This window comes from Grampus griseus (genome assembly GCF_964374135.1).
Source record: "Grampus griseus genome assembly, chromosome: 19".
In the NCBI taxonomy this organism is placed as follows: domain Eukaryota; kingdom Metazoa; phylum Chordata; class Mammalia; order Artiodactyla; family Delphinidae; genus Grampus; species Grampus griseus.
Genome location: NC_139013.1, coordinates 8154970 through 8265914, shown reverse-complemented (window position 1 = coordinate 8265914; position 110945 = coordinate 8154970). Strand labels below are relative to the sequence as shown.

Below are 110945 nucleotides of genomic sequence, written 5' to 3'. Positions count from 1 at the left end.
CATGTATGAGATTAGTTCCCTTAGAAAAGAGACCCCAGAGAGCTCCCTCACCCTTTCTGCCATGCAAGGACGTGCAAGAAGATGGCTGTCTGTGAACCAGGAAGCACCTTGATCTTGGACTTCCCAGCCTCTAGAACAGTAAGAAATAAATTTCTGTTGTTTATATAGTGATGATAATAGTATCTGCTTATAAGGTTGTTTGCTGTAAGGATCCGAAAAGCAACCTCATCTGAAGATCTGAAGCACTTGGGACTGTTCTGGTCCTGGAAATTGACAGGGATAAATGGCGATGATAGGATGGGCTTGGGGGGATTGATTCCATCCGATGTGCTAGGTCTGTGCTCAGTATGTCACTGGTGCTCCCAGTGAGCCTAGGGGTTAGTTCCATTTTCCCGATGAGACAACTGAGACTCAGAGAGCCTCAAGGTCACGGTTGCCCAAGGTCACGGTTACTGAATAATTGGGCCACGATTGGAACTGAGATCCATCTGATTCCTAAGTTTCTCTTTCTGACTGTGAGCACCGGCTTCTCCCTTGTCTCCCCGCTTCCCCTCTGACCCCCCAGTCTCTGCTCCTCAGTCAGCCAAAGGGAGGCAAGGAAGGGGTAAAGCTAATCAAGTCTGCTGAAGATTTTTCAGCAACATGAATCAGTCCAATGCATGATCCAAGACTGGATCCTGTACTGGCGAAAACATGGCTCTAAAGGACATTACTGAAGGGAAGTGAGAGATTTGAAGTTGTGGATTAAACAACAGTATCACTGTATCAGCGTTACATTTCCTGATTTTGATAACTGTCCTGGGGTTTTTGAAGAGAATGTCTTTGTTCTGTAGCTCCATGCTGAAGTATTTATAGGGATCAAGGGACAGGATGTCTGCCGCTGCCTCTCAAATGTTCAGAAAAGAGTGAGATAAAACACATGTGGTTAAATATTATTGGCTGATGAACCTAGGAGAATGGAGTTCTTTTTACTCTTCTTGTTTGAGAAGAGTAAACTGTGAAAGAGTTTTCTGTAGTTTGATCTTATTTTGGGTGAAAAACAAATCAGCAAAAACACACTCTTCATTCTGCTCCTCAGTAGGTGTCATGAGAAAGGAAAATCTATGTCCACACAGACACTTGTACACGAAGGTTCAAAGCAGCATTATTCACAGCAACCAAAAAGCAGAAACAACCCAAGTGTCTATCAACTCATGAATGGATAAACCCAATGTGGTGTATCCCAACAGTAGAAATATTTTTTTATGGAAGTATAGTTGATTTACAATGTTGTGTCAGTTCCAGGTGCACAGCAAAGTGATTCAGTTATCTATCTATCTATCTATCTATATCCTTTTCCATCATAGGTTATTACCTATGAATATAGGTAATTGAATATAGTTCCCTGTGCTATACAGTAGGACCTTGTTGTTTATCTATTTTATGTTTAAAAAATTTTTTATTGCAGTATAGTTGATTTACAATATTATGTTACTTTCTGCTGGACAGCAAAGTGAATCAGTTATACATATACATATATCCACTCTTTTTTTCTTTCTCTTTCTTTCTTTTTTTTTTTTTTTTGCGTTACTTGGGCCTCTCACCGTTGTGGCCTCTCCCGCTGCGGAGCACAGGCTCCGGACGCGCAGGCTCAGCGGCCATGGCTCACGTGCCCAGCCGCTCCGCGGCACGTGGGATCCCCCCAGACTGCGGCAAGAACCCGCGTCCCCCGCACCGGCAGGCGGACTCCCAACCACTGCGCCACCAGGGAAGCCCTCCACTCTTCTTAAGATTCTTTTCCCATATAGGTCATTACAGAGTACTGAGTAGAGTTCCCTGTGCTATACAGTAGGCCTTTATTGGTTATCTATTTTATATATAGTAGTGTGTATATATCAGTCCCAATCTCCCAATTTATCCCTCTCCCCCCTTGTAACCATAAGATTGTTTTCTACATCTGCGACCCTATTTGTGTTTTGTGAATAAGTTCATTCATACCAGTTTTTTAGATTCCACATATAAGTGATAGCATATGATATTTGTCTTTCTGTTTCTGACTTACTTCACTCAGTATGACAATCTCTAGGTCCATCCATGTTGCTGCAAATGACATTATTTCATTCTTTTTTATGGCTGAGTAATATTCCATTGTATATATGTACCACATCTTCTTTATTCATTCCTCTGTCAATGGACATTTAGGTTGCTTCCATGTCCTGGCTATTGTAAACAGTGCTGCAATGAACATTGGGGTGTATGTATCTTTTCGAATTACAGTTTTCTCTGGACATATGCCCAGGAGTGGGATTGCTGGATCATATGGTAGCTCTATTTTTAGTTTTTTATGGAACTGCCATACTGTTCTCCATAGTGGTTTTACCAATTTACATTTCCACCAAGAGTGTAGAAGGATTCCCTTTTCTCCACACCCTCTCCAACATTTATTATTTGTGGACTTTTTAATGTCAGCCATTCTGACCAGTGTGAAGTGATACCTCATTGTAGTTGTTTTTTTCTTTTTTTGGCTGCACCATGTGAGATCTTAGTTCCCCAACCAGGGATCGAAACTACGCCCCCTGCATTGGAAGTGTGGAGTCTTAACCACTGGACTGCCAGGAAAGTCCCCTACCTCACTGTAGTTATGATTTGTATTTCGCTAATAATGAGCAATGTTGAGCATCATTTCATGTGCCTATTGGCCATATGTATATCTTCTTTGGAGAAATGTCTATTTAGGCCTTCTGTCCATTTTTTGATTGGGTTGTTTGTTTTTTTTTTTGTTATCAAGTTGTATGAGCTATTTGTATATTTTGGAAATTAAGTTCTTGTCAGTTGCATCATTTACAAATATTTTCTCCCAATCCATAGGTTGTCTTTTTGTTTTGTTTATGGTTTCCTTTGCTGTGCAAAAGCTCATAAGTTTGATTAGGTTCCATTTGTTTATTTTTGCTTTTATTTCTATTGCCTTGGGAGACCCAACAGTGGAGTATTATTCAGCCATAAAAAGGAATGAAGTTCTGATTCATGCTACAGCATGGGTGAACTTTGAAAACATTATGCTGGGGATTCCCTGGCAGTCCAATAGTTAGGACTCTGCGGTCTCACTGCCAAGGGCCTGGGATCAATCCCTGGTTGGGGAACTAAGATCCCACAAGCCATGAGGGGTGACCAAAAAGAAAGCATTATGCTAAGTGAAAGAAGCCAGACACAGAGGCCATATATCGTAGGTTTCCATTTATATGAAATGTCCGGAATAGACAAATCCATAGAGATAGGGTCGGTGGGAAGGGGGAAATAGGAAGGACTGCTAATGGTACAGGGCTTCTTGTTGGGGTAATGAAAATGTTCTGGAACTAGATAGTGGTGATGGTTGCACAGCCTTGTGAATATACAATAAACCGTGGAATGGTCCACTTTACACGAGTAAGTTTTATGGTCTGTGGATTGCATAGCAATTAAAAGTAATCACGACAGTGACAACAAAGCCTTCAATGACTGTGTATGGCTTTTGGGATCAAACCCCAAATCCCTGGTGAAGGTCACCCAGTCCCTGAGCCTCTCTCAGCCAAGCTCTCAAGACTCCAGCAGCCCAACCTGCCTTCCCTCCCTGCCGCTGCCACCTCTGGGGCTTTGCACCTGCCCTTCCCCTCCACGCTTGTCTGACTAACTCGATTTATCTTGCAAGTTTTAGCTTACAATTGACTTCCTTCAGGAAGGTGTCCCTTAATCCCCAGAGTCTGAGTCACCGGGTTCCCAAAGTAGCATTTGGGATGATTTCCAGGTGACGTTTTAATTGTTATGCATTTATTTTAAAGCGCGTTGGGGAAAAAAGGAACTGGCCCTTCACACCTGTGATTTCATGACTATTGTCCCTTGGGATCAGCCTAAGGTAGCCCCAGGGGGACCCATCAAAGGAAGAAAAAAAGTTGGTTGAAAGAACAAATTTTATTTTATTTTATTGAAGTATAGTTGATTTACAATGTTGTGTTGATTTCTACTGTACAGCGAAGTGATTTGGTGATACATATATATTTTTTCATATTCTTTTCCATTATGGTTTATCACAGGATACTGAATATAGTTCCCTGTGCTATACAGGAGGACCTTGTTGTTTATGAGAGAACACATTTTCAAGGTACAGACAATAGAGGCAGTACTCGGCAAGAGTTGTGAAATAGACTTTTAGGAATACTAGAAGTGGAGAAACCCCGGGGGGCTGAGTTAACTCCACCTGACCTCCCATAGCAGCCGTCAGGCTAATATCTGTCACACTGCGAAATGATTTGTTTTATGTCTGTCTCCCGCACTAGGGTGTGAGTCCCATGAAGGCAGGGCTGGGCCTGGCTCTTCCCCACTGTGTCCCCAGCACTGCCCATGCAGGGTGGGGCACGGAGCAGGTGCTCAGAGAGGGTGTGCTGAATAAACTGAGGCCAAGCTGTTCTGGACTGTGGACTACCCCCAAGGGCACTAGGGAGCCTTAGGAGGGCTTCAATCAGGGGAGTGTCAAGGTTGATCTGTGCTTTAGAAATTCCAGGCTCCCTTTCTACTTTGGACCCGGAAAATCCACATTCCTCCCCGTCTGACCTTTCCTATCAGACTCCTCTTTACCCTTCTCCTCCTCCAGGAAGCCTTCCTGAACTGCAGGCTGGGTCAGGTGCCTGCTCTGGGCTTCCACAACCCCCCACTGCCCCCATCCCAGCCCTGTCTACCCTGGGGGTGGGTCTGTATCCTCCAGAGACTTGTGAGATCTCCACAAGTTCTGCCCTAGGCTCTCAGGAACCACTCCAGAGCAGATGCGTTGACTGGACCTCTCTCCACTGCCATCTCCCTAGATCTCGCTCCATTCCTTTCCTCCACCAGCCCCTCCCTAGCTGTTTTTGGATCCTCTCCTCATATACACTGCCATGTGTATTATTCTTAAAATCGTGTGCTTAACACCACTGCTTTCTCACCATTTAAAATTAAAAAACAATTTTTGTGTCATGAAATTGACTGTTGTCACCATTTAAAATGTACAATTCAGTGGCATTAAGTACATTCACAGTGTTGTACCACCATCACCACTATCTAATTCTCGAAATTTCCCATCACCCCCAAAGGAAACCCTATGCCCATATAGCAGTCACTAGCCATTCCCCCCTCCCCCCAGGCCCTGGCCACCTCTGCTTTCTGTCTCTGTGGATTTGCCTCTTCTGAACAGTTCGTATAATGGACTCGCCCAATATGTCGCCTTTTGGGTCTAGCTTCTTACACTTAGCATCATGTTTTCAAGGTTCCATGTCATAGCATGGATCCGTTCCTTTTTGTGGCTGAATAATATTCCACTGTGTGGATAGACCACATTTGATTGATTCATTCATCTGCTGGTGGACATTTGGGCTGTTTCCACCCTCTGGCTATTGTGAATAATGCTGCTGGGAACATTCATGTACACGTTATTGTTTGAACACCTGTTTTCAACTATTCTGGGTATACACATAGGTGTGGCCATGTAATAATTCCAGGTGCAACTTATGGAGGAAACAGCGAACTGTTGTCCATATTGGTGGCCCCTTTACCCACCAGCAGTGTGTGAGGATTCTGATTTCCCCACATCCTTCCTAACACTTGGTATTGTCCCTTTTTTGGATTATGGCCATTTTAGCAAGGGCGAAGTGGCCTCTCATGGTTTTGACTTGCATTTCGCTAATGACTAATAACCTTGAACATCTTTTTATGTGCTTCTTGGTCATTTTCTCACTACCTTTTGCAAACTGACCTCAGCTCCTACCACCTTGCTAAAGCCATTTTCCCCATATTCACCAGTCCACTGGCTTCCTTTTTTAAAAATTTTTTTAAAAATTTATTTTATTGAAGAATAGTTGATTTACAACGTTGTATTAATTTCTGCTGTACAGCAAAGTGATTCAGTTTTATATATATATATATATATATATATATACACACTCTTTTTCATATTTGTTTCCATTATGGTTTATTACAGAATATTGAATATAGTTCCTTCGGCTATACAGTAGGACCTTGTTGTTTATCCACTGGTTTATCTTAATTCCCATTTCTTCCTGTCTCTCAGCAACTCTGGACGCCTTCCTCTCTCTCCCACCATGACCTACCCATTCTTGGTCTTCCTCTTCTTTTTCTGGAGAGAGATGTGGGACCTTGGGCCAGTTATTTAACTTCTCTGTGCCTCGGTTTTTTCATCTGTGAAATGAGACCGCTAACTATTTCGACTTCTTGGTTGTTGTAACAATTCAATGAGCTTAGAACTGTGCCTGAAGATTACACAGTAATGATCAGGGAAGTATTTAATGGTGAGAGGAGTCGGAGGGCTGAGGGCAGAACATTTCCTCGTGAAAGGTACTTAAAAAATTTAAAAAGCTGGAGGGTGAAAAAATAAAATAAGATTTAAAAGCTTGCCCTGATACAGAATTTTAGGAAAAACCATCAGAAATTATTTTATTTAAAAAAAAAAAACCCACAAGAATATTACTCAGCCATAAAAAAGAATGAAATAATGCCATTTGCAGCAACATGGATGGACCTGGAGATTATCATACTAAGTGAAGTAAGTCAGACAAAGACGAATATCATATGATATCGCTTATATGTGGAATCTAAAAAGAAAAAAAGAAATACAAATGAACTTATTTACAAAACAGAAAGAGATTCACGGACATAGAAAACAAACTTATGGTTACCAAAGGAGAAAGGGGAGGAGGGTAGGGATAAATTAGGAGTCTGGGATTAACATATACACCTACTATATATAAAATAGATAACCAACAAGGACCTACTGTATAGCACAGGGAACTATACTCAATATTTTGTAATAACCTACAAGGGAAAAGAATCTGAAAAAGAATATATATATATAATATATATATATGGACTGAATCACTTTGCTGTACACCTGAAACTAACATGACATTGCAAATCAACTATACTTCAATTTAAAAAAGTAAAAAAAAAAAAAACCCACAAAACTCCTCTACGACAGAAAGCATACAAAATAGTTCACCTTCATTAAGAATCTGCATTAAGAAATAGAGACACAGATGTAGAGAACAAACGTATGGACATCGAGTGGGGAAAGAGGCTCGGGGCGGGGGCGGTTATGAATTGGGAGATTGGGATTGACATATATACACTAATATGTATAAAATAGATAACTAATAAGAACCTGCTGTATAAAAAAATAAATAAAATTCAAAGATTGAAAACAAAATCTGCATTAAGCTTCTTATAGCTTCTAAAACAATGCATCAAAAGACAAAAACGTTTTTAGGGGCAAGTGTAATATGGTGGTTAAATGTATGAACTTTGGAGAAGGGCTGCCTGAGTCCGAATCCCTGTGACGCCTGATGTGGGCAATTGTATAACTCTCTGTGACTCAGTTTCCACATGCGTAAAACGCGATGCTGTTAGAACCTGCTAGGATCTTTAGGGGCATTCACCGAGTTTATCTATGTACCTGAGCCGGCAGCGCCAGCTCTGGTAGGCGTTAACTTAGAACTACATCATGTCGTAGCCGGTCAAGTTTTCACTCCAGGCCTGGGTGACTTTCCCAGCCATCTAAACAATGTTTCATAAACCCTGTAGCGAACTTATACGGAGGAAGTCTTGACAAGTAAGATCCATAACAGGTCAAATCTCAGCTGCAGGAAGTCGTTCTCATTTTCTGCTCCAGATCTCCCGGAACAGAGAGTAATAAATAAAAGTCAAAACCCGGACAACTCTCCCTTCTGCAGGTCAATTCCGCCAGCGTCGTTTTCCGGAGGAGGCAGGCTTCCCTTCTTAAAGGGGCCTCTCCTAGTTTTGACTTTCTCTTCTCTCTCCTAAGAGGGCCTGGCTGGTTTCTCCTTCTCATCCCCCACTTAGCATCTCTCAGGAAGCGGCCCCTCCCTCTCCGTTGGGATGTTAAATCCTGCAGTGATTACTATTAAATAAAGCCACTCTTCATTGAATTTGGATTTCTGTTGGTCCTGAGTACATGAAGCAGCTCAATTCCCCAAATACCACTGTGGGTTGTAGGGGTCGCAGGTCGGGGGTCCATGGCCTCTATAGCCAAGTCAAGAAGTTTCCTAGGGGCCATTGCTTCGAGGTACGTGGATGAAAAGGGAGAGTTCTCAGAACTTAATATTTGTTTACAAGTTTCTAACTTTACAAAGGTCCAAATAGATCTACCCTCCACGCACCCCGGTCTCCCTCCCCACAGACGCTGCAGTTACCAGTTTCTGCTTTGGAAGATATTCTGTGCATTTAACAAGCAGAAGCTTATATTTTCTCACCTCCCCCTTAAATTATTATACACTCTTCTTCCTTCATTGCCTTTTCCCCTTAACTGAATTCATAGCTTATTCCGCGTCGGTTCATGTATTACTTCCTCATTTTACGGTTATTTCATGTCCCCCTGTGGGCCAGACCACAGCTTATTTAATGAGTCCCCTATCCATGGACAGCTAGGTTGTTTGCGGGTTTGTTTATCCTTACGACTTTTTATGAAAACAAAAACAATGTTCCCTACTCCCTTGGTTAGCATTTATCAAGAAACCTGCAGAAGCCTCAACCTGCCCGACCCCGCTGCCAGCCTCCACTTAGAGTATCCCCATCTCCAGGGTTCCAGTGCTTTGGCGGCTCGTCTTATGTGGGCTGCCTAGCTGAAGCTGTCAGGCGCAGGCCGGGGCCCTCTGGCGCCCCGCGGCCGGCCCGCAGTCGGGCCGATTCAAATCCAGCCAATGGCAGCGTGTAAACAAACCCAGGCCCCGCCCCACGATGAATAATTCCCCGGGCCGGCGCGAAGCCTATTTAACTAGGCGGGGGATGGGGGCGGGACTGAGATGCGGCCCCGCCCCCCATCTTGGGCCAATGGGCGACTAGGCCCCGCCCCCCGCACTTGCCGCTCTGAGGACCCAAGGTCGGGGTGGGCTTGTAGCTGCCTGATTTGCCGCCGCTCGCGGTCTTGGCGCTCCAGGCGAGCCAGCGTAGCTGCGTGCTGGGGTAGCACTGTCCCGCTGTACGAGCCATATTTAAAGGGCGCGGTCAGAGGGCGCAGGTCGCTCCGGAGTCAGTTCCCTCCTAGTCCTCCTATTTTTCCCCTCCTGGCGGCTAGAATTCGGATCCTGGAGAGGTCTTTGATGAAAACTTTCCCCTGAAGTCGGATTGAACGAGAAGTGGAGGGACCGCAGGGGTGTTCTGGGCAAGGTTTTTTCTTGCTTTGTTCCTTCTTGTTATTGAAGTGTTACATGCCTCCAGAAAAGTGCACGGATCCTAAGCGTGCTGCTCAACTGAAAACGAAAAACACCCTCGGAAACATCTTGCCAGATCAAGAAACAGAACTTGGGTTGGCCAAGTTTTAGACTTTGCAGTTGCGGGTGCGAGGGAGGAGCCGCGATGGCCGTTCCTTTGACTTTCAGAGGCACAAACAACTTGTTTAAAAAAAAAAAAGAAAGAAAGAAGGAAAAAGGAAAACCACGCCTCTGTAGAGAAACGGGAATCAGGCCAGACTCTGGTCAGGCTCCCTCAGGGTAGGAACTGGGCTGTTGGACGGGTAGGAGGTGTAGGACTCAGAGATAAAGGGCATTAGGATCTGGTTGGGAGAGCTGAGTGTGGGGTGGGGAAGGACTAGAAATTTGAGGGGACTAGAAATTTGACGGGATAGAAAATGCGCTTGTACTGGGGGTGGGAGAAGGGAGGTTTCTGGGCTGGAGGGTTGGGAGGACCAGGGGGAGTTGGAGCCGGTGGGCTAAAAGTGGAACAAGGCATCACAGCCCCTGGGAGAGGGCAGGTTAATTCTCCAGTGTCCTGGACTTTCCACAGCAAATGGGTTTCCTGCTGTTCCTTTTCAGCTGCACGGTTATAATTAAAACAGTCCATGAAACGTTGAGATGAGGGGCCCAGAAATCCAAGCTCATTCAGCAAATATTTGTGAGGTGTCTGTCTCCTGCCCAGACCTATGTTAGGAGAGAGGAAATATCATGACCTATATGGGATTAAGTTCCATATTGGCAGGCAAGGACCCTGTGTCCAGAGCCCAGCTGAGCACAGAGGTGTAGTGTATTTGGTAGATGAGAAAAGGTGGGTGCATCTTCTCCCGTCCTAATTTCTCACATCTGGATGCTGCTCTGTCCCTGTCCCATAAGAGTTTCTATGTGCCTCGTCCCATTTCATCCTTTCCATAGCCTTCATAACGTCTGGACTCTGGGGACAAACAGAGCTGGGTTTGACTCCCCGGCTGTGTGACATTGATCCGGTTTCTTACCCTCTCTGAACTGGTTTCTCCACACAAAAAAGTTAGAATTGAGGTTTAAATGAGAGTCAGGGCCTGGCCCAGGGGGTTGGTATTAACAGTTGTCAGAGTGTTTATCAAAGCGAGGAGTTAGTTAGGATTACCAGCTTAATGATGTGTTCGGGGGAGATAAACAGATGTCTGCAATGCATCAAAAACTGAGATGGATTTGATGGATAGATAGATGCACAGATGTGTGATTAAGCTAGTAGAGTAGGATGCTGATGGTTGAATCTAGGTGGTGGGTATTTATCCTATTTCTTCCACTTTTCCATATTTGAAAATGTTCAGAATAAAATGTTGGGGGGCGATGGATTTTGGTGTCTGACTATACAGTCCCATTTTACAGATGAGAAAATGGAGGGGCTGGAGAAGTGACTTGCCCCAGGTTCATCTGGTGACTCATAACAGAACATCTGGGATTAGTCCCTCCCCTGGCTGGGTATCCCTGGGGCAAGTTGCTGAACCTATCTGGGTCTCACTGCCAACCCGATTCTGAACCTGGAACTTACAACTTGCATCTGATTTTCAAAGGGCAGGGGTGTGTCACCCCCTAAAGAATAGCAGGTCTCTTCCCATTTGGGTGCATATAGACCCCTCCTCTGGCCTTGGACATTTGACCTCCCAGGGCTTTGCCAGCGATGGCTAGATTGGGGGCTTCTTTCACACCCATGCCCATTCCAGGCCGCCTGGCCTCAAGACCATCTTCCTAAGAGGTCAGGTATGCCTGTGGAAGGGTGGGTATTATCTCATTGCTCAGCAGATCTTTCTTGAGCACTTACTAAGTGCCAGGCACTGTTCTGGGGTGTGTGTTGGGGGAGTGGTAGATACCATAATGCACCTAAGAAGCCTGGAACCTGCTACAGAGGGCAGGGGAAACTGAGGCTAAGTGACTTATTTGCTTACTTGCTCATTGTCTGTGTCCCCTAATAGACTGTGAGCTGCAGAATGGGGCTAGGGGGTAGCGATGGGGCAGGAACCAGGGTGTTCTTGGTCACTGCTATATTCCTGGCACACACTAGATACCCATAAACAATACTTCCTGTATGAATGAATAAACTTGGACAGTCACCCCCCACAATGCCTCAGGTCTGCTACCTTTGAACCCCAGTCAGTTCCCTAGTTCCGAGCCCCCCAGGGTTGGCAGCTATAACAAGAGACACCAGTGCCACCCAGCTCAGATCAGGTCCCACTTCCCGGTTGTGTGACCTTGGGCAAAACGCTTCCCCTCTCTGAGCCAATTTAGTTTTCTACACTGCAAGGTGGGAATAACTAAAGGTCTCTAGATGGGAGTTCCTGGAGATCTCTTCTTGGTGAAGACTGGAAAAATGGCACCCAGGTAAATGAATACTGAAGGTGTAGCCCAGTGGCTCAATCTTAGCAAATGGAAGGGCAACCTGCACAAAAATAATGTCCTCCTATGTTGCGGTTCCTGGAAGGTCACATACCTCAGTGGGCCATGGATTACTATAACTATATGAGTTATAGACTGACCACTGTCTCATGTTTGCGGCAACACGTGTTCACTTCTGGAATTGATAAAGTTTCCTTTTACTATAATAGTAAATAATAACAGCACTTATCTGGCACTTCCTGTCAGATGCTGCTCCCCATGAGAACATTTTCTCCTAATGACCTTATGAAATGAGGCCTATTAATTATTTCCTCTTGGAAATGGAGGCACGGAGAGGTGAAGTAATTTGTCCAAGGTCACACAGCAAAGGAAGCGGCAGGATGTGAAGCACAGGCTCGCTGGTTTGAGTCAGCGCGCTTAACCTCCGTGGTGTCTTAAATAATACGCGTAGTGCCACCAAGATGCCAGGATCAATTCTAAAGCTTAAAACACATAGGTCTCAATCACTCATTTATTCAACACACATTTATTGAACTGCTTCGGTATACACATGGCTTTTCCAGGGCATCGGGGAAACAGAAGGTAAGAAGAGACCAGAATATAAGTCCCGTTGGCCTGTGCGCCCCGGCAGGGTAGCTCCGAGCTGTCTGGGTGCTCGATGGGCCCCGAGCAAGGCGCAGGGCACACAGCAGGCGCTCAGCAAGCGTTCCCTGAACGAACGCGCGAACCGAAGTGTCACGCCCGCAAGGCGTACACGGCCCCGCGGGGCGGAAACAGACCCAACACCACCGAGGCGTCCCGGGGCTTCTGGGAGTCCCATCTGCGCGGCCCGAGAGGCCTCGAGGAGGCTCTAAGACAGGTCGGACCCACGTCCCCGGCGCCCTCCCCGGGGCGTAGCAGCTCAAAAGACCGATTGAGGTGAGTGAGCGAGCCGCGTTCGGGGTCCCGGCCAGTAGCCCCAAAGCACCCCCCCGCCCCCGCACCTTCCACCCTTTTGGCTCCGACTCCCGGCTCCTTCGCGATTCCACCTGCGGGGCCTCCCCCTCTCCTCCAGCCGCGACTCCCGCTACCTTTTCGAACCTTCGGCGCTCCCCCTGGTCGCGTCCTCCCGCCCGGCGACCATCCCCCGCGTCGGGGCGCGCCCAGGGCGCACCGCGCCCGCTCCCCAGACGGGCTGGGCGCCCGGGATACGGGAGGGCGAATCCCTTTAGCCTTTTCCCCTAATCCGGAGCATTGCTCGATGCAGTCGGCGGACTCCACCGTAGCCTGGGAAGGGGCGCCCCTGAACCCCCGGGACTAGGGCTGGGGAAGGGGCGGCGCCGGTGCGGAGGTCACCCTCCCGGGGCGTTCGCAGCCTCCCATTCGTTCGCGGGCCCGCAGCTCGGCGCCCAGAGCCGAAGCTGGTTTGCTGAGTCGCGGGGCGGGGCCTCCCCCAAGCCCGTCCCTCGGCGAGGGCGGAGGGAGGAGGAGGAGGAGGAGGAGGAGGAAAGGGGGGGGCGGAACACAAAACCCGCAAGGTTTTTTTTTCTTTTGCATGTAATTAAAAAATAATTTTTTTTTTTTTTTTTTTTTTTTTGCAAACCCGAGGGGTCCCGCCCGGAGCGGGCGCGGGTCCGGGGTGCCCGGGCCGCGGCGCGGGGCGGCGGCAGGGGCCTGGCGGAGGCTGCCGGGCGGCCGCCATGCGATCAGGCAGTGCGCTGACCGGCCCGGCCGGTCGGCCCCTTCTGGGTCCTCCCTTTGCAGCCCGTGCGGGGCCGTCTCGGAGACCCCGCGCCGACGGCTGCTCAAACATCAGGGTGAGTTTCTCACAATGTAGCAATTTCTCTTTAAATCTCTTAACTCTCTCTACCTGCGAGTCGGGGCTGTGACAGGGCGCAAAAGCGAGGGGGGAGTGGGGGTTGGCGGCGAGGGTGTGTGTGGGGGGAGCCGGAGCCGGGGCCGAACCCACCCCCCCGACACTCACACACTTAGCCCCCCAACCGGGGCGCATCGCCCGCTGCCTCTTTTTCTGTTCGGCGCCCACCACCCCCGGCAGCCCCCCCTCACCCCCCGCGTCTCTCCATCACCGCCGCCCCGATTCTGCGGGGACCCCCCCTCCACCCACCCTGGGCTCCCCTGCCCAAACCCGGCGCCCGGTGCCTCCCCGGCCCTCCCGCCGGCTGCCGGGGATACAATGGAGCGGCGGAAAAACGAGACCTAACGTTCCACGGGGGGAGGGGTGGGGAGACCCCCTCCCCCGGCCCGGGGGCCCCCCCTCCCCTCACCCTGCTCCCTGCCTTTTGGGGAAGAAGAGGGCAATGGGGGCAGCGGATGGTGGTTTCCCGGCCGGAGCTGGCGAGCCTTCATCTCCCCCTCTCGCCCGTCCCCTGCGCTCCCTCCTCAGATCCCTCCGGGGGTGCCGGAGAGAAACGGGGCCTCCGGCATGCTGGGGAGGGATGGTTGCGGAAGGAAGCCACTGGGTCTCCTCCTCCCCACCGCCCCGAAACAATGAAAGGAGTTGACTTGGTCCCCCACCCCCCAGCAATGAAAGGAGTTGACCCCCGCCCCCGCTAGCTGGTTGTTCCCGGAGGGGGCCGTTACGGGGGGTGGGGGGAGGAGGGAGGTGAGCCTTACCCCTGTCACCTCCGAGATTTGGGGCGGCCCCCCATCTCCACCCCCTCGGCCTAGCAATGGGAGGCACCAGGCCCAGCCCGGGCACCGCGCTCGGGTGGTGACCTTTAGACAAAGGCAGCCCTTTCCCTGTGGTGAGCCCGGACGAGCCGGGCCCGAGGCCTCCCCTAGCCCCTGCGGAGGGCGGCCGGGCCGCGGGCACCCGGAGGGAGGGATGGAGCAGGAGGGAGGAGGGATGGAGCCATCTGGTTTTCCCATCCCTCGCTGCCCCTCGGCTGCTTCTCCGGCTCCTGTCACGGGCGGCCGCGGGGAGACCAGGGACCGCCGGCTGCCCAGGCCTTGGTCCGCGGCCAGCGGCGAGCGGGGCGAGCAGCCGCGGGCGGGCTCGGGAGGCAGCGGTGATTGGAAGGCACGGCGGCTCCTTCCTCTCCGCACCCCTTTGTTTTGCTTTGTGGTTCTGAGCAGCTGAACTTCCCGGGAGGTGGGGTCAGAGGCCGCTGTGTCAGCTCTCCCCGGAGGCCAGGGTGACAGGTCCCAGCCCTCTGGTGTACCTGGACCGGGGCTCCTGCCGGTGCTCGGCCTTCTGTCCGGACAGGCAGACCCTTTTGTCACACAGCCCTCCGATAGTATAGATCTGGGGATGTATTGAAGGTTTGCTTTTCCCTCACACCTCCTTTCCTGGGGCGCTTGTCAGGGAAACAGTTTTTAGAAACACCCCCAGACTTCACGGCCTGAGACTTCTGAGAAGTGCTCTGTGCTTTCACACCTCTCCCCTCACCTGGGGTGGGGATGGGGGCCTCAGTCAACGCCGACCTGCTAGGGTGGTGGGAGAACAGGGGAGGAGGACAGCTGAGGAGCCACCCCCTTCCCATGTGCCAGCGTCCAGTGAGACTTAAGGGGTGTGCTTAGCTACACCCCCCTCCCCCAGAGCTCCCCCACTCCTGGAAGGCGGAAATAACATCTCCTACCCAGAGAGCATTAGGGATTGGCTACTGTTAGGTGCGCTACCCAGTGGCCACCACCCGAGGAGGAAGTTGGGTCAGTTATGTGATTCCCATTTTGCAGACAGGCTAATGGAGGCTCAGAGAAGCTAAGTGACTTGCCCGGGGTCACACAGCCCCAGTCTGTAACCGTCTCAGGTTTTTCCAACTCAGCTCAAAACTCTTAGGTTCTCCTGTACCCCTCTTTGGCAATTTGTCCCTTTGACTTCAGTTGAGTCTCAAATGTAGATAATACCAGGAAGGAGCGGCCGAATTCACCCCGCCCCCCCCCTCCCACCCACCGAGTGCTCGTTTGGGGAAGGGGTAAGGAGCATCTGGAAGCTGGGCTGAGGGCAGGATGCTTTCACCTGTGGCGGGAGCAGAGTGTTTGCCTGCAGGAGCTGAGGATTGGAGGTGTGGAGTCAGGAGAAGGGGGGGCCCCGGGCCTCGCTGTCTGGGGTTTGGGGGGCACTTGGTTGGTGGCCCCTCTGTCATCCTCTTCCTGTTCCACCTGAGCTGGGACTCGGCCCCGCTGGGAGGGAATCTGAGCTGCTGGGGACCTTCGTCGTCGCTCTGCCCTGTGACCCTCCGTGGCTCCGTGATGTAGCTGGCAGAGAACTCCCCTGCCCGTTCTCCTCTCAGCCTGGGTGGCAGACTCCCTGTCCCACTCTGTAACCTCAGTCACTGGTCCTCAGTTTCCTCATCTGCAGGTGGGGATCAGTAGAGCTTCCTTAACTGACCTTGCGGTGACTGAAAGTTTTATCCAAACGTGTTATTTTTATTTCTCCTTCAGCATACGGGGATATGGCAGGCCTGTAGGAGTGGGGAGGAAAGTTGGGTGCTGGGTATTTTAGGGTGAATGGCAAAAGGCATCTACCCTGGAGGAATTCCCTGTGGTGGTGGGTGAGGGCAGGCAGTAAGGGGTTCCACTTTGGTGGCTCTCCATCTCCAGCTCTCTGGGACCCCACTCCTTCAGCACTTACTGGTGCCGAATACACATTTGGCCGGTGGGTTGTGGTGGTGGGGGAGGAAGGGGAAGGGCTGGGGAGGGCCCAGCTTACCCAGTGAGGGGGGCAATACGGGGCGATCTTGCCATTTTACAGATGAGGAAACCGAGTCCAGCGGAAACCTGTTCCATGGCTGAGAGGGGACTCCAGCCCAGACTTCAGGGACGGGGGTGTGATTGGAGAGGGGCTAACACTTTGAGGGACACCCTGCAAATACCTTCCTGAGGTGACAGGCATCATAAGTAATCATAATTCCTGTGGGGCGGGGGCAGGAGGGGAGGAGCTGTAGGTCTCTCTAGGGTGAGTGCTTCCTGAAAGTTGGAACTGATTTTTGGGGGGGCAGGGTGGCGGTGGAAAAGGGGGGAAGTGTGAGGCCCAAGAGTGACAGGCCTATGCCCCGCCCCCCTTTTTTGCCCGCTTCCTTCCCAGAGGCCTCAGGGGCCTTCCCCAACCTTCCCTGGGGATGTGGGGTCTTCCCCCTCTCCCCTGTGAGAGTCTGTGAAAGGGTCCAGGGGTCAGCCCCAAGCCCAGGGGGCCTGGCAGGAGGGTCCTGGGGTGTGTGTGGGTACCCCGGGGTCCTGGGGGGGGTCACCTTTGAGCTCCAGGCCCAGCCACCATCAGAGTTCCCTCCCGCCCTCCCAGCTCTCCCCCGTGGCTGTCTTGACTCCTGGTCTCAAGAATGCAGAGGGCTGCTGGTGGGGGGAAGTTAATTGGAAACAGGAAAACATGGCATTCCTTTCTAGCCGGCCTGGGCCTGGAAAGCAGTGAGGGGCTGCCTTTCTCCCTCTCCCGCCCTGCAGGGGAGAGGTGGGGGGGGCATGGTTCTCTTGCCTCTGTCTCTTCGGGGCTTTCCCCCACCAGGCTCCCTGACTCTTAGTGGAAACAGCAAGTTGCCTGTTTTACATCCATGATATAAAATGTTCTCCCCCCAATCCGAATGACTTGCCCCCCTTTTTCACCGGGTCATATCCAAGTTTGTCCCCGTTCTCTGAGGGTGGAGGGCCTGTCTCAGTTGGCTCCCCAGTGTAGGATGTGTCACACTAGAGACACATGGGAAATGTTTGGTTGACTGGTCCCCAAGGATTCCCTCCTCCTTCCTTCCCTAGACTTCTCCCCTGCCTGGGGTACCACCAATAGAGTTTTATCCCCATTGACTGAAGCCTTTGTGTCTCAGTGGCATGCAAGGTCCGCCAACGGGAAAAGAGAAGGTTTTCTAAGACATTTCTGGTTTGGCGACAGTTAGTTTTGTGTCCTGAGTTTGCAGGTATTCATGGTGGCGGGGGATCTGTTGGCAGGAGAAGCTGGAGAGAGGGCCTGTCTGTCTTTAATTGTTCCCGATTAAACTTCCTGAGGGCCTACTGTGTGCCACGGCCCTGGGGCCCAGTTGTGATATTGGGACCCAATCCGGGAGGAGGCTAGAGAGAAGTGTCGTCTTCAAGGCCACTGGGGGACTTTGATGCCTTTTGTCTGGGTGGTTTGCAAAGGCTCCAAGGGGGAAGCAGCTTCTTTCTCTCTTTCTCTTTTTTTCTGACTGATACATCCACGTGGGACAAAGTCAAAATCTCAAACATAGTAAGTCTCCCCCTTTACCCTCCGGGGCATCCCTGGTCCCCCAACTCGCCTCCCCAGAGCACCGCCTCCATCCTGATGTTCTGTGCACACACATTCATATACATGTGTATGTCTTAAAAAATATTTATTTTGCACAGATGGTAGCACCCTCTTCCCATCGTTCTGCACGTTGCTTTTTTCACTTCATCTCCCTGGGAGATGTGCGCAATACGTGGAGGAGTCTCTTTGGCTTTTTCTCAGCTGCGTTGTATTCCTCAGTGTGGGCAAATCCTCCTTGACTCAACACGGATATGGAGGTGTTTCCTAAAGTTTCAGCGTGCGGAGCCAGAGGGCATGCATCCATTTGTCTTACTGGGAAGTGGGTATGCCAGCGGGATAAACTCCTGGAGGCGGGGTTGCTGGGTCAAGAGCCTGCGATTCGGTCACTCTTAGGAGGCACCTGTGGAGCTATGTCTTGAAGGAAATCGTTTCCGCTCCTGTTCAAGTCATCCCACCCATCCATCCATTGTCTTTGCCTCTTGTGACCTCCTTGCCCCTTCCTTCCTGCCTGTGGCCTGCACCCTGTGCTTGCCACTTGGTGTAGAGGTCAAGGGTGGGGGCGCTGTTGATTCGAATCCCGGCTCTGCCGCTTGCTGGCTGAATGGATGCAGGCAGGGGGCTTGCTGGCTCTGGGCCTCAGTTGTCCCCTCTGTTAAATGGGTTCACCTCAGTACCTACTTTTGGAAAGGTTGTCGTGAGGATTAAATAATACCCATCAAGGTGCATGGGTAGCCTAGCTGAGTCATTCAGTGGAGGTGTCATCTGTCATTCTATGGCAGTTCTGTCTCCTGGGGTCAGGAACCCCTTAATTCTGGGCTGTGAGCCCCCTTACTGGCAGGCAGGGGAGGGAATGCTGGCTTTTCCACTCCCCTGCAGCGTGACCTTGGGCAAGTGATCCTTTTCTGGGTCTCGATTTCCTTGTCTGTAAAATGGGCCCATGATGGCTCCCTGGCAGGTGGGCTGTGAGGGCCGAAGGAGGCCCTGCCCTCCCCAGCCGGGCGTGCAGTAGCCGTTCAGGAAGGAGCATCTGATGTTACTGTTATCTTCACTATGATTACTGTTCTCCTGTGGGCCCCACGCTGACTTCGCCACTCTGAAAGCTCTCCATTGTCTTCCTGAAAGGCACATAGGGAACATTGTTGGCATTCTAAACCGCACAGCAGCGGAGGGCACAGGGCAGGCTGCTGCGGCGGCATGGCCCTGGGGACAGACAGGGCTGTCCTGCTCTGGGTCTCGCTTTCCTCATCTGGAAGGACGGCTGTGATGGGAGACCTACCTGTGTGCTCATGGATGTTCCGTGCTTAACACAGTGCCTGACATATCACGAGTGCTCAGAAGATGTCAGTGGCTGTGATGGTGTTGGTGGTGATGGTGTTGGTGGTGATGATGGTAATGATGGTGGTGATGATGATGATGATGATGATGATGGTGGAGAGAAATCTCCCGTGGAATTAGATACCTGCGTCCTTGCCTCCTTCCCCTAAAACCCCGGGCAGTCAATGTTGGCATTTTAATCAGAGGGAAGGTTCCAAGGCAATCAAATACCCTTTGGGCCTCAGTTTCCTCATCTGTAACAGAACTCATGGAGTCTTTGTGAAGCTTAAATGAGTGAAGATGTAGAAAGCTTTTAAGACAGGCCCTGGCTTGCAGGAGTGTGGTGAAAATTCACTTTGCTTGTTATTATTTTAATTTTTTATCATGGACATTTTAAAGTACCCACCAAGAGTTGAGAGAATAAAATAATCAACCCCTGTGTACCCATCGCCAGCTTCACCAATTTTCTACTGATCCCTTCTCCCGCCCCCCCCCACCCTCCACGCCGCCCTGCGCTTTCTTTTCCCTTTTCTACTGGAGTACCTTTAAGCAGATTCCAGATATCATATCAGTTCAACTGTATCATTATCGTTACTAATGGTGTTATTATTTTTGGTATCCAGAATCTGTTTCATCACCTCCGGGTTCTATCCTGTTCTGTGATGGAAGAGACATTAGGCCCATTTCATAGATTGGGGAAATCGAGGCTGCGGGTAGTAAACTTTGGTCAGGTTGTCCTTGATCTGTGTTCCCATCCTGTCTTGGCCACCCCAGGCTTTGCACCTTGGTGGCTGTTTCTGATCACACGGGCTTGGGGATTTATGCCTGGAAGTGGGTTCTGATATTCTGTGCAGAAATCACAGTCAGAGAAGGTGGGCCAGTGGCAGGGGGATGGACAAATGACCCCGGCAGTGAGGGGTTACTAGGTCAGCCGCCCGGGTTCGAGTCCTCTTTCTGCCCCTTCTAACCTTGTGACTTGGCGGCAAGTTACTTCCTTTCTCTAATTCCAGATTAGAGAACCAGAAGTACAGGAATAATAAATGGATGCTTCTCTCAAGAGCTTTTGCATCAGTTAAATCAGGTCCTGAGTGGAAAAGTGTTTTGCAAGTGCCTGGCTCAGAGTAAGCGCTCTGCAGAAGGTAGCCGTCACCATTGTCACTGTAGTTAGTTATCACTTCGGTGGAGGCTGTAACCAAACGCTCCTTCCAGGGGTAAGAGGGTCAGAGGAAGGGTTATATCCCTGGAGCCCCTGACCAGGTCTGGCTGCCTTAATCCCCTCCTTTTGCTCACTCCATCCTCTATAATTCTCCTTCAAAGTGTTTCTTGTCCTTCGAGGGACTGGAGGGGGCTGTTGACGTCTAGGTAACCCCCCCCCCAGCCTCCTGTGTCCCCTATGTCCCATCCTGGCAGCCTTGGGTGCGGAGTGAGGGAGGACATCTCTATGGCTGTGGGACCCTCGTTAATGACCCCTGGGGCCCTGGAGGGAGCCCCGGTGGCCTCCGCAGCTTGGAGGTGAAAGCGGTCCGTTCCTCCAGGACACCTGCAGATCGAAGGTCCCTGGAGCCCCCTTTCCAGAGGGTGGATGCTGCCCTGCCTCTCGTCCACTATGTGGTACTGGGCAGGCTGTTGCTCACAGATGCTCACGGGATGATTGTGGCAGTTGGCTAGACTGTAACCTCCCTCCTGTCCTTCAAGGCACCTCACCCATCTTCGAGCACCAAGCCCTCCAGGCGAGGTGACGGGGGCCCCCTGAGGAGTTCTCAGCTCTTTACCCTCTCAGGCCAGGCTCCCCTCGGCCTAGCAGGCCCTGGCCACGGTGACCTCACTTCTCTCCCCAGAACATGCCCAGTGCCCTCCCGCTTTTGTGGACATGCATCCCTTTTTTTTTTGGCGGTACGCAGGCCTCTCACTGCTGTGGCCTCTCCGGTTGTGGAGCACAGGCTCCGGACGCGCAGGCTCAGCGGCTATGGCTCACGGGCCCAGCCGCTCTGCGGCATATGGGATCCTCCCGGACAGGGGCACGAACCCGCGTCCCCTGCATCGGCAGGCAGACTCTCAACCACTGCGCCACCAGGGAAGCCCCCGTGCATCCCCTTTCACAGAAAGTTTTGTGTGTGTGTGTATGTATGTATGTATGTTTTTCTCCCCCATCCTCTCATTGAGTGTAACTGGCATACGATGAAATACACAGAGGTTAAGGGTGCTTCTCCACCAGTCTTGCCAAACCCTAGCAGCCTGTGTAATCCACACCCCATCGAGATCCAGAGCGTTCACATCGCAGCCAAAAAGTTGCTTTGTGCCCCTTCACAGTCAGCACCCCCTCCCAGAGCAGCGGGTCCCGGGCTGCTGCTCGTTTATCCTGTTGTGGGTCTGCCCTTGCCTCTTCTTGAATCCCGCAGACTTGTGTGGTCCTTTGGGTTGAGCACCTCAGCTCAGCATCACTGCTTTGAGATTTAGCCTTTTCATCACGGAGCAGGAGTCCTTGGGAAGGCTTTACCTCCTTTCTCTCGGGAGAGAGAAATCTGCCCCCCCAGCCCCGCCTTGAAGTCTCATCACCCCTCCCCTGGGTGCCCTTCCCAGCCTCAGCCTCTGGCGTAGGAATGCTCTCCCATTTCACTGTTCCAGCCCTCGTAGCCCCATTGGGATGTAGGTATCCCGTGAGCTTTTCTTCAGGCCTGGCTTTCTCACTAGCTTCTATAAACAGAAGGAGGGAAATGATGTGCCTCGTGTTCTCAGCTCCTGGTGTGCAGTAGGAATCCTGTAATGTTTGTTGACTGACCCACTGACTGACTGAAGGATGGACATGTCACAGGCATGGAGAAAGGGAGCAGAGAGCCTGTGCTTGCAGTCGCTATTCTGTTTCTTAAAAAGTGTGACCCACCTGCTTCCAAAGCACCAAAAATGCCAGTCTCGGGGTGCCACGCATCTCCTGGGAGTCCTGGTGGGTGGGGCCCGAGAGGCCCCCAGCCAGGCTCAGCTGCCTTCATTGCCCCCCTCCCCGGGCCCATCCCCCCACCACTTTTATCAAGCCTGGCCCCTGAGTGGTTCCTTGGCTCAGGAAGCCCAGCCCTCAAAGCTGCAGGGCTCTGCCTGCAGTGGCAAAGCTCCACCGGCAGGCCCCTCACCCAGGACAGGCAGCCATGGGTCTCCCAACTGCACTTGACACTTGGTCCATGGACGTTGCCCATCCTGCCCTAGCCACCTCCCCACTGCCCAGTACTCGCTCCCTAAGTGTCTTCAGAGAGGGAGTGAATCAGGGCCCAGGGGGCAGGTCAGGACTGCCCACTGCTCAGCAGGGAGACTGAGGCTGGAGGGGGGTGCTCAGGTGCTGTCCTCCTCAGTTCAACCAGGACTGGAAGCCACACATGCTGTGTTCACACGAGCCATTTGTTGTGAGTTACGCCTCCTTTTACAGAGATGCTAAAATGGGGAAAGACTCAGGTCTCGAAGTTGATAAAAATGTCCGGGAAACTTCTGCTCCGTCTTTGCCTTCTGGTTTCTGGGGCCCTCCCGGACTGCCTGTGCTTTGCCACCTAAAGTCTCAAAGCTGTTTCGTGAGGAGCCGTTTTTCTTTGTCAGATTTCTGTCTCCTGAGCTGGACCAGCAGAATTCCCTGACATCTGCCCAGCCCTTGCCCCTCCCCGAGCCCGTCCCCCTTCCACAGTCCTATTTTTTCTTTGCGACCTTTAAGGGGCAGGGAGCCGTGTCTGCATTGGTCACAGGGAACACGGAGCCAACTTCTGGGCCTGAAGAGCCCCCGGCCAGACTCTGTAGCAGAATAGGGAGATTTATTTAAGGGAGTTCCTGACGGAAGTCTGCTTTAAGCAAATGAACGGTGAAATATATATACCCACACACATACATTAATATATGTTACATGTTATTATACTTTATGTAATAATTTAGTGGTAAATTTAAACTTAGCAGTATAATAGGCATATAGTAAATGTATAATTGTATACACGTATATATATGCAAGTGCATATATATATATCTGTGTAAGATTCCCTCGTATTCCCGTTCCCTTCCCTGGCCCAATGCCCTGGCAAATTGTTCTGTGCCCTGGCGAATTGTTTGCTTTGTGTGGTGGATTTTTGCTTTCTACAGAGGATCCTGCTGTATTTCTCCTTCTGAGTCTTTTTCGCCCAGCACCCGCTTTCAGGCCTCCTGTGTTGTTACTTGTCCATCTTGTCTGTTGCTTCTCCTGGCTGTGGGACTGCGTGCGGTGCAGTTTTCATGGTTTGCTTAGAATTCTCCCCAGGGCCAGACCCCCGGGTTGCCTTCCTCTCCCTGTTACAGCGAGAGGTGAAGCGCCTTGTCCAGGGTTACACAGCTAGCTGCTGGCAGAGCAGGGATTTGAATCCAGGCGCGTCGTACTGGTTAATTCAGACCCACATAGCAGGCCTCCCTTGTGCAGGGCCTCAGAGCTCTGCACTCGGGACAGGGGAGTGGGGTAAGCCCAAAACACACCCATCCTCCCTGCAAGGTGAGATCAGTGTCTCAGGAGTGTCAGCTGGGCCGGTGGAGGCCAGGAGGAGGCATTGCTTCTGGGGTATGTTGGTGTATCAGGGCAGGCTTCCTGGAGGAGAGGGCTTCTGGGGGCAGGCTTTGGGCTCCACGCCGTTTCTAGCAGAGAGAAACCTGGCATGCTTTGCACAGAGGCCAGTTGAAGCTTCACGGGGAAAGAGGGCCCAGGAAACTGGGGCTGAGGTCTGGGGTGCTTTGGTTTTGTTGATGGCAGGTAAGAGAAAGAGGGAGCCCAGGATGATCCAAAGTCACTGGCCTGAGCAACTGAGTGGATGCAGGTGCCCTTTCTTGAGATGCTGTAGTGGTGTCTGTAGTTTGGGGAACACAAACCCCAGAGAGTAGAGCTCCAGCTCCCTCTCGGCTGGTGGTGAGGTGCGGACGGAATGAATGAATGAACTGGAGGCATCGTGAGTGAGAGACGGTGACACGGAGTGATCACTGAAGTCCCAGGGATGGGGATGATTCCCCAGGGAGAGGACAGGAGCGGGTGGAGAATCAACTTAGGCGGCCACCCACGTGTAGGGAGGGGTGGGAGCTTCTTTGGCCCAAACAGAGAAAGGGAGGAGCAGGATGAGGCACAATCAGCGTCTCAGGAACAAAGTGGGAGAGTTTTTAGAGAGGTTTAACTTCCATGGACCTGAGGACAGGCTTCCTGGGTTGGATGAGGCTGTTCTGGAAGCAAAGATTTCCTGGGTTTGATGGGTATGTAGGGGCGGAAGCCAGACTGGAATATGGTGCGAAGTCATGAGAGAAGGATGGCTTCGTGGATGGATGGATGGATGGATGGACGGACGGACGGAAGGCAGGCAGGCAGATGGAGCTCTTGGCAGCCAGAGATTGAAAAAAAAAATCTTGCTACCCTTTATGGCTCCCTAGTGCCCTCAGGTGAAAGTCTAACTCTCACCTCCCCCCACAGAGCCCCGTTAGTCTGGCCTGGGCTTATCTCCCTGACCTCATCTCCTGCCCTTTCACCTTGCTTTCTTCCCACACCCAGCTTGTTCCTGCCTCCCCACCTTTGCCCTTGCCTCTACTTGCCGTGATCTTCTCCCATTCCTTCCTGTCTCTGGGCTCCTCGTCCTGTCCTGCAGGCCTCTGCTTAAATACCGCCTCCTCTGGGAAGCCTTCCTGGACTACCCTGTCCAAATTCCTCCATGTCACACAGTTTATTTCTGTATGAGGATTCTTCCCCCGGACCTGACTGGGAATGCGTCCAGACTCAGTATTCACTGCATGAATGAGGGACCAGGCTTAGAGAGTTTTAGGATCTGAGCAGGCTTAGAGAAAAGGAAAGGAGCGAAGGAAGATTCTAGAAGAAGAGGGAGGAGGGGCGGTGCTGGGTTGGGCTCAAGAGTGAAGCTTCCTTACAGGCCAGGAGGTGAGGAAGAGAGGGGTGTGAAGGCAGAAGAAAGATGTTTGTGCAGTTGGGAAGGAGTTCAGGAGGCCAGTGCAAACCTGCTTGGAGACAGGAGGGGGTGACAGGAGCTGGGGGGCAGGAGATGGGGAGGCCGGTGGTATTGCCAGCTGTTGGGAGGGCGAGAGCTTTGGCCGTCCTGCCCCAGCTGGGAGAGGCAGCCGCCTTTTATCTTTTCCAGGGCAAGGTCTTAAGAGCACGAGGTGGTCCTTAGTGTGGGGGAAGGAGGGCTCAGGTCCTTTGGGGAACCTGCTCGGAGGCCTCTGACGTTTCCCCCAGAGAAACGCATGCTTGACTCCACATCGCAACCTTTGGCGGAGGACTTCAGGGGTGTTGTGGATCCAGTTAGGAGCTTTCCACAGCTCATGACTGTAGCAGCAATAATAATAACAGCCTACACGGCCATGGGCACCAGTCTAGGGCCCTCACAAGTCCTGACTCGGTTACTCACGTTAGGACCTTAGGAGGTAGGTGCAGTGAGCATCCCCATTTTACAGATGAGGAAACCGAGGCACTGGGCAGTTAAGCGACTTGCCCAGCGTCACACATCTGCTAAAGGGTAGACTGGGGATCCCCCACCCAACCCCGGGGGGCGCAGTCTGGCCCCAAAGCCCAGGCTTTTAGCCATAAAGCCTCACTGTTTGCTTGTTACAGGGACCAGGACCGAAAGCCCACAGTCAGGAAGTTGCCTTTGCCCCGCCCCCCTCCACTCCGCTTTTTGCCCTGGGATCCAGCTTGGGTCTCAGCTTAGCCAGTGGAGGCCCCGGCTCAGCAGGGTGCCGTCCCACCCTCCTCTTTCCCTTTTTACCCTCCGTGGTGTCTTCATTAACATAACTGCGGCGCTCCCAGCTTCCTCGGATGTGTTTGTGAGTTTGTGAGCCCGGGTGGGTGACTGACGGTGAGACCTGCAAGGAAGGGGTCAGGACCCCGGAGGCAGATCTGGCCTGGAGGCAGCTGCGGGACTTGGAGCAGGGGCCCACCACCTCTCGCAGCCTCAGTTTCCCCATCAGCGAGGGGGGGGCCTGATGCCTTCCTCTCGGAGTTTTCATAGATGATGTCACATGTCAACAGATGTGCTGCAAATTTATGGCAGTAACCAGCTTACGAGGTGCGTCGACATTCAGAATATTTCAGACCACAGCGCAGGCTGGAATGAGGTGAAGCAGCCCTCAGCCAGGCAGGGCAGCTCCCCTTCCCCAGATAGGCTAAAGATTTCTGCAGCAAGTGCTATTCCTGCTGCTAATATATCTGTGGCTTTTACACTAAGAAGGATACGTAAGGATAGTCATTGCAGGTTAGCTTTTGCCCCACAATGAATAAAGGGGAAAACAAGGGGATGGCTCTTAGAGATTTTTGGAGGTTGGAATTGCAGATCTGGGGTTGTAGATCGAGATGATCTGCGATGTGGTGGGATGTCTGTGGAGTTTCATTGAGATAAGGTACCGCCTGGCAGTTAATAAGCCCCTTGAAAGTGCTGGTTGCTATTACTATCACAGCGGTTGCTATTATTATCACTGACCAGCCTTTAGTCTGTACCTACTAAATCGGTGCAGACAGATTGGGCTGTGTTGCAGATCAACAGTTTCTCAAACTTGAACGTGCACACGAATCCCTTGGGGAGCCTGTTCAAATGGGGGGGTCTGATTCAGCGGGTCTGTGGCGGGCCTGAGACTCTGCATTTCTAGCAGGCTCCCAGGGGACACTGAGGCTGCTCCTTTGAGTAGCAAGGGGTAGAGTGGTTTCCGGACGATTTCCGAGTTGCTTCAAGGGCCCTGCACTGGATGCCGAGGCTAAGATCAGATTCCTTAACTCTTTGGGGTTTGCCAATTTGAGGGCAGATCTGTATGAATTAATTAGGCGTGGAAAAAAGTCATATATAACACTATGAAAGTCTTTTCACTGTCCCGTTGTCCTGCCCTCTCCAGAGGAGAGGGTGCATTCTTTCTACCCCTCTCTTCTGTGCAGACATTTTTTCCTCTTGGTCACACGCACCGTATGAATTATTCTACACCGTGCTTTTTAACTTGAACAAACGTCTTAGAGTTATTTCCATGGCAGCAATCTAGAGCTCCACTCTTTTTTTTTTAATTGAAGTATAGTTGATTTACAATGTTGTGTTAATTTCTGCTGTACAGCAAAGTGATTCAGTTATACATATATATTTACATTCTTTTTCGTAGTCTTTTCCATTGTGGTTTATTACAGAACACTGAATACAGTTCCCTGTGCTATACAGTAGGACCTTGTTTTTTTTTAAATATTTATTTATTTAATTAATTTATTTTTGGCTTTGTCGGATCTTAGTTGTGGCACACGGGATCTTCACTGCGGTGCATGGGCTTCTCTCTCCAGTTGTGGCATGTGGGCTCCAGAGCACGTGGGCTCAGTAGTTGCGGTGTGCGCGGGCTTAGGTGTGGTGTGCAGGCTTAGTTGCCTCAAGGCATGTGGGATCCTAGCTCCCTGACCAGCGATCAAACCCACGTCCTCTGCATTGGACGGCAGATTCTTAACCACTGGACCACTAGGGAAGTCCCCAAGACCTTGTTTTTTTTGTTTTTGTTGTTTGTTTGTTCGTTTGTTTTTTAAGGTTTTTTTTTGGCTGCACTGTGCTGCATGTGGGATCTTAGTTCCCCAACCCGGGATCAAACCCTGCGTTGGAAGCGCAGAGTCTTAACCACTGGACCGCCGGGGAAGTCCCAGGACCTTGTTGTTTATCCATTCTGTATATAATAGTTTGTATCTGCTAATCCCAGACTCCCAATTCATCCGTCCCCCACCCCTCCCCCCAGAACCCATTCTTTTAGCAAACGAAAGGAGGAGGCGTATTTTTACTGTGAGCCTATATATGTCTTTATATTTAAAGTGTGCTTACGTTTAAAGTGTGTCTCTTGCAGACAGCAAATAGCCTATATCCTTTTGATGATTGGAATGTCGAGACCAGTGCTGTCCAGTAAGAAAATCCTAGCCACAGGAGAAAGAAATAGGGAAAATTAATGTGAATATATTTTATGCAACCTGTTATATACAGAATACTATTATTTCAACACGTAATCAGTCTAGAAGTCACTAATGAGATATTTCACAGTCTTTTTTATTGTGGTAAAATGCACGTGACATAAAATTTCCCATTTTCACCATTTTTAAGTGCACAATTCAGTGGCATTAAGTATATTTACAATGTTGTGTAACCATCACCGCTGTCCATTTCCAGAACTTGTTCATCCTTCCAAACAGAAACTCTGTGCCCCTTAAACAGTAATTCCCCATCCCCCTCTCCCACCACCTACTGGTAACCTCCATTCTACTTTCTTTCTCTATGAATTTGACCACTTCTTCCTCATATAAGTGGAATCATACAGTATTTATCCTTCTGTGTCTGGCTTATTTCACTTACCATAGTGTCTTCAAGGATAGTCATCACATTCGTAGCATCTATCAGAATTTCCTTCCTTTTTAAGGCCGAATACTATTCCATTGTCTGAATAGACCACACTGTTTATCCATCCAATAATAGACAGACACTTGGGTTACTTCCGCCTTTTGGGTATTGCGAATAGCACTGCTATAAACATTGGCATACAAGTATCTGAGTCTGCCTTCAATGCTTTTGGATATATACCTAGGAATGGAGCCGCTTGGTCATCTGGTAATTCTCTTTTTAACTTTTTGAGAAATCACTGTTGTGCACGGTGGCTGCACCATTTCACATTCCCGCCAGTAATGCACAAGGGTTCCGATTTCTCCACATCTTCGCCAGCACGTGTTGTACAGTGTTTCCCCCCTTCCACCCCGCACTGAGTTTTTGAAATCCAGTGTGCATTTTCCACTCAGAACATCTTGTTGGCCTAGCTCTGTTCCCAGGGCTGGGCAGTCACATGAGGCCTCTCTGAGTGGACAATGCAGGGTTAGACCGTTCGTATTTGCCCTCATTACTGATGCGGCTGCGTTGAAATCTTCTATCTTACTATTCATTTTTGGTTTATCTCTGGTGTTCTTTGTTCCTTATTCTCTCGTTTCCTGCCTCCTTTAGATTGCTTGAGTAATGTGGCCTTCCATCTTATCTCCATTAGGAGCTGATTCATGCTACCTCTTTATTACCCTAGAGTTTCCATTCTGCGTCTTTGACCAGGACCTGGGCTCTGATCCTGAGTGAGATGGGAGCCATGGCAGGCTTTTGAGCAGGGGAGTGACCCGACCTGACATTTTTGTATCCACACCTGCAGTTGCTTGTGCAAGAGCGTTTCTACTGGCCAGATTCCTGGAAGAGGACTTGCTAAGGCAAAGGGAAGCATGTGCTGAGGTTTGAGGAGGCCCTGGCAAATGGCATTCCAGAAAGGCCTCACTATTCTCATCCCTTGCAAACAGCAACCAGAATTTACTGAGTGACTGCGTCGTGCCAGGCCCTAGAGATGCTGGCGAGAATCAGCCCAAGTCCTGCTACTTAAATAACTCTTGGTCCTGGAAACGCGGGGCAGCCTCTGGAGCGGCCTCTGAGCTCAAAGGAAGGTGAAGCTTTCAGAGGAACCAAAAAAGGAGAGGCCAGAGGCTATTCTAGGTGCCAAAAGGAGGCCTGGCACAGCCCTGGTGTGAGCTCTGGCTGGACCAAGAAGTGGACTGTATTGGCCTGGAGACTGCGTGTGTGGGCACCCCACGCATGTGGGACATATCGAGGTACAGCTAAGGAGTAAAGTAATAGTACCTACCTCCCCCTTGGGGCTTGTTTGGGAGGGTTCAGCAGGAAGCAGACAGCACACGGGTGGTTGTTTGGCTAACTTATCCCCACTGGGAGGGCATCAGCATCAGGGACGGGGCGGCCTGACCTAGGGACAGGCATGATCCATGCTTTGGACATGGTTAGGCCCTGTGGCAGACAGACTTGGACTTGGAGCCCCAGCTGTCTCCTTCTTCAGGCCAGCTGCGCCAGGCCTCTGTTAGAAGAGGATAAATAGCAGTAGAAGCTGCTTCTCAGGAGAGTAATGAGGGTCAGGCAATGAGACGGTGGCCACATGGAGCTCAGGGCCCTCCTGGACCAGAGTAGGGTTCCATAAAGGTCAGCCACTATTATTATTATTGCTGCTGCTGTTGTCGTTGTTGATTTAAGGCTTATAGGGAACAGCCATATCCTTCCAGACCCGCCCCCCCCCCAGGACGGAGACCCCCTGGAGAAATGAGGTCGGTTGCTCAGGGTCAGGAAATTGCAGAACAGGGATTTGAAGCCAGGTTTGTCTGACCTGAGCTCAGGGGCTCCCCGCTTCCAGGCCTTGGGGGAGCCTTGGGCTTAGCACAAAGACTCTTCCCTTCTTAGATCAACCAGCGAGCAAGGCGTGCTTTCACCGCAACACCACCTCCATCAGTAATGATAACGGCAGCTCGCCTGCAGTGACTCAACAGGCAGCAGGACCTGCCCCGAAGCCAAGCTATTTGTGGTCTGTCTTTGCTCTCCGTGTGAATATTCATACATTTGGCTGCAGAAATATTAGTGTTTGGTTACTGGGTGGCGTCTCAGAGCTGGCTGTGGGTGTTCCGTCATAGACAGGTGCGCATCCCAGCACCTGGCAAAGTCTGAGAAAGAATCTGCTTTGCGGAAAGCATCTCCCCTCAAAGGTTTTGAACAAAGGCTCTTGGACCTCTTAGAATATATGTTCTGTCTCGCGCTTGCCCACCCCCCAGGGTGCACGTTGCCTGTACTGTTTGGCGACGTTGGATGGTGTTTACTATTCAGATCCCGCGCTCCTCGCTAGACAACGCAGCATGGGCAGCCACATCGAGCCTTGATGGGCTCCAAAGACGAGGAAGCCGGGTGGGTGGTAGGAGTGGGCAGAGAGGCTTCTGGAAGCCTGTTCCCCGAAAGCTGGGAGCCTGGAGGCTGTGCTGGGCTGTGACTGGTGGTGAGGGAGGAAGGGGGAACGTGACGATGGGCCAGACTGGGGCCTGCCCTGTGATAGGATGCTCCTTGCGCGGCTGGACACGGTGTCAAGGGAACCGAGACAGAAGCCAGGCCCTGGAAATGGGCAGGAGAGGAATTAAGGGCAGATTTCATTCACTTCTGTCTCCAGCCCGTCCCGCTCTGCCGAGCCCTCCACCGGGTTGTCTCAGAGGCACCTCGAACTTAACACGTCGGACCCCTCACCCCCACCCCCAAGCACATGAACAAAAGTAAAGCCTGTCCCCTCCAGTTCGTCACCGTCTCGGTCCATCCTCCCAGTGGCCTGGGTCAGGTACTTTGGCACCGTCCTTGACTCTTTTTAAATTTTATTTATTTATTTATTTATGGCTGCTGCACGGCTTGCGGGCTCTTAGTTCCCCAACCTGGGATCAGACCCAGGCTGCAGCAGTGAAAGCGCTGAGTCCTGACCACTGGACTGCCAGGGAACTCCCTCGTTTAATTTTTCTTACTGTGATAAACAGCGCATGACATAAAACTTACCATCTGAAGCCCTTTTTAGTCACACTGTTGTGTGGACGCCCCTTATCCTTCTGTCTTCTGCACCCCGTCAGTCCAGCAGTGTAGCCTGTGAGCTCTGCCTGTGGAAGATCTCCACGGTCTGGCCTGTCTCCCCACCCCCGCCGCGCCCACCCCGGTCCAGCCACCATCACCTCCCGCCTGGACCATCTCAGTCTCCTCCTCCTGGGGCTCCCTCCATCCCCTGCCCCCCACCGGCTATTTCCCTCACTCAGCCCACCGGACCCTGTTGTAACCTGAGTCAGCTCACGGCCCTTCTCTGCTCAGAGCCCTCCCGAGCTCGCCCGAGAACTCTGCTCACCAATGCGCTAACCACTGGGTGAGCTGTGAGTGTTAAAAATTTCAAAGACTTCGAAGGAAGGGGGAAAAAAAGTCAGTTCCCCATGAATACTATTTTCATATGGATGACATGTTGAAAAGATCATGTTTGTATATATCATGTTACATAAAACGTATTCTTGAAATTAACATACGTTAAATTCACCTCTTCTTTCCGCTAGAAAATGTAGAATCACATGTGTGGCGGCGTCGCCTTTCTGGGGGCAGCGCTGCTTCAGAAGGCACCTCCCCTATTGGGTTGTCGGAGGGTGAATGAACGCACATAGTAAAGCTTTGAGGGCAGCGCCTGATACGTCTAATGCAACATGTTAGCTGTTATTGCTTTTTAATTGTGGGAAAATGTGCATACCATAAAAGTTACCATTTTCACCTTTTTAAGTGTCCAGTTCAGTGGCACTAAGTACATTTATGGTGTTGTGCAACCGTCACCTGTATCCATTTCCAGAACTTTTTCGTCATTCCAAACAGAAACTCAGTACCCATTAAACAATGACTCCCTGTTCTCCCCTCCCACCAGCCCCTCGTAACCTCTCCTCTACTTTCTGTTTCCATGAATTTGCCTATTTTATGCATCTCATTTTAAAAATTATTTTATTTTTTTATCTTTTGGCTGCGCCCTGCGGCATGTGGGATCTTAGCTCCCCGACCAGGGATGGAACCCGCGCCCCCTGCAGTGGAAGCGCAGAGTCTTATGCACTGGACCGCCAGGGAGGTCCCGTATGGTCTCATCTCAATGGAATCATACCATATTTGTCCTTTTGAGTCTGAGTTATTTCACTTAGCATAATGTTGCCAAGGTCCATCGATAATGTAGCATGTATCAGAATTTCATTCCTTTCCAAGACTGAATAATATTCCAGTGTGTGGCTGTACCGCATTTTGTTTCTATCTACATCCCTCAGGTGATGGGCACGTGGGTTGTTTCTGCCTTTTAGCTGATATTATTTTTAGTTCATGATCTGACCCCTGGCTTTCTATCTATCTATCTAACCTCATCTCCCACTAACTACTCTCCCCCTTACTTGCTCCACTTCAGCCTCACTGGCCTCCTTCCTTGACTCAGACACTCATCCACCTCAGGGCCTTTGCACTTGCTATTCCTCTGCTCCATGATTCCCTCCCTCCCCTCCTCAGTCAAGCCTGCCTTTATTACTCTAGTTAAAATTACAAATACCTTGTCCTTCTTTTTCATTGCTTTTCCTCCACAGCACTTAGCAACTTCTGACATAATATTTATTTTACATTTATATTGATTTTACATGTCATAATCTTTTGTAACATTTGTATTTTAAATATTGATAATTCTATACATGACACATATATTCTAATATCTATTAAATATTTATTCAATAAATAAAAGCTAAATACATGTAAATTAAATATTTGTAAATACTTAGTATAATCTGTTATATTGTTCTTTCTTTGTTTCCCTCCTTACCCTCCTCAAAAATGTAAGCTCCACGTGAACAGGGATCTTTGTTTTGTTCACAGCCGTCCCTCCAGCTTCTAGACAGAGCCTGGCACGCAGCACATATCCCACGCTTTAATTGCTGAATGGATGAATATTTCGTGAATGAGGAACCTGGGAGGATGTGAATGAGCCAAAAGAAAGTGTGTTAATTGGGGAGAGGAGAGGAAGTTGGGAAGAGCAGAAAAAGGGCCCCGAGGCTTAAAAGCTGGTGTGATCAGGCCCTGGGTGAGTGTGAGGGACACTAGGGAACAGGCTGGCAGAAGAGACACAGTGAGTGCTTTGCGGGGGGTGGGGGTCTGAACTTTACCTGAAATGTGGTTCCGTCGTTTGCTGGGTAACCTTGAGTCAGTGACTTGCCCTCTCTGGGCCTCATTGCCTCATCTGTAAAAAGGGAGAAGAGCAGCTGTTTGTTCGTGAATGCAACATGAACATACATATTTTCTGCATTTCTGCCATGTGCCGGGCACTGTGGTAGATGAGGCAGGCAGCGTCCTCACCCTCATTGATCTATTCCAGGCCCCCACCTCCAGGGTCCTGTAGAATTAAGCACTGTGGTGGCCTGTGGTGACGCAGTTCCTGTCGTCAGGTTAGCTGTAGGTTTCAGCTTTCCTCATCGGTAAGGTAGGGATAGAGGTACCCACGGTGCATGGTTGTCATGGAAGCCCGGTGCCCCGTTTATGGTAATGGCGATTTCTAAATGGGGGCTTTGTTATTGGTGTGGTCTTGGGCTCGAGATGCAACTTGGACCCTTCATCATTGAGCTTGTTTCTTTTCTTTTCTTTCTTTTTTTTTTTTTTTTTTGACCACACCACGCAGCTTGCGGGATTTTAGTTCCCCGACCAGGCGTTGAACCTGGGCCCCCCAGGCAGTGAAAGCGCTGAGTCCTAACCACTGGACCGCCAGGGAATTCCCATGGAGCTTATGTTTCTTTTCAAAATATGAACTTGACGTGGCTTAGAACGCATTTTGTGGATGCTAAGTCTCTGGCCGTGGATGTGGCCTTAATGCTTCACTAGGCTCTTCTGAGTTGGGCACACCTGTTGTACTGTGAGGCGTCCAGAGACTCAGTTTCCTCTCCTCTCCTCTCTGGAACTTCAGCACAAGATTCTTCGTTCAGCAGGCTGCTGAGTTAACCAACCTTCATTTGGGATGTGTGTAAGTTAGCACAGGTCATGCTAGCTGCTGTAACAAATAAGACCTTTATTCTCAGTGGCTTCAGTGTACTAAGTGGCTTCAAAGCATTTTTCTCACCCATGTTATAGACCAGTGAGGGCGTTTCTGGTGGGGCAGCCTCATGTGAACTCATTGAGAGAACCAGACTCCTTCCCTAGAGTGGCTTTGCCCTCCCCTAAGCCTGTGGAGTCCACTGTAGATGAAGAAGTGTGGAGGGATGTCTTTTGTGGCAGGCCTGGAAAGTACGAACGTCGCTTTCACTTATGTTCTGTTGGCCAGAATTCAGTCATGGGACCACACCCAGCTACAAGGGATGCTGGGAAATGTAGTCCAGGGAAAGAAAATGGTTGGGGGAAACATACAGCAGTCTTCCTTAGTGGGTGTGTATTTGTAGATGCCTGGGTGGCCAGTGGAATGAGTGGGAAGGTCTCAGTCAATGGGAGGGGGCATCTGGATTAGCTGTTTTCCTGACCTTTGGACCTGTGGTCTCTGATAAGACATATATTTCACACCATGATCCAGGAGGGATACACACACAAACACACCTGAAACAAAGTTTTGTGGAACACTTAGCTGAACCACCTTTGAGTCATTCAATATGTTTTTTCAATTTTCCTTCATTTGTTTCAGTGATGGTTGAGACTCACTATACTGATTTCATCACTGCTCAAATTTTCCAACTCACAATTTGAAAAGCGCTGAAAATGAAAGTAGAGATGTGAGGAACCGTATGGGCAACTTCTACACTCCTGAGAGAGTACCACCTCAATTCCCCATGCGTCCCAGGCCCAGTTCCAGAAGCGCGTTGGAGGCGTTGGGGCAATTCTGGAAGGTTAGAACACTTAGAACAAAATCTACTCGCTTCCCATGCTTACTGCCCCCCCCCACCCCAGCTACTTCTCTGACATCCTTTCCAGTGCCCTCCACCCACCTCACAATGATCTAGTTGTTCTTGGTGCCTATCAGGCACATTCCTGCCTTAGGGCCTTTGCACTCACTGTTCCCTCAGCCTGGGATGCTTTGCCCTCATCTATTTGCATGGCTCCCTTCATTTCAGTCTCTGCTTCAGTGTCACATGTATTGACCAGCCTGTTTTAAAACTAAAGCCTCCCCTTCCCCATCATTCCCTTATCCTGCCTTTTGAGCTCCTCCTGGCCACTTGCCACTAGCCAATATCACGTAGATGACTTTTTTTTTTTTTTTTTTACCAATTTATGGTTTGCTTCTTCCAGGAGAATTTAGCTCTATGAGGGGTCTCCCAGGGCCTGGGGCATAGTAGGTGTTCACTGAATATTTGTTGAGTGAATGAATGCAAATGTTTTGGTTTTGTGTTTTTTTTCTCCCTGCCCAGTGGGAAAGCAGCTTCCTCTCATCAGCATTTTGGGAAGGTGAATTGTCCACAGGGTGTTGTAAGAGAGGGTCTGGGTGGGGGTCGGGTGAGAGGGGGAGAACCGAGCTGGGAAAGCTGTTCCCAGGAATTCTGTGGAATCAATAGCTTGGTTGCTTGACGTGAGAACATATGTCTATAGATTATTATTTCATAAAAGAATCGCTTAGGAACTGTGTGTGTTTTTCTGTCCCCCCTGCTGAAATAACAGTCCTAAATCTCACCTCCTCACCAACTTAACCTCCCAAGGCACCGCAGAGCGTGGCGGGGCAGAGGGGGGTTCCCTCAGGTCCCTCTGGCCTGATTTGCTCTGTGTGTGTGTGTTTTCACTTTTTGTTGAAGTCTAAAGGTTTCTGTGTTTGCTTGGTTTTGTGTTTTGAAGTATAAAGGTATTTCTGCCTCCGAAATCAGCACTTTACACACTTAGAAAATTCTACAAACCCAGCACATTTCACATGCCTTTGTGGTTTGTGTGTTTTCTTGCCCATTTTTGGCTTTGGTGGGGTTGGGGGGTGGGGTGTGGTGGATGGAATGAGAGGCTAAATCTTCACACTCACCTCTCACACGTGCAGCCCCCATCCCAGGGCCAGTAGTGGGTACAGAGGGCAGTGACCCAGGGACGTGCTGGGGGTGTCCCCCCTGGGTCATGGAGGGCACCCAGGAAATTCAGCGAGGGCTGGAGGCGGGGGTCCAGGCGGTGCCCCGTGCATTTGGGGGGCGGGGGCCGTGCTGAGGGAACATGTTCTGGGAGGATGTGCAGCCTGGTAAGTGCAGGTTGGGAGTCATGGTCCGGGTGGGGGTGGGGGTGGGGGTGGGGGTGGGGATGGGGATGGGCCATGTGACCCGTTTCTTCCTCCCTCTCTCCCTCCCTCCCTCCCTGCCTTCCTTCCGGTTTTTCCTTGCTTAAAATTTTGAGCAGCTTTATTGAGATATAATTCACATAACCATAATTCCCCCATTTAAAGCATACAGTTCAGTGGTTTTCTGGTACATTCCCAGAGTTGTGCAGCCATCCCCACAACCTAGTTCCAGAACATTTTCATCCCCCCAAATGGGAACCCCGTCTCCTTAACAGTTGCTCCCCATTCCCCCTTCCATCCAGCCCCTGGCAAGCCCTAACCTGCTTTCTGTCTCGTGAATTTGCCTGTTCTGGACATTTTCTATGAATAGAACCCTACACTATGCGGCCTTTTGGGTCTGGCTTTCATGCAGTGTGTTTTCAAGGTTCATCCACGTTGGAGCATGGATCAGTGCTTCATTCCTTTTTTTTTTTTTCTTTGTAAACATTGAGATATTTGCATACCATGAATTTCTCCCCTTTAAGTGTACAAGTCAGTGGGTTTTAGTACATTTACAGAGTTGTGCGACCATCCTCACAGTCTAGTTCTAGAACAATTTCATCACCCAAAAGGAAACCCTGTATATTTCCCCCCAATCCCTGGCAACCATTCATTTACTTTATCTTTGGGGATTTACCTTTTCTGAACATTCGTACAAATGGAATCGTTTAAGATGTGGTCTTTTCTGTCCGGCTGCTTTCATTTCACGTATTGTTTCCAAGGTTCATCCACGTTGTAGCCTGGATCAGTGCTTCCTTCCTTTTTATGGCTGAATAATATTCTGTTGTACAAATGTACCGCATCTGGTTTATCCACCTGTCAATTGGTGGACATTTGGGTTGTTTCCACTTTTTGTCAACTGTGAATAAAGCTACTTGGTGGCTGTTTCTTCAGCTGCGGTGGGAGATGGCATCTCCAGCCACCCCTTGCCTAGGCCTGTGCTTCCTTTGTGTGCTGACAGGTACACAGGCTTCCCCTTCCCTCTCTCCCTCCCCGCCCTTCCTCTTTTCCTTTCTCTTCCCCATCTTCCTGTTGTTCCTGTGTTGTATCTCCCCCTCCCCCAGCCTCAGCCGAGGGCTTAGGAGTCTGGAAATCATTTCCAGGGAGCCCTGGGCAGTCCCACAGGGCGGTTCTGCTCTCCCAGCAGGGAAGCCTCAGCCCTGCCTGGCCTCCCACCCCTGGGAGGGAACAGAGGGGACAACCAGATCCTTCTAACCCAGCCCCAGGGGAGATGTGTGGGGACAGGGCCACATGTAGGAAACAGCTTTTCTTTGGGGCTTAAAACAATTTTTGTTTCTTTTTTTTAAATAGGAACAACGCACCCAAGTAGAAAACTCGAATAATATCAGAGATTTCTAGTGAAAAGTCTCCCTCCCTCTCCCAGCTCCCAGCTATCTGTACCCACATCCTCTTCCCAGAGGTAAATGGTTATAGTTTGGGGCCCTCTTTTCAAACAGACATTTTGTGCATGTGTAAGCATCTCTCCCTCTCTCTCTTCTCCTTCTCCCTCCTTCCTTCCCTCCCTCTCTCTTCATGCCCCACCCCCCCATTTTTTAAGGCACTAATGACAAGTTATTCTAACACTGTTCTGCCCTTTGCCTTTAGCTTTTAATGATATATCCTGGAGGTTCTAACTTGTCAAGTTCTGTGTCTTTCTCAGCTGCATGGTATTTATTCCATTGGAGGGCCCTAACTTGCTGAACCAGTCCCCATCTGCTGGAAACTTAGGTTAGTTCTAGGCTATCACAGACAAGACCACAGTGAGGTACCGTGTGTACACCTGTTGATTTGCATGAATGTGAGTAATGTGAGTCCCGTGTAAGTTAAAAGCCCAGAGGTGGAATTGCTGGGACAAAGGGTGTGCAGAAGAAAAGAAATATTTATTAATGAAAATTTCCAACTGTATACAAAATTAGAGAGAACTGCATAATGAACCCTCCTTACTTATCCCCAGGCTCCATAGATCGAGATCTGGCCACACTTGCTTGTATCGATATCTTTTTTGTTGCTGTTGAAGTATCAATATTTTAAAGCAAATCCCAGATCTCCTGTCATTTTAATTCTACAAACTCGTGTGTATTTAAAAAGCAAAACTAGGCATTTTCTTACATAGCCGCAATGACATTGTCAAACCTAGTAAAAATTATGGTCATTTGGTATCATCAAGGGATGTGCTTTTTTTTTTGGCAGTACGCGGGCGTCTCACTGCTGTGGCCTCTCCCGCTGCGGAGCACAGGCTCCGGACGCGCAGGCTCAGCGGCCATGGCTCACGGGCCCAGCCGCTCCGCGGCACGTGGGATCTTCCCGGACCGGGGCACGAACCCGTGTCCCCTGCATCGGCAGGCGGACGCTCAACCACTGCGCCACCAGGGAAGCCCCGGGATGTGCTTTTTTTAATGACTTTTTTTATGGAGATGTGATTCACATACCATAAAATTTACTGTCTGCAAGTACACAGTTCAGTGGGTTTTAGTATATTTACAAGGTTGTACAACCATCACCGTTTTCTGATTCTGGAATATTTTCATCAGCCTCAAAAGAAATCCCATTTCCATGAGAAGCCTCCTCATTCCCCCCAGCCCTCCTTCCCCATTACAAGCCCGTGATCACCATTAATCTACTTTCTGTTTCTATAGATTTGCCTGTCTGGACATTTCACAGGAATGGAATCATACAGTGTGTGTGTGGTCTTTTGTACTTGGCATCTGTCACTGAGTATAATGTTTTCAAGGTTCGTCCGTGTCGTAGCATGGATCAGCGCTTCATTCTTCTTTCTGGCTGATTAATGTTCTATTATATGAATATACCAGGTTTTATTTATCCACTGATAGACATTTGGGTTGTTGCCACTTTTTTGTCTCTTGTGAATATGCTGGTATGGGCATTTGTGCACAAGTCTTTTTGTGGTTGTATGTTAATTCTCTTGGGTCTATACCTAGGAGTGGAATTCCTGGGTTAAATGATAACTCCGTGTTCAGTTATCAAGGGACTGCCGGACTTTTTCCCCCAGCGGCTGCACCAGTTTGCTTTCCCACCAGTAATGCATGAGGATTCCAATTTCTCTCTTCTAACATAACCATCCTACTGGGTGTGGGACGGTATCCCATTATGTTTTGTTTTTTTAAAAATTTTTTATTTATTTTTGGCTGCATTGGGTCTTTGTCGCTGCGCATGGGCTTTCTCTAGTTGCAGCGAGCAGGGGCTACTCTTCGTCACGGTGCGCAGTCTTCTCATTGCCGTGGCTTCTATTGTTGCAGAGCACGGGCTCTAGGCGCATGGGCTTCAGTAGTTGTGGCACGTGGGCTCTAGAGCGCAAACTCAGTAGTTGTGGCGCACAGGCTCAGTAGCTCCGCGGCATGTGGGATCTTCCCGGACCAGGGCTCGAACCCATGTCCCCTGCATTGGCAGGCAGATTCTTAATCCCCACGCCACCAGGGAAGCCCCCCATTATGGTTTTGACTTGCATTTCTCTAATGGCTAATGATGTTGAACATCTTTAAATGGGGTGGGGGTGTGCATCTAAATTCTCATCTCTGTTTCCACTTGGCGGATGGGACCACTGTTTTTCACTGCCTTGTCTTTAATTTTCCCCCAAACACTCTCCTTGCCTCTTCCCTGCCTGTTTTCTCTGCCCCTGCTTTCTGTGTCTTGACTGAGTAGTCTTTGTGTACAGAGACCTCCAATCCTTCTTGCTGCCTGTCATTCAGGGGATGAAATCTGGGCTTCATGGTGGTGTGGGCTCATGCCCTTGTCTGGGGCAGCATGCAGTGTGCAGTGTAGGTGGTTGGTGGTGTCGGCCTGCCCAGTGGGGACCCAAGCTCCACCCCTTACTTGCTGTGTGACTTGGGGCCAGTGCCTTCGCCTCTCTGAGCTTCAGATCCTTGAGGTTAGTGGTGAAGCCCATTTCTTTCCATCTTCCCTTGTGCTTTCTCCTTCTTTTCTTTACTAGATACTTATTGAGCATTTTGCAATTCACATCCCCAAATGAGAGTAACATGTATCCCTTAGCTCACTTATTCAGCAGTTATTTACTAAGTGCCTATTATGTGCCAGGCACTATTCTAGGAGGGGGGATATAGCATGAACAAGACAAAAATCCCCGCTGTCTGGGGACTGACTGGCTGGTGGGGGAGACCCATGATAGGACTCATCAGAAGGTACTGAATGCAGTGGAGAAAAAGGGAAAGTGGGTGGAGAGGGCTGGTGGTGCGAGTGGTCATTTTAACCTGCCCTCGCTGAAAATGTGACATTTGAGCAAAGACCTGAAGAAGCTGAGGTGGAAGCCCCGTAGCTATCTGCAGGAAGGGTGTTCCTGACAGAGAACAGCAAGTGCAAAGGTCCTGAGGCAGGGAAGTGAAGATACTTGCCCCAATTCACAGCTGGTAACTTGTGGAGTCACAGTTTGAACCAGGCAGTCTGGAGTTAGAGTTTGTTTTTGTTTTTGTTTTGTAATGAACTTCATTAAGGTATAATTTATATTTAATGTGATACATCTGTTTAAAAATGTTTTTAATTTAATTTTTTTAATTGAAGTGTAGTTGACCATGTTTCAGGTGTACAGCAAAGTGATTCAATTATACATATATTCTTTGATTTATTTATTTTTGGCTGCATTGGGTCTTCGTTGCTGCGTGCGGGCTTCTCATTGTGGTGACTTCTCTTGTTGCGGAGCACAGGCTCTAGGTGCATGGGCTTCAGTAGTTGTGGCTCACTGGCTTCAGTAGTTGTACCTTGCGGGCTCTAGACCACAGGCTCAGAAGTTGTGCCACACAGGCTTAGTTGCTTCGTGGCATGTGGGATCTTCCCAGACCGGGGCTCGACCTGTGTCCCCTGCATTGGCAGGCGGATTCTTAACCACTGCGCCACCAGGGAAGCCCCATATATATATTCTTTGTCAGATTCTTTTCCATTATAGATTATTACAAGATATTGAGTGTGGTTCCCTGTGCTATACGATAGGTCCTTCTTGTGTATCTATTTTATATATAGTAGTGTGTATCTGTTAATCCCAAATTCCTAATTTATCCCTCCCCCCAAGTGATACATCCATTTTAAGGGTACTTATTGGATGCATTTTGACAAATCAGTACTATTGTGTAACCGCCTTCCCGGTCAAGGCACAGAACATTTGCTAGCATTTGATGTAAGCAGAATCACACAGCCTGTATTCTTCGGTGTCTGGCTCCTGCCACCCAGCGCAGTGATTCTGAGGTTCATCTATGTTGCGCATCTTAGTGGTTCGTTTCCTCTTGTTGCTGTGCAGTAATTCCATTGTGCAGATATAATACATTGCGATCTGTTTATCCCTTCGGCTGTGGGTGCACCTTTGGGCTGCTGCCAGTGTTCGGCCATTACACACGAAGCTGCTGTGAACATTCGGGTACTAATCATCGTGTGACATATGCCATCCTTTCTCTTGGGTAAATACCTAGGCATGGAATGGCTGGGTTGGATGAGGATATGTTTAAATTTATTAGAAACTGTCAAGCCATTTGACAAAGTGGCCGGAACATTTAACATTACCCCATCCGTGCATAAGAGTTCCAGTTGCTCCACATCCTCACCACCACTTGCTGTTATCAGTCTTATAAATTTTCAAATGGGTATGTAGTGGTGTCTCATTATGGTCTTAATTGAAATTTCCCTCATGACTAAAGATGTCGAATATCTCACTGGCTTAGGCGCCATTTGTAGGTCTCCTTTCGCTCGTTTTTAAGTTGGGTTGTTGGTCTTCTTATTGTGTTGTAGTATTTCTTTATATATTCTGAATATATGTCCTGGTCTGATATATGTGTTGTGAACATTTTCTCGCAACATGTGAGTCCATTCTTGTTATTTGCAGTAGGTGTGTTCTGTAAGGTTGACAAAGTCACCACATTGGGGTCTTTTCAGAGATCCTGCTGGCTTTCCAAGTGGCGGGTAGCTAACTGAGGCCCCAGCTGATGTGCCACTGTGGTGATTCCCCCCACCAGCTTACATCCCAATCCAGATACCTCTCAAGACCACCCTGTCTCTTCCGCAAGCGCCCTGGCATCCCTGTTCCCACCTGATGCCTCCTCTGGTGCTTCTCTTTAAATGGCTTTATGGGATGTAATTCGCACACCCTCCAATTCACCAGTGGCTCTTCCTATATTCACAGAGTTGTACAACCATCAACACAATCAATTTTTGAACATTTTCATTCCCCCCTAAAAGAAACTGGGAACAGTCCCCTGCCAGGTGGCCCTGGACAGACAGGCAAGGGAGAAGAAGGTTGAGGAGGCCCATGTCGCTGGAGCTGAGTGGAAAAAGGAGGGAGGGAGGGCAGGGAGTGAGGGCAGTGGGAACAGGGCCAGTTCCTATGTGGCCTGGTGGGCCTCCGTGAGGACTTTGCTTTGACTCCGAGTGAGACAAGAACGCTGCTCGGATTCAGGGCAGAAGAGGGACAGGAGGTGACTCAGGGTCAAACCAGATCCCTAGACTGGGAGTGGGGTGGGGAGATCCCTAAGCTGGGAGTGGGGTGGGGAGATCCCTAAGCTGGGAGTGGGGTGGGGGGACTGTTGCGGAGGCTGCTGAAGAAATTCAGGCATGATGTGGGTTCGGGAACTATTTATTGATCTTTGAATTGAAGGAAGGAATGATTTCAGCAAAGCAGTAGGAGAAGCAAATGTGCAGGGAGGAGGGCTAGAGGGTCAGTCCCAGCCACACTCCAAAACCAGCCTCTCATGCTTCTGCCCCCTAGAACAAGCAGGGTATCGGGAGGACCCAGCCACTTACCAACCAAAAGCCCGGCTTCCAGGCAGACCTACTTTGTGACCTGGGGCGTGCTCAGGGGGGTGTTGCCTCAATTTTCATTCTGTAAAATGGGAGTAATCAAGTGCCTGGGTGTGGTTAGTACATGTTTGGTAGTTTTCTTTTCTTTTTAATTTTGAAATAGAGTGTTCATACAGAAGAGTAGAAAACGTGTCTTCCACCTAGCAATGATCAACTAACACTCTCACACTTTTTTTTTAAACAGCTTTATTGAGCTTCAATTCACATATGATACCCATTCGCAGGGATGGGTAACCATCACCATTTCAATTTAAAACATTTTCATCACCCCCAAATAAACACTGTGCCCCTGAGCCATCACCCTCCCCCGCCACTCCCATCCATCCCAGGCCTGGCAGCCACTGATCTACTTTCTGTCTCTGTGGATTTGTCTATTCTGGACATTTCATATAAACAGAGTCATATAATATGTGGTCTTTTGTGCCTGGCTTCTTTCACTTGGCATGATGGTTTCTCTGTTCATCCCTGCTGTAGCATGTGTCAGTGCTTCCTTCCTTTTCGTGGCTGAGTAATATTCCATTGTATGGATGGACCACATCTTGTTTCTCCATCCATCAGTTAACGGGCGTTTGGATTGCGTTTACCTTTTGGCCATTATGAATAATGCTGCCGTGAACATTTGTGTGCATGTTTTTCAGTGCATACGTATTTTCATGTTTCCTGGGTAATGTAGCCAGGAGTGGAATTGCTGGGTCATAGCGTCACTCTGTTTAATCCTTCGAGGAGCTGCCAGACTGTTTCCCACGTGATCACACCATGTTACATTCAGTAGTAGATGACGGAGACAGTTATTCTTTTGTATTCTTCTGTCTTCTCCCCCTTTGGGGGAACTTTCTGTTGAATTACAACATGGAGAAAAGAGCACACATCATAAATGTCCAGTTGGATGAATTTTTTGCACATTGGACACACCCATGTAACTGGCTCCCAGATTTAAAAACAAAACACACAAAAAACCCCCAGAACATGACCCCCTCCCAAAAGATGCCCCAACCCTTTCTGGCCCCTCCATATGCCCCCCACCCCTCCAACCCCCAGGGAACCACCGTCCTGATTCTAACTCCATAGTTAAAAGTGGGTGTGTACTTTACACATGAAACCATACAGTGGTGTTTTCTTTCACTCAACATGATGTTTGTGAGATGATTCCATGTTGTATATACCAGTAGTTTGTTCCTTTTTCATTGCCGTGTAGTATTCCATTATGTGATAGACCGCAGCGTATTCATGCATTCTTCCATTGATGGGCGTCTGGGTTGTTTCCAGTTCAAGGGTGCTGTGAACATTCTAGAATGTTCTACATCTGCCCCATTATTCATAAGGGTGGAATTAGAGTAGCCCCAGGCTCTCTAATGTGATGCCAGGTAGAAATTATCTGTAGGCTCCCCTCCCTTCTTGACGGAGGTGTGCCCCCCATCGCATGTTCTAGAACCCTCCTGTCTGAGTGAGGGTTGAAAGCCATCATGGCAGTCCCTGCTGCTGGTGTTGGTTATGTAACTCTTGCTCTGTGGACTTGAGAGATGTTGTCTTCCACAGCGCCTGTGAACGAGCCGTCCACAATGTCAGTGGGGATGCGGGCGTTGTCTGGGGGTCCTGCCCCTGTGGAGGGTTCCTAACCAGCTTGACAGGGTTCATCAGGGTGGTGTCTGTACACATTCTGCACACTTGCTTGGAGTTTTTATTGTCTTCCATATTGGGGTGGCTCCTGGCACTTGGGGCAGGAGCCACTGGTGTAGACTGATTGGATTAATTTGCCTCCTGGGTTGGTGTGCAGGGTGGGGCGGGTGGTAAGTCCTGTGGAGCATCCCCCCACTGTCCTGGGAAGGTGCGCCCACCTCCTCTCTCTCTCCGTGTCTGACTGTCTCTGAGACGTTCTCTATGGCATCTGCCCCATCAGCACCTCTGCTCAGTTCTCCCTTCTCTGAGCAGCTTTCTGTGGTGAGGCCCAATTTCACCCCTCCCCCACCTGTGACCTTTCACCTCCTCTCCCATCTGCCCCTGACAGGTTCCCTCTGGGCCCCTGGGCCTTGCTCTCATCCCAGTGGCCGGTCCCCCATTGTGAGCCCTGCCCTGTGGGTCCCTGGTCAGCCTGTGATGTGTCCCCCCTGCCCACCACGCCCTCCCCCAAACCTGGTCACACACCTACTCTGTTCAGAATCAGCTGTGACCACTGAGAATGGTGCCCCTCTGTCATTCAGTCCATGTTTACACAGAGGGAACACAACAGACCGAAACCTGGGCTCACCCGCTCCTCCTCGCAGAGTCAGGCAATAGATAAGATAAATCAGAGTCACGCGTGAGATAGTAATCAGAGCTTTGAAGTAAAGCAAAGCAGGAGAGGGAGGTGGAAGTGCTGGGTGAGGGGGTGGGGATCGTGACTGCCAACAGAATCAGGTTGAGCCTCACTGATCTGGTGCAAAGGTCCTGAGGCAGGTGTGTGCCTGGGGCGTCGGAGGAATATGGTGCAGGCTGGTGTGGGTGGAGGGGAGTGAAGGAGGGAGAGAGGGTGAGAGGTGAGGACAGAGGTGGGATGGGGGCAGATGATCACAGTAAGAACTTGGACTTTGATTCTGAGTGAGGCAGGAGCCATGGGAGAGCTCCGAGCAGAGGAGGGACGTGAGCAGACTTGCATTCTAACATGATCCCTTTGGTCACCATGTGGGGATGAGATTGTAGGAGAACCAGGGCAGAATCAGGGGGACAGAGGGGACAGAACCTGGTTGATGTTTGTCACAGCCAAAAACCAACATCACTATGAACCCAACTCCAGAATTGATTCAGATTTCCTTAGTTTCCCCCTGATGTCCTTTTTCTGTTCCAGGACTCCACCTAGCACACCGCGTTATACGTTGCGTCGTCATGTCTCCTTAGACCTCTCTTGGCTGTGACAGTTTCTCAGACTTTCCTTACTTTTGATGGCCTCGACATTTTGGGGGACTACTGGCCAGGGATTTTGGAGAATGTGCCTCTCTCGGGATTTGTCTGATGTCTTTCTCGTGATTAGACAAGGGGTTAGGGGTTTGGCAGGAAGACCACAGAGATAAAGTGCCCTTCCCATCTTATCACATCATACTATCCACTTGACTTATGATGGCTGACACTGACCTTGATGGCCTGGCGGAGGCCACAATACTTGTGATTCTACACTCCTGGCAGTGAAAATGGTAAGCGTGTGCCTGACGCATATCTATTTACTTGCATCCATTCGTTTTAATCCTCACAACCCTCTGAGGTGGGCGCTACTTTTAATCCCATTTTATAGAGAAAGAAACCGTAGGGAAAGGGAGGCTGAAGTGACTCGCCTGAGGTCACACGTCAGTTAAGCGGCATTTGAGCCCAGAGGTCTGGTTCCAAAGTCCAGGCCTTAACCGTCACCTGTTTTTTATAAACTGTATACGTACATGACTCCATTTTGGCACATTATAAAAAAATACATAAAAATGTACATTAAAAACAGGTGAGGAAGATTTTAAAAAATCAAACATTTTAAATAGCATTATATTTATCAATAGTCATTACTAATGATAAAACCTAAAGTCTCTATTTTGAATGATGTTCTTGATAATTAAAGTTTCAGTCAACTTTTTGCCAGTTCTGCTGAAAACATCACTGATTTTACTTTTTTTTTTTAATTTATTTTTGGCTGCGTTGGGTCTTCTTTGCTGCGCGGGCTTTCTCTAGTTGCGGCGAGCGGGGGCTACTCTTCCTTGCGGTGCGTGGGCTTCTCATTGCAGTGGCTTCTCTTGCTCCGGAGCACGGGCTCTAGGCACACGGGCTTCAGTAGTTGTGGCACGTGGGCTCAGTAGTTGCGGCTCGCAGGCTCTAGATCGCAGGCTCAGTAGTTGTGGCACACAGGCTTAGTTGCTCCGTGGCATGTGGGATCTTCCCAGACCAGGGCTCAAACCCGAGTCCCCTGCATTGGCAGGCAGATTCTTAACCACTGTGCCACCAGGGAAGTCCCTGATTTTACTTTTTAATATGGCTTAAAAAGAGCTTACAATAGGAACAGCTTACAATAGGAATAGGACCATCGTCTTTATTTTCTGCTTACATTAACTGTGTTTTCTTTTTTTGAGATAACATTCACATAGCATAAAAATTAACCATTTTGAGGGGGAAGGGATAAATTAGGAGTTTGGGATTAACAGATACACACTACTATATATAAAAGAGATAAACAACAAGGACCTACTGTGTAGCACAGGGAACTATACTCAATATTTTATAATAACCTATAAGGGAAAAAGCAACTGAAAAATTATATATATATATATATATATATGTATATCTGAATCACTTTGCTGTACACCTGAAACTAACACAACATTGTAAATCAACTATACTTCAATTTTAAAAAGTTAACCATTTTAAAGTGCACGGTTCAGTGGCTTTTAGTACGCTCATAACGTTATGCAACCATCACCTCTATCTAGTTTCCTGCCAACCCACCTATCGAGGATAATTTCGTTGCCCAAAAGGAAACCCTGTACCCATTAAGCAGTTTCTCTTCGTTTCTCCTCCCCCAGCCCCTGGCAACCCCTAATTTGCTTTCTGTCTCTGTGGATTTACCTTTTCTGGACATTTCTTAGAAATGGAATCATACGATGTGTGACCTTTTGTGTCTGTAGCTTATGATTTTTAATCTTTTGGTTTCTTTGTGAGTCCGTCCTTATGCCCTCTGTCTCTTTTTGTGAGGATAGTTTCATTAAAAGTTGATAATGTGATCTATAAGTCAAGTTACTTGAGAATGTATTGTCAAGCAAAGGGACATCGTGGTCTCTGCTTTGGGGACCTTGTACCCTTCTGAGGCACCTTGCTGCCTGGACTGTCCATCACCTTCTGCCCAGCATCAATCCATCTATTGATTACCTGTCCAGCTGAATATGTTTTATCTCCGAGATTAGGGAATAACTAGAAATTGACATTTTACTAATGGAAACAAACAGAGAGCCCAGGATGAGTATGGACATCTGGTCTGAGGCCAGAGTGGCCAGTGGCCACATTGATGGGGAAGGGAGAGACTTGATAAACCAAGCTGGGGACCAAAAATTAGTCATTCATTTGGAAAGAGGTGAAATGGGATCCCTACCTTACACCGTATACCCCCAGATGGTTTAAGGATTCAAAGTCAGATGTAAACCGCCAATCTCAGTTTAGACTTTGGGGAAAGGCCAGGTTCTGAAACAAGACACACAAAGAGCTGCTGGGTGAGGAAGATTTGAAGGCCTTGCATATCTCAGCTATTTTTCTCTGTCTCTGAGGCTCTGAGCAGCAGCCCTCCCTGCATGGTCCTGGGCGGGAGGCCAAGCCCTCTCCTAATAAGATAATTAGTAGCTTTGGGACCATCAGAATACCTTAGCGAGAAATGGCCTTAGCTGGGGCAGTTGCTTGATCAACCAAGAGAGCTGGCGTAAGGGCGCGTGTGCACTTCACATCCTGCCTGGCCGCTCACTTTTAGCTGCTCTGCCCTGCTGTCCGGCTCAGATTCCAGCGGGCCCTTGACTCTGCTCTTTCCCCTACACCTCCTGGTCAGTCCGTGTGCGGACCCTGTTGCTTTGCCATCAAATCCAGACTCCAACCACTTTTCGCCTCTTCCCCTGCCACCATTGCCTCCTCTCTGGGCTCCCTGCTCCCATCCTCACCTCCTGCAATTTGTTCTCCACTCAGCAGCCGGAGGGATCCTGTGAAAACCCAAGTCAGGTCACGTCCCTGGACTCACCCAGAATAAAAGCCCGAGTCCTCACCACGGCCCACCAGGCCCTCTGTGGCTGACCCTCATCGTCTCCTCAACCCCGCTTCACCTCCTTGCTGTCGCTCAAGCATCCCCAGCGTGTTTCTGCCACAGGACCTTTGCATCTGCTGTTCCTTCTTCCTGGACCACCCTTCCCTGGGTGTCTGAATCGCTCCTTCCCTTACCTCCTGCACATCAGCTCAGACTCCCCTTTTTCTGTGAGGCCGCCCCAACCACTTTCCCTAAAAATGCACCCGCAGCCCTCCCCGCCCCCTCCCCACAGCACCTTTCTCCCGCCTCCTTGCTCTCCTCCTCTCGGCACCATGTCTTTGTTCGTGGTCTGACTCCTGTCCTAGAACGTCACCAGGAGAGTAGGGATGTCTGTCGTCCTTGCCGCTGTCTCCCCAGCAGTGAGTGGGGCAGTGGAGAGTCCTGGGAAGGACGTGACCTCAAATCAAATGGATCTCTTTGGCCCGAGTGGGGAGCTGAGTTTAGAAGGGACCCGAGAGGAAGCCAGAGGCCGGTTAGCGACTCCGCTGCAGCCCTCCAGGGGTGAGCACAGATAGGGTTAGACGGACGATGCTGCTTGTAAGTAAGCCCTGGAGGAGGGTGGGGGGCATTTGTTAAGAAACAGGATGAAATGTGGCATCTTGAAACCAGGACCACAAACCCATGGCTGGCTCAGGACCTGTCCACCCAACTCCCTGGCCCTCGTGGGGTAGACCTCAGGCTCCCACTTCTCAGGACTCCCCAGTGGTTCTGCCTCAAGCATCATGTGAGAGAAATCGGGCCATGATTAGGGAAGGCTCCTGACAAGTTCAGGAAGAAAAGAATTTCCACCGGGGAAGGGTAGAGGGAAGGGAGGTCGTGCCAGCAGATGCCCAGTTTCGCAGCATTTTCCTGGACACTGGAAATGAGGCAGTGGGGTGTCCTGGAAGGCAGTCCAAGGATTTGGTGTCCCGAAGTCTGGGTTCAAATCCCAGTGCTTCCTTTTACCACTGAATAGCTTTTCAGTTTGTGTGCATTCGGCTGCAAGTAACAGTTTACGCTGATGAGTGATGGCGAAACTGTCCTCTTATTTTTTTTTAACACATTTTTTAAAATGTACTTTTTGGGGAATTCCCTGGTGGTCCAGTGGTTAGGACTTGGAGCCTTCACTGCTGTGGCCCGTGTTCAATCCCTGGTCAGGGAACAAAGATCCCGCAAGCCTCGGGGCATGGCCAAAAAAAAAAAAAAAAAAAACCAAATTAAAAAAAAACTTTTGCTTTTTGGAATGGTTAGGACATTGGCTGAAAAACCAAAAACTATTTTTGAAAAATTTGCAGTGGAGTGTCTCCGTCCCATCTTTGTCCCATCTGCTGGGTCCCCCTCCTAGTTCATAAGTGAGTTTAGTGCTGTAGAGATCCTTCTGGAAGTTCTCTAGACCTAGAAAGGCATTTAGGATATATAGTCTTTTTTTTTTTTTTTAAGTGGATGTATAGTTGATTTACTAGAATATATATTCTTGTATCTCCTCCCCACTGTCTTTAAGCGGATGGTGACGTTTTATACACACTGTTCTGCATTTTACTTTCCGCACAGAACAATAGTCGTGGAGAACTTTCTCTGTCAGTATATGGAGAACATCCTTGTTCCTTTTTTAAAAATAACGTCTTTGGGGCTTCCCTGGTGGCGCAGTGGTTGAGAGTCTGCCTGCCGATGCAGGGGACACGGGTTCGTGCCCTGGTCCAGGAGGATCCCACATGCCGCAGAGCGGCTGGGCCCGTGAGCCATGCATGACCGTTGAGCCTGCGCGTCCGGAGCCTGTGGTCCGCAACGGGAGAGGCCACAACAGTGAGAGGCCCGCGTACTGCAAAAAAAATAAAAATAACGTCTTTATTAACATATAATTCACATACCATGAAATTCACCCATCTAAAGTATACAATTCAGCACTTTCTAGTATATTCACAGGTTATATATTCAAGATTATATAATGTGTAACCATCACCACTATCTAGTTTCAGAACATTTTTATCACCCCCCCCCCAAAAAAAAATTTTGTGCCCAAGAACAGCCACTTCAAATTCCTCCCTCTCCACAGCCTCTGGCAACCACTAATCTTTCTGTCTCTGTGGATTTGTCTATTCTGGACAGTTCATAAAATGGGATCATACAATATATGGTCCTTTGTGTCTGGCTTCTTCCACCCAGCATGATGCTTTCAAGGATCATCCGTGTTGTACTGTGGTGTATCAGTGCCTCGTTCCTTTTGATGTCCGAGTAATATCCCACCGTACCGAGAGACCACGTTTTGTGGATCCGTGCCTCCATTGGTGGACATCGGAGTTATTTCAGCCTTTTGGCTATTGTGAAGAATGCTGCTATGGACATTTGGGTACAAGTTTTTGTGTGAATGCATGTATTCATTTCTCTTGGGTATCTATGTAGGAGTGGAATTGCTGGGTCACGTGGTAACGGTGTTTAACTGTTTGGGGAGTTTCGCAGACTATTTTGCACTGAGGCCCCGCCATTCTCCACTCCCACCAGCGGTGCCTGAGGGTTCTGCTTTCTACACATCCTCACCAGCACTCATTATTGTCTGTCTTTTTGGTTGTAGCCATCCTAGTGGGTGAAGCAGTCTCCACTTGTGGTTTCGATTTGCATTTCCCTGGTGGCTAATGGTGTTGAGCATCTCTCCATGGGCTTGTTGGCCATTTGCATCCTTCATTCTTTTTTTACAGCGGCATAGTATTCCCATTTAGATGGACCCAGTTTAGTGAACCTGTTTTCCACTGATGGCCAGTGGATTACTTCCAATATCTCGCTGGTAGACACACACCTTGCCCTAAAAACCTCCTGAATGTATAATTTTGGATATGTCAGGTTGTACCTGTAGGATCAGGCCCATGAGTGAAACCTCCGGGTAAAGGGTAAATAAATAAATGTGCTATAATCTTGACCGGTATTTCCCTGTGCAGTTGATTCTCGTTCCCACACGCCATATTTCTGAATTCATCTGCCTGCTAAAATCTCTTTGTAACCCCCAGCTCAGCACACCGGGTGCTTTCCCGGTCATCTACAGACATATGCAGAGCAGGTGAAAAATTTGAGTCGTCCTGCGTGCCTGTTCCCAGCTGAGATGGACCAGGGCGATCCTCTGTCTTCTTGTTTCAGCTCGTACACTGTAGCCAAGTGGCTTTTTCTTGGTCTGTTTAGTGCCGCGTTTTTCACATTTTGGGGCTTTTGGTTGCTGATTTCACTGTTTAAAATGCCCCCCAAACGTTGTGCTGAAGTGTTGGCTAGTGTTCCTAAGCTCCAGAAGGCTGTGATGTGTCTCAGATGAGCTTCGTTCAGGTGTGAGTTACGGCGCCGTCGGTTATGGGTTCGCTGCGAATGAATCCGCCGTATATATTAAATCAGGTGTCTTTAAACAGAAACACACGTTAAAAACAAGGTTATGTATTGATCGGTTGATGAAAATGTTGGGACCAGAGGCTCATGAGAAGCTGTATTTCCCCCAGGAGCAATAGTTCCTTATTCTCTAATTCAGTGTTTGTGGCAACTTCGTAGAACGTAACTGCCATGAATCACAAGAGTTGGTTGTGTAGGGGTTTTTTTTGTTTTTTTAAGCTGTGCCTCACCGGGATACAAATTAAGTGTAATAAAAGGCACAGACCTTAAGTGCGCTGCTTGATGAATTTTGGCGAATATTACCTATGTAACCATCACCCAGATCTGGTTACAGACCATTTCCACCATCACAGACGATTTCCTCGTGGACCTTCCTAGTCAGTACTTAGCCCTCTCCCCCTCCTGCTGCCCCCTTAAGGCAATCACACCTCCGATTTTTTTCCCCATCAGTTTCGCTAGAACTTTACTTCAAGGGGATCTCACAATGAATGTTCTTCTGTGTCTGGCTTCCTTTCCTCAGCATGGTGGATTTGAGATTCATCCATGACCTCACCTGTATCAGTAGTTTATTCCCTTTCATCATTAAGCTGTGTTCAAGTGCGTGGATATAACATAGTTTGTTTCTCCATCTACCAGTCGATGGACACTGTGCTGTTTCCGATTTGGGGCTTTTGTGAATAATGCTGCCATGAAAATTTCTGTACAAATGTTTCTGTAGACATACTTTTCACATCCGTTAAGTCAATACCTTGGAGTGGAATTTCTGGGTTGTAGAGTAGGTATATGTTTAACCTTAGTTAATTCAGGCTTTTAGTTCTCTTCTGGAACAAAACATCTAGTTGAAGGCCATGCCAGGGATATTTGGCAACTCAGTGTTGCCAGGACGCTGGGTCTGTCTCTGATCCACTGGGCCTTCCCCCTCAGGAGTGCAAAACGGCTGCTGTAGCACTGGCCATTGTCACCATGCTTCACATCACTCTCTCAAGCAGGAAAGAGTAGGGGCAAATAATTCTTCCCAATGTAAGTCTCTGGCTTTTTTATCCAAATGTAAAAATCTTCCCGTGTCCACACTTGGCTGCAAAGGAGGCTGAGAAAGGAAGTTTCTGGCAAAGGGGCAAAAGGCCTATACTCACCATGAGTCATCCTCTTAGGAGGGTACATTGCTGAATGGAACCAAATCCAAGTTCTGTTTAAAAGGATATCAGACTGAGACTGGATGTTGGACCCTCCTGAGCCTCGGAGAGGAGCCTGTGAGGCCACATTGTCAGGGGCCTGGACACTGGCTAGGAACTGGTGGCTTGTGTTCTGTACAAGAGCAAGAGCCCCAGAAGGAAAACTAAAGAGACGGAAGCTTCTAGAGCAGTGGTCCTTGGACCAGCAGCATCAGCACCTGGGAACTTGTGAGAAATGCAAATTTTCAGCACCCCCCCCCACCGCCCCTGCCCCCAACCTGCTGATTCTGAAATCCATTCTTTTCATTCTTTATTTTAAAAGCCTTCCAGGTGATTCTGCCTGCCCACGTTTAGGAACAAGTGGTCTAAAGCATGTGTGGAATGTTGTAGGGACTTTTCTTTCCCCTTCACTTCTCTTAACTCCATTTTTTCCTGAACTTGAAGTGTTCTCTTTCGCTTGATGCCCTGGGCAGCTCTGTGTCCGGTCAGTGTAATCCCTGCTCTTGTTCCCTTCACCCCACCCCGTTACCTGTTTCACTCCTCAGAATCTCCCCCTGTTTTTCATACACTCGTATTAAGAAAAATTCAACAACCTTTTCAGATCCCTGATTTTCTCGGCAAGTCTGTGACTTTACAGCTGCATTTAGGAGAGCGGTGAATGGCAAAAAGGGAAGAGAGAGAACATACCAAACATTTCTAGTGTGTGACTACCTGTGTAAACAAGGCTTTTAGGAGCTAGACACCAGTTGCTTTATGAGCAATCCAAGTTTTACAGGGCACGCTTTTATGTTGTTAAACTAATTCAGGGATTTTAGAACTCTAAAGGTCACTGAACATAAAGGTGGTGTCGATTTTAATTGCTCTCCAAATAGCTCTTTCTTTCTCTCTCCCCAAAAGTCTGGCTGGATGGATAGATGAAAAGAGAGATGGTGAGGCCTGGATCTGGGCAGGAATAGTGGTCATGGAGAGGAGGAGATAAAGTGGAGAGATTTGGGAGGTGGAATGGGTAAGACTTGAGTGAGGGACTTCCCTGGTGGCACAGTGGTTAAGAATCCACCTGCCGATGCAGGGAACATGGGTTCAATCCCTGGTCCGGGAAGATCCCACATGCTGCGGAGCAGCTAAACCCGTGCACCACAACTAATGAGCCTGCGCTCTACAGCCTGTGAGCCACAACTACTGAGCCCGCGTGCCACAACTACTGAAGCCCGTGCACCTAGAGCCCGTGCCCCGTAACAAGAGAAGCCACCTCAATGAGAAGCACGTGCACCACAACGAAGAATAGCCCCGTCGCTGCAACTAGAGAAAGGCTGCATGCAGCAATGAAGACCCAATGCAGCCAAAAATAAATGAATTAATTTAAAAAAAAAAAGAAAGAATTGGGTGAGTCAGAGGTGTGAGGTCAAAGTTGGTACTTAGTCTCTAGAGAGGGCTGTATCAGCTAGCTGCTGCCACATAACAAATAACCCCCAACTTTAGAGGCTGTTCTGGTTACTGTTGCTGTTTAACAAATTACCCCAAAATGTAGCAGCTTAATGGAACAATTGTATTATGCTCACAGGTTTTATGGGCCAAGAATTTGACATGGAATTTGACATAGTGGGTCTCTGCTCCATGATGTCTGCGGTCTTGGCTGGGAAGACTCGCAGGCTGGGGGCTGAGGGCTTGTTCATATGCCATGAATGGCACCTGGGCTGGGATGACTTGAAGATAAGACCATCAACCAAAGCATCTACTCATGGTCTGTCCATGTGTCTAGCTTAGGCTTCCCCATAGCGTGGTGGCCTCAGAGCGGTCAGAATTCTATTAAGGTGGCTTAGGGCTTCCAGGGTAAATGTCCTGGTGGACATGGCAGAAACTGAATTGACTCTTATGACCTAGCTTCAGAAGTCACATAGTGGCACTCCTGTTGCACTGTCCTGGTTGAAGGAGGCACAAAGTTTCCTCAATTCAAGAGGACTGGCAAGATCGCACTTTGGTAGATCATGGGAGGTTGGAGACATTATTTCAGCCATCTTTGGAAAACACAATGCGCCACAGTGGATTAAAACAAAACGGTGATTCTAATGGTTGGAATTTGGCCTTGGGTACCTCTGGCTACTTCTGTCTTACCTGGGTGTGTACAGCTGTAGGTCAGCTAGGCGGCTCTGCTTCTAGGGCTTGGCTGGCTGTGAGCTGGGATGATAGAGGTGATGGGCATGTGTCTCTTGTCCTCCAAAAGGCTAGCCTGGACTTTGTCACATGGCAGCTGGGCAAAGAGTAGGCTCAGAAACGCACACCATCACTTCCACCACATTCTGCTGGCCAAGGCAAGTCAAAAGGCCAGCCCAAGTTCAAGGGTTGGATAATAAATAGGAGGAGCTCTAAACATGGGACTAGGGAGAAGAAGAGTTTTTGGCCCCAGTGGACTTTTTTTCAGATCCCCTTACCATCAGCCCTCTCTCATTTTGCTGGGCCTCTCTTCTCAATCAGCGGATTCACAGAGTACAGTCCTTGACCCACGGAAGGCTTTGAGAGTCCTTGTGATGGGCTGCAAAGATGTCTAGAAATGCCAACTCGTTTGTGTCAGGTTGTGTTTGACTGCAAATAACGGAAAACCTAACAGTGGCTTAAACTGTAAGGATTAAGAAGTCTGGAGGCAGGCAACCCACGAGGAGTTGTTAAGAACCTAGGCTTTTTCTCTCCTCTCATCAGTTATCCTCCACAGGTAGGCTTATCAGCCTCAGATTTATTGCCTCATGATTGCAAAATAGCTGCCACAGCTCCAGTCTTCTCAACTGTATTCAAAGCTGGAAGCAAGAAGCAAAAGACTTTCTCCCTAGAGAAGCTCTGTCTTTATATTCTGGAAGAAAAACTTCCCCAAATTCTGTCTTCCCCAGAAGATTCATTGAGCAGAACCCAGCTCTGTACACTTTGGCTTTTACTTATTTGCAAAACTATGGCTAGCCTAGCTGCTAGGAAGCTTGGGAAAGTGAATGACTGATAAAGGGGATAGCAGTGCCCCTGGCCTCGTCCAATTATTTTAAAGCTATTTGGGCCACAACCCACAGTAGGAAATATGTACACACAGAGACACACATAATTGAAACCAGTATCACAAACTGGTCCTTTTGCTTACCCTGTGTGATGCTTTTTAGTATTTTCTATTCTATCCCATTCCATTTGACCCTATACTCTTTAACTTAAAAAAAAAAATTCCTTGTCGCAACCTGCTAATTTGATTTCACAACCCTCAAAGGCATGACCCATAGTTTGAAAGAGACTGACTGACTCAGAACAGCGTTTGTTTACATCTTGGAATTGGCAGGGGTTACCCTGAGCAGCACCAGGCTTCTGTGAGCAGGGCGAGGAGGGGTGGGGAAACGGTGTTTGGAAAAGCAACAGCTAGACTTTGCCACATCCTCTTCTCCACCTATCACTTCCCATCAGCAAATGGTAGAGTTCCGTCGACTTTCATTTTTATGACTTGCAAATAACCCGAGGGTTACTAGCATTAAATTAAATCTAAATTAAAATTAGCCTGTTTCTGGAGCTTCGCGGGGACTTTTAATTCTGTATCCTGCTCAGCAGCCTGGCTTCTGCACAACTCCTGATGACAACGCAAAACTCCAATGGCATTCCAAGTGCCGGAGGAATTCACACGATTTTCTGGAAGGACACTTTGTCATTGTTGCATCATGGCTGTTCTCTTGAGCTGGTTGTGGTTTCGCAAGCCCAGCTTTTCCTGCTTTTTATAGCCCAGTGGTGGAGAATGAGGTTCTTCAGAATCACAGGGTCTGAGTTCAAATTCTGGCCTCACAGTGTGGTTTGGGGCAAGTGTCCTGACCCCTGGGAGCCTCAGTTTCCTGCGCTGTGGGAAACGTTCCTCCTGCCTCCCCGGGGACTGGGAGGAATCAATAGCTGTGGGGTTAGCCCAGGGCCTGATACCAAGGAAGCCCTGGGGCAGGGTGGGCTCTTCCGAGATGTATCAGTCAGCTTCGGCTGAGTGATTTGCAGTAATGAGTGAGCCCTGGATCTCAGTGGCTGACAACAGCAAAGGCTCCTCTCTCGCTCACGTGTCCGAGCTTCGTGCATTGGCTGTGGCTCTGTCCACGTATCCATGTCATGCCAGGACTTGGGCAGAACCATGCGATGGCTTTTAAAGCTTCTGCTCTGAAGGAACGCAAGACGTCCACTCCCCTGTGCGTAATTTGGGCTTGCAGCTTTGCATGCTCATTGTGTGTCCCCCGCCTCCCCTGGTCACTTTTTCAAAAGCTTTTTGAGTATGTGTGTGTCGAGGAAGGAGAGGGACGTCTAATGTCACCCCTGGTTGAGAACCACTAGTCATGATCTTCCCCAAAGTCAAGGACTGGGTCTGCTTTTGTTCATGACGGTATCCTCAGCTCTCCCCCATGCTGGCCACAGAGCGGGAGATCAGTAAATGCCTTTCTCACCAGGCTGCTCTTCGAACGAATGATTGGGTTTGTTTAACCCCCTGTGCAAATTCATTTGTTCACCCCACAAATATTTAGTGACACCCTACCATGTGCCATGCTCTGTGCAGGCTCTGGGTGTCCCACAGGGAACAAAACAGACAAAAATCCCTGTCCTTGGGGGGGTTGACATTTTGGTGAGGGAGACAGACAATAAAAACTCAGAGAGACGTATGATTTTTTGATGTCCAAGTATTTTCAAAGTAAAACATTTTCATTTTGGAAAACCACAAATGTGCACAAAGTAGAATAGTAAAACATGGACCCCATCAACCAACTCTTTGCCAATTTTCAGTTTTCCGCCACTCTGACAGACCAGCGCTGTCCAAGAGAGCTTTCTGCCACCATGGGAATGTTCTAGATCTGCGGTGTCCTGTGTGGTAGCAACCAGCCACGTGTGGCTGTCAAGCCCACGAAATGCCGCCACCGTGACCGCAAACTAAATGTTTAATTTCCTTTACACTTTTAAGGTAAATCTTTTTTATTTACAACTTTCATATTCCTCACTGTTCCCTTCTTTTCCCATTTGTTTATTGCAGTAAAATATACATAACAAAACTTACCATCTCAGCCGTTTCGAAGTGTGCGATTCAGCGACATGAAGTGCGTTTGCGTAGTTGTGCAACCTTCACCCCCATCCTTCTCCAGAACTTGTAGCATCTTGCAGAACTGAAAGTCTGCACCCACTAAACAATAACTCCCGGTTTCTCCTCCCCTGCCCCCAGTCCCTGGCAACTGCCATTCTACTTCCTGTCTCTCCGTCATAAGTGGAATCAGATGGTATCTTTGTCTTTTTGTCACTGACTCACTTCACCTAGCTTAAGGTCATCCATGCCGTTGCCTGTATCAGAATTTCCTCCCTGAATGATACTCCATTGTAAATAGACACCACGTTTGGCTTCCCCGTTCATCTGTTGATGGACACTTGGGTTGTTTCTACCTTTTGGCTCTCGTGAATAGTGTTGCTGTGAACGTGGGTGTATACATATGTCTTCAAGACCCTGCTTTCAATTCTTTTGTGTATATATCCAGAAGTGGACTTGCTGGGTCATATGCTAATTCTATTTTTAATTTTTTGAGGAACCGCCAAAGTGTTTTTCACAGCAGCTGCAACATTTTACGTTCCCACTAACAGAGCACCAGGGTTCCAGTTTCTCCAGGTCCTCGGCAAGACTTGTTAATTTTTGGTTTTTTGATAGTAGCCATTCTGATGGGGGTGAGGCAGCATCTGTGGTTTTGATTGCATTTCCCTAATGATTGGTGGTGTTGATCATCTTTTCCTGTGCTTATGGCCATTTGTATATCTTCTTTGGACAAATAACTACTCAAGTCATCTGCCCTAATTTCATTTCATTAGCTTGAACTTAAATGCGCGTAGTCACACATGGCTAGTGGCTTCCGTATTGGACAGCGCGGGTCAGTATGCCCCTGAACTCCCAGAACTGGATTATTTTGCAGTAAATCACAGACATTTTATCATTTCACCCCTACGTATTTTAGGATGTATTTCTAAAAGGTAAGGACTCTAAAGGAAAAAAAGCAGAAAAACAAAAACACGATGCCATTGTTATACCTGGAATCTTAATCACAATTTCTTAGTATCATCAGGTATCCAGACAGCATTCAAATTCTGTCTTTCCACTCTTAGTGGGTTCACTTGTGTCTTTCAAGGCGCCCTCTGTCTGCCAGGTTGAGAGCTGCAGGATCCCGGGTAGCCCTGTGCATGAGTGGGCAGGGGGCACGTATCACTGGTTGTGTGTGGCCCATGGTCTCCCATTCAACACTCTATTTAGCCTCGTTTATCTCACCTAACAAATAGGGTAACAACAGGGGTTTGGAAGGACCCAAGGAGACCTGGTACCTGGCAGTTTAAGTCGGACCACGTGCATAATCAAATGATATGTAAACCCTTCCATGTGGTAACTCCATTTTTAGTTTTTTCAGGAGCCTCCATACTGTTCTCCATAGTGGCTGCACCAATTTCCATTCCCACCAACAGTGCAGGAAGGTTCCATTTTCTCTACACCGTCTCCAGCATTTATTATTTGTAGACTTTTTAACGATGGCCATTCTGACTGGTGTGAGGTGATACCTCACTGTAGTTTTGATTTGCATTTCTTTAATAATTAGCAATGTTGAGCATCTTTTCATGTGCCTGTTGGCCATTTGTGTGTCTTCTTTGGAGATATGACTATTTAGGTGCTCTGCCCACTTTTTGATTGGGTTGTTTGTTTTGTTGTTATTGAGTTGTACGAGCTGTTTGTATATTTTGGAAATTAAGCCCTTGTCAGTCATATCATTTGCAAGTATCTTCTCCCAGGCTATAGGTTGTCCTTTCCTTTTGTTTATGGTTTCCTTTACTGTGCAAAAGCGTATAAGTTTGATTAGGTCCCATTTGTTTATTTTTGCTTGTATTTCTATTGCCTTGGGTGTAAACCCTTCAAAATGTGCTCAAGGGCCAAATGTGGCAAAAGGCACCAGGTGGAAAAGCTGGGGCCTGGGGACTTTTGTCCAACCTGGCTGGGCTGTGGCCAGAAAGCTTTGGGAGTTGCCACGCTAGGTAAGATTCACATGGCAGCTAAAATGATTGTGTAACAGGATCTGTCGCTTACGAAATACTCTACTGCACCTGAGGATTAAAGGCCTAAGAGCCTCTCCACTGCCGCACGCGAAAATAAGGACTATGGTTGTGCCCATTTTACAGATGAGGACACTGAAGCCTAGAGCGGTGAGGTCACTTGCCCGACTTCAGCCCATGTGTGGGGAAGTGGGGATTTGAACTGCTGACTCCAACCCCAGACTGTCACCCCATGCTGGGCCTCTTGGCATCAACCTGATAGCGACATAGATGCCAACCCTGGCACCTGAACGGGGGACCCATCTCAGAGGAACCCCGGACCTGCTGATCATCGACAAATGGTTTTCTTTTTATTTTGGAAACTTTCAAGAAGACGTGAATTAACTAGAATGGTGTACTGAAGCCCCCAGGTAGCCATCATCCAGCTCTCACAGTTACCAACATTTGCCATGTCTGTTAGCTCTCCTCCCCTACTACAACTCTATGCTGATTATTTATTTTGTACAGTTTATTAAAGGTAAAATTAACAGGCGTTGAATTGACATGTGTTGACTTACACAAATCTGAGCTGTGAATTTTTAAACCCCCATGTAACGGACACCCCATCACCATGCAGAGCCTTGCCCTCTCCCCGGAAAGTCCCCCTCATCCATTGGTCCGCTGTGACCGTCTGAATGAAAACACATGGATAACAGATTCTCACAGGCTGGAGCCTCCCACTGGACATTCACCCGCAGATCCCGTTTGGAGAGCCCTGTTCAGGAGACACCCACCTCCTGGCTCTACTTCTGGTCCGACGTTTACAGAACTTGGGCCACACCCAAAGCGTGGGGCAGGGAGGAGGGGAGAACCCACATGCAGCTGGCGGCTCTCACAAAGCCGCCTGGTCCAGGGCAGCGCACCTGGAATCTAGATGGGCCAGGATCCCGTGTTCCAGGGTCTTGTGACAGATGCTTTCTAGATCTTTCTGGGGCCTGGGGCTCTCCATAAAAAGGAGAAGCAGCTCTCGTTCCTCCTCTCTCTTCCATCTGCTCTCGCTTTATCGCTTTTTTGGATCTGAGCTATCCCAGGCATTCACAAAATGCTAACAAAGGCTGTCACCCAGCTTCGTCTTATCTTGACGCTGTGGCCATGCTGGCTTCACATTTAAAAGAGAAACAATATGGGGCTTCCCTGGTGGCGCAGTGGTTGAGAGTCCGCCTGCCGATGCAAGGGACGCGGGTTCGTGCCCCGGTCCGGGAGGATCCCACGTGCCACGGAGCGGCTGGGCCCGTGAGCCATGGCCGTTGAGCCTGCGCATCCGGAGCCCGTGCTCCGCAACGGGAGAGGCCACAACAGTAAGAGGCCCGTGTACCGCAAAAAAAAAAAAAAAACCAATATGATGAGAGGACCGTCTGTGGGATAGTGGTTAAGGGTGGGGACTCTGCAGTCAGCCTACCTTGGCTCAGACCCCAGCCTGACCACTGACCACTGGAGGGATCTAGGGCATATGGCTCACCCTTCTGAGCCTCGCCTTCCTCATCTGTGGAATGGGGCTGCGAAAAGCACCTGCTTCATAGGGATTCAAAGATGGTGAACAGGCTAATCCGTGCAGAGTACTTAAAACCAGCAGCCACCATCATCATCATCATCATCATCACAGCCACCACCATTATTGTCATCAGGTCAATCCTTGTTATTCGTGGATTCCATATTTGTGAATCTGCCGATTTGCTAACGTTGATAACCCCTGAGTCAATACTCACGGCGCTTTCCTGGTCACGTGCAGACGTGTGTAGAGCCGTGAGTCTATTTGAGTCTCCCGATGCGCGTGCTCCCAGCTGAGGTCGAACGCGGCGACCCTCTGCCTCTCTGTTCAGCGCGAGAGCTATAAACAAGCATCCTCTTTAGTGCCCTGTTGTTTTGCACTTTTGTGCTTTTTGTTGGTGGTTTTGATCTTAAAGACGGCGCCTCCCGTGTAGGGCTGAAGGGCCGCCCAGTGTTCGTAAGCACAGGAAGGCTGCGATGTGCTCTGGAGAAATCGCGCGTGTGAGATGGCCCGCCCTCAGGCATGAGTTATAGCGCTGTTGGCCTTGAGCTCAGTGTGAGCGAATCAAGGATTTATATTAAATAAGGTGTCTTTATTGTTTTTATTATTTCTAAAATAAATTTATTTATTTATTTATTATTTATGGCTGAGTTGGGTCTCCGTTGCTGTGCGTGGGATTTCTCTGTTTGCGGCGAGTAGGGGCTACTCTCATTGCGGTGTGCGGGCTTCTCACTGTGGTGGCTTCTCCTGTTGCGGAGCACGGGCTCTAGGCGCATGGGCTCAGTAGTTGTAGCACACGGGCTCTGTTGCTCCACGGCATATGGGATCTTCCCGGACCAGGGCTCGAACCCGTGTTCCCTGCATTGGCAGGCGGATTCTTAACCACTGTGCCACCAGGGAAGTCCCAAACAAGGTGTCTTTAAACAGAAACACACATAAACCAAGGGGATATATTGATGGGTTGATGAGAATGGGACCAGAGGCTGGCAGGAAGCTAACCCCGTCTTTCCCCAGGGGCGGCAACTCAGTGGCCATAATCCCAAATTCACAGTGACCTTATGGGACATAAGCACCTCAGATGACAAGACCTGACTGTATTTTGCTAGATTGAAGTGCTGAAGGATTATACCATATAATGTTATATACTATTGCATGATGTATGTGTGTGTGTGTGTGTGTATATACACACACACACACACACACACACACACAGTATATGTAGATATAGTGCGGTGTGTCTGCTTATATATATGTGATAATGTACAGTGTTGTTTCCTGTAGTTTTAAACTTGTATTTGACCTCTCGTCTCTCTGACTGCATCCTTCTCCTTTTCACTGACTGTCCCACTCACAGCCTCTCTCTCATTCTCTCTCCACAGCTGGCCCCCGAAAGGACGCTCCCCACGTCCCCAGCTGGGGGCCCTGCGTAGACCTGGAGTGGACACCCCCTCCTTCCCTTCATGATTCGTTTGTAGCGCAGGTAACCAGCCAAGCATCCCGCTCATTCCCGGAGGGGCCGTGGTCCCCCGTCCACCTCCCCGGAAGGGACGTTCCTTCTTGGAAGAGCCTGGCTCAGCCACATCCTTCAGCCCCTCCCTCTCCAGCCTGGGCCCCCTGGGTCATTCGGGCCATTCCCCCAACCTCCATGCCATCTGCAGCCAGGATCTCCCTCCCCGCTTTCCGTCTTCTCCAGATTCTCTGCAGATCCTGCCTTGTCATTCCCTAGCCAGGCCTTGCCCACCTTAGGCTGGTTGGGAAGGGCAGGGGCTCGTAGGCCACAGAGCTGGTGACCTGGGAAGACAGTGGGTGTGGGCGGAGATATGAAGCCGGAGAGAGTGTGTTATCTTGCTGCACCGACGCAGCAAGAGCCTTGGAAGGGCCTCTCTGGGGCAGTCCCCGGGGCCAGCTCTAGAGGCGAGGGTGATTGGTGTGTGAGGCTCCGGGGCCGTGTGTTTCCGTTCTAGACTGGGCTTGTTAACCCAGGGCCCACGAAGTGTGTACGTATGTGCATATGTATGTGTGTGTCCCATGACACACTTCCCCCTGGGAAAGAACGTGTAACGTTTCTGGCCCACATGCATGTTTCTGGCAAGAGGGTCTTTTGCTTTCATCAGACTCTCCAAGGTACTGTTCAGAGAAGACCCTGAACTAACCATGTGGGGTCCCTCCCTGAGATTCTTTGTGTCACAGAGCCGTCGAGGGTAATAGGGGCTGTAGTGGCGATCAGGAAGTTCAGAGAATGCTATTGGGGGTTAGGGGTTGTGACCCAGCTGAGAGCACAAGTAAGATTTTGTGTGTGTTTGGCGGGGAAGAGGGGGGCGGTGCACGACAGTCACCATGTCCTCACCATCCCCCTCCCCCTACCAAGAAGAAAAAGAGAGGCTAAGAACTCCACAGCCCTGGACTGGGATTGTGTGTGATTTCTCGTGTTCTGTCTGCGCGGTTGGGAGGGAAGGATGTGTGGGCTGATGGAAGGATAGGCGGATGGGGACTTCCCTGGCGGTCCAGGGGTTAGGACTCAGTGCTTTCCCTGCCCGGGCCCGGGTTCAGTCCCTGATTGGAGAACTGAGAGGATGCAAGCCTCTCAGTGTGGCCCAAAAAAGTAAAAAGGAGGAGTGGGTGGAAGGACGGGTCCGTTTGTGTGTTTGGAAGACGAGGAAGATGGGTGGTTGGGTGGAAGTTTGGAAAGATGGGTGCGTGGAAGCTTGGTGGGATGTCCGGAGCAGTGGTGGTTGGCGCAGGGGTGGATGGGCAAACACAGAGAACTTGTTTTCTCACTTGTAAAATGGGGCACACGGCATCCCTTTCCCATGGGGGCTGAACAAGCTAACATTTGTGAAACGCTTGGGACAGTGCCTGGCGTTTGGTAAGCAGGAGACAAATGTTAGCCGTCCTCATCATTCCGACAGGCTCAGCCCGGCTCCGGCGGTTCCTCTGCCTCAGAGCGCCCACCCTCCTGGTCCCTCTCCCTCTCTCTTCCCTTCCTTGAGAACCACGCTGCATGTGTCTTCCAGGGGGACCCAGAACCCGGGCCCCTTCATGCCGCCTCCCCTCCCTCCCTCCTTCACCCAGTCACGTGTAGGACAGGAGCACAGGCTTGGGGCCAGACTTCTGGGTTCAGGCCTGGCTCTGCCACCTGCTAGCTGGGAGGCAGAGAACCATGGTCTCAACTCTTCCTTTTACTCATCTGCAGAGCGGGGGTGGCAGGACTCACCTCGAGGGATACTGTGGGGATTAAATGAGTTACATGTGTGTGAAGCACTTAGCACGGGGCCTGCATGTGATCAGGACTCAGTCTGGGTTGATGTCATCACCATCGTCATCAGATGCTGGGGAGAGAGAGGGAGGAGGAAGAGGCAGCTGTCTGTCTCTGATCAGGAGGTTCTGGTACAGAGGGCACCTGCCCCACCCCTACCCATGCCCCTAGACTTAAGGGGACAGAAACCCTGACCCCTCCAGGGGTCTTGGCCCCAGGGAATGGTCCTTGCAGGGAGGGTCCTGGCACGCTGCCGACATCTAACTTGTCTCCCTTGCCCTCTTCCCGCCCCGCCCCACCCAGTGGCGATGGATGATGAGGATGGGAGATGCTTACTAGACGTGATTTGGTGAGTAATGGGCTCCCCACCCCACCCCGCCCTCCCCCACCCTCTCCCTCCCCTCCCCTGTCCCTCATCTCCTCAAATATCTCTCCTCTCCTCTCTTTCAGTGACCCTCAGGCCCTCAATGACTTCTTACATGGATCTGAGAAGGTGAGTGCTGGGGCAGAGAGAAGCATCCCCAGGGCAGGGGCCTGTGGAATTGGGAGCTGAGAGACGCTCCCCCCTGATTCAGTAGACATCTGCCCCTTGCCTTCCATGAGCCAGGCCCCAGGGTTATGGCAGAGAGTGAAAGAGCTGGCAAATCCCTGCCCTCACTCCATACACATCTCCTTGGTAAACAGAGCAACCAGAGAGCTAATAAAGGTGATGGTGGGAAGCACCATGCAGAGCAGCATAAGAAATAATAATGTCACTTGCACAACAAAAGAGGTTTAAAAGAAAATGAATGGGAGGCAGAAGCAGGGGCTTCTCTAGCTGGTGTGAACCTGAGGGATCAAAGGGAGGTGCCCATGGCACTCTGGGCAGGGGAAGGACAGGTAGGAAGCTTGGAAAGTTTGAGAAAGAAGGCCTGTGGGGCCGGAATGAAGGGGAAACTAGAAGGTGGTAAGACTGGAGTGGACAGAAGTCACCAGGTCATGAAGGGCTTGGAGGACCTTGATTGAGGAGTTCAGACTTTATTCTGAACGTGACAGGCAGTTCTGATGGGTTATTAAGCAGGAGAATGCCACATTCTGTTTGCACTCCAGAGAATGGAACAAAGTGGGGGAGAGTGGATGTCTGTTGAGCCATGAGGAGCTGTATCAGTCACCTACAGCTGCATAACAAGTTATCCCATCCCTTAGTGACTTAAAACAACATTTGTTAGAGCTCTCAGTTTCTGAGGGTCAGGAACTGGGGAGTGGCTTAGCTGGGTGTCTAGCTCAGTGTCTACCCTGAGTAGCAGTCAGGATGTTGCCTGGAGCCGCTGTCATCTGAGGGCTTGTCTGGGGCTGGAGGATGTGCTTCCACAATGACTCACTGCCGTGGCTGTTGGCTGGAGACCTCAGCTCCTCACCATGTGGGCGTCCCCATAGGATTGCTTGAGTGTCCTCACAGCATGGCAGCTGGTTCCCCCAGAGCAAGTGACCCAAGGGAGAGAGCCAGGAGGAAGCTCAGTGCCTTTTATGACCTAGTCTCCAAAGTCACACACTGTCACTTCCGTCATACTGCATTTACTAGAAGCGAGTCACTAAGCCCGCCCACACTCACAGGGAGGGAACGGAGCTCTGCTCCTTGAGAGGGGATGTATCACATAATTTGTGGAGCGGAGGCGAGTGTGGAGTGGAGGTTGGTGGCCTGGGCCCCAGGGCAGGCACAGGAGCAGGTGCCAGGCGCTGGCTCTGGGATCTGTCTGGGAGGCAGAATCACTAGACTTGCTGGTGGATTAGATGGTGAGGAAGAAAGAGCATCCAGAATGCCTCTTGGACTTGACCTGAGCAGCTGAGTGGGTGGTGGTACCGTTCTCTGAGACTGGGGGTTCGAGGTGGATTGTAGAAGTCCAAGGGCGGCTATTGGATATACCAGGCTGGGGTTCTGGAAGAAGATCAGCTGGACAGAGACACTGGGGAGGCTTGGCTGTGGACAGACATTCATTGGGCGCTTGGGGCCTGTTCTAGGCATTGCCCATGTCTGCGGGAACAAGACAGGTCCCTGTGCTCCTAGACATGGGAACAGCACGCACATTAGGTGCCCGGGTGGCAGGGCGTGCCGGGTGCTTGGGCTGGGCGGTGGAAGGAGCGACTTAGTAGGAAGGGACTGACAGTTGTCGGGAGGACGTGACAAAGGTGACAGGCCCTGCCAGATGTGTTACCAAAGACGCTTGAGCAAAGCCACGGAGGCAGGATTCTAGAGTTCAAGGCAGGCGTGTCGGGAGAGGCTCGGACTCAGTGCTGGGGTTGCCTCGCATTTTAATCTTGCAGCCAAGCCCCTTTCTTTGGGGCATCTTTTCTGGAGGCGGAGTTTCCTGTACCCCTCGAATCTCCCCCTCAGCCCCCCCACCTCGTCTTTGTCTTTTTGTCCCATGTAACCCTAAATTGGTTTTTGTTCTAGAGGTGGGCCGGCCCACTGCCCAGCTGACCTTTGACCTTGGGTGGGGGCGGGTCTTGTTGCAGCTTGACAGTGATGACCTCCTGGATAATCCCGGGGAGGCCCAAAGTGCCTTCTATGAAGGTCCTGGGGTAAGTGGCCCGGGGGCTCGGGGCCTGTGGTGGCAGCCAGTGGGGGAGGGGAGAAAGGGTCACACTGTCCCCTTAGGCACTTTGCCGGGAGGGGGTCAGGGGGCAGTCACTGAGAAGCAGTGTGGGGTGGAGGTGAGGCCGGAGTTGCTGGACCCCCAGCTGTGCCCTCAGGCCCCTCAGAGAAGGAGGTGTGGTCCTCAGTCCCTGGCCTTGGAGGGCAGCTGCTACAGAGGTGGTACAGAGGCAGAGGCTGGCTGTGGAGTTCACAGTGGGCAGGGCGGGGGTGGGGGGTGGGGGTCCTGTCCCGGCCCAGCCACGGGTGGAGTATGTGACCTGGGGGAAGGGGATCGACTGTTGTGGATCTCAGTCTCCACCTGGAAGAGGAAGGCTGGGGTGATGAGCAAAGCCCCGAGCGGGGAACACAGTGGACTTCTATCGAGCACCTACTGTGCGACGGGCCATTACTCAGTGCCAGCCGTCCCTCCCTCTTCTTCCTCTCCTGTGGCCTCTCCCCTCCACACTTCGCTCCCCATCCCTCCCCCTCCTTTTTCCTCCTCCCCTCCTCTTCTCTCTCCCGCTCCCCCCTCCTCCCTCTTCATCAACATAACTATCAGTTACCGAATACCTATCATATACCAGGCCCTTTACAGTAATTTTCATTTAATCCTCGCAACAACCACAGTAACACTCCAAATACTTTATCTGGCGTAATATAAATGACTAAATCCAGAACCCAACAAACAAACCTTATGTTCGTGTTATTACATTTACATGTTATTTACATTACATTACAATAACAATACGCATTATTCTTACCCATGCCGTCCTCTTTTAATACCCATAACGTCCCTGGTCAGGTTCTCAGTACCTCCTGTATGTGACGTCAGTGAATGTCACGACTGTCCTAGGAGGCGGGTTTGGTTATGGCCATTTAGCCGTTAGGAACTCAGAACTGCCTGGTCCTTGGTTGGGGGCTGAGCCGGACCCCCATCCTGCCAGGCACTGCCCTCCACTCCGCAGCAGGGTGACCCCTTTCCCCGGTCTGGGAGGCAAGGAGGGAGCAGTGCCCACCTCACTGGGCTGTTATTAACAACAACGTGGACAGTAATAATGACAGTAACAACGCTAGATGTTTCCCGCGTGCCAGCCAAGAGCCAGGTACTGCTCTGAGCCCTCCACTTGGATTAACTCAGAATCTTTCAAACTACAGGTGTTGTTGTTCTTTTTTTTCTTTTTTTTTTATTTATTTATTTTTGGCTGCGTTGGGTCTTCATTGCTGTGCGTGGGCTTTCTCTAGTTGCGGCGAGCGGGGGCTAATCTTCGTTGCGGTGTGCGGGCTTCTCATTGCAGTGGCTTCTCTTGTTGCAGAGCATGGGCTCTAGGCATGCGGTCTTCAGTAGTTGTGGCTTGCGGGGTCTAGAGCGCAGGCTCACTAGTGGCGCACGGGCTTAGTTGCTCCACGGCATGTGGGATCTTCCCGGACCAGGGCTCGAACCCGTGTCCCCTGCATTGGCAGGCAGATTCTTAACCACTGCGCCACCAGGGAAGCCCCCGAACTACAGGTTTTGATCCATTACCTGGTCAAGTATCAGTGGGTTTTCCATGCCATTGGCATGATTATTACTTGTAGAATATTTGCTCAAAAATGCGTGCATGTATCGATTACACACTCGTGTCCTGGATTGCCATCCCGGAAAGCATTTAAGAAACATCAGGTTCGGGACCTCCTTGGTGGCGCAGTGGTTGGGAGTCTGCCTGCCGATGCAGGGGACACGGGTTCGGGCCCTGGTCTGGGAAGATCCCACGTGCCGCGGAGCGGCTGGGCCCGTGTGCCACAACTGCTGAGCCTGTGTGCCACAGCTGCTGGAGCCCGCCCATCTAGAGCCTGCGCTCCGCAACAGGAGAAGCCACTGCAATGAGAAGCCCGCGCACTGCAACGAAAACCCAACGCAGCAAGCAAGCAAGCAATCAATCAGTCAGTCAGTCAGGCTCATGTCGCGCTGGGCACCAAGTGAGACTCCCGTCCGGTAGCTGCTCAGTCAGGCTCACATCGCGCTGGGCACCAAGTGAGGCTCCCGTCCGGTAGCTGCTGCCGCTGCTGCCTTTAACAGAACCGCACGATCTTTTATCTGAAACCTTTGGGGCCAGGCTTGTTTTGGAATTCAGGGTTTTTCAGATACTGGAAAGGTGATGCAGAATATGTGTGTGCGGCATGTAACGTAACACACTCGCTTTTCTGTGGTCGGACTTAAGGCGAGTCACATTACGTGGATGAATTATGCCTTTCCCTCAGAGCATCACCTGAGTTCCGTTCAGGATTTACAGCCTACAGTTAGCAAAACGTTTGTGGTTTCCAGAGCCTTTCGGGTTTGGGAATTGCAGATAAGTATTACGGGCCTGTACGGCTGTTTAGAAAATGGTTTTTATTACATTCTGCTGACGTGCGCAGATGGGGAAACAGGCTGGATTAAGCAAGCCCCAGGTTGCCCAGCCCAGCCCTGGCAAAGCTGGCATTTGAACCCGGGTCCAGCCACTTCTAGGTGGAAGGTTCTTCCTATCCCTGCCGCCCTGACTCCGAGTGCCCTTTGCTTCTGCGGTGCCGAGCCCAGCCCCTTGCTAACCTCGGCTCTCTCCTTCACACCTTACCTGCCTCCAGCTCCACGTGCAAGAAGCTTCTGGCAACCACTTGAACCCAGAGCCCAGCCAGCCGGCCCCCAGCGTGGACCTCGACTTCCTGGAAGATGATATCCTGGGCTCACCGGCGGCGGGGGGCGGGGGCGGCGGGGGCACCGACCAGCCCTGTGACATCCTCCAGCAGAGCCTCCAGGAGGCCAACATCACTGAGCAGACACTCGAAGCCGAGGCCGAGCTGGACCTGGGCCCCTTCCAGCTGCCCACGCTGCAGCCTGCGGATGGCGGGGCTGGCCCAGCGGGGACCGGAGGGGCTGCCGCCGTGGCCACGGGGCCCCAGGCCCTCTTCCCGGGTGGGGCTGACCTGCTGGGGCTGCAGGCCCCGCCCACCGTGCTGACCCACCAGGCCCTGGTGCCGCCCCAGGACGTGGTCAGCAAAGCCCTCAGTGTCCAGCCCTTCCTGCAGCCCGTGGGCCTGGGCAACGTGACCCTGCAGCCCATCCCAGGCCTTCAGGGCCTGCCCAACGGCAGCCCCGGGGGCGCCGCGGCGGCTACTCTCGGCCTGGCTCCCATCCAGGTGGTGGGCCAGCCCGTCATGGCACTCAACCCGCCCACCTCCCAGCTCCTGGCCAAGCAGGTGCCCGTCAGCGGTTATCTGGCCTCGGCAGCTGGCCCTTCAGAGCCAGTGACCCTGGCATCGGCCGGCGTCTCGCCGCAGGGGGCTGGCCTGGTCATCCAGAAGAACCTCCCTGCCGCCGTGGCCACCACGCTCAATGGGAACTCGGTGTTCGGAGGGGCGGGAGCCGCCACGGCCGCGGCCAGCGGGGCGCCCTCGGGACAGCCGCTGGCGGTGGCCCCGGGCCTCGGCACGTCGCCACTGGTTCCGGCGCCCAACGTGATCCTGCACCGCACGCCCACGCCCATCCAGCCCAAGCCTGCCGGCGTGCTGCCCCCCAAGCTCTACCAGCTGACACCCAAGCCGTTCGCCCCCGCGGGCGCCACGCTCACCATCCAGGGTGAGGCAGGGGGCCTCCCACAGCAGCCCAAGGCCCCCCAGAACCTGACTTTCATGGCGGCGGGCAAGGCCGGCCAGAACGTGGTGCTGTCGGGCTTCCCGGCGCCCGCCCTGCAGGCGAACGTCTTCAAGCAGCCTCCCGCCACCACCACGGGCGGGGCCCCGCCGCAACCCCCCGGGGCCCTGAGCAAGCCCATGAGCGTGCACCTCCTGAATCAAGGCAGCAGCATCGTCATCCCCGCCCAGCACATGCTGCCGGGCCAGAACCAGTTCTTGCTGCCCGGCACGTCGGCAGTCCAGCTCCCCCAGCCGCTCTCGGCCCTGCCGGCCAACGTGGGCGGGCAGATCCTGGCGGCCGCAGCCCCCCACGCGGGCGGACAGCTCATCGCCAACCCCATCCTCACCAACCAGAACCTGGCGGGCCCGCTGAGCCTGGGCCCTGTGCTGGCCCCCCACTCCGGGGCCCACAGCGCAGCCCACATCCTCTCGGCGGCCCCCATCCAGGTGGGCCAGCCAGCGCTCTTCCAGATGCCCGTGTCGCTGGCCGCGGGCAGCCTGCCCACACAGAGCCAGCCGGCACCCACCGGCCCCGCCGCCACTACCGTCCTCCAGGGGGTCACTCTGCCCCCCAGCGCCGTGGCTATGCTCAACGCCCCCGACGGTCTGGTGCAGCCCGCCACCCCTGCCGCCGCCGCCGCCGCTGGGGAGGCCGCGCCTGTCCTCGCAGTGCAGACGGCGCCCCAGGCGTCCCCCGCGGTCAGCACGCCGCTGCCTCTGGGCCTCCAGCAGCCGCAGGCACAGCAACAGCAGCAGCCCGCACAGGGCCCTGCCCCGCAGGCCACCCCGGCTCAGGCCTCCACCCCCCAGCCCAGCCCAGGCCTGGCGTCCAGCCCGGAGAAGATGGTCCTGGGGCAGCCGCCCTCTGCCGCCGCCACGGCCATCCTCACTCAGGACTCCCTGCAGATGTTCCTGCCCCAGGTAACCAGGGCTGCCGGGCAGGGGCGGGGGGTCTGTGTGGAGAGGGGCCAAGAGCTGGAACCGGGTGTGGTTGAAGCAGCGGGTGGGAGGGTCCTGTGGGTTAGGGAGAGCGTCTCAGACATGGCCCCCCTGCTCCAGGTCCCCGAGGAGGAGGCCTGAGGGTGACAGGGCCAACTGACTGACACAGAGACAGACAGACAAGGAGAGTGACTGGCTGACAGACTGCCCACTTGCTGGAGGGTTGGAGAGGGGTCACACAGAGACAGTGGCTGAGACATGGACGGACAGATGGGGCAGGAGAGATGCACATTGGGGTGGAGCTGGAAGACGACTCACGGGACTGAGGGTTCGGAGCTGCCCCGGGTTGTGGCCTCCTGGACCCTGGGGCTCCCTCCCAGCCCCCGGCCTTGGTGCCCCCCAGCCGGTTCCCACCACCCGCTTCCCTGGTGCATCAGTGGGGGCGGGGTGTCAGGGTGGGGAGGCCGCGGGTCCGTGGGGATGGCCTCTGACCCTGTGCGGGCTGCCTGTTTCAGGAGAGGAGCCAGCAGCCCCTCTCCACAGAGGGCCCCCACCTCTCCGTGCCCGCCTCGGTCATAGTCAGCGCCCCGCCTCCCGCCCAAGACCCAGCCCTGACCACCCCCGTCACCAAAGGAGCTGGCCTTGGCCCTCAGGCCCCCGACAGCCAGGCCTCCCCGGCGCCGGCCCCCCAGGTAGACGAACCCAGCAGCCTCTGTCCCAGCGCAGACCAGCCCTGCCCCTCGCCCCCCTTCCCCGTTCCCTCCGCTCGCTCCCTGGCTGCCCTGCCTGCCTCTCTGTCTCGCTGGCTTGGGAAACGGTGCTCTCCTTGGCTCCCCAGATGTTTCCTGAGGGTCTCCGGACAGTCATGGATGCTTGAGACCACACTCTAGTCAGGGACACGAGATCCACACAGCAGGAAATGGATTAGGTCCTCGAATGATCATTTTCCCATCTGGGTAACTAATCTTCAGGTAGCTCACATTTTAAGGAAGATACCAAGAGGTCTAGGTCAAAGCCCCCTCTCCTGCTTTCCCTCCCAAGGCGGTTTCTGGCACTCCTTTCCCACGCATAGACGAGCAAAATGACAACTGGATTCCTTCCCTTCCATTTTTACCAAAGTGATAGTGTACTCTGCATGCATTCTGCACCTTTTATTATTTAACAGTTCATCTTGGAGACTGTACTTCATTCTTGCATAGTAGTCCATTGTGTGGAGGTACTATTATTTATTTAATCAGTTGTTGTTGGGAATTTAGATCACTTTTGGTCTTTAGCTGTGGTTGAGCAAGGTTGCAAAGAAGAACTCTACATGTGTCTCTTTGTAGGATAAGTTCTTTAAAAGGAAATTGCTAGGTCTAAGAGCAAATGTATTTGTAGTTTTGACAGATATTGCCAAATTGCTCTGGAGTGTAAATTGGTTTAACAGATTATCAGCAATATATGATCTGTGCCTTTTTGCCCCCACCCTCAGCAATATTGAACTTGGCCGATCAGATAGGTGAAAATAGTCTCTTGTTTTGTTTTAATATGCATTTTGTTTTACGGTAAATGAGGCAGGGCAGGTTTTTATAGATTTAGAGCTATTTGTGTTTTCCTTTCTACGGAATTGTCTGTTCATATCCTTGGCCATTTTCAAATTTGGGATTAATGGTCATTTTCTTGTTGATTTGTAGAAACTCTTTACATATTAGAGAAATTAGCCATTGTCTCATATAAGTCATTAGCACATCAGCATTTGAGAGGATGGATGTTGTACTCCTTTGAAAAGGACCAGTGGGTGGGTGGATTAGGGTAGGCAGGAAGAGGAGGGAATAACATAAGCGAGGTCCAGGAAGGCAGAAATCAGCTGGGCCTTGGCCTTAAACAGCCATGATTTCATTCTCAGGCTCTGCTACTCACCATGTGACTTGAAGCAACTAGTTTCTTCATTCCATCAACAGTTGTTTAGGGAAAGGGGTGCACTACGTATGTGTCAGGCCTTGTGCTAACCCTGGGCGAGTCCCTGTAACTGCCGAGCCTTGATTTCCTCATCTGGAAAATGGGAATAATAGTTTCTCTATAGGTCTGTTAGGAGAAATAAACCAGTTAATATGTGCTTTGCACAGGGTAAGCACTCCATAAATATTTGCTATTATTATTATCTTAGCTATTGTGTTTATGGGTCAGTCCAGAGGGACATGGGGCCAGGATGTCCTCAGGTCATCTCTACCCAGAGAGGAAGACCAGGCAGGAGTAGGGGAGGGGCGAGGGGCCGCCTGGCCCATGAGAGACTCAGGTTGGAAGCACTGTCTCTAGAGTGGTCGGACCAGGCCTGGGTCCCTGGGGCCAAGGGCAGTCCCCTCTCCGAGCCTCACGGGCTCCCGTCCTCAGCTGGAACGTGGGGCTGGTAGGAGCCCTTTTTCTGAGTGCTGTGGTTGAGAGCCAGGCCAGGGCACACGTGTACTCTGCCACTTTAATGTTGCACACCCTGCAGGTACTTGTCTAGACTCGCTCCTTGGGTGACCAACCAGCCCAGTTTACCCAGTACCGAGGAGGATCTCGGGAGACGGGACTTTCAGTTTTAAAACTGAGACGGTCCCAGACAGACCAGGACAAGTTGGTCACCTTCCTGACTCCTCCCGGCCCTCCCTTGCCACCTTCCCTGGTTTGCATTTCTCCATAGCACTGACCACCCTCTGACCAGGCCGCCTGTTTTCCCTGTTAACTGTCTTCACTGTAACACGAATGCCTCTCTGTAACGTATACGCTTCACTATAGCGTAAAGTCCACGAGGCAGAGAGTTGTGTGCGTTCAGGCCCTGCTGTCTCCCCAGCGCCCAGAACAGTGCCTGGCCTGCAGCAGATGCTTGGTGAGCATTTGTAAAATAAATGAGTGGAGGAAGGAACCCAGCCACACATACGAGCACCCGCCCGGCGCTGAGCAGCCCACCGCGAGAGCAAAGGGGGAGAGCCATTACCGATGGGCACTAGGTGTGCCTTGAAAACCACCGTCCCGGAGAATTGTTGTTAGGGGAAGTTAGGAACAGGGACTCTGCTCCCGACCCTGCCACTTACAGGCTCTGTGCCTCAGTTTCCTGACCTGTCAAACGAGGAGGATGATAGTGGCATCTACTTCATAGGTTGTTGTGAGGGATAAATAAGTTAATGTATGTAAAGTGCTTGAACAGGGCCGGGCATGTTGAAAGTCCTGAAGGCGTGAAAGAAGCCGGGTGAATTTTCCACGAAGGGCCAACAGGAAACATTTTAGGCTTTGCAGGTCTCTGTCATTATAGCCTAGCAGCAGTTCTAGATCTAGATTCTAGATAAATGAATGAGCATGGGCGTGTTCCAATAAAACCTTATGTATGGACACTGAAATTTGAATCCCCTGTCAGTGTCCCAAGTCAGAAAATATTCTTCTTTTTTTGACTTCTTTTCAACCATTTAAAAATGTACAAAAACTATTCTTAGCTTGCGGGCCATACAAAATGGTCAGCTAAGCGGGTGGCAGGCCAGATTTGGCCTCTGGGCCATAGTTTGCCAACGCTTTTGATGTCTTTATTTCATTACGTAGACACTCAAGGCTTCATTTATTCAGTCCCCTATTCATGAATACTTAAGGTGGTTTCCCGTGGAATTGGTAACAGACCACACTCCCCTACGTATTCTTGTATCAGGCTTTGCACATGCATGAGAATACCCGTAGGGGTAAATTTCTAGAAATAGAATGGCTGGACCAGAGGGTATACAGTTGGCCCTCCGTATCCACAGGTTCTGCGTCCCCAGATTCAGCCAACTGCGGATCTGAAATACTCGGGGAAAAATATTCCGGAAAAAGCAACATTGGCTTTGCTGCGCTCAGACAGCTATTTACATAGCATTTACATTATATTCGATATTATAAGCGATCTAGAGATGATTTAAAATATACGAGAGGATGTGCATAGGTTATATGCAAACACGGTGCCATTTATATAAGGGACGTGAGCATCCTTGGATTTGGGTATCCGAGGGAGTCCTGGAATCAATCCCCGTGGATACAGAGGGTTGACTGTAAGTGCTTCCCAAGTATGTTATGGACCAAACCGGTTGCTCCTCTGTGAGGTCTGTGCCAGTGAAGGCCTTCTCCCATGGCTTCCTCAACCCCAGATCAGCAGCCGACTCACTGCTGGCCAGGCGGAAAAATGCACTCCTCCTCCTTCGCTTCTCTCTCATTCTCTGCGTCAGTCGAGCATCTTCCCATCTCCTCACGGGCAGTTGGAATCCCTCAGTAAACAGTCCACTCATGTGGGAGCTTAAAAAAAAAGTGATTATAAAATTAATTTCCTGCTTCTTTAGAGCACTTAGAAAATACAGAAAAGAACCAAGAAGAAAAACAAATCACCCACAATACCAGCATGCAGAAGCCACTGGTACCATTCTTGGTATGACGTTTCCTTTCGGCCTTGCTTTTTTTTCTTCCCATCCATTTAAAACGTTTGTCCTTTTGACATTAGGTATTATAGTCCCATGGTTCGATCATGAAAAAGCATTTTTAAAGTACGGGGAAAAGCATCCCACCCCATGCCTGCATTCCCAGCCCCTGGCCCTTCCCCGTAGCCTCAGCACTTACTTTTTGTATCTCCTTCCAGCTCTGTGTATATACAGCCTCGTGCAAATACGGGTTTACATTTCTCTCTCTCCAGCAGGTAGCACGTTATCCACTTACTTGGGCAGCACATGGGGAGTTTCCTTGGTCCTTTGTTACAGTGGAGAAGTATTCCTCTGTACAGATAGGGATGGGTGAGCATTCATCCCCGGAAGTGCTGTCCTGATGCACGATAGACCACGTCCAGGCTTTGGTCCTCCACACAGAGCTGCAGTAAACAACTCATCCACCTGTCATTTCCCACATGTGCAGGCGTATCTCTCTGGTCACTTCCTGGAAGCCTGTTTGCCGGTTCAAAGCACAGGTGCACTTAGAATTTGCACAGCTGCTGCTGAATTGCATTCCTCTGAGGCTGTAGCAAATGGTGCCAGTGTAGACCCCCAAAGGCAATGCACGAGTGTCTTTATGAGACATACGCCTTATTCCTAATGCGATGCCTGAACATGGTTCCATAGGGTGTTTTGATTTGCGTCTCTCTTATTACAAGTGAGGTTGAACATCTCTTGATACAGTTCAGCCTTTTGTGTTTCTTTTTCTGCACACTGTCTGATCATCTTTTTTCTCACTGCTTGTTATTATTTGTGATTTCTAGAGGCTCTTTGTATATGAGAGAGATGAGCTTTGTCTAGGCTATGAGTTGCAACTCTTTCCCCCAGTATGTCGTTTGGTTTTTGACTTGGTTTGGGGGGAGTGTGTATTTATCTCTGTATTTTTAATGAGGATGAGATTCTTTTTTTAATTTTTAAACTTTTTTGGTTACTTTTTAACTTTTCTCTTCTTTCTTTATTTTTTTTCTTTTTTTTTTTTTTTTTGGCTACACCATGTGGGATCTTAGTTTGCTGACCAGGGATTGAACCCGTGCCCTTGGCAGTGAAAGCACGGAGTCGTAACCACTGGACCTCCAGGGAATTCACTAAACTTTTCATTTTAAAATCATTTCAAACATACAGCAAATTTATAAGACTAGTACATGGGAATAATACTCATGAGAGTTCTTTACTCTCTGACCAGATGTATTGGTTGTCTATTGCTGTGTAACAAATTACCACCACCACCCCCCCCCCAAATGTAGCAGCTTGAAACAACAGACGTTAACTTATCTCACATGGTTTCTAAGGATCAGGAATCGGAAGCAGATTAACTGGAAGGTTCTGGCTCGTGGTCTCTTAGGAGATTATAGTCAAGGTATCAACCAGGACTGCGGTGATATGAAGGCTTGACCCGGCTGGAGAATCTGCTTCCAAGATGGTGCACTCGTGCAACTGCTGGCAGGAGGGAGGGCCTGTGTAGAGACGAACTGAGGCTGAGGCCTCCCCGAAGGGCAGCTCACAACATGCTCTACAGCTGGCTTCCCCCAAGTGCCTGATCCAGCAGAGAGAGCGCAAGAGAGCACCCAGGATGGCAGCCACAGTCTTTTATAGTATAACCTAATCTTGGAAGTGACGTGTGGTTGCTTCTCCTGAGTTCTCTTGGCCGCTTTTGACCAGAGACCAACCCTGATACAATGTGGGAGACTGGATCCGAGGAGGCGGGGATCGCTGGGGGCCGCCTCAGAAGCCGGCTGCCCCGCCACGTTTACCCACTGTAAATATCTATCTGGCTGCGATCGCTCTAGCTGTAGCCCTCTCAGCATGTCTACTTTTTTTTTTTTCCCTGACTCATTTGAGAGTAAATTGCAGACATCATGCTTCTTTACCCCTTCATATTTTAGCATAGTATTTCAGCCCTTGAGAATAAGAGCATTCTCTTACTCGATCACAGCAGAGTTATCAGATTCCGCAAATGTAGCCGTGAGACAATACAGTTGGCAAATCCACTGTCCATAATGCAGTCTAGCCAGTGGTCCAGTGACCGCGTCATGGACCGTTCTCCTTATCTCCCTTAGCATCTGGCACGGCTGTGTTGCCACTTCACCAAACCCTCGGAAGCCTGTGCTTGGGGGGGTGGGGGGAAGTGTCGAGTGGGCCGGCTCCCTTCGTCCTAACTCACTTCAGCTACTCACCTGCTGCCGCCATTGGGTTTCTTCTCCTGTTTTCTCTAGTGTAAATAGTCCCACAGTGGCCAGCCCTGTGAACGTGCGCCTGAATGCCCCTTATCCCAGATTCCTGGAGGGGGGATTACCAGGTCAACTCGAGGGTCTTTCAAAAGCACCAGATCAAACCGCCTTCCAGAGGGTTGTCCAGGTGACAATCTCACCAGCCCCTTGAGAGCCAGGGTCCAAGCTTCTGATACCTCCTTAGAGGTGGCAAGCCTTTGGGGACAGAGAGAGTGGTTGATAGGTTAGTTGGTTTTTTAACTTTGAATTTGAAGTTATGCAGGGCCAAGCCTGGAGGCTTAAAAAGCAAGCCATAACTCCGGAATTGTCAGTTGGCCCACTTTGGGGGCTTGAAGCAAAGAGCCCGAGCTCTGGAGCGTGGCAGCCGTGGGTGGCCTTGGGCAAGTCCCCCGAGCCCTCTGAGCATGCGTCCTCCTTGCTCAGCTTGGAAGTCACTCACTGGGTGGTGTAGGTAAGCCAGGGAGATGACGAGCACCTGTCCAAGACTCGACCAGTACTTTTGGCTCCCTGGCCTCAATTTCTCATCTGTGAAATGGGTCCAATATCATCACAGCTCTCGGGACCGTGGAGAGACCACACGAGTGGGTACAGGTTCCCAGCCGTACGCGCTGGATCAGTGTGCACCGTCACCGGGGCACAGTGAGCAGAAAGGCGCCGCCAGCACAGTGTCAGGTACCCGGTGGTGCTCGCTGGTTCAACAGTAGCTGCTGAGGTTACGGTTCTTGGGGAGGTGGCCTCTGAGGGAAAAGAGTGCAGAGGGCTGAGGCGCTCTGGCCGAGGTGTGTTGTACGCGAGGTCACTGTACGTGTTACAGAACGAGTGCCCGGATTGCGTGCGCAAGTCTGACACATGAGTGTGCACACGCACGCGCACACACATGCACGCCCATACCTGCAGGCTCACGTGGCTCCCAGGTAGGCGTGCAGCCACGGCCACACAGGCACACGGAGGCAGCGGCCACGGACACTTAGAAGGGGACCCGTAACTCATGGGCTGGTGTCCAGAGGGGCCTGACCCTGACCCTCAGTTTCAGTCCTTACCCCTGCCTCCCTGGATCCCCTAGTCCCTAGCCGTGCGTTCCTCGGCCATCAGCCCCCCGCCCCAGTATGCAGCCACAGTGTCTGTGCTAATATCTGTTTTCCTGGGTTAGCTGGACGGTCGGGCCAGGGCCGGCGGCTGGAACGCTGCCCCCGCCTGGCCACCTCCCTCCCCCCCTTGCTGCTGTGCTCGTGCTCCCCGGCCCCCCCGCCTATCCGCTGGGCAGCTGGCGTAGTGCCCCCGCCGCCGCCACTGCTTCCTATGCTGCTACCCCCAAAGCCTGCAGAGCTCGCCTTCATCTGGGGGGACTGGGGGGGCACATGGGGAGGGGTGTGAGATCGGAGGGCAGAGGTGTCGGGGGATGCGGGGATGGATGGAAGGCGGAGGTGGGGACAGACAGTGTGGGGGAAGGTGGGGGGCGGATTGAGGGAATGAGGTAGGTGGACGTGTGCAGGGCTTGAGGGGGGCGGGTGGAGCGGTGAGGTGGGGAGTTCAGAAGTGAGAGGCGGGAAGGGTGGTGGGGTCCTTTCAGGACAAGGGGTGGCTAAGAAGCGGGGGTTTCTGGTGGGGGCGGCCGGGGTCCCCAGTGTCTTGGGGCAACGGGAGCCAAGGCTGGTTCTGACCCCGCCCCCTCCGCTCTCCCTCCCTCCCCTGCCCAGATCCCAGCGGCGGCTCCGCTGAAGGGCCCAGGCCCCTCGTCATCCCCATCACTACCTCACCAGGCCCCGCTGGGAGACAGCCCTCACCTGCCCTCCCCGCACCCTCCGCGGCCCCCTTCCCGCCCGCCCTCCCGACCCCACTCCCGCCCACCTTCGCAGCCCCAGAGCTTGTCCCGGCCACCCTCAGAGCCCGCCCTGCACCCTTGCCCTCCGCCCCAGGCCCCCCCCACTCTGCCTAGCATCTTTGTCATCCAGAACCAGCTGGGCGTCCCCCCACCTGCGAGCACGCCGGCCCCCAGTGCCCCAGGCCCACCGCAGCCCCCTCTGCGACCCCCCTCCCAGCCCTTGGAGGGGCCACTGGCCCCAGCCTCCACCTCCTCTGTCGTGGCCTCCTCCTCCGAGACGTCCTCCAGGCTGCCAGCCCCCACACCGCCCGACTTCCAGCTCCAGTTCCCCCCTGGCCAGGGGCCCCACAAGTCCCCCACGCCCCCTCCGACCCTCCACCTGGTCCCCGAGCCCGCCGCGCCCCCCGCCCCGCCTCCTCGGACCTTCCAGATGGTGGCCACCCCCTTCCCGGCGCTGCCCCAGCCGAAGGCTCTTCTCGAGAGATTTCACCAGGTAATCGGAGGCAGGGACCGGCCCCGCCCGCCCCGCCCCCCCTTAAGTCCCATTGGAGCCCCTGGCACTCCATGGCTTTGTCTTCGCCCCCAGCCCTGGTTCCTGGCCGCCCCCACTCCTAGCGTGTGCCCCCCAGCCACCTGTCGCCCTCCTCAGGTGCCGTCCGGAATCATCCTCCAGAGCAAGGCTGTGGGCGCCCCCGCCGCCCCGCAGACCTCCGCCAGCCTGGGGCCCCTCGGCAGCCCCACCGCCTCCGGGCTAGTCAGTGGGCAGGCCCCATCTGGGACCTCCACCGCCCCCAGCCATGCCCCGGCCCCGGCGCCCGTGGCCACTGCAGGTAGGGGAGAGGTGGCCCACGCACGAGGGCTGGGGGGCCCGAAGGTGGGTGGATGGGGGGCTGGGGGCCGGGGAGGACGGGCTAGGGCAGAGCCTGGGGGCATGAGCCCAAGGGGTCGCCCAGACCTCCCAGGACAGGGAAGGTGGAGGAGGAAGGGCCGTCTCTCCAGATGTCCCTCCGGGGGCGCTCCCTCCAGGGCTGACACAGCCACTGAGGCCAAAGAAGCAGAGAAGTGAGGGGTGCAGGGTCGCGTCTTTGGAGGCACCTTCGCACCAGTGACCCCTGAGTCCTGTCTGCCCCACCTCGTCCCCAGGCCTCCCTCCTCTGCTTCCCGCCGAGAGCAAAGCCTTTGCCAGCAACCTCCCCACCCTGACTGTGGCCAAGGCCGCTGCATCTGGGCCAGGGAAGTCCTCCGGGCTGCAGGTAAGGGGCCGCCAGAGTGGAGGGCTAGGGCCTGAGCGACATCGCCGGGAAACCGGGACGGGGACCGGAGGGGGACAGGGGTGCTGACCGGCAGACAGAGCCGAGCAGATGAGACACAGCCTGGCAATGGGTGGGACACCAGGACGGTCTGGGCGGGGCGGGGGGGCCACACGGGAGACCGAGATAGTTGGACAGAGACCCCTCCCGGACACCAAAATGACAGGGTGATGATAGGAGAGATGGCCTGAGTGAGAACCCTGACGGTCACTGGGGACTGGAGCAGGTGAGAGATTGACTGTAGGAGGAGGGGCTGCATGGGCTCGGGACAGGTGGGGTGAGACCCTAGATGGAGGGGCAGGGCGGGGTGGGCAGTGAGACACTGAGTCAGACAGAGACGGCAGAGATGGAGGGGGGAGGTTGCGGGGAGAACTAGGATAGTGGTACCCAGGCTGGAGGGACGAGACAGGGAGTGTGCGGGGTCTGGGGGAGACCGAGGCGGAGACCAAGATTCGAAAGAGCTTGAGAGGGAAGACCGGGCATGAGCAAGGGAAGTCAAGAGAGAGATTTAGGCAAAATGAGAAGAGTCTGCAAATCAGATGCCGGACAAGGACGAGGGATTCAAGGGCCATTTGGTGGGCAGGGAGGGAGACACCAGGCGGAGGCCGAGAGACCCAGGCCGGATAAGGGGCTGGAGGGGACCCAGGTGGAGGGCGCCGAGGGCTCGAGCCTGCCTGTCACCCTCTCCTCACCGTGTCCAGCCTGGGTCTTCCCCGCAGGTTGAAGCTGCGGTAGAGCGTCCCGCAGCTGGGACCAGGACCCCATCTCGGGCGACGTCGGCCCCCTCCCATCTTTGTCCCGGGCTGGGGGGTGGAGAGGGTCAGGCTGCCAAGGGAAGGCTCCTCCGTCGCAGTACCTCTCATTGGCCTCTTCCCCCCCCACCCCCCCACCCCGCAGTATGAGTGCAAGTTGAGCAGCCTGAAGAAGCCACCTACCCTTCAGCCCAGCAAAGAAGCCTGGTGAGTTCAGTGCCCGGTCCTTGTGCCTTCCCTCCACCTCCCATTAGCCCTGTGGTTTGGGCAGTGCCACTTCCCTGAAGACCCTCAGCTTCCCCCTCTAGAAAGCGGGGTGGGAATAGTAGTGATAATAGGGTGATGGGTGAGGATTCAGTGAGGCCGTGTTAGGAGCACTCATGAGACAGCTAGGCTGCTGGCTTCAAGAGGGAGGGATTTGGCGTGGCTTGGTCACCTCTGCACCCCCAGCATCTCAAACAGGCCTGGGGCAGGCAGTGCTTCGTATCAGGGGATGGGCGATGAGCATTTGGGCGGGTGGAAGGACGAATGGGGGCCTGGGTGAGTAGATGGACGGATGGTAATGAGACGGGTGCGTGGCTGGTCCGATGTTTGGGTGGATGGGCGGCTTGCCTGCGGTCTGTCCCTCTCTTCTGCCCTCCTTCCACCGGGAGTGTTGGTCGTGTCCTCTTACGGTGCCCAGCCCTGTGCTAGATTCTGGAAACACCAGCCAGACCAGGTCCTGCCCCCGTGATGTGTAGGGGCTGCTGGTCTAGAGCACAGGGTACAGCCAAGCATGTCTGGTGGGACATTATGTCTGGTGTATGATGTACATTCGTACATGTTTACGTGCTGGGCTAGAAAACAGCCCATTGAGAGAACAGGATCTTATCAACCAACCAACCAGGGGCCCAACCTCCCTGCCCGCCTCCCCAAGCCTGCTGCTGGGTCAGAGGCAGAGCGGGGACATGCTGACCCCAGGTGGCAGGAGACGGTATTGCATGGAAGCTGAGTCTCAAGCTCTGGCCTCTGACTCCCAGCACTGCCTCTTCCTCGCTGTAGGTGCTTTGGGTCAGGGACTTCACCTTTGTGGACCCCAGTTTCCTCATCTGTAAAATAGGCATAATGATAGCGCCTGCTGCCTTTGGTTGTCACCAGAGATGCACTGAGGCAGAACAGGCACATTCAGCACCCATTAACACATACTCCCCCAGCGTTCCTTTCCCTGTCCCGTCGTTTTCTGTCTTGTGGCCTGGGGCTCAGGGTCCAGGATCTGCTGTCTCCTGGCCTCACCACCAGCTCTGTGTGTGTGTGCGTGTGTTTGTGTGTGTGTGGGTGCTGTGTGTGTGTGTGTGTGGGTGTGTGGTATCCTCCCCAACCCCCAGCTTCCTGGAGCATTTGCACAAACATCAGGGCTCCGTCCTGCACCCTGACTACAAGACGGCCTTCCCCTCCTTTGAGGACGCCCTGCATCGCCTCCTGCCCTACCACGTCTACCAGGGTGCCCTCCCCTCCCCCAACGACTACCACAAAGGTGAGGCCTCCCCTGGGACTCTCCCCACCCTGTCCCCGGCGTGTGGAGGCGGGTGGCGAGGACCGAAGAGGGTGCCGAGGAGCAGATGGTAGTGCAACTCTGCACGCGCCCTTGACTGTGGGTCAGGATGCGCCCAGTTCCGTGCGCATCTGCGGGTCCCTAGGTCCCCAACATCTGGGCCTCCGGACCCCTTCTCTTCCTCCACAGTGGACGAGGAGTTTGAGACGGTTTCCACGCAGCTGCTGAAACGCACCCAGGCCATGCTCAATAAATACCGCCTCCTGCTCTTGGAGGAGTCCCGGGTAGGGTGGCCATCACCTTCTTCCCCGGGGGACCCTGCCCTTTCCCCTCACCCCCTCTGGGCAAGAAGGAGGGAGGGGGGCTGGGTGGGATCACAAGGACAGTTTGGAATGTGTCCCATCCATGCCGGTGGCTCGCGTCCCCTCCCCCACCTCACCTCTTCACTTGCCCATCTTCTCTTCTCTCCCCCCTCAGAGGGTGAGCCCCTCAGCGGAGATGGTAATGATCGACCGAATGTTCATTCAGGAGGAAAAGACCACGCTGGCCTTGGACAAGCAGCTGGCCAAGGAGAAGCCTGGTGAGAGGGGAGAGAGGCGGAGTCCCCCACTCCTACCCGCGTAGTGCCCAGTGCCAGAGCCGCCGAATTAGACTTGGGGCGGGAGCAGGGTGCGTGGCCTTACCTCACCCCACCACTGGGCGGCGCCCGAGTCCCGCCTTCCTGCCGCGTGCTCCCGGCTCTGAAACCACAGAAAGCTGAGCTCACCTTCCTCCTCCTCCATCACCAAGTGTCCATTTCACCTCCCCGATCCTGGCCTGGATGGAGGGAACATTCTGCCACCCCCAGGGGATAGAAAAGCAGGGGAGCAGAACCAGGGCCGGGGTGCAGCAAGCGAGGTGCCTGGGCTGCAGAAGTGGAGGGGGCGTCCCCTCTCCGGTGCTGACCTGTGCTTTGCACACTGGGGGGACTTGGGAATTGGGGAAGGGGTCCTACCTAGCAGTATGTCCTCAGGACTCGATGCGTCAAGGGCTTAGCCCCGGGCCTGGCAGGTAGTAGGCGCTCAGTGTACGCCGGCTCCTCTCAGCTCTGCTCTGCAGGCGCCTCGTGCTTTCCCTAACCCCCTGGGTTTTCTTGGCCCCCTTCTCCTGCAGATGAGTATGTGTCTTCCTCGCGCTCTCTCGGCCTCCCCCTCGCCGCCTCTTCCGAGGGACACCGGCTCCCCAGCCATGGCCCATCACCGTCCTCAGCGTCTGGGGCCCCGACCCAACCCCCTCTGCACCTGCCCACCAAGCTGGTGATCCGGCACGGTGGGGCGGGCGGCTCCCCTTCCGTGAGCTGGGCCCGGGCGTCCTCCTCCTCCCTGTCCTCATCTGCCTTGTCCTCCGCTGCCTCCTCCCTGGACGCCGACGAGGACGGCCCGATGCCTTCCCGTAACCGCCCGCCCATCAAGACCTATGAGGCCCGGAGCCGCATTGGCCTCAAGCTCAAGATCAAACAGGAAGCCGGACTCAGCAAGGTCGTCCACAACACAGCCCTGGACCCGGTGCACCAGACCCCGCCGCCACCCCCCGCCGCCCTCAAGGCGGCCGAGCCCCCGCCCCGGCCCCCGCCGCCGCCCCCCGCCACCGGCCAGATGAACGGCACAGTGGACCACCCGCCGCCGCCGGCCGCTGCCGACCGCAAGCCACCGGCGCCGGCCCCCCACTGCCCCCGCCTGCCCCTCCGCAAGACCTACCGCGAGAACGTGGAGGCCTCGGGCGGCGGGGCGGCCGAGGGCGCGGCAGCGGGCAGAGCCCGGGGTGGCAGCCCGGCCCCGCTGCCCACCAAAGTGGACGAGGCCACCAGCGGGCTCATCCGCGAGCTGGCGGCGGTGGAGGACGAGCTGTACCAGCGCATGCTGAAGGGCGCCCCGGCCGAACCCGCGGCCGGCGCCGGGCAGGGCAGCGGCAGCCGGGAGCCCGGCTGGGAGGCGCCCCCGCTGCCCCCGGCCAAGCGGCGCAAGTCCGAGTCGCCCGACGTGGACCAGGCCAGCTTCTCCAGCGACAGCCCGCAGGACGACACGCTCACGGAACACCTCCAGAGCGCCATCGACAGCATCCTGAACCTCCAACAGGCCCCCGGCCGGACGCCCGCTCCCCCGTACCCACACGCCGCCCCGGCGGCGGTCACGCCTGCCTCCCCGACGCCCCTGCACAGGCCGGAGGCCTACCCGCCCTCCAGTCACAACGGTGGCCTCGGCGCCAGGACGTTGAACAGATAACACCGGGCTGGTCTTCCCTTCCCTGTCCCCTCGCTCCGCAGGGACGCCGCGGGGAGGGGGGAGGGGGGCAGCCGGGCATCCGACCTCAGCCTCCTGGGGGACACGAGCCGGGGACCCCTTGAGTTTTTCTTGCCTAAGTTATTTGAGTCACAAAGGCCTCGTCCCCCACCTCCTGCTTCAGCCGGGTTGGTGGGTGGGGGTCGTGGATTAAGGGGAGGGGCTGTAATGTAAACTGTCCCCCTGCCAAAGGAGGGGGTAATCCTGGTGTGTCATTTCCTATTTCTTCCTATTTCCTGCACACTCCGCCCCCCCACCGGGGGACACGTGCGCTTTTGCCAGGGATGAGGGCTTCCTGGCTGTCCCCACTGCTCACGCGTCTCCGGGTACCGGGCCTGTCCGTGTGGCTTCACGGATCCCTGCGTGGAGGGCGCTCAGAGCCGGCAGGTCCTTGCGAGCTGCGCTCAGCCTCTCCCCACCGTCCCCCACAGGCCGAGAAAGGAAACGCACGGGAGGGGCGGCGTGAGCCTGCATGCCGGGACCCCCAGCTGGGAGCGCTGCGCCCGCGGGCAGCTGTGTCCCATCCATGTGTGTGCGTCCCGCTCCGTGTCCTATGTCCCTCTGTGTGCGCTCGAATGAGAACGAGAGATTGCGAAGCCTCCAGTCCCTCGACTGAAATCCGAGCACCTCCAAAACAGGAAACCGGGGTCTTCCTCCCACCCCCTCCCCAGCCAGTCTTCCCTCTGTTCTTCCTGCCGCCAGCCACCCACGCCAGATTTCGAAATCTTGGAGACAAAACTAGTACTGTAAGATAAATTTTTTTGTACTGTATTTATTGTGTATAACGATTTTTTTAAAGGAGAATTCTGTACATTTGGAACTCTTGTAAATTAAAAATCGATCCTTTTTTTTAAAACTGTACTGACGCCCCCCCCCCCCCGGCCCCCTTTGCTTTCGGGTCTCTGGGGACTTGTTTGGAGTCCGGGGGTAGGGGCGACAGGTGGGTGGAGAGGGGGATTGCGAGGGCTTAGTCCACATACGCATGTGAACCCCTACTGGGCGCCAGGCCCTGTTCCAGGCACAGGGGTGCAGCTGAACAAGACAAGCGCCTGTCCTGGGAGGGCCAGCTTGGTGGTGGAGAAGGCAGACAGTGAAAAAGTTCAACCAAACGCAGGCGATTCGTATCATTCCTGCTAAGGTTCTGTGGTCTCTGGGAACACGGAATTAGCAAATACTGAACCATCGTTCCTGGGGGGAAATACAGGGTTAGCTTCCTGCCAGCCTCTGGTCACGTTTTTTGTCAAGCCGTCAAGACATCGCCTTGTTTTATGTGTGTTTCTGTTTAAAGACACCTCACTTAATGTATAGTGCTGATTCGTTAACGTTGAACTCACGGCCAACGATACTAGAACTCGTGCCTGAGTGAAACTTCTCTAACCCGTGTTTTCTCCGTGAGGCACATCCCAGCCTTCTTGTGCTTAAGCACTTGAGACAGCACAAAGCACTACACCTGGGGGCCACTTAAAACAGAGAAATCAGGACTTCCCTGGTGGCGCAGTGGTTAAGAATCCACCTGCCAATGCAGGGCACACGGTTCGGTAAGATCCCACGTGCCGCGGAGCGACTAAGCCCATGCGCCACAACTACTGAGCCTGCGCTCTAGAGCCCGTGCTCCGCAACAAGAGAAGCCATGGCAATAAGCCCGCGCACTGCAAGGAAGAGTAGCCCCGGCTCGCCACAGCTAGAGAAAGCCCGCGCGCAGCAAGGAAGACCCAACACAGCCAAAAATTAAGTTTAAATATATATATATGAAAAATAAAACAGTGAAATCAACAAAAGCACAAAAATGTGAGACACGTGGCACTAAATAGACCCCCAAAAGGATACTTCATTTCCAGTACAAGGGCGCCGCCTTAGCGACTCAACGTTTTTGCCACTCTGTGCGTGTCCATGGAAGTGCTGCGAGTTTGTGGCATCACAGACGTTTTAACACGTGGACTCATTCACAAATAGGGCACCTGCTCACAGTGAGGACTGACCGTAAACGTGTACAGTGTCAGAGATGTGGGGAAAATCAAGCAGGGTGTGTTAGTTTCCCGTGGCTGGCATAACGAAGTACCACCAATTGGGTGGGTGGCTGAAAAGAAAGAAATTTATTCTCTCAGTTCTGGAGGCTAGAAGTCTCAAATCAAAGTGTGAGCAGGGCCACAGTCCCTCTAGAGACTCTAGGGGAGGATCGATCCTTCCTTACCTTTTCCAGTCTCTGGCCCTCCCACGTGTTCCTTGGTTGGTGTCCGCACCACTCCAGTCTCTCCTTCCAAGCCATCTTCCCTGTACCTCAGTGTGTCTTATAAGGACGCCAGTCATATTGGATTAGAGCCTATCCTACTCCAGTATGAGCTCATCTTAACTTGATTCCATCTGCAAAGACCCTATTTCCAAATAAGATCACATTCACACCTGATTCACTAGGGGTTAGGACATTGACGTATCTTTTGGGGAGCCACAACTCAATCCATGACGCAGAGTGAAGGAGTGGACAAAGCAGCTGCTATCCCCTAGAACCCCTTTGTGTGAACTAGAAAACAGCACCCGTTTCTCCTAGAGTTTGGAGAGCAGCATGTGACCTGGAGTCCAGCCCCCTTCATACAAGCGAGTGCTTTGTGTAGTGAACAACCTGCCCAACTGCACGTGACGGCCCTCAGGATCAGGTGGGAGCGGAAGGCTTCTTTGAGGAGGTGACATTTGAGCAGAGAGCTGCATGAAATAAGGGAGGGAACCACGGGGAGATCTAGGGATAGAGCACCCAAGGCAGTGAGAACAGGCAGTGCAAAGGCCCTGAAGCAGGAGCGTGGGTGGCATGTTAAACAACGAGGAGTCCCTGTGACTGGAACCTAGGGAAGAAGGGGGTGCAGACAAGAGGTAAGGTCCGAGAGAACAAACGGGGCCTATCCTGAAGGATCTTGAGCCCCACGGTGATGACAGCTTTGACCGTGAGTGAGGCGGGAGCCCCGGGAGGGTTCCGAGCAGAGAGCTGAGCTGTTTTAGGTTTCCCGGGCGCCCTCTGGCGGCCGTGTGGGGAACCGAGCGAGGAGGCGACTGCCATAGCCAGTGGGAGTGACGGCGGCTGAACTGGGATGATGCTCCCCGTTCCTCTTCAGGCCCCTGGGGGTGTTTAAGGGGGAGGAGCATATACATGGGATCTCCAGGAGAGGGACCGCCCCCCTTCCTAGCTCTAGACCTACTTCCCCCGCGTGCGTAATAAAGCACTGAAGGAGAATGGCAGTTCTTAACATCCTCTCGTCCCCTGCAAGCTCCCGGAAGACCTCACGTGGCCTGGCCGCGTAAAGAAGTTTGCCGGTGATTTCCACCTGCTCACGGCCTCAGTTCTGAAAGGCTGGCTGCATGCAGCCCGAGCAGAGGAACACGATGACTAACGTTTTCAGAACACTTACCAAGGCACTGCTCCGAGCCCTTCACCTGGGGTATCTCACAGAAGCCCCCGTGTGGGAATTGATAGTCCCACCTCGCAGGTGAGGAAACCGAGGCCCCGAGGGATGCAGTAAGTGTCAGACTGGGCTGCAAGCCCGGCGGTCTGGCTGGGAGCCTGCGACCTTCCCCTATGCATACCCAGCTTGGGGGGAGGGGTGTATATAACAGCAAGCCTTGGCCCGCTGTGTAGGAGCCAGAGACGCTCCCCCTCCCGGGCCCCTGGGCAGGAGACCAAAACTGATCTCAACTCCTACGGTTAGTCCTTGGGACCAAACTTCTTTTTTCCATGTGGACCATTTTTAAAGTCTTTATTGAATTTGCTACAATATTGCTTCTGTTTTATGTTTTGGTTTTTTGGCCGCAAGGCAATGTGGGATCTTAGCTCCCCCATCAGGGATCCGGCCCGCACCCTTTACACTGGAAGGCGAAGTCTTAACCACTGGACCGCCAGGGAAGTCCTGGGACCAAACTTCTTAGATACTTGCTCTTAGACGCTAGGAGCAGCAGAGTGGGCATCTGGGGGGTCCCTTTTCTACAGCTGAGCCATCTGGAAAAAGAGGCCAGGAATGGCTACCTCAGGGCCCAGATCACCTGGACACAGAGCAGGATTGGAACCCAAGATTGACAGTGTCCGAACTACAAGCTCACTGGCTGCCTTCTTCATCTTTTTTTTTTTTTTAGTTTATTTATTTATATTTATTTATTTATTTTGGGCTGCGTTGGGTCTTCATTGCTGCTTGCGGGCTTTCTCTGGTTGCAGTGAGCAGGGGCTACTCTTCGTTGAGGAGCACAGGCTCTAGGCGCGCGGGCTTCAGTAGTTGTGGTGCATGGGCTTCAGTAGTTGTGACGTGCGGGCTTCAGTAGTTGTGGCGCACGGGCTTCAGTAGTTGTGGCTCACGGGCGCTAGAGTACAGCAGGCTCAGTAATTGTGGCACAGGGGCTGAGTTGCTCTGTGGCATGTGGGATCTTCCCGGACCAGGGCTCGAACCCGTGTCCCCTGCATTGGCAGGTGGATTCTTAACTACCGCTTCACCAGGGAAGTCCCTGAAGGCGTATTCCTAACCACTGTGCCACCAGGGAAGTCCCATCAGTATATTTGGAAAAATCCACAAGTCTGGTACTTTCCTGGCGGTCCAGTGTTTAAGACTCCGCGCTTCCACTGCAGGGGGCCCCGGTTCGATCCCTGTTTGGGGGACTAAGATCCCACATGCCGCACGGCCAAATAAAAAAAAAATTTTTTTTTTAATCCACAAGTTTGTGACATGGTAATAGGGGCTGGTGTATCAGCTCACGATTAGCTGTGGGTCTAATCAGCGATGAGTGAACAATCCCTAGAAATTCCAAAACAACCGAAGTGTGAGAACATCAGCGATTCCTCTTGCTGACAGTCTAAAATCCCTGCTCTCGTGGAGCTCATGTTCTCGTGAGGGAGATCGTCGCTGAAGCAGAGAAATGTGAAATATGTAGAGTGGTGATAAAGACAGCAGAGAAGAATAAAGCAGCGATAATGGATAAATCGTGGGAGATCAGGGAGGGCTTCTCAGAGGAGGTGACATTTGGGTGGGGACCTGAAGGAGGGGAGGGAGGGAGCCACTTGGATCCCTGGAGGAGACAGCATTCCAGATGGAGGAACAAGAAGTGCAAAGGCCCTGAAGTTGGATGGTTGTATGAGGAACAGCGAAGAGGCCAGTGTGGCTGGAGCTGAGTGAGCGAAGGGGAGAGAGAAGGAGGTGAGGGCAAAGGGAGCCCGCAGATCGTTCAGGGTCTTGTGGGCCACTCTGAGAGCTTTGGCTTCTACTTGGAGTGAGAGAAGAACCAAGGAGTGTTGTGAGCAGAGGAGTTTCATGAACTCGTTTAAGTTTTTAAATTATTATTACTGATAATAAATTATTATTAGTATTGGTGTTATTGTTTTATTATTACTATTCCCATGTTAGGAAGGGAGACAGGGATGGAGTTTGAACCCGGGACCGGGAGCCCGCGCACTCACCCATCTCACAAAGGCGCCCTGCCACTCCCCACCGGGGGGCGCCAGAGGCCCGGCGCCCGGTTTCGTGGGGGGTGCGGGGGAGTGCGGGGGCGCCTTGTCCCGCCCCTCCCGTCCCTCCTCCCTGCTCTCGGCCCCACCCGGCTCAGACGGCTCCGGACTGGACCGCGAGCACAGGCCGATCCGCGGGCGCCTTGAATCCCCGCGGGACCCCCGCCCAGCTCGTCCGCCCGGTCCAGCCGCCTGCGCGCCCCATCGGTGAGTGGTCCCCGACCGCAGATGTCGCCTCCCAGCCTCCGCCCGCGGAGCCCCCGAGTCTGCCTTGGCTCTGAGTTATTTCCCTGCTCGCCAAAGACCCTCAGTCCCCACCCCAGTCACTGTGTAACGGTCTCCCGGGTCTCCCCACTCCCTTCCGAAACCTCCCTGTCTCCCCCACTCCCACCAGCCCCTTCCAGTCTTAACAGTGTCCCCCACTCTCCTCCTCCCTTCCAGTGTCTCCCACTCCCTCATCCTCTCAGCCAGAGGGGATCCCCTCCTTGGGGTCTCCCTTCACCGCCCTCATCCATCTCTGTCCTATTTGGTCCCTCCTCCCACCCACAAGCTCCTCTCCTACCTCACCAACCCGATCGCCTGTCCAGTCAACCCCAAAGCGGCCTCCCCAAGATGTCCCCCAGGTCCCTCCCTGCATAGGGCACCACCCAGGGCTCCCTCCCTCTGCCAACATCCCAGGTCCTGGCTCCAGCCTCTCCTTCACCTCTCTGGCATACCTTCCCCGAATTCTTTTCCTTTTTTTTTTTTTTAAGTATCATTATGATTTTATGTATTTTAACATATTTGATTTGCAGTTATTTTTGATGTGCAGATTGTCCCATCTTTGGCCAGCGGGAGTCCTGTCTAGCTGAGTCTGTGTCCCTGTGACATGCCCCATCTATGTTTGAGCACTTCCCCACTGTCTGACCCAGGCTCACTTGTTCTTTCCCCACCTCAGCCCCAGAATCAGCCATTTCTTCAAGAAGCCTCAGTTTCTCTTTTAGTGGAAAATGGTATTTAGAGACTCCAATCTGACGAAAAGTTGGTTCTGTGAAAAGATCAGTGCAATTATAAACATCCAATTAGACTGATCAAGGGGGAAAAAGAAGAAAAAGCAGACACAAACGACTGATACCAGGAATGAAAGAGGGGACATCACTACAGATCCCACAGAGCATGAAGGGATAGTAAGGAAATGTAGAGAACATGATCTGGGCGCTGCAAGTGCTCACTGCTGCTGGGTTGGTAGTTATTTCCCTCCCTACCTCCTTAGACCTATGATAGGAGTGCAGGATCTGCGGTCAGGTTGCCTGGAGTCCCAGCTTGAGCACTTTCTAGCAAAGTGATCTTGGGCAAGTTATTGCTATCTTCTTGAACCTACATTTCCTTGTCAGAAAAGTGGGGATAATAACAGCCCTACCTGACAAGGTTTTTGTGAAGATTAAATGAGTTAGAGCAGTGTCTGGCATGCAGTGATCATAAATGTTACATTCTTGTGAATGCCCAAGCCCCATCATGATCTGGGGGGACCCAGGCAGTAGTTCAGACTCGTTTCTCATCCTTGTGCCCATGTGTCCAGCCACTCTGTCCATCCATTCCACAGCTCCAGGTCATGATATTCCCCACCCTCTCTGCCTAAATGCCCTTGTCATGCCCACTCTTTAGGGAGCAGCTCAAAAGTCAGCCCAGCCAGAGCTTTCCCAATCCTGTGGTTGGCTCACCACGTCCCCCTCTGGTGCCTACAAGTCCACTTGCCCGGCATTTCCCAAGCATCATTGACTGCTTGGTGCCCAGGTTCTGTCCTCACTGGAGGCTCTGACTGTGCGGGGCTGGGGGCGGGGGGGCTGGTCTCTGAAGTATTTTTGCATTCATAGCTCTTGACACATGGTGTGATTTCAGTGAAATTGTGCAAAGTAATGGGAGGGGTGGAGGAGAAAGAAAAAGATGAAGGAATACACTTCTTCCAATCAGCTTCTGCATCGTTCCCTTTGTTTATCTCTTGGTCTTCCACCATCAATCCCCCTTCTTCAATCCTGCCATTGTTACTCTGTTTCTCTTCCTCCAGCTGGAATAATCACCTTCCTCCTTCAGCCATCAACTCCTACCATCCACCAACAGTGCTCTAAGAAGCTCCCCTTCCCTACCCATCTTTCTCCATCTATTCGACCTCCTGGCTCTCTTTCTTCTCCACCTCTTCCTCCAGGCAGTCCCCCATCAACATCCTCTCCTCCCACAGGTAGCTCTCCCCCTGTGCATCTCCATCAGCGAGCTCAGCAGGCAGTGTGCAGCCACCATGTTCAGCTGGCTGAAGCGGGGCGGGGCTCGGGGTCAGCAGCCCGAGGCCATCCGCACGGTGACCTCAGCCCTCAAGGAGCTGTACCGTGAAAAACTGCTGCCTCTCGAGGAGCACTACCGCTTCGGGGCCTTCCATTCACCAGCCCTGGAGGATGCTGACTTTGACGGCAAGCCCATGGTGCTGGTGGCCGGCCAGTACAGCACGGGCAAGACCAGCTTCATCCAGTACCTGCTGGAGCAGGAGGTGCCCGGCTCCCGGGTCGGGCCCGAGCCCACCACCGACTGCTTCGTGGCCGTCATGCATGGTGACACCGAGGGCATCGTGCCTGGCAACGCCCTCGTCGTTGACCCAGACAAACCCTTCCGCAAACTCAACCCCTTTGGGAACACCTTCCTCAACAGGTGTGCGGCCAAGAGCCAGGAGTGCATCTTCCTGTCCCTGGCCCCCATCCCTGCCCCATCCCTGTCTGTGTGTCTCTCCTTTTCAGCCCCAATTCCCTTCTCTCTACTAGATCCTTCCTCTTCCTGCCTTCTCTAGGGGAGCAGTTAAGCCAGGGACGCATGGGTTCAACCGCTGTCTAGCTGGGTGGCCTTGGGCAAGTGACTTAACCTCTCTGTTTCTCTCCTATCCTCATCTGGAAAATGGTGATAACCATCCCTGAACCTGATTCTCCTCGGTGCAGTCCTGGGTTCCCTTCTTATGTGTCCTCTCCTCCCGCCCCTCCCTGCACTGACCCCTGACCTTCCCTCTACCCCAGGTTCATGTGCGCCCAGCTCCCCAATCAGGTCCTGGAGAGCATTAGTATCATCGACACCCCAGGCATCCTGTCGGGGGCCAAACAGAGAGTGAGCCGCGGTGAGTGAGGCCCGGATCTCTGGGTCTGAGCGGGGAGGGGCTGGGGGCCTGGACTTTTGGGTCTGAGGCGGGAGGGTCCCAGGGTCTCTGCTAGGACTTGGGCCTGTGTCCGCGGGCCCTGAGCTGGTGGGGTAGCAGAAGGGAGCTGGTGGAAGGCTGTGATTCCTCCATGTTGGCACACGTTGAAGGGTGGGGGAGGCGTGTGGGTGAACACGTGCGAACGGGCTGCAGTTGCATATCTGGGTGGGTCTGGAGGATGGAGGGGGAGAGATCAAGAGAGGCAGAGAGAGATACACAAAGTCAAAGATGGACAGAGATTCAGAGAGCGAGGCAGAGATACAGAGAGACAGGAGACCCAGCGAGGAGGCCGAGCCGGGCAGGCAGGCCCTGGGCCCGTGTGAGCTCTTGGCTCTGTGTCTGGGCCCCAGATGGGGCTGAGCAGGACCTGGGAAGGGGAATCTGGGCGGGCGCCAAGGGCGGCCTGGAATTTATAAACAGCTGTGCAGGGGGAGCGTAGAGGGGAGGGGGTGAATTCCAGCCGGGCCTCCGAGGGAGCCCGGCCCCCACCCTCATTCCACCCAGCATTTCTGTCCCCTTCCACCCCTGTCCCACAAGGCCTCGGAGGCCAGAAACTGGGGCAAAGGAGGCTGCAGTGTGGGGCAGAGGGGAGTGGGAGGCCACTGCAGGGAGGCAAGGAGGCTGGGCCCCGGGGGGAGGGCGCGGACGGTTCCGGGAGTCCCTGGCCGCTGCCCAGGAGGTGCCTGTTCCCCGGAAGAGAGGCAGGAGGCAGCTGCAGAAGCAATGGTGGGGGTGGGGAGCTTGGGGCGTGGGCCTGGGAGAGTCGGAGGGGAGGGAGGCCTCCAAGCCAGGGCAGGAGTGCAGGGTGGGAGCCCAAAGGAAGTGGGGAAGAGCAGAGAACAGGGTCTCCTTCCCTTTCAGCAGAGGTAGGGGAAGAGGAGAGTCCGCCCATCTGTCTGTAAGGATGCGTGTGTGTGAGCGTCTGGGAGTCTGTGCCCGCGATTGTGGCAGGGTGTGACTTTGTGTGCAGCTCTGAGGGACTCCGGGGGGCTTTGTGGGATTGTGTGGGACAGTGACTGGTGGTGTTTCCATATGTGGTTGTATTGTGAAATGTGTGTGTGAGCGTGTTGGGCAAGGGAACTCTTCTGTGACTGTGTGGATCATGTAGTGTGTGTCTGGGAAAGTGTGTAATTGTGGGTGTGACTCTGAGGTGTCGGGGCTGTGCTTGGGATTGTACCTGTGTGTGACCGTGTAGGAAAGACTGAGGGGATTTTGTTGGATTGGGTGTGACCACATGTGATTGTATCTCTGTATACAGTTGTGCCCTTGTGTGTACAGTGAGGGTGTGTGTGTGTGTATGTGCGTGAGTGTATCTTTTGTGTAACTATATATGATTGTGTCTCTACTTTGGTGCGTGTGCGCGTGTGCACGGGCTTGCGTGTGCCCGCTGCTCTTACTCTGTGCGGGTCTCACGTCTTTGCAATTGCGTGACCACGGATATCTGTGTAGGTTCCAGATTGTGAGTGGGGGTGTGTTTGGGAGTGTGCATCTTGTAGTGTGCGGCTCTGATGGTGTCCAGGTGTACGCTCCTGAGTGCACGAGTGTGTGTGTGCACGTGTGTGTGCATGTGTGTGTGCACTGGTGGAGCATGCGGCCTCTGCCTGGAATATCTGTGAAGGCCACACGTGTGTGGTTGTAGCATAGTGGAGCCTTCTGGCGGGGTTCAGATCTGGCCTCTGCTCCTCCTAAACTGTGGGACCTTGGCTGAGCCACTTAACCTCTCCATGCCTCAGTTTTCTCATCTGTAAAACGGGAACGTGATAGCATCAGCCTCATAGGTTGCCCTGAGGGTTCAATTTAAATGTCGAAATGTATGAAGCACTTAGAGCAGTATTTGGCACACGCTAGGTGCTATGGAAGTGCCCATGATGACTGCTTTTCCTCTGCAAGGCTGTCGTTGTGCGCCCCCGGGCGCCTCTCTGCCACGTCTCCGGTTCCCGCGCTGACTCAACCTCCCTCCCTCTGTCCCTCCCTGCATGAGACACACTTTCCAAAGCCGGGCCGCTGTGTGTGTTTGTGTAGACATTGGGGAGGGAGGAGGGGCCCCAGCTGCTGGTGACCTGGCCCTTTCTCCCCGCAAAACAGTGTCACCCACGCCCACCGCATCCCATCCAGTCCCCAGTGGCTGCAGGAGCCTGCTTCCTCCCATGCAGGATTGGCCTGGCACCAGCTCCCCAGCAGAGCGTGGAGGCCCACGGGGCTGCTGCTCTGTTGCTTCCTACCTGCGTATCTGGAGTAAATCCCTTAACCTCTCTGTTCCTCAGTTTCCCCTTTTGGAAAATGGGGGTCATAAGGGTGCCTGTCTCCTGGGGTCGTTTTGAAGATTCAATAAGTTGCATCGGGAAGGGCATGAGGTGAATTCGGGTGAATCAGCGATGGCTCCCTGTTCTGCCCGTTAACTCCTCCATCCCCCGGGTTGCCACTCTGTTCCCTCCTCCTGGAAGCCCTCCCTGACCACCCAGGCTGGGTCAGGCGCTCCCCTCTGGGCTGCTGCATCCCAGCCTGACCACTCTGGACTGTGAGCCCAGTAAGGACAGACCTGGGGCTGCCTGAGCCACACTGTGTCCCCAGCACAGAGCAGGCGGCTCTGGGCGTGGCTCCTGGATGACCCCCCCAGCGGTGTCTCACAGGCATCATGAGTAATGTTTGTTGAGTGCTTACCATGCGCCTAGCACCGTTTTTTTAATGAGTTTTATTGTGGTATAATTTACATGCCTAAAGCTCACTCATTTTAAGTGTATAGTTCAGTGCCAGGCACTGTTTAAGCTCTTTATATATCTTAGCTCATGTGTATTACTTAAAAATTTTTTTTAAATTTTATTTATTTATTTGGCCGTGCGGCATGTGGGATCTTAGTTCCCCCACCAGGGATCGAACCCGCGCCGCCTGCATTGGAAGCAAGGAGTCTTAACCACTGGGCCACCAGGGAAGTCCCCTCATGTGTATTCTTTTAATCTTCACACAGTTCTAGGAGGTAGGTCCTATGATGATTTCCATTTTACTGAGGAGGAAACAGAGGTTCAGAGAGGTTACCTGCTTGCTTTAGGTCACCTAGCTGATGGGGGCAGAGCCGGGATTCAAACGCGGGTCTTCCCAACTGCCAAGTCGGGGGGTCTCAACTGCTCCTCTCTCCCAAGCATCACTTGTTGCTGAATGAATGAGCGCACAAGCAAAAAAGCAAACAGCGTGAATGAATGAGTGCGTGAGGAAATGAAAGGTGAAAGGAATGAATGAATGGACCCAGGAGCCAGCTGTTGGGATGGGTGCCCCACGAAGGCAAGGACCTTGTCTGATGTTCTCTGTGGGACCCCCCAGTGCCCAGGACAGGGCCTGGCACACAGAAGACTCAGTAAATGTTGTGAATAAATTTAAAATATTTAACATCTGCTATGGCAAGAGCGTAACCAGGGCCCGAGTGAAATCTTTAGTTGCTGGATGGTGGGGAGATCTGACAGATCCTGGGGAGGGGCTGGGGTGACGGAGGCACTTGGGGGCCTTGCGGGGGGTAGGGGTGGTGGGTTGTCCATAGAAGCACAGGGAGTCTATTAGGAACACTTGAGTGTCTCAATCACTGGGCCAATGCCCGCTGCTAATATCTGCCTAAAGAATGAATGAGAAAGGGGAGGGTGTGATTGTCGCCTGTAGTAGATGGCTTGAGAGACGGGGGCCAGAGTGATGGAGGAAATTCTGAAGGCTGTGGAGACAGAGCTGTGGGGCACTCTCGGGGCCTCAGCTGTTTCTCACAGACAAAAATTTCGAAGGTTAACAACCTGAACGTCCGGTACAGTCTAACTTGAGTCCAAAGGAACGGCTGCATCCCCGTGGCTGGAGGCTCGGGTGCTGACCTCTGCCCCCGGCGCCCATGTATCACCCCCTCCCCCTAGGCTACGACTTCCCGGCCGTGCTGCGCTGGTTCGCCGAGCGCGTGGACCTCATCATCCTACTCTTCGATGCCCACAAGCTGGAGATCTCAGACGAGTTCTCGGAGGCCATCGGCGCCCTGCGAGGCCATGAGGACAAGATCCGTGTGGTGCTCAACAAGGCCGACATGGTGGAGACGCAGCAGCTGATGCGCGTCTATGGGGCGCTCATGTGGGCGCTGGGCAAGGTGGTGGGCACGCCCGAGGTGCTGCGCGTCTACATCGGCTCCTTCTGGTCCCAGCCCCTCCTGGTACCCGACAACCGGCGCCTCTTCGAGCTGGAGGAGCAGGACCTCTTCCGCGACATCCAGGGCCTGCCGCGCCACGCCGCACTGCGCAAGCTCAACGATCTGGTGAAGAGGGCCCGGCTGGTGCGGGTGAGCAGTGATGGGGGGCTGGCTGAGCAGTAACCGGGGCTGGGGAGGCAGCGGCAGCTCTTGCCTTTCCTCTGATCCTCCCCTACGTGACTGCTGGTCCCTGGCATCAACTCTCTGATTAGTTAAGTTCTCTAATCTGAGAAAGTTCTCCTGCTGTGCCTGGCCCTGTGCCGGGTGGTGCTGGGAACACAGCAGTGACCAAGGCAGTCCAGGGGAGAAGACCACCGCATCCCCAGACAGTGACCATCCGACATGGTCAGGGCTGAGACTGGGGAGCCCAGGGGAAATCCAGGAGGGCTTCTTGGAGGAGAGGGCATCTGAGCTGCAAACTGGAGGATGAGGAGGACAAAGAGGGGAAGAGATTCTAGAAAGCAGGACCAGCAAGTGCGTGGGCTGGAGATGAGAACATGGCCAGTTCAAGGAAGAGGAAAAGATGTCAGTGTTGAAGCCACTGTAGACAGTGGGAGTAACTGAATCTGAGGCTAGGGGCAGGGGTGGGGTGGGGTGGGTGAGAGATCACCCAGGGCTGTGGCCTGGAACTTGTGCTTTGTCCTGAGGGCACTGGGGAGCCATGGAAGGATTCAGAGCAGGGGAGGGACAGGGTCAGACTCTAGCTGCCTTCTGGAGGGTGGATTCAAGGGCAGTGAGACTCGGCTCCCAGACCAGGGAGGAGGCTGGGGATTGAGGGTCAAGGAGGAGCCTGGATCAGGACAGGGCCTCCGGGACTGGGAGGGCAGAGCACTGGTTTAAGAGCGTTTTGGAGGACGAATGGAACATTCACAGGGGAGGCTGCCTGCCAGGGTGGAGGTGGGGCAGGAAGCTGGGCAGGCAGGGAGGCCTGGAAGGTTATGGGGGATGGAGGAGCCTGAGGTGTTGGTTTAAGGAGCTGCAGAGAGGGGGTGAGTCAGAGCCCCACCCCCACCCCAGGAATCCTCCTTGGGAGGGAGCCGCCCAGTGTGGTCGGCTCCTGAGGGCTCCCGAATCCACCTTTCTCTCGCCCTCTGCCCAGGCCCTGGACTGTCTCCGTCTGTCTTTCTGTCTCTCTCTGTGTGTGTCTCTCTCTACATCTCATTTCTACCTCTTTCTCAGTTTCTCTCTCTCCCTTATTGTCTCTCTTTTTCTCCTCTTCTCTTCCCTCATTCATTCTCTTTTCTCTCTCTCTTTCTCCATTCTCCCTCTCTCAGTCCTCCCTCCCTCAGTCTCCCCCTGGGTCACCCTCTTCCCCTACGGACCCCGGTCCCCCAGGTCCCTCGGGGAAGCAGACAGCAGCGGGAGGGGGAGCCCAGGGTCCGTGGGACCCAGGGGTGGGGTGGGGCCGGACACCTGGTGCCCCCGCCACGCAGGAGGTGGCTCCGGAAACCCAGACAAACCCCGGAGTCCGGGACCCGCGCCCCGGCCCACCCCGCCCACCCACGTTATCTCTTCCTGGCACCTTCCGCGGCTTCCTCTCTGGAAAAGCCATTAGTGCCTGGCCTCCTCCTGTCTTCTGGGTTCCCGAGGAGCCGCCCTTAGGCCCCGTCCCCTCTCCCCGTTGGCCCGCTCTCGCAGGCCCCACCCACCGGCCTGGCCACACCCCTGCCCTGATTGGCCTTCTCAGACCTGCAGACCACTCCTTCCCCTTCCTCCTGCAAATCCATCTATGGCTCCCCGGGGCCAATCAAGACACGGGGTCTACAATGACCAAGCCTTGTTGCTTCTCCCCTGCCCCGTGTCACCCGCTCATCCCCCACGTGTGATTCTGCCACACTTGGTCCAGCCATCAAACAACAGCACACACCGTTTACCTCCCCGTATGCTCTCCCCCAACAGTACAAGGCCTTTCCGCACTCTTGGTAACTACCCCTCTGTGCCTCAGTTTCCCTGTCTGTCCCAGTGTCCGATGTGGATGAGTCCTCTGGCTCTGCCCTTTGGTTGAAGTGGTAGCTGCTGCTAGAAGGGGCGATTTCACTGTGCTGTGACACTTGAGGCCAGGGTCTTGGGAGGTTCTGATTCTAAGGAGACCAGGATGCCGTGAACCTTCATACCGAGCTCGCTGAGGTGACTCGATAGCATTAATTCAACAAACAATTATTGAGCACCTACAGTGTGCTCCTGCACTGTTCTAGGTCCTGGGGATAGAGCAGGGAACAAAACCAGATAAAGTTTCTTTTCTTGTAGAATTGCTTTTTAATTGGGAAGTGGATGTTAAACAAATTAATCTCTAATATTATATTGTATGTAATAAGGATTATGAAGAAAAATGAAGCAGAGAGACTGGTGAGAGGCTATTTTAGGGTCATTGGGGAGGGTCTCCTGGAGTAGGCGATATTTGAGCAGAGGCCTGAAGGAGGGGAAGGGGTGAGCAGAGTGGAGATCTAGGGGAGACCATACCCAGGCAGAGGGAACAGCAAGCGCAAAGGCCCTGAGGCCGGGACGGGCTTGAACGAGGAGCCCAGGGTGGTGGAGATGGGAGATGAGGATCCAGAGCCAGCCAAGGTACCACCAAAATGTTTAGCATTCTAAACCTATGACTCATTAAAAGGACTTTTTTTTTAACATCTTTATTGGAGTATAATTGCTTTACAATGGTGTGCTAGTTTCTGCTTTATAACAAAGTGGATCAGCTATACATATACATATGTTCCCATACCTCATCCTTCTTGCGTCTCCCTCCCACCCTCCCTATTCCACCCCTCCAGGCGGTCACACAGCACCGAGCTGGTCTCCCTGTGCGATGCAGCCGCTCCCCACTAGCTCTCTATTTTACGTTTGGTAGTGTATATATGTCCATGCCACTGTCTCACTTCATCCCAGCTTACCCTTTCCCCCTCCCCGTGTCCTCAAGTCCTACATCTTCATATCTCCATCTTTATTCCTGTCCTGCCTCTAGGTTCTTCACTAAAAGGACTTTTTAACGAGTGCTTTTAATTGAACATTTAAGACCATCTCATGGGAAGGCACTCATGTTCTGTCAAACGTGCCCCCTCCCACCTCTGACCCCAATGGCTCTCAGGTCCTCTTCCTTGCAGGCAACCCCCGTGAGTAGTTTCTTGTGTCTTTTTCCAGATATATTCTATTTTTATTTAAGCCTATCCATTTAATTATTGAGCTTCCTATTAAAAATAGGACATATGAATGGTCATCTTTTTTTTCTCTCCTTGCTTTCTTTTTTTTATAAAAATATTTATTTATTTATTTGGCTGCGGCGGGTCTTAGTTGCGGCGTGAGGGGTCTTCGTGGCGGCGTGTGGGATCTTCAGTTGCGGCACGTGGGATCTTTTAGTTGCAGCATGTGGGATCTAGTTCCCTGATCAGGGATCGAACCCGGGCACCCTGCATTGGGAGTGCAGAGTCCCAGCCCCTGGACCACCAGGGAAGTCCCCTCCTTGTTTGCTTTTCGATAACTTATGAGATAACTTATGGCTCAAAGGTTCTCAAGTTCATTGGTTTATTCCACAAATATTTCTTGAGTCTTTTCTCTGCACACTGTGCCGGCGCTGGGCACAGAGGGAACAGACAAGGTCCCAGCCCTCCTGAAGCTCACATTCTGATGGAAGGAGACAGAATAAGTAAACTAACAGATAAATGAAATAATGATGAATTGTGATAAGTGCTGTGAATGAAACAATAAAAGTAAAGGTAGAAAGGAATTGGATGGTGGTGCTTGCGGCACCTGCTTCCCATAGGCTGGCCTCTGTGAGGAGATGACATCAAAAGGAAGCTGAAGGAGCCAGTTGTTGGGAGACTAGGGCAGAGTTCCAGGTGGGGAGTAGCACGTGCAAAGGCCCTGAGGTAGGAAAGTGGTTGGCATGCTGATAAAAAAAGGACAGCAGGTGAGGAAGCTGGAGCAGATGGAGGGAGATAAAGTTGCATGAAGTGGGAGGAGCCAAATCGTGTAGAGCAGTCTCAGGCCCTCATTACACTCTTAAAAGTTATTGAGGCCCTTGGGCTTCCCTGGTGGCGCAGTGGTTGAGAGTCCGCCTGCCGATGCAGGGGACACAGGTTCGTGCCCCGGTCCGGGAAGATCCCACATGCCGCGGAGCGGCTGGGCCCGTGAGCCATGCGCCTCCGGAGCCTGTGCTCCGCAACGGGAGAGGCCACAACAGTGAGAGGCCCGTGTACCACAAAAAAAAAAAAAAAAAAAAAAAAATTATTGAGGCCCCCCAAGAGTTTGTATGTACACGGATTAAATCTTTCTAAATTAACCATATTAGAAGTTAAAACTGAGGGTATTCCCTGGCGGTCCAGTGACTAGGACTCAGCACTTTCACTGCCATGGCCTGGATTCAATCCCTTATCGGGGAACTAACATCCCACAAGCCTCGCGTTATATCCAAAAACAAAACAAAACAAAAAACAGTAAGTTAATACTGAGAAAATGTTTCATATTTATGTCTCTCATAATATTAATTAACCAACAATACTTATATAATTTTTTTTTCAGCTGTGCCGCATGGCTTGCGAGATCTTAGTTCCCCGACCAGGCATCAAACCTGTGCCCTCAGCAGTGAGAGCACAGAGTCCTAACCACTGTACCGCCAGGGAATTCCCAAACAATACTTATATCCTTATTAATAAGTAGCATTTATTATAAATGTTACTTATACATTTTGATAATGTCGATGTATACTAATGAACAGATATTGATAATAATTAACATTGTAAGATCATTTAAAATAGCAAGAAAAAATCTACTACCTGTTAACCTAAGTAACAGATGTTGTATGAAAATTAACTGTTTTCCAAACCCAAAAAAAAACCCAACTTAGGGAGGACAGTGGCCCTGTTTTACATGTTTGCATATCTCCTTAATGTCTGGCTTCAGAGGAGACATCTGGATTTGCGCATCTGTTTCTGCAGTTAATTGCAATATCTGTTAGCCTTTAAAAACTCGACTGTCCACTGGGGAGGAAATGAGAGTAAAAAGATACACAACACCTTAATATTCTTATGGAAATAGTTTTTTGTTTTTTTGTTTTTTTTTTATGGAAATAGTTTTGAATCTGCAAACCCCTGAAAGGGTCTCGGGGACCCCCGGGCCACGCTTTGAGAATTGCTGCAGTAGGGCCTTATCAGCTGTGGGAGGAATTTTGCACTTGGATAAGAAACAAATTGTTACATAGTAGCAGTGTCTCATGGTGCCGCACTTGTTCCTTAAAAAAGCAAAACAAAACAAAACAAAAACGACCCTCCAGCTGCTACTTCATGGGGAAAGGATTGGAGGGGCTGGAGGGGCCAGAGGAAAAGCCAGGAGTCCACTGGGGTGACTGGTGTGTCCCCCCAGGCAAAAGACGGTACTGCTGCGATTGGGGGTGCAGCAACGGAGGTGCAGAGAAATGGAAAAGTAGAAGAGAGATTTAGGAGTTACAAGGGCTCGCTGATGAAACAGATGTGGCCAGTGAGGAGAGAGAATCAAATCAGGAATGATTTTCAGATTTCTGGGCTCCACTGGGTAGGGAGAGGTAGAGGTGCCGTTCGTCTCCCGAGATGGGCACAGCTGAGAGTGGCACAGCTCTGGGAGCTGGACCTGAATTCCATTGCGGGCGTCCTAAGACGGAGCTGTCCAGGAATGTTGACAAGGCAATCAGCTCTGAGTCTTGAGCTCCAGGGAGAGGCCAGGGCTGGTATGTAGGTTTGGCAGTGGACGTGGAGGGATGTTTATGCCACGGGAGGGGCTAAGGGTACCTAGAAGAGATGGGAAGCCCTTGTACCCGCGGCAGCAGCAGCTCACCTGTAATTGTTAGAAATGCACATTCTCAGGCCCCACCCCAGACCTAGTGAATCAGAAACTCCGGGCAACCCATGTTTTAACGAGCCCCGCAGGTGACCGTGAGGCAGGCTTAGGTGAGAACTCTCCTCCCCACAGGTTCACACCTACATCATCAGCTACCTGAAGAAGGAGATGCCCTCCGTGTTTGGGAAGGAGAACAAGAAGAAGCAGCTGATCCTCAAGTTGCCCGTCATCTTTGCCAAGATTCAGCTGGAGCATCACATATCTCCCGGCGACTTCCCGGACTGCCAGAAGATGCAGGTGGGAGGCCGCCCAGGAGCAAGGCATCAGGGGTGATGTGATGGGAAGGTTGGCTTCCATGGGCTCGGGGATGGGACCTTGAAAACTAGAGGGATGGATGGCAGGTTCCTGAAAGCACTTCCCGCAAATGATTCTGTGGGAGCGTGGTTTTGTGAATTAAGGGAGTGAACAGCAAACCCAAAGCAACTGTGGCTTCGTTAGGATAGAAGTTTATTTCTCTCCTTCATAAATGTCCTGGAATATGGTCCAGGGCTGGTTTGGTGCTTTACAGAGCCAGGGACCCAGTCTCCTTCTGTCTTAATCCTCCTCCAAGTCTGGCCTCCAGTCCCAAGAACCCTGTCATGGTACAAAATGGCTGTGGAAACTCCAGCCATTGTGTCTGCATTCCAGCCAGCAAGAAGAGGGGGAGGAGCGGGGCGGGAGGGGAAGCTAATGGTACAGTCTCTCTCTTTAAAAACACTTACTAGAACAGTGCTGTCCAATAGTACTTTCTATGGTGACTTTCTATGCCATGCTGTCCAATGTGGTAGCCATTAGCCACATTAAAACTGAAAGTTTAGGTTTTAGTTTTAACTAATTTAAATAACCACATGTGGCTACTGCATTGAACAGGGCAATTCTAGAGTTGCATGTGCAACTCGTGCTGACATCCAATTGGCTAGAACTTAGTCACATGGCCACAGCTGCTGCAAGGGAAGCTGGGAAGTGTAGTCTTTTCTCTAGGTGGCCAGATACCCAGGTAACGTTCAGGGATTCCATACTGAGGAAGAAAGGAAGATGGATATTAGGGGATAACCGGAGGCTCCTCACATGTCCAGGCCTAGGATTAACCAGTGTCGGGGAAAGCACTGAGTCTGGGTGTGGCAGTGTGGGGTAAATGAAGGGCCGCAGGAGGTGGGCAGGGCAGGAGTGACCAATGCACGTGGGGACAGAGGTCCAGGCTCAGGCATGCAGGCAAGGACTAGCGCCCCTAACCCAGCCTCTGTTTTGAGGTTGTGTTAGGCTGATACTGAAAGCCTGTGACCTTTAGGTCTTAGATATTTCTAGTTCAATACTGAACAATTATAATAGAGTGAATTTCCCCTTGGTCACTGACTAGCTCTGTGAACCTGGTCAATCACTTAACTTTTCTGAGCCTCAGTTTCTTCAGCTGGAAAATCAGCATCCTGATAGTATCTACCTTGGATGCTTAATCGGCCAGTGTTCGCGACCTCCTTAGACAGTGTCTGGCACAGAGTTTGGGCCGAATCAAGGTTTCTCAGCCTCCACACTCCTGACATTTGGGGCCAGATAATTCTTCCTTGTAGGGGGTGTCTTGTGCATTGCAGGCTGTTTAGCAGTATCCCTGGCCTCTGTTCACTAGATGCCAGTAGCACCCCTGAGTTGTGACAATCAAAAATGTCTCCAGGGGCTTCCCTGGTGGCGCAGTGGTTAACAGTCCGCCTGCCGATGCAGGGGACACGGGTTCGTGCCCCGGTCCGGGAAGATCCCACATGCCGCGGAGCGGCTGGGCCCCTGAGCCATGGCTGCTGAGCCTGTGCGTCCGGAGCCTGTGCTCCGCAACGGGAGAGGCCACAACAGTGAGAGGCCCGCGTACCGCAAAAAAAAAATATATATATATATATATATATATCTCCAGATATTGCCCACTGTCCCCTGGGGGACACCGTCATCCCTGGTTGAGAGCCGCTGGGCTAGATAAAGAGCAGCTGTGAATATTACGCTGACATTTATTGAGCACTTCATCCAGATGAATTCATTTCGCCTTTCCCGCCTCCCAGTGAGGGGAGTGCTAGTTCTCAACCTGTTTTACACATCTGGAAACTGACAGGGAAACCAGAGAGGTCAAGTCACTTGACTGAGGACACACAGCTCCCAAGTGGCAGAGCTGGGTTGGAACCTGGGCAGCCTGGCCCTGGAGTCCTCCGTACTCATCACCGTTAATCACACCCCCGTCTCTTTATGGTCATGATCAGTGGAGCTCTCTGCCTTGGCTCTGGAAATTAATGTGGTGCTGCGATATGGACTGGTCTTTGCTGCAACTCTTCTGGGGCAATCGCGTTAACAGCTGCACGTGTGAGAAGCAGCGTGACCACAAACCCAGCCCTGCAGCGGCTCTAGTACCAGATGACTTCTTGCCCCGGGGGTGGGGGGTAGTCCCAGGATCTCCTGATGACCTGTCCATCCCAAACCTAACCTCCAAATATGGAGCAAGCCGCTTAGCCCTTTCTGTGAGGTGGGGTAACAGAGCCAGCAGGGTGGCAGGAATTGCATTTTCTCAACGTGCATAATGGTGGGGATGCTGACTGGGCAGCTGGGGTACCGTAGAGGGTGGGCAGGACTGAGGGCTGGTGGGTGTGCTCTGGTAAAGCCATGGCTGATGTCAAAATGTTGAAATCCTTCTCTACCAGCTGATGAAAGGCCCCTGCTCTCCCTACTGTCCAGGGATTCTGGGGTCATGCCTGGCACTGGGTGGGGTGGGGGGCACCGTGGGACCTTGCTGCCCAAGTCTCTTCTGAGTGGTGGGTACCCAAGTGGATTGGGGTGTTCAGATAATCAAATACTTCTGCACCTCTCTGTCAAGAGCTGCCCGGAGCCAGCACGGGGCTGGGGGGCTTCGGGATGGTGCCCCCTGACTTCTCTGTGTTCCCCTCCCCACAGGAGCTGCTGATGGCTCACGACTTCACCAAGTTCCACTCGTTGAAGCCGAAGCTGCTGGAGGCGCTGGATGAGATGCTGACCCACAACATCGCCAAGCTCATGCCGCTGCTCCGGCAGGAGGAGCTGGAGAGCACGGATGTGGGCGTGCAGGGGGGCGCTTTCGAGGGCACGCACATGGGCCCCTTCATAGAGCGGGGGCCTGACGAGGTCCTGGAGGACGGCGAGGAGGGCTCGGATGATGAGGCTGAGTGGGTGGTGACCAAGGACAAGTCCAAATATGATGAGATCTTCTACAACCTGGCGCCGTCCGATGGCAAGCTGAGCGGCACCAAGGCCAAGACCTGGATGGTGGGTACCAAGCTCCCCAACTCTGTGCTGGGCCGCATCTGGAAGCTGAGCGATGTTGACCGAGACGGCATGCTGGACGACGAGGAGTTCGCCCTGGCCAGCCACCTCATCGAGGCCAAGCTCGAGGGCCACGGGCTGCCCACCAACCTGCCCCGCCGCCTGGTGCCACCTTCCAAGCGGCGTCACAAGGGCTCCGCTGAGTGAGCCAGCCGCTGCCTGCCGGCCCTTCCTCCCTCTTGCCCTGCTGTGGCTCCCCAGCTCCGGATGGCTGCACGCACATTCCCACCCTGGCCCACGTGCACCCTGCCTGCCCACTCTCCCAGCTGCAAGGATGGGGGTCCCTCTGTGGGGACCAGGGGAGGGGCAAGGCTTCTCTGCCCACCCTTCACACCTCTACCCTCACGTACACTTAGCACATCATTCCGACACTAATACACACACACACACACACACACACACACACACACACACACACAAGCATCCATCCATGCATCATTCATTCAAAAATTTGTTTGAGCACCTACTATGTTCAGGGCTCCTTCTAGGCACTGGGGATTACAGCAGAGAGCAAAACAGACACCTCTATATGCCCTCATGGAGCTGACATTCTCAGGAGAGACCACCTACAGAATCACTCAAACACACAGAGACACACCCCCAGGCCTAACCCGTCTGATCCGTGATTCTGAGCAGGACCCCTCATAAGTGAGCGGCCACTTGGTTGAAATGACTAACAGAGGGTCCCCTTGCCCTGCTTCCTCTTGCCCAGCCAGGCGGGGACCCTCCACCCCATGGCGTCCTCAGGTCTTGGCACCACTGGGGGCTGGGGGGGGGAGCCACACCTCCTACTTCCTCAGCTGGACCCCTCAGCCCCTCCCCCCAGTTCCTGCCACACCCCTTTCTTTAAGAAGGATCCTCTGCAGACCAAAAACCGCCTTCCATCCCTGCTTCTCCCAGAAGGCGTCCGCTCTGAGGCCTTTCTGTCCTCCACTCACCTGCCCTGGATTGAAAGCCCAGCCTGCGCCCCCCGCCTCAGGCTCCCCACAGCTGGTGGTCCGAATTTTAGACTGCTGGGGCACAGGGCCCACCATCAGTCCATATTTAAGTGGAGCCCCTGCCAGATAGGCCCCAGGATGTTATTTTAGTCCCCTTTTCAGGGATGTCGTGGGGGGAGGGGCTCTTGGTGCTACAACCCTCCCTCCCCTCCCCTAAAGGGAACTCTCACCCCCCCTACACACACACCTTTTCCTGCCTTCACTACGTATTAGTGCTTGACCCTGGTGGGGGACCACACGGAAAAGATGGGGAAGCACGAAACAGATGGGGACGATGCCCCCTCCAGGGTGTTCGCTGGGATTCCCACGCCCATCACCCCTCACCCCGTGCCTGGGAGGGGATTGTGAACGTAATAGCGTTCCCACAGTGCAAATAAAGCCATGGCTTCTTTCTCTGTGGGAGTCAGGCTGTCTTGGGACAGGTTAGAGGTGGGGATCGCTCTCCCCACCAAACCCTCTGGGGAAGGAGAGCCCTGGGCAGAACTTCAGGGGGGTACCCTCCAAGCTCTCAGGGGCAGAGGTGGAGGCCGTGACTCAATGCTGCGGGAGCCTGATGACTCAGGCCTGGGCTGGGGACCAGACCGACAT

General features: G+C 52.3%; 2 protein-coding genes across 2 annotated transcripts; both read left to right on the top strand.

Moving 5' to 3' along the window:
* The first annotated feature begins 12249 nt into the window (after positions 1–12249).
* BICRA (BRD4 interacting chromatin remodeling complex associated protein) lies at positions 12250–88085 on the top strand. The gene is made up of 15 exons (XM_082676499.1): positions 12250–12536; positions 63817–63917; positions 65997–66042; positions 66144–66186; positions 68187–68252; positions 70909–72876; positions 73410–73586; positions 81274–81891; positions 82048–82228; positions 82542–82651; positions 83606–83667; positions 84825–84973; positions 85181–85275; positions 85469–85571; positions 86144–88085. Exons 3-15 carry the CDS (start codon positions 66002–66004, stop codon positions 87250–87252), a joined length of 4722 nt encoding a protein of 1573 aa, XP_082532625.1. The 5' UTR covers positions 12250–12536; positions 63817–63917; positions 65997–66001; the 3' UTR covers positions 87253–88085.
* A 4789-nt stretch (positions 88086–92874) lies between these two features.
* EHD2 (EH domain containing 2) lies at positions 92875–110752 on the top strand. Its single transcript, XM_082677298.1, has 6 exons — positions 92875–92986; positions 94995–95455; positions 95812–95909; positions 99872–100284; positions 106129–106293; positions 108955–110752. Exons 2-6 carry the CDS (start codon positions 95052–95054, stop codon positions 109504–109506), a joined length of 1632 nt encoding a protein of 543 aa, XP_082533424.1. The 5' UTR covers positions 92875–92986; positions 94995–95051; the 3' UTR covers positions 109507–110752.
* The last annotated feature ends 193 nt before the right edge of the window (positions 110753–110945 follow it).

What these genes read in the sequence shown, in the direction of transcription:
- BICRA (XM_082676499.1), top strand. Translation starts at nt 66,002, where the DNA reads ATGGATGATGAGGATGGGAGATGCTTACTAGACGTGATTTG. An exon ending in TGCAGATGTTCCTGCCCCAG is followed by an intron (nt 72,877 to 73,409) that starts GTAACCAGGGCT and finishes TGCCTGTTTCAG; the next exon opens with GAGAGGAGCCAGCAGCCCCT. An exon ending in CAGCCCAGCAAAGAAGCCTG is followed by an intron (nt 83,668 to 84,824) that starts GTGAGTTCAGTG and finishes CCCAACCCCCAG; the next exon opens with CTTCCTGGAGCATTTGCACA.
- EHD2 (XM_082677298.1), top strand. Translation starts at nt 95,052, where the DNA reads ATGTTCAGCTGGCTGAAGCGGGGCGGGGCTCGGGGTCAGCAGCCCGAG. An exon ending in CAAACAGAGAGTGAGCCGCG is followed by an intron (nt 95,910 to 99,871) that starts GTGAGTGAGGCC and finishes CCCTCCCCCTAG; the next exon opens with GCTACGACTTCCCGGCCGTG. An exon ending in AGAGGGCCCGGCTGGTGCGG is followed by an intron (nt 100,285 to 106,128) that starts GTGAGCAGTGAT and finishes TCCTCCCCACAG; the next exon opens with GTTCACACCTACATCATCAG.